The sequence below is a fragment of the Cucumis sativus genome, unplaced genomic scaffold (assembly GCF_000004075.3).
Source record: "Cucumis sativus cultivar 9930 unplaced genomic scaffold, Cucumber_9930_V3 scaffold114, whole genome shotgun sequence".
NCBI lineage: Eukaryota > Viridiplantae > Streptophyta > Magnoliopsida > Cucurbitales > Cucurbitaceae > Cucumis > Cucumis sativus.
This window is the reverse complement of record NW_022279520.1, coordinates 1-127,599: the sequence shown is the minus strand read 5'-3', so window position 1 is coordinate 127,599 and position 127,599 is coordinate 1. Positions and strand designations below refer to the sequence as shown.

Genomic DNA, 127,599 nt, shown 5'->3' with positions numbered 1-127,599 from the left:
ATTAAATTAGGACAAACAAACAATACTACCGTCCTCCCCAAAGGAGGTACCGTGGAATCAACCAAACTAACAAAACCACATCAACAGTTTACCAAAACTTCTTATTAGAGTAGAACAAAATACAAAATTGACATTATCAAGGTTTGACATGTTAATAGTTAGATAAACATTTGTACTTCAAAAAATGTGTGTGTAATGTTATGATTACAAAGGGAACTATGGGCATATAGTGGTAGTACCACTTTAAATGAATTAATGAGAAATGGGTTTGTTATAGAAGAAAGGAGTGATAAAGAACAAATGCAATGTTCCAAATAAAAAACTTGTGTAACTCTTTTTGTTACTGGGAAAGGACAGAACTGAGTGAAAAAAGCAGAACATGTAACATACAGTAAAGTTATGTATGTGAAGATATTAGGACAAACCAACTAAGAGACTATTGGTCAGTGGGAGGTTCCAATTTGTTTGCTAGCAATTCAAAGCCTTTTTTTCCCTTTTTTTTTTTTTGTCAGGAAAGTAAAGTGCATTGTGAGGTGCCAACAAAACTATTCACACCATCTGAGGGACTCTGCTATAATACACATGACCCTTCTTTCTCTCACTTAAATGCCCTTTTGTTTCTCACTCTTGTGGTTCCCAAACAACTCAACTTTTCACTCATTAACCCCAAAAATTTCCTCATTTACAGTTTTTGGGTTTGGTCACACCTGTTTCCATATCAGTCACTCTCTCATACATACACTTTTGGACTCCATTTTCTTCTGCCACTATGTGGCTCAGGTTCAGGCTCAACCCCAACCCCTTAACTCCCCCCCCCCCCCTTCCCCCTCCCTCAAGATGCTTTCCTTTCACAACTGACTCACACTTTTTTTTCTTCTTTTTCTTGTTCTAAAGTGGGGTTTGGTTTTTGCAATTCATCAAAAAAGAGATTAAAGTTTGCTTGTTTTGGAAGTTGTCTCTTTCTTTACTTTTTGGTAGTGTCATCTTTGCAGTTTGTAAATCAGATTGGAGTTTCCTTTTCCTTTTCCTTTTCCCATTATTAAATCCATCTCTATATGCTTACTTTCAAAACCCCAACACACATTTGCTTCCATAACTTGTTGATTGGGAATCCCATCATACTCCACATCACTTGGAATTTGATTAATATTTTAGGCATATAAGTCGCAATGACTTTTTTGTTTCTATAAAGTTGAACACCAAAACATAAACACGTGAGTAATACTTGAGTGCATTTTAAGCAACACCAAGCTCTATATATCTCACTTTCATCATACACAAATGTAGAATTAAAATATCTAAAAATGAGTAAAAAGATTTTTTCACATGAAAAATTATGATAGAGCAATTAGTGTAGGATATATAGAGATAAGCACTGCTCGTGATACACCAAGTATATATACAAGACATTGTTTTAAATGTCCGAACTTTTAAAAAACTTTATAAATATAACAAAATATAATCATCCTTTTGTGCGTTGTATTTTGCTATATTTTATAAATAGATTTATTTTGTTATATTTCATATTATTTGATTCAAAAGACGTTTCTCTCTAAATTCTAAATTCTAAGTAAATTCTAGTGAAGTGATAAGAAAAACTATCACATAATTTTGACTGAACAAGGATGGAAAGTTATCACATCTGATGGTATAGTGATTATAAAATAAAGTCCTAAAAGTTAGTCCAAATTAAGTTACTTATGAAAGTTTCTCTCCTAATTTTTTTTTCTTTAATTCAACTTCATATGTTTAATTTGTTTCCTCCAAAATGTTTAAGCCATTGGCAACTTGTTTGAATATATTTCTAGAAATGAGCACCCAAATTATCCACTTTCATACTATTGGAAAATATGTATCCAAATATTCATGGATGCCTTCATTGAATACTTCACAAACATATTCACAAATTTCTCATCAACAAATCCTTCAAAACAAACAAACCCATTTTAGAAACGTTTTTTTTTTCTTAAATCAGAATAATGTTGTAGGCAGCATATAGCATCTAAGTTGGGGATAGTTTTTGGATTATTTGCAAAAACAACAGTCCCTTAGAGTTGTATTCATTTGAGATCATTTAAAGAAAAAAAGTAATAAGAGAAGCAACATTTTAGGAACAAGTTAAGATTAGGAGAGAAAGTATAAATGCATTCATGAGTTTAGGTGAATCAGTGTTATTGTTGACAGCATATCCACTGTCCTTTTAAAATAAGCAACTTTGATTTGATTTGATTTGATGTGTTACCCAAATGCCTGCAATTTTCAACCTAATAGATACTGCTTAACCAAGGCAATAATAATATAAATATTATTGCCAACACCTAAACACAAAGCTGAAACCCATTTTGATTCTGTTGTTTTACCTATGCAATTTGATGAGATCAGTAGCTTTCTCTTTCTCACCCTCAAATTCTGTCGTCTTACCCATGCATTTGAAGACTTATAGTTGAATAAGAAGAAGAAAAAAAAGAACTCTGACAAAGCAATCGGGCAACAAACTTGGATCATGCTTATATATTAACAACTTTGTGAATATGTTTGAATCAACTTCAAATGCTGTGGTGTTTCTAGTACAAGATCCACTATATCCCTTCCTGTCTTCGTAAGCTGCTCTACCATTTGATCATCACTTGTAAATCTCAGCCATCCGGTATGCCACGTATCCTCCATAGTTGATCCCCTTTCCCCACTACGCTATGCTTCTCCACACCCAATCTTTTTATTCCTTCGCCTACACAAATCGCTAGGAACACATCCGACATGTTGGTTTTGTTGGTGCTGGGTAAGTACAAACTGAAGCATCTTGACAAGTCTCTAACTTGGGAAAAGAATTGCCATTTGGATTTGGAGTTCCCACCGAAGCAATGGACTAGAATAGCACAGGGCTTTTTTTGGGTTTGTTTGTTTTGATGTCTGGAATTGCATTATTGTGTCTGTGTCAATCCAAATGCTGCTTGGTGACAAGTTGCAGAGTATGAAACTGAGGTTAAACCCTGTTTTGAGTATTGAAATGGAGAGGGAGAAGATAAGATGTCGAAGGATTGAGAGAAAGAATCATGGAAAATGGAAGAGAAAGAAGGAGAAGACATTGAAGCTGAGGTTTAGAGAGAATTGTGATTTTTGTGAGAGATGAGAATTGGGAAATCGAAACAGAGCTTCTTTCTGAGTTCATGTCATATTGAAAAATGGAGAAGTTTTCTTTTGTTTTTGTCTTGTAGTCTCTTTTGTTCTTTTTTATGATTATCATAAACATGATGTTGAATAATGTTGCCTCTGCTCACACCAAATCCCACGAGTTCAGACCAAAGTAATCCTAGATCGTTGCATTAGATGATTTGACACATTGACTTTAATGCAATCTAAACATCCCACTCTAATATTGCTAATGTGCATCTGAGACCATGGACTTTAATCGATAGCATACGTACACCATCACCATCTCACAAGGCAGACAATCTTGTGTGTTTAGCCATACAAAATAATCAAGTGATACATTAGGAGCATCGAAATGTACATAACTTTACACCACATCTTTACACCATATCATTGTGAGTTCTCTGGAATGTATGATCAGCTCAAATGCACACACAAGAATATGTACTGACCTGCCAAGATCTACACATCAGTAAACCTTTTATTTATTTTTTGAAGATTATTGTTAAAGCTTGGATTTTGGAGGTATATAGTCAGTGTGAAAACTATATGCAAAGTATTGCCATGAATATGAAAGATACCTTACTTCCAAGCCAAAGCAACACTTTTCACAATTGTTGATCATAAATAAAATAGCTCCTTTTTATGTTTCTACTTTTTTGGCTTTTTGGACGGCTACGCCCATCATCTGATAACAGCCTTTCCACATAGATTCCTTCAACCATGCCCACCATTTTCCTCCCTATAAAAATCTCCTGTTTCCCCATCTAGTTTTTGCTAACATCAAGCAGCAACTCCTTTTGTTTTTTTCTTTTGAGAAGACCCAAAATCATGGATAGTAACTACAGCGCTTATGCGAACCAGAACTCGTCTCAGAGACCACTGGCCATTTTTTTGGCTCTTGCTTCTGCAGTGGTGCTTTCACCATTAAGATCCTATGAAACCAGTTGGAGCTCTGGATTTGTTGTTCCACTAGTTCTTTTGGGGCTTATAGTTGCCATTAAGACATCATCATCTTGCTCATCCACATCCAGAGATTCTGCAATTCTCCCTTCAGATCATCCTTCATGGGTTCTTAAAATTGGGAGCTCCTCTTGGGGACTTGCAGGGATCTTAATGATGTTAATTCTTGGGCTTTCTTGGCAAAGTTCTGTTCAAGAATTCCTCTGGAGATGAGAACCAAAACCCACTTGAATTTTTAATTTTGTTTGACTTATAAACTTGTATTGTTGCCACCTGATATGGATTAGAAATCTAAAATGCATTGATCTCGGCTTGAATATATGATAAGCATGAAATTTACTCTTCATTTGAAACTAATGAATTTTCTTTGAAAGAGTGCAGCTTTAGCCTTGAAATCTTTAAAAGCCAAACTAAAATTATATAAACATAGCAAATGCTAATAATCAGTACATCAAGTAGTAATCTAAAGCATATATCACAGCAGTTGAAACCCAGTTACATTGAATGCATACCAGATATGTACAAATATTTATAATTATCTACAAGAGAATCTGATCCACAATTTGAGCATGTGTAATCATAGCATAGGAGCAATGAAGCTTGTCAGCTCTTCCAACCAGCAGGCTGTGGAGTTGCTACAGTAAAGCCTCCCTCGTACATTCGCTGGATTTCTTCCCGGTATTCAACCAACAACTTGTCGGGTATTGGTGGGGTCAATTCCACCACATCACCCATCTTCAGTTTGCACTTCGGGTCACTCACAGGTTCATGGTTCAGTCTTGGTCTCAACTCTTCCTTCATCGGGAACCTATAATGAGCCCATCTTGTGCTTCCTCTTCCTGCCCTTTCTAAAAGATCCATCATCGTCGCGTCAGCTGGGAATTCCTGGACCGACATCTGGTGATAACCAAAACAAAGCGGTTTCCAATCGTTAAAAGTTGTACTTTTGCACCAAAGACAGATAACAAACTTAACAGAAACAACTATAAATAAAATAATAATTGTAGACCTTTTCGTTTTCAATCATTATGACAAACAGGGGTCCATCCTGAAAGTAGCGAGGTTTGTAAGAGTAGGAGCAATCAGATGAGTGAAAAGGGAACTTGCAGGGTGGTCTGACAGAACCAATAGAAGGTCGATCTTTGTTCATGGTTTCACAATGCCAGGTGAGAACCCATCTAGCCCATTCAACCATCTGAAGCACAAACGAAGAGTGCTTAGAATCACCTTCCTTGTATCTCCAATGAGCTGCAAACCCAAACTCGGCTTGCAAGTGCATCTCCTTGGTTCGAATCTGAACTTCAAGTGGGACATCACCTTCACCCCTTACTACTGTGTGTATAGATTGATACCTGAATTCCAGCAACTACTATAAGAGAAAGAAATGTAGAGTATGTATGAAGCCCTTAACACTGCTTTTAGATGAATACCCGTTCAACTTCGGTTTACTAATGTAGTCCTTGAGCTTTCCCGGTACATTGGGCCATAACTGATGAACGATTCTCAATGCTTCATAGCAGTCCTCTTCATTCTCAACAATGAGTCTCAACCCATGAATATCGTGGATTTCATTCACAGTCAAATTCTTCCTACAAAACAAATTAAAATTGAACTGAAAAACAATATCCTGAACACAAGCTGAAGAAAATAATAGTCTGCAGAGATGAAGAGAAAATGAGAGAGATGAATGGCTGAAGGCATACTTCAACATTTTGCGGTGAATGCTGTAGACACTTTTGTGCCGCCCAGTAACGACATGGTAAGAGATTCCTTTATCTTTAAGAGCTCGCTCTAATTTTTGAGTTGCAGAGAATATAATTGCTTCATCATATAAACCCAACAGCTTGGAGGACAAATCTTCGTGCTGTTCCAAGTTAAGATGCTTAAAACACATGTTTTCTAGTTGTTCCTTCCAAGTGTAGATTCCAAGACGATTAGCCAAAGGAACAAAAATCTCCATAGTCTCCTTTGCAAACCTCTGCTGCTTGATTGGTGGTAATGCATCTAAAGTCATCATATTGTGTAGACGGTCTGCTAACTTTACGAGAACAGCCCTTGCATCAGCCATAGCAAGGAACATGGTGTGCAAGCGGTCTGCCTCAACTGTTCTCTCGGCTGTATCATGTTCTCGAGCAAGCTTGCTTAAATGACTTAGCTTCGACACCTAAAACAAAGGTAAAAATAAAAAACAAAAAAGTGCTAGATTAGGATCTCATTCCTCATCCGATAATATTTTCTTTTCCTTTCTTTTCTTTTCTTTTTCGCTTTCTTTCCTTTTCGGGAGCGGGTGGAAGTGGAACCATTCAGATCTCTAATTCCAGAAAGAGATGAGTGTTATCTGATATGAGTTGTGAAGTTGTTGGTTATCTTCAGTGATTTCTGTTTAGAGGGGTTGTAACTAATTGGATTATTCTAAATACACATTCACTGATGAGAAATAATGTCTCTCTTTCACCAATCAGTGAAAAATATAGTAAGAATGTATAGAAAAATGAAATATGCAGAAGAGTTTTCTTATCCAAAAACCTCTAGTGTGCACGTTAAATTTACCCCAAATTTAAGACCGGTGCAATTTTCTTCTTCAAAAGAAAACATAATAAGTTTTTCCATTATGATTCTATGCCTAAGCCATCTATTTGATGACAAAGAAAGTGTGGATGGTGCAGCATCTTACCCCTTCGACCAAATCAGCAACCTCAGCTCCAAAAGTTCCCAATATGTAGTCATGAGTCACAAAAGAATCATCAATTGTGTCGTGCAAAAGCCCTGCAGCAACTACTGTAGAATTCGCACCAACAAGCGCAAGCATCACTGCTGTTTCCACACAATGTTCCAAGTAAGGATCACCACTTGCACGCAACTACAGAAGAACAAGAAACGCCAAAAAAAGGAAATTTCTTAATGAATATTGTTAGTACTGAACGCAAATCGCAACACTGTTAATATCAATAGATAACATTACCTGTCCCCTATGTGCTTTCTCGGCCTCAAAAAAGGCCTTAACCACAAACTCATCACAAAAGATTTTGTGCTTCGATTGTGCACTTAGAAGCAAATCCTTCGCATATGACTCAGAGTTACCTTCCGTAATGTTGTCCTCCATATTGAAAGTCAGTTCATCTCCAAACAAAGCAGAAGAGCCCACATCTAATCCATCACTAGACACCTCCAATCTCGGGGAATCATAATCCACACACGACCCCAATGCATTCCTCACAAACCCACTAAACAACCTGTTGGTACCTCCTCGTCCATGAAAACTACCATCCCCGCTCCTCTCCCTTACAGTCCACAGTGGAGGGGTTCTCGCCGCCGACCCAAAGCCACAACTACCACAGGAAACCGGACCCTGGAACACAGATACCGGGCTCTGATCCCGATTGAAAAACGAGCCAATGAATTTATTTGGGGAATAACGGAATGAGGAACTTAATTCTTTAAGCTCATCCCCTTTATCATGCCTAAAAGAACCCAATTCATCTCCACCACTGGAAATGCTCGCGGACGAGGAGGAGAGCCTGGGCGCAGTTGAGGAGAAGAGACTGGACAAGCCACCGACCATGGGTTTTTGGGATGAAGCGGCGGTGGAAGAGGCCAAGGAGGAGGACCGAGAAGTAAATTCTAAATCACATGAAGCATGAGTGTTGATCTGGCAAGGGTGGGGCGAGGAACAAATAGTACTGGGTGGGCTGGTATAGAAAGCTATAGTGGGTACAGCCATGGCCTTTGAACACAAATTCCAGTAAACAAGAAGCAATGGTAAAGCAGATTAGGGGAATTGTTGAGGTAGTAAAAGGATGCGAGAGACGGCAAGCTTTTTCTGTAGACAATCAAATGAAGTTAGCTTAAAAATACAAAATTCAATAAAAAGAAAAGAAGCAAAAAAGGAAAGAATGAATGAAAAAATTGAAGGTGAAGTAGGGAGAAATAGAAAGAAGAAACAAAGGAATTGAAAGAGAGAAAGAGATGTAAAAGAGGAAAATGCATAAACCTAATTTAGAAGGAGAAAGGTGAAGGGTGTGAGTGAGATTACCTTAGATTAGATTGTGGATTGGAGAAGAAGAAAACACAGCGGGGGGTGGGAGTTGGTTCTGTGAATTTCTAGTAATCTCTCCTCTCCTCTCCTTTCCTTTCCTTTCCTTTCCTTTCCTCTCCTCTCCTCTCCTCTCTGTGTTTAGAAATTAGAAGTTAGAAATTTGGGTCCGTGGAAGTGAAGTGAAAATTACTACACTACCCTTTTTGAAAATTATATGAATGGAATTAAAGGGAAGAAAGGACAGCTCCTATCCTATTATTCCCAATAAACAAACCCTAAGTTCTACCAATTCCCAATTCCCAATTCCCTCATCAAATTCTGGTGTGTATTATATTATTTACAGTTCCATAGAGAGTGGTGTGGTCACCTCTCGTTCATAATAAAATTAAGTTCGACCATTTTCAAACTCTTTTGTTTCCACATCACACCCAACCATCCAACTTTCCTATTATACTTTCCCATTTTCATATTTGATTTCACCTATCCAACCTATTATTATTTCATATATCATTTCACCTATTTGTTTTTATGTGGGTATTTTTCTAATGTCCAAACCTATTTAAATGCTCATCCTCTCGTCCATAACAAAAAGGAAAAAATGAAGTACATAACCACCAAATTCTACAACCATATAAATCTTCGTCATCACATTTAGGGGCCCTTTGAGTGGGTTAATATTAGAGTGAGGTGGAATGGCTTGTTATAACTCAGCATGTGTTTGGACCATAGTTTAACATAATTAAGAATTAGAGTTATCTAACTCTCTCTCTTGCACTCTTCAACTCCTAACATAATTGAGAATTTTTTTTTCATTTAATCCTAAATCACATTTAAACATAAAGCTCTATCTCTAAATTGATAATTGACGACTATATCACATATACTTGTCAGTTTCTCTCTCCTCACAAATCTGAATGATTCAAATCATTGTTATAAGTTTATTTCATACGAGTTAGCAGAAGAACCTAATGAACCTAAAGATCATGGACCTCAATGATCCAAGATTAACTAGCTAAACTATTATTGACCGAGCTAATCAATATTTGTTAACTAAGGAGCCATTAAGTCTCATAGTTGCACTCCTCTCATTGTAAATATATTTGTGTCCATTTGGTATAACCATAATTAGTAAGTTAATCCATCACATGTTGTTTGTAATCTTGGTTGGGTCAAAATTATCACTTTACCCAAGATTACATCTTGTTCCTTAATTCTCATTGATTCATTATTGAACAATTGGTTTAAGGTCAAACATATAAACCAAATTTCTCTCTGGCTAATGAGAGGATGAGACCTCTTGTTTGAGACTTGGATTCAGTCCTTAGTAGAACAACTTGTCTACTAACACTATGATAGGAAAAAGTGAATTTTATCTTGCACCTTATGTCCCTAACTATCCACTAGGTCTTATCCCTTAAATGGGAGGTCTATTGGACCAACGCTGATGAGCGCTGCCCCCATCTATGCAAATCTAAGGATAATCTTGTGTAAATAGAAGTTCATAGTTAGCTTATGATTAAAATTAAGTTACCCTAGGTTAATTATCAATAAACGAAATAGTCAGTGTTATAATGTAAAAGAGACTATTCCATGGTTCCAGTCTTATGTAAACTTTTTACATAGGATGCCCCTATTTTTATGTCTCCACATGAACAATTTAGGATCACATCGTTTGTACTAACTACAAAGCAGGTCATACCCATAGTTTTTCGAGAATAAGGTGTCCAACTTTATTCGTATACTATAGACCGCTTAGGCTATATACTCGAACTTGATCCATGTTTATGTCTCTACATAAATTTCAAATTTACTCATATAGTTTCGGAACCTTAGTTTATTGGATTCAAGATTATAATAGTCAATTTCATTAATAATTTTTCAATAACAATTTTATCGAATAGAATATAACTTTAAATTACAAACTATGAGTTTTAGAAATTAAATTAAGTTCAACCACATCATCACAATAAAATTTAGCTCAAGCCCATCATGAAAATTATAAATGGATTGGATCAAGCAATTAAAATTGCTTAAACTGCCCAGTTCAAGCCCATGACATAAGTTTGGGGGTAATTGTAATTCATGGCTATTTTTAGGAATAATAATTAAGGATATAGCAACATTTTAAAAAATTTGCAAATATAGCAAAATTATTGATAGACTTGTATCGATGATAGATTTGTATGGTTATCGGTAATAGACCAATATTTACAACATGATCTATCAGTGATAGATTTCTATTATTGATAGAATTTAACAAATTTTGCTATATTTGCAAATTTTTAAATGTTGCTATATACTTAATTATTTTGAATCTAATTGCTAAATTTGCAATTATCCCTAATTTTGGATCAAAAGAAAAATTGGGCTCAAGCCTATGTAATGCCTATGGAAATATTTATAAATAGAGACCTTACCCCATCATTTTATGGAGAAGAAGGGAAGAAAAATTGATAACAAAGAGTTGAAACTCACCTCTAAAGCTCGCAAGACGTTAAAGTTCTATCGATCATAAGATTATCACCTTCTGAAAAATTGAAAACTTGGAAAGCTAAACACTTTCCTTGAATTTCAAAAGCTTAAAGCTCAAACTGATCAAGAATTCACTATCTCTTGAAGACTGAAGAGTTAGAAGTTTTAACCTTTAAATTACATTTAAGAGAAAACATCACATGGTTAAATATTAGAAATTATATTTATTGTACCATATATTGTACTCAATATAAAACTTCCACGAATGAATTTTTTTGGAAATCTCACGTGAACAACATGACATATTATAACTCAAATTAAAATAATCTACATCTCAAACACAAATTATTATAATTCAACTATAATACACATGAGATACAACAATACCAACTTAATGCCCTAAACACACTTGAAGGGTCTAAACTTTTTCACTTTGAGATACGTTGTTCCATGTGTCATCATCTTAGTTTTTCGTGAACTTGGACATATTTGTACACCTTAGATCTTGCTTTGGAAAATATTTAACAATATTAAAAAACCATTAAAAGTCACCTAATTGTAAATAAAATACAAAATTTGAAAGATATTTATCACATAAATAAAAATTAGAATACGTTACTTTTCAAAATGCCAATAATGGGAGAATGATGTCCCCTTTTTTCTTGGTTGGATTTGAGCTAGTTGAGGCACTTGCGCCTTCAAATGGCAATATCTTAAAGCTTTTGAAATTAGAGTTAAAACTCCTTTATCATTTGAAATTTATTTTGTGTCAATGAAATTCAACCTTTAGGTGATTCTATCCATGATTATACTACTGGTTAAGAAAAGAAGGAAGAAAATGATACATGCATACATGATTATAATAGTAATAAATAATGAGAGTAATTTTGGTGGGTAGTAGATGACAGAAGAGTGAGTTGTAAAATGATTACAATCATGGGCCACCTTCTGGAAGATCCACGAAGAATAGGTTTTCTTCAAAGATTCAGCTTTGGTGTAGGTTGAGAATAACAGGTGTGTGGCCATTAGAGATTACACGCTGTCCACGTGGCAGCAGAAGGACCAGGTGGTAGCGCACCTGAGGGGTCATTGGGTGAGCCCTTGTTCGCACCCTCACTATCATCAGGGGACCGCCACTCGGACCACGTTTTTCCATTCTTTGCTTTTTCTTCCGCTTGGGTGATTCCACCATTGAACACACACCAACACTTATTGCCTTTCCCTTTAGTTATAATAATTTATTTATAAAAACAAATAACCTCCATTATTTAGCTCACTTTTTTCGTAACATAATAACAGATTCCTACCCATATAGTCTAAATAAGAATGAAAATATAGTTGTGTTGTGTTGTGAATTTTAATTTTATTTGGTGCTAAATTCTTTTTCGTAACATGGGAGTTTTACATATATATATATATATATATAGTCAAAATAAGAGTAAGAGATTCCTAAACATCTACCATAAATAAGAATTTGTATCAGGGATTAGAATCTGTGTGTGCATATGCATAGGCGTGTCGTTGGAGTTTGGTTGTTATAAGTTCGTCGGTGGAATCATTAGAGGTGGTGGTCGGAAATTGCGAATCGGCTGTGGGAAGTTCATTAGTAAAGTCATCGAAGGTGGTGATTGAAGATTGGTTAGCAACGATCATTATTCTCAGACCTCAAAATGAGATTATCTCGTGGAATCGAGTGAGTAGTGAATTTGATAAAAGCTTACGGGGTGAAAAAGAGTTTGGACGAAAAATGTGGTTGAGAAGAATTTCCATAAAATTCTTAAACATCCAATACCGAAAAAAACTTATCAAAACCTCTTTATTTAAAGAGATTTTGATGCAAGTTAGAATGCACAACAAATTGACACTTAACTTGCACTTTGATTAATGGGATAAGTGACTTAAAGTGAGCCTTACACACTAAACATAAGCAAAAAGCTTATTTACATTAACACTTAGGGTGGAAAAAACCCACTGAGTTTGCAGGTTAAAAAATTCCACTCACCGTTACTCAAACAATTTGACTATTTCACTTCAAAACTAAAAATCCAAAATAATATTCATTATTTCAAAATTAATTAATATAAAATCAATATTTAATTAAACAATTTAATAATTAATATTAAATTTACTACTCCCAAACAATTTAATTAATATTCATTAATATAATGTTCAAGACCCGAACACCCTTACTACGATCCTAAAAAGTAGGTAAGAGTGAATTTCGTCTTGCAACCAATGCTTCCAACTATCTATTCGGTTTTACCGTTGAAATAATGAGGGCCTAATTATTAAGCCAACAAACTTAGGCTCCTCTAGTCCATGCAAATCTAAGAATAATTCTGATAAACACGAGTTCATAGTTAGCTTAGGATTGAGATCGAGTTACCTAGTCATCGACTTTGAAATAATCAGTTTTAAACAGTAGACGACATTATAAAGTAAAAGTAATTATTTCATTGTGCAATATACAAAACTCTTTGCATAGGATGCCTACACTTGCGTTGCCACGTAGATGACTTATGCCAATATCATGTCTTAAAAACAAAGTGAATAAAGTACCCAACCAAAATCCCTATACGATAGATCATTTTGACTATTTACTCGAACTTGATCCACTTTTATGTCAATACATAAAAGAGTTTTAAGACATGGATTGAATCTATGGATTGAACCCACAATCTCTTAGTTAAATATCGACACTTTTACTGCAAAACCAATCATGTTTATGGATGATTATCTTTCTTCATCATCTTGTGTTGATGCGAATGCATTTTCATTCTTGATGAGTTGTGCCTTGTGTGTTGACACCAATGCTTTTCCTTCCTTGGTGAGTTGTCAGAGTTTAGTGAGTTAGAAAAGGTGATCCCCTTCCCCAAACAGTTTTTGAAAACCAAAAAATGTCCATGCTCCCTAGAATTGTGAGAAAATTAAAGGAGTGAACATTAACTGACTAATGATATTGGTATTATGTGAGCATATAGCTGAAGAGGAGCTCAAGCTCTCTAAACTTATGATAAATCCACGGTTAATTAGCAGTTTTATTTGTAATTCTCAAAGATCTATTAGTGTTAGGTGTATAAGTAGATTGACCAACAATGGCCAATTAAAGCTCTGGAACTCGAATAGAGCTGCTCTATCGTCTCTCCTCCAGTTTAGAGAGGAACGGTCTCAACTCCTCATTGTGAAATCCGATTCAACAAGTATCATTCTACAACAAGTGTCAGTATTTTTATTAAATGAAATCGCATTTGTAATTTGTTGGTTCACTCAAAAGCTTACGAGGCTTGAATTTCCCTAGTTAGTGTGGGGCAGACCTCGTTTTTTCTCCCAAATTTGGGCCATCACTACAACTCCAGACAATTGGGTAATAAAAATTCCTTCCAGAAATCGCAACTCCTAATAAAAATTCCTTCACAATTTCACACCCTACAAGACAAAGGATTAGAACTGCACAATATGTCGAAGTTCTTGAAAAAACCACAATATTTCCCATATGATAATATATTAGAAACTAAGAAGAATCTCTGTACATGCTGAATCTATTACGATGACACTTTTGTAATGTGTTAGATTAAACAAAACCAACTTCCCGAAGCACTAGAGGGAAACTTGGAACTGAATTATAAGGGAGTTGTTTCATGGCTTGCCTCCCTTGCTGAGCAAAACAACACCTTCAATACTGACGAAAAGTAAGATTTAAGCGACCTGGACGAAGATTTGTTGCTTCTAAAAGTGCTTTTGGAGCAGTGTTTGAATGAATTGCAGTCACCCCATGGAAAACATGTCTTGATTTCCCACCAAATATCAAGATATCTCCTGATTCCAAAGTAACTTTCTCTGCTTGATCAACATCACTCCGATCACCAAATAGGAATTCAGCAGAGTCACCAATGGAGAAGGAGATGACTGGCAATCCTTTATCAAGACTTTCTTGACTTTCATCTCGATCCTAATGAGAAGAAAATGAAACAAAGGTTATGATGGAAGAATGAAGAATTATGCAAATGTTGGACATCCAAAAAGTGAAGAGGATAGGAACCATTATTGCAGACCTGATGAAGACCCAATCGTCCATTTTGTGAGTAGAAGTTTACAATACAAATGTCCGGTTTCATCCATGGAAGTACGCGTTCAGGATTTTTTATTGTTGAATCTTCCGCCATAATGGCATAAGAATCTTTGATTGCCTTTTCAACCAGTTGGTAAAATTCATCTGGTAGGTTAGGTGGTTTTGTATCATCAAATGGACGAATATCCCCATATGTACTACTGTCAGGATCCCAATTTTTACCTAGGCACATCATTTTCAGGTGTAGTTTTCCTCCTTCACGGTAACCAGGTTGGTAAAAACCTCCAGCTCCAATACCAAGATCCCGACATTTTTTTACTATCTTCGCCTGCAGTGACCATAATAGAGATAGATAAGCACCAGTTAGCAAAACAAGGAACATTCAGAGTTTTGAGAAATATTAAGTATAAATTGGTTTTGTTTATACATATTATATAAAGACAATGAAGTTGAGGGGGGCTCGAGCCCCCCCTGGGCCTATACTAAATCCGCCGGTGAATGGAACACAGACCATAGTGGAAGCTACAAATCATCCTCTAATAAAAATCCATTTCTTGCTTGATAATAAATCATATTTCCTCACGATTTTTGTATTCATCATCTAAATGTTAGTCAAATTGTGCTTAGTGTTTGGACTCCTTTTCTGAAACTTTGCCTTGTACATATTCTTCCATATTTCGTTTTACTCCATGAAAGCTTGGTCAAGACAAAGAAAAATGCTACTGTGGTATCCTATCCTTGGAGATTGAGTTTTCCGTCCTAGAGATTCAAGGAAAGATCCTTAACTCAAGAACTGATTCAGTTATGTCCGAGAGTGAGACTGTTTCTAGAGTAACAAGTGCGAGAGAAAAATCATACCTGATCCCTGACGGAAATTCCACCCTTCAGATGAACCATTCCTGGTCTCAACACAATTCCATTATTTCCTTCCATTGCTCGCCTCATCTCATTTCTTTTTCTCTGTTCATAGCTAATAAAGAAGGATTCAGCATGACACCTCCAGTTTTTGGAGGGCATATATCGAAAGAATCGAGGTCTACTGAAGGCTTCTTGTCTTTTGAGTCTGTAGAGTTAAAAACATCATTACTTTTCCCAAGTTGTATGGTAAAACTCTCATCTTTTGCACAGGATTTCAATGAAGGTTGAACCTTGAGTTCCTGTCCAACCACATCTGATCTGTTACAATTATCATAAGGAAAAGAATCACCATAACTTCCACATACTGCTGTAGGTCCCTGAACATGAATTCTTTCTACAGCAGAATGCAAACTCTTAGAGACATTTTGAGCAGAAGAGGACGAGAGTTCGATGCAATCAGAATTTGATGCAATAGATTCCAATAATTGTTTATTGTTATTGCTCATATCATCCGTTGAATTATGTTGCAGCTGAAGATCAACAGCACCAGGAGATGCATCTTTCCCGCTATTTAGAGGCCGCCACTGCCATTGTTCAGAACTTGAGGCCTGTTTTTGTCCAACAGGCTTCCTGAAATTCCTTGATGACATCTGGTGAGAACTTCTACCTCGGAAAGCTCCACTACCAGGATTAGAAGAACCAGCAACAGAAGACCCCTCACCTCCAGCCTGCCCATTTTGTTAGAAAGTGAAAAGATTAGAAGTAAACACGAGAGTACAGTTATAAACTCCAGCACCTTCAATTCTACTCCCTTACTAACAGAAAAAACCTATTCCTAACATACACTGAATTTCTTTCATTTGGAATCAAAACTAAACACCTATAAATTTCAGAATTCCATAAACAGATTAAACCAGAAGCTCTGGGCTCATTACCGAGATACACACATCACAAACGATCAATTTACTTAAGTTAAATGGTAAGTTTAGTCCTTGAACTTTAAATTTTGTGTCTATTTGGTCCTTCAACAACAAAAAGTGTCTAACAAGTTTTTGAAATTTTGTGTGAAATAAGTCAATGAACATGAAAAGTTTAACAAGTCCCTAGACTTTTGGATCCAAAAGGTCTTTGATTTTCAAAAATTTTAAAAAGTAATTCCTCTAATAGATATAAATTTAAATGTTATGATTCACGTTTACCCTACGGTTTCAATCTTGCTGAGATTTTTTAAAAAAAAACGTGGATAGATCAAGGACCAATTAAACACAAAACTCTTAGCCAAAGAACTTATCAGACACATTGTAAATTAATGAGTCCAAATAAACAAAAAACTGAGCAATTTAGCATTTCCTTAAGTTTGACCACATTTTTACAATATCTGATGAATCTCTAATTGTGTCAACAATATAATTGAATTCTAATGCATGAACGAAAAAGAAAAACAAAAAACTGAAACGCACTCAGTAAACAGTTAACTCGATCTTTCCATAGACGAGGATAAATACATTATATGAACAAACAAAGAATGCAAACATAAAGACTAGAGCCAATATGCGTGCAAACTTTTCAAAAGTAGTGGAGCTTGAAGAAGGTTACATTACATGACGGGGACGATAAGTGAAATGATCGGCGGAGCGAGGAGATCGTCCTCTGTTATTCGGATGGCCTCTTCCAGCATATCTAGGGCCACCGTCATTCATGATGGGGGAAATTGAATGACAAAAGAGGCTGAACTGTTTGCAAGGCGTTCGATCAATTTATGTGACAAATCTGTAAAAGCCACGAGAACAGACAGTGGAACAAGATGAATGGAGTAATAGAATGAGATTATAAACGAAAAGGTTAATTGGTAATTACGTTCCAATATTGCTGTGAGAGGCGATGGAGCAGAAAAAAAAACATAAAATGGGAATTGCAACAATCGTAAGGCAAGAAAATGTTGAAGAGAAGAAAAGGAATTGACAGATGAACAAACCTTGAATCGAAGGAGCGATGGAGGTGATTGAGAGAGGTTTTGATGCAGCGAGGGGGCTGGGTTTAGTATGAAACTTGCTTGTTTAAGCTTTATTTATTTCTTTGGGGTTGTGAACGGTCCGTCTACGTAAGACTTTACCTAGGTTTTAGGCCGTTTCATTTCCGCCTTATGACGTTTAAGATACTTGGGGAAATTTTTTCATTTTAATCCAACGCTTTCTTTAAAAAAATAAATTCTCTCCATATTAAGTGATAAAGGAGAAGGTGTATATGTCATTTCTAACAATCCGATTAGACATCAATATTCAAATATTTGAATTGATGCGTAGTGAAGTAAGACAACAACCTTATTAGAGAGAATGAATTATATCTTGAACTTCCAATAACACTAGTTGAGTTCCTTTACAACACACTTTATTCCTGGTTTCGATTTTGTTTCTGCAATATAGATTTGTGCGTTTATGTCCATGCACATGAAATAAACTTCACGTGAAAACTTTAGAAAGAGACCTTTAAACTCTTTCATAGAAGGTGGTTGCACCTTCACTATCACGTTATATGCTTCTTAAGTTTGTCACAATAAACCACTCAAAAAAATCTATCGAAACTTCATCATTATCCAAATAAATTATGGACCACTCAAGGTTTTGATATCGTATATCAAGTTCATTTAAGAACTATCCACATAAATGGACTATGGACCATCAAGTCTATTGCAATAGACCACTTAATATCAAGTGGTATGGATCACCAAAGGGCTTTAAGCTCATGTTCACTGAGAAATCTAGAACCACTTTCCCAGTTAATCATTTGGTTAAATGATCAGTCAGGTTCTTCTCAAACCAAACAAACTCTAAGGAAAAAGTTCCTTCTTTTAGCAATTGTTTCATAGCTCCATGCCTAAGACGTATATGTCTTCTTTTTCCATTATAAACACCGTTCTTGACAATACCTATGGCAGTATGTGAATCATAATGTGTGAACATAGGTACTAGTATAATTAAAGTCAATGTCTATTTTTAACCAACATTAAAGTCCAATTTTGTACTAGAATAATTCACTTTTTTCCAAATTAAAATTGTTTCGAAACATTTTAAATCATATATAAAACTAGTGTAAGGTAAAGGACTAACAAATTGTGATCCATACTATATAATGGGAAGATATGAAAAAACAAGAATTTAAGAGTTGTTTGAATTTGGAGTAAAAAAAATATTTTTTAAAAAGTCATTTTATTTAAACTTTTTTTTAAAAAGTCATTTTATTTAAACTTTTTTTATCTTTAAAATTAAATACTTGAAAAGTTAAACAAAACTCGAAAAACTAACCACTAGGGAAGGTGGAACCATACATACATCACATTTTCCACCTTGTTTTATTTAATCAAAGGAAGTATGAAAGTATTGAGAAATTTCAATATTTTGTCCTTACATTCCTCTCAACATCACGTTAACTATGGTTGTGTTTCAAGAGAATTTCAACTGAAACTTCAACAATACTAATTAGATAAGAATATTACTTGATTTCCATCCAAAGTCAATACATAAACTTACTTGCAACTACTCAACTATTTACACATAATTTACAATTGCCCTTACTTTTTATCTTTCTAATTCTATACCTAATTAATTTCCATATCTATATATACACATATCCATTCTCCCTTTCCACCATCACCAAACATCTCATTCTCTTCTTCCACTACTCTTCACTTCTCTCTTCCTTAACAATGGAAATGCAACCAACCCCTTCTTGCCTTTCATACATAACTCCTTGGATAGCCACTCTGGCCATCCTCCTCCTCTCCCGCCGTCTCCGCCGCCGCAAACTCAACCTCCCACCTGGACCAAAACCTTGGCCCGTGATCGGAAACCTCGACTTAATTGGCTCTCTGCCTCACCAATCCATTCATCAACTCTCCAAAAAATACGGCCCCATCATGCATCTTCGTTTTGGATCATTCCCCATCGTTGTCGGGTCCTCGGTTGAAATGGCAAAGCTTTTCCTCAAAACACAGGATCTCAATTTCGCGTCGCGCCCGAAAACCACGGCGGGAAAATACACAACTTATAACCATTCCAATATTACTTGGTCTCAATACGGCCCTTATTGGGGCAGCTTCGTAAGATGTGTTTGATGGAGCTTTTTAGTGCAAGAAGACTTGATTCATATGAGTATATACGTAAGGAAGAAATGAATGGTCTGATTAGAGAAATTTACAAGTCTTGTGGTGAAGTAATTAAGGTTAAGGATTATTTGTTCGCGGTGAGTTTGAATGTGATAAGTAGGATGGTGTTGGGGAAAAAGTACACGGATGAACCATCAGAAAGTGGGATAGTTAGTCCAGATGAGTTCAGGAAAATGATGGATGAGTTGTTTTTGCTGAATGGTGTGTTGAATATTGGGGATTCAATTCCATGGATGGATTTTTTGGATTTGCAAGGTTATGTGAAGAGGATGAAAGGTTTGAGTAAGAAATTGGACAGGTTTCTTGAACATGTGTTGGATGAACATAAGGAAAGAAGAAAGGGAGTTGAGAACTATGTGGCTAAAGATATGGTGGATGTTTTGTTGCAATTGGCCGATGATCCTGACCTTGAAGTTAAACTTGAAAGGCATGGAGTCAAAGCTTTTACTCAGGTAATTCCTTCTATCTTGCCTTTTTTTCAACACTCTTTTACTAAGGACGTTGTGTCACTCACCATTTGGTTTTTTTTTTTTTCTAATATAAAATCTATTTTTTCTCAATTTTTTTCTGTCTTAAGAGTTGTTATTATAAATATATATTTTTTAGTATTCATTAGTTATAAAAACATTTGTAAAAATAGATAACAAAACAACAAAAAATTCAAAGTTGAAAATCATATTTATATAGTTTTAATTTTCAAAACTACACCAAACGTAACATAATTTATAATTTTAGATTACAACACTTGATTCATTTTTATTTCTAATAGGTATGTAATCTTTAAAAATTATTAATGACTTCCTAACCGTTCAATCGTATGCCTAATTAATTAGATTCTTAACATATTTAATTAGTAGATTTAGTGTTTAATTTTTTAACAATTTGAACCTAAAGTTTAAATTTCATGTTTAAGTAACGTGATATTAAAAATATACATACACATGCATATATATTATACAAAATTTAAAATTTAAAAAACAGTTTTGAAAAACGAAAATAAAAGCATCTTTAAACAATTTCAGGATCTATTAGGAGGAGGAATAGAGAGTTCAACAGTGACAGTAGAGTGGACAATATCAGAACTATTAAAAACACCAGAGATCTTGAATAAAGCAACCGAAGAATTAAATAAAGTAATTGGAAAAGAAAGATGGGTAGAAGAGAAGGACATGATTAACTTACCATACATAAACGCCATAGCCAAAGAAACAATGAGACTACACCCTGTAGCACCAATGCTAGTGCCAAGAATGGCTCGAGAGGATTGTCAAGTTGCAGGGTACGACATAGCCAAAGGCACACGAGTCCTTGTGAATGTGTGGACCATTGGGAGAGACCAAACAGTGTGGAAAAACCCACATGCATTTGACCCAGACAGGTTCATGGAAAACAACTGTATCGATGTGAAAGGGGAAGATTTTGAGCTTCTGCCATTTGGGTCTGGAAGAAGGATGTGCCCTGGGTATAGTCTTGGTCTTAAGGTTATTCTGTCAACTTTGGCTAATTTATTGCATGGGTTTAATTGGAAATTGCCTGGGGACATGGAGAAGGAAGATTTGAATATGGAAGAAAGTTTTGGGCTTTCTACTCCTAAGAAATACCCACTTGATGCTGTTGCTGAGCCAAGACTTCCTCCCCATCTTTACTCTTTGTTATGAATCAAGAACTTTGTTAACATGTGTATGGCTTAAATTAAGAATCTTTATTAAGCTTTTGGATTTGAAATATAAGATTCCTTCATGTATAAATGTATTGGTTTGAAATATGCATTCAAGTTATATCACTAAGTGTATCGTGCTGTAATAAATCATTGAGACTTGTCAATGTTACTAGTACGCACGTTTAGTTGTTGATTATTGAGACTTGTAACAAGTATTAGTATTAACGTTTAATTATTGTCAATGCAAATATTGCTCAATTGATATTCTATCGGTTAGACTTCAAGCCACATTCCTATTGTACTATAATTAATTAAGTTAGTGTTGGGGTGAGTTTAACTCAACAAAGCAATTGATATGATATTTTATTCTAAATATGGAAGGTTTGATCTTCATCTCTACAATAACTTAAAAGATGAAATAAAATTAGCATTTAATTCTAGAGTCGAAAGATTTTGGGTGAATTTACAAAAGGGTAAGAGACGGGACAATTATATATGTTTAATTAAATTTTCCATAATTATTTCTCAAATAAGTTGATCATCCTTGAAACCTAAGAGCTCGTCGAGTCACAATCTTTGGACCCCCCTTCGAAAGGTTGGGAAATTGAATGTCTAATGCCTTGAGGTTTGAGAACTTTGGTGGTGGCCGTATGGGCTGAGTGGTCCGTGACTCCATCGGATCTCTGATGGGTGTCATCTTTAAAAGGATAAACAAAGTCTGGAAGATCAAGGTGATGGAAATGAAAGTTATGGAGTTGAGCCTTCTTTCCGTAAGTTCCAAGTTTGGAATAACTTTGGTTCACTTCTTGTGGTTGAATTTTATTTCGTGGAGGTGATTGCTTCTCTAAATGAAGTTGATTAGGACTTGTTTGGGATTAAAGTATTACTTGTAATAATTAATATTTATAAATCAATCTATATATTAATTTCATGTGAATCTCATGTGTATGAATTTAATGTTTCAAAAAAGATTTTTATTTAAATGTTTTTTCTTATTTTTTTTACAAAATATAATTTATTTTCAAAATTAAACAAAACACACCCTAAATATCATATTTTTCTCATTTTATTTTGTTTAATCAAATGAACTAGGGGCTTTTGTAAAAATAGCAAAACATTTATGATAATAAAGTCCATGTCACAATATTTTCTAAATTTGTAAAAGTAGATAATTTAAAAATGATGACTATTGATAACCATATGATTACCGTTTGATAGCCCTCTGATAGTTCTATGATTACTGTCTGATAATCGTTTGATATCACTAATTTTGCCATATTCGTAATAGATAAAAAAAATTGTGTAATGAGCTGTTTTTTTTAAAATGTTTTTGTCGTTTGATGCAATTTCTTAATAATATAGTATGAAGTACATAGAAATTTCAATATTTTGTCCGACTATAGTTGTGTTTAAAAAAAAATTCAACTGAAACTTCAACAAAATTTATAATTAAATAAGAGTATTAGTTGAATTTCCATCCAAAGTCAATAATAACATAAACTTACTTGTAACTACTCAACTATTTACAAATAATTTACCATTGCCCTTACTTTTTATCTTTCTAATTCAACCTAGTTAATTTTCATATCTATATATACACATATATCCATTCCCTTTTCACCATCACCACATCTCATTCTCTTCTATAGACCGTGATGAAAAATAGAAGAGTTGAGAAGTGAAATCTTGGGACCATCTGAATGTTGATTTGGCTGAGATGAAGGACATAAGCTTAAGAGGTTTTAGAACTTAGGTAATCTTGAGACCATGTCTGGCTGAGATTGAAAGCTCGAAGTGAAAGGTAATCTTGAGACCATGTCTGGCTGAGATTGAAACCTTTTTTTAAATTAAAAGGTTTATGAATTAAGTTACTCTCTTTAAAAAGGTTTATGAAATGTTATTTGAAAACTTATCACGCACGAGACTTGTTTAGCTCATTCTTAAAAAATGTTTTCCACTTTTCAGGTAGAGACCACGTCCTCAAAACTTGATTCGCCATTGTCTGTCTGTTGAAGGAGTTTTGTCTTACTAGTATGTGTCTGGTTGTTTTGAATCTTTGTATATTTTGGTCTTTTAGTTGTGCTAGATTGAAGTTGGTTTTGTTTAAAGAAAGGGTTCTTTCATGTTTTTTTGTTTTTTTTTGTTGTAAAAGTACAAAACTTACGTAAAGTTTGCTTATTTGAAAAGAGTTGCTACCAGTTGTGTTTAAGTTTTTACGCCTTTTAGCATTTGCGCTTGCATTTTCATTTAAAGGTTAAAGGTTGAGGGTTTAGCTGGTGTCATTTAGAAGAGGGAGCGATATCGATTGACTTCATGCCACATCTCAAACGTAATGAGAAGGTGCTCTGCGAGTAAGAGTGACACACCCCCTATAAGGCATAGCATTTATACAAGCCTTTCTTCACTTTTACTCATCCCATAACCCTTCTTCACTCATGGCCTCCTAGCCACACCAGCCTAAGACTTTTGCAGTTGCCCAGATGCCTAAGCCTTTCTTGTTTAGTTTTTAATTTCAAACTTCAACTTCAAAAATTCATAACTAAAAATCTGTTCACCAAATTAAAAACTTTCCTTCTACAAGCTTGTTTCTTAGCCTCTTAATATCTTAACCCAAAACATTAGATCATAACTAAAAATCTGTTCACCAAATTAAAAACTTTCCTTCTACAAGCTTGTTTCTTAGCCTCTTAATACCTTAACCCAAAACATTAGATCATAACTAAAAATCTGTTCACCAAATTAAAAACTTTCCTTCTACAAGCTTGTTTCTTAGCCTCTTAATACCTTAACCCAAAACATTAGATCATAACTAAAAATCTGTTCACCAAATTAAAAACTTTCCTTCTACAAGCTTGTTTCTTAGCCTCTTAATACCTTAACCCAAAACATTAGATCCAAACTCCATTAAGTATTGCCTTGGCTGAATTTAAATCTTTGGAGGTTGTTCCTGAGCTCTTCCAAAATAGACCTTTTGTGCTTTTCTTCAACCAAACTCCATTAAGTCTCAACGTACACTTGGTGATACAACTTGAATGCATATTTCAAACCAATACATTTATACATGAAGGAATCTTATATTTCAAATAAAAAAGCTTAATAAAGACTCTTAATTTAAGCCATACACATGTTAACAAAGTTCTTGATTCATAACAAAGAGTAAAGATGGGGAGGAAGTCTTGGCTCAGCAACAGCATCAAGTGGGTATTTCTTAGGAGTAGAAAGCCCAAAAATTTCTTCCATATTCAAATCTTCCTTCTCCATGTCCCCAGGCAATTTCCAATTAAACCCATGCAATAAATTAGCCAAAGTTGACAGAATAACCTTAAGACCAAGACTATACCCAGGGCACATCCTTCTTCCAGACCCAAATGGCAAAAGCTCAAAATCTTGCCCTTTCACATCAACACGGCTGTTTTCTATGAACCTATCTGGGTCAAATGCATGTGGGTTTTTCCACACTGTTTGGTCTCTCCCAATGGTCCACACGTTCACAAGGACTCGTGTGCCTTTGGCTATGTCGTACCCCGCAATTTGACAATCCTCTCCAGCCATTCTTGGCACTAGCATTGGTACTACTGGGTGTAATCTCATTGTTTCTTTGGCTATGGCGTTTATGTATGGTAAGTTAATCATGTCTTTCTCTTCTACCCATCTTTCTTTTCCGATTACTTTATTTAGTTCTATGGTTGCTTTGTTGAAGATCTTTGGATTTTTTAATAGTTCTGACATTGCCCACTCTATTGTTATTGTTGAAGTCTCTGTTCCTCCTCCAAGTAAATCCTAAAATAGTTTGAAAAGCGCTTTTAGTTTAGCAACATGTTTTTGAATTTTCAATTTTATATCGATTCAATTCTTAACTCATTCTCTCTATATATAATTAATATCACGTTACTAAACATGAAATTTAAACTTTATGTTCACATCATTAAAAAATTAAACACTAATTAATCAATCTAACTAATCAATTATTGTTTTAAAAAAATTAAATATGTTAAGAATCTAATTAATTAGGCATAAGATTGAAGTGCTAGGAACTCGTTTGATCATTTTTAAAGTTTGCATACCTATTATAAATAAAAATGAATCATTTTACATGTGTTTTAACCGGTTGTAAACTAAAGTTATACTTAATTCATATATTACATTTGGTTTGGTATAGTTTTGAAAATTAAAACTATATATACATCATTTTCAACCTAGAATTTTTTGTTTTGTTATCTATTTTTAGAAATGTTTTTTGATAACCGATGAATACTAAAAAAATTATATTTAAAAAAGAGAAATTTTTAAAAATAGTAGATTTTACAAAATATATATTTTGCTATAACTTGTAAATATTTTAACTTATTTTGTTATTTTAAAAAATACACCTTACAAAAACAACTCTTAAGACATAAAAAAAATGAGAAAAATAGATTTTATATTAGAAAAAAAAATACGAATTCGTTAAAAGAGTGTTGAAAAAATGGCAAGATAGAAGGAATTACCTGAGTAAAAGCTTTGACTCCATGCCTTTCAAGTTTAACTTCAAGGTCAGGATGATCGGCCAATTGCAACAAAACATCCACCATATCTTTAGCCACATAGTTCTCAACTCCCTTTCTTCTTTCCTTATGTTCATCCAACACATGTTCAAGAAACCTGTCCAATTTCTTACTCAAACCTTTCATTCTCTTCACATAACCTTGCAAATCCAAGAAATCCATCCATGGAATTGAATCCCCAATATTCAGCACACCATTCAGCAAAAACAACTCATCCATCATTTTCCTGAACTCATCTGGACTAACTATCCCACTTTCTGATGATTCATCCGTGTACCTTTTCCCCAACACCATCCTACTTATCACATTCAAACTCAACGCGAACAAATAATCCTTAACCTTAATTACTTCACCACAAGACTTGTAAATTTCTCTAATCAGACCATTCATTTCTTCCTTACGTATATATTCATATGAATCAAGTCTTCTTGCACTAAAAAGCTCCATCAAACACATCTTACGAAGCTGCCGCCAATAAGGGCCGTATTGAGACCAAGTAATATTTGAATAGTTATAAGTTGTGTACTTTCCCGCTGCGGTTTTCGGGCGCCACACGAAATTGAGATCCTGTGTTTTGAGGACAATCTTCGCCATTTCCACGGAGGATCCGACAACGACAGGGAATGATCCGAAACGAAGATGCATGATGGGGCCGTATTTCTTGGAGAGTTGATGAATGGATTGGTGAGGCAGAGAGCCAATTAAGTCGAGGTTTCCGATAATGGGCCAAGGTTTTGGTCCAGGTGGGAGGTTGAGTTTACGGCGGCGGAGACAGCGGGAGAGGAGGAGGAGGGCCAGAGTGGCTATTATCGAAGTAGTTACGTATGAAAGGCAAGAAGGAATTGGTTGCATTTCCATTGTTAAGGAAGAGAGAAGTGAAGAGCAGTGGAAGAAGAGACTGAGATGTTTGGTGGTGGTGGAAAGGGAGAAGGGATATGTGTATATATAGAGATCTATTGTGTGTATATATAATTTACAATTAACTAGATTGAATTAGAAAGAGAAAATGTAAGGGCAATTGTAAATTATTTGTAAAATAGTTGAGTAGTTGCAAGTAAGTTTATGTTATTACTTTACTTTGGATGGAAATTCAACTAATACTCTTTAGAATTTCAACACAACCATAGTATTAACGTGATGCAGAGATGAGTCTGAAGACAAAATATTGAAATTTCTCTATACTTCTTAGTTCATTTGAATTAAACAAAACAAAAGAAGGGGGAAATATGATATGTAGGCTTCACTCCTCACATTCTCACATGTTTAACGTTTGGGAGTATTTAATTTAGAAAATAAGTTGTATTTTCTAAAAACAATTATTTAAATAAAATGACTTTTTTAATATATATATATATATATATATATATATATTTATTTATTTATTTAGCTCATTCAAACCAACTCGGTGTATTTTTCATATCTAATAACAAAAGTTCTTCCAATTATATATATATGAAGGATCACAATTTGTCATTCTTTTCCTTACACTAATTTTGTATTTGAATTAAAATGTTTGGTTACAAATTTAATTTGGAAGAAAGTGAATTTCACTTACTATGATTATTTTAAGAATAGAATTTAGTGTTTATGGTTAGTCTTATATGATTTGAATAAAGTTTTTATGTGTTATAGAGATCATTTAAAAATGTTTTAACAAACAATGTATTGTTGGTTAATACTAGAGCTAATCTCACCTATAAATAGGAGACGGATACAACTCTGAATTAACAACATTTTTTTCACAATGATAAACACAAACAACTTTTTTCAACTTAACAAATGAATGGATATGACCAATACCAATTTGTCTACCGCCCAGTACTTCATATCATAATAATATGGCATGCACATCACACTAGTGCGACCCTTTTATGCAATGTTGACTCCAAAACCATTTTTCCAATTAAGAGATTTACACCATCAATAAAAGATGTAAACTACTAGGCTTCTAAAGTCAACAAAAACTATTAGAAACTAAAAGTAGGATTCACTAAATTGAAAGAAACAAAAGTTCAAAAACTTCCAACGAACTTCACACCAGAAAAGTGTTTGTGGATACAAAACTTTCATATGAGAGGACCATTCCAATCCCTCCATGCCAATATCAATCATATCTCATAACTTTTTTCAATGTTGAAGCTGAGAATCTTGTGAACCACAGAGTTGTTTACTATCCATATACGACCACTCTGGATCTAAAATTTTTATATAGAAACACCAGACATTTTATAACAAACACATTAAAAATATGTTAAAAAGTATAAAAGACACGACTATGTATGAAAGAGATTCCTTAAGCTTTTTTTCTACCCAACATGTAATTTCATGTACCAATTCTTGTTCCAAATGACAAAGAATGAACTTGGAACGCCCAAAAAATTTAGATAATTTTTAGAGATAATTATATCTTAGTTTTGTTTAATTATGTTTAATTTAGCGTTTATTTTGAAGATTGTTTGATTTTGTGAACATTGAAATTAATTAGATATTTGTTGGTTGAATATTTAATTAGTTAGAGGATTTGAATTCGTGGTGTTTGTTGAGAATTTGATTTAATTTTATGTTATGAGATTTAAGTAAGGTTGTTGAAATTATTTGGTTTTATAGAAATTAAAATTTATTTAAATAATTTGGATGTTATTTACTTAAATTGAAGGGTAAAATTTTTTTTTGTTAAAGATTTGATAATTATATGTATATGTAGTAATATATATATTTATCATGAAAAATAGTAAAAATAATTCTATTCGTGAAAAACTAATTATTTATGAAAGATAATTAATTTTTTGGAGATAAGATATTTGTTTAGAAAGAAAATAATTATACTTCGCTGAAGGAATAAAGTTGTATCGATTTGATGAGATTAACATATAGAGAATATTTTATTTTTGGAAAAGATAACTATTTTTGTTTTTTTTGAAAATAAAAGTTGATTAGATGGAAAATTTTAATGAGAATAAAAATTTATGTTTATATTATATTGGTTATATATATACCATGACGAAAAGTAAAAGGAAAAGAAAAGGAAACGAAAACGAAAAAGGAAAAGGAAAGGGACAGGGAAAAGGAAATAATAATGATAAATATTATTATTTGGGTCTATAAACGGGTATTGGAATGCTCAATTTGAGAAGAGAAGCAGACAAAAAAAGTATTTCATCTTGGAATTGATTTTGGCTGTACGCCTTTGGAAAGTCCCTTTGGCAAATCTTAAAGTTTTAAATGATGATTTTTCTCAAAGACTGAATTAGTTTCAACCTCAATTTTTGGGTAAGTTAATTTGGAAGAATTTTTGTATGGAAGCCAATAGTTAATTTGATTAATTAAGATACTTAAATTTCCTTTTATGAATGATTGGATTAATTCGATAATTTTTATTGTCACCAAAGGAATATTTTTAGCTAATCTCATGTAAGAGATTCTATTATTGGACCTTCAAATTAAATTTTAGGAGCTTGCATGTATTTTCCATTATGCATTGATGTAGCTAAGATGCATAATATGTGATATTGATGAATGATATGAATGATTGATATGTTATGGTTGACATGATTGATATGTTTATGACTATGTTATCATGTTATCATGTTTAAAATATGCGGGTGTTCTGTTAGTTTTGTCAGTTAGAGTCATCCCATTTTGGTGTCATTTGGGATCACCACATATGTATTTCTGTGTGACTAGCTTTTATGAGTGATTCGACGGAGTCACTGTCAGCCCGATCTTCTTATCTTCACAGAGAGCCCAGATGTGTCCTTATGAGATCACTGGATAGCGTACATTCAAACAATAAACAGCCCGACTCTCCTTTAGGGTGATTCCTTTGGATTCACTGAGAGTCAATGTGTCCTACGAGACCACTGTTTGGGAACGCAATAGTTATGCAGTAACCTTCTTACAGGACTTTAACGAGAAGGTAACAGACACCGTAGTCGGACCAGTAGTGGATCCCTTACTGAGTATGTTTTATATTCATCCTTTTTTATGTTTAATTTTTCAGGCAAAGGTAAATGTAGAGGAAATCTGGCGAGTGAGACATGAAGGATCCGTGACATGCCATATACATTTTGCTTCCGCTTTTCATTGTTTGTTTTCAACGTTTGAGCTTAAATATTTTTATTTTTATTATCTTTAAAATTTATAAAACTCGTTCCAGCATGTTGTCATGGTGTTTTTTAATGATAATTTAGTTCTTCTTTTTCCAAGAAATTGTCAAAATTGTTATTATCGTAATGACCTCAGCTTAGTATAAAGAGTTGGATCATTACCGAACTACTTATCTAAACATATACATCATTGAATAAGAATATATGATAGGTATAAAGTTCAATTTAATGGGAAAAAATGTACAGATGACCTCCATTTGGAGGCTCAAATGAAAAGTGGCCCACAAAGAAAATTCTAATGAGCAATGACCTTTTGATAAGGTTAACCACCTACAAATTTACCAAAATAATCCTAAATGCACACGAGACAAGTCCACTTCGATAAATTTCTCATTCCTGTTCTTGTCCAGCGTTACTCCTTCTTGCCGAATATAATTTTACCCATTTGAAAATTTTGAGTTAAAGTAATTCATCAATCCTTTTTCTCTTATTCTCGTTCATTTGTTCGTTCCTGCCAAACTTCCGCCCAATCTCCTCCTCAAACCATATTCTCTAAAGCTTCTATTCTCTATCGCTTTATTCCACACACTAATCAAGTGGTTGCCGTCTGTTTGTCTCCCAGAGCATTACTTCAAGCTTTCACTAAATGTAACATTTTCATTTGTTTCCCATGCATTTTCGGTTTTTTAAAACAAATGATCTGTAAAATCTCACGCACTCTTCTTGAAGAAAACAAAAATAAATACTTTGTAAGATATATTGCCAAGAGGGAGAGAAAATTAAATGGAAATTCTTGCCTTCATTCAATTTAATGACTAATATTTATAGTCTAAAAAGGAAGCAAAAATTAGTAACCCACTAACTTAGTACTTGCTAAAATGTTGGAAATAATTAAAAAAATAAATAACCAAAACAATAAATAGTAAAATAACTTAATTCTTCCACCTATTTAGGAAGATCATGGCAGATTAATAGCAGTTCTAACAGTATGGAGGAGTTCTAACAGCTTCCTGCTCTATATATTGATTGACGAGGGAAGGGCAATCTGGCTTGTTTGGTAATCACGCACGCTTCACATAACTTGTTCGGTTGAGTCACTAGTGGTACTCCAACTACCAATTTCTTCTCCCCATGAGCTTCAAGTCATGAAAATTTACATGGCCAAGTCTCACGTGCCATAACCATGTTGGATCTTCTAGGCTTGTCAGAAGGAGACTTGCTTGAGTGTCTTCAAAGTTATCTTGTACAAACGATTTTAGTTCGCTTCACCGACATCAAAAGCTTCCACTCCTATCAGACACTTTCATGATATCTTCTATCATTTGCACCTTGTTTTCGTTTTCTGTCATTTGTCCGAGGCTTATGATGTTACTACATAATTTTGGAATGTAATACACCTCTTGGAGAGCCTTCTGATCACCGTTCTTGCACTCGAACATGACTGCTTCCTTTTCCATGATCTGAATGGTTGATCCATCGCCAAACTTCACCCTCCCAGTGAAGCTTTCATCTAATTCTTGGAACTTCTCACGATGGCCAGTCATGTGGTTACTAGCACCGTTGTCAAGATACCAAACATCATTATTTTCTCCATTCTTGTCATTGCAATACATCTTGGCAACAACCGCTTTTGCTGAGTAGTATGACATCCTCCTGATCACATCTAGTGCGTGTCCCCTCCTGGACACGACCATCATCAAAGCCGGTTCTTCTTCGACGACACAAGTTATATGAGCCCGTCACGACCTTTTCCATGACATTCCGACGCGTAATGTCCCATCTTGTTGCAAGTGAAACACTTAAAGTGACTTTTATCACGAGTGCCATTTCCAGTGTTGCTAGTGCCTCCGCACTATTTTGACGCTCAGTGCCACGACCGGCCACGACCACGTCCTCGCCATCTTCCTCGATCGGTACCACCAAATCCCCACCTTTGTTCATCGAAGAATTGTCACCACTATGTCCTTTTTGTCTAGCTTTCCATTCGGCATGGGTAAGTAGGAGTTGTCATCGTTGTTGTTATTGTTTTCTCGAAGTCGTGTTGTTCGTTCCTTGTACGCCTTCATCCGTCCAATTGCTTCTTCAAACTGCATGGTTTCGAGATCTTGCAATTGCTCGATTCCGGCGACAATGGGAAGATATTTTTTGGGAACGGAATCGAGAGCTTCTTGACCAATGATGAATCCTCAAGTGCAACTCCGAGGTGGTGAACTTGCTTGCTAATCCGCTAATTTTTCCTGCGAACTCATCGATCGTCTCGGTTTCCTTCATCCAAAGAACATTAAACTCACTCTTCAAGGTTTGAACTCTCGCCATCTTCACCCGCTCACTGCCCAAGTACCTTGTCTTGAGACTATCCCATATTTCCTTTGCGGTCTTCTTCTTGCGATTTGTACAAGCACGTCTTCTGGATGCATTGGAGAATGTATGCACGCGTCTTCCGTCTTTCTTCACATCCACTTCGGCTCCTCTCGCTTCCCAAACTCCTTGGAACAAAATAAATACTTTCTAAGATATATTGCCAAGAGGGAGAAAAAATTAAATGGAACTTCTGGCCTTTATTCAATTTAATGGACTAATATTTATAGTCTAAAAAGGAAGCAAAAATTAGTAACTCACTAACTTAGTGCTTGCTAAAATTTTGGAGATAATTAAAAAATTAAATAACCAAAACAATAAATAGTAAAATAACTTAATTCTTTTAGGAAGATCATGGCAGATTAATAGCCCACATTTTCTATTTCCAATTTTAGCTACATGTCTACTATTTAGATTGTAGAGTTCAATTAGTATAGCAGTTTCAGTAGTGTAAATCTAAAGATCTTTTATTATGTAACTTTCTCGTTGGTTTAGTAGTTTTCTGTTTGTATTGTGGTTGCATTATCATTCAAATTTTTTTCTTAGTTCTAGTCGAGTTTTTCTCTTTTTGTTCTAGTTTTAGTTATACATCTTCGTATATACAAGTAGACGGAATTGGAAATGGAAAGTGGGGAACGAACAAAAATGTTACCTTCATCAAAATCTTGAAGTAATGTTGTGGGTAACGAATGAACGGACCACTCGATTAGTGGGGTGGGATAAAGCGGTGGAGAATTTAGTTTGATCAAGAGGGAGTTTGGGGAATGTACGAAAGGGATAAGAATTCTTTTTTCATGGATTTTAGGAGTAATGGACAAACAAGGATGAGAGAGAAAGGAATGGTTGATTACTTTGGCTCCAATTTTTCAAACAACCAAGTTTAGGATGGGTGAGAACAAGTAACATTGGATGAGAATGAGATGAGAAATTGTTGAAGTCGATTAACCTCTCGTGCATTTAAGGTTATTTTGGTAAATTTGCAGGTAGCTGACATCATCAAAAGGTTATGTTAATTAGTATTTAAATTCTACGTCATCTTTTATTTGGATCTCCCAATGAAGGCTATTCGTACAAAATTTTCAATATAATGCGATAGAAAAAATGTTTACCATAAAAGAAAAACTTTTTAAAGGTAGGAAGCATAAGTGGCAATGACAATGAAGACTTTCAATCATGTGGTCTTTGTTTTCAAATGAAATTTCAGAAATTGTGAGCACAAAAAACCTTATAGGATGGAGTTTGAACCTAAGATTTTATTTAGATTATTAGACTATGGATGTTTAGTAGTAATTAGTCGGATGAATTTGTTTACCATATGTGAAAGGAAATAAAGCAATGCTAATTGAAACACTAGAAGAAATGTGGGCTTTAATGTCGAGTGGAAAAAATGAAAAATGGACTTCAATGTCGTTTTTCAAAAGGTGGATGTTTAATGTTGGGTTAAAACCGACATTAAACGTTAAGATCATTTTTATTTTTATTTTTTAAATTTTATAAAAATCAACAATTCTTTCTCTTACTTTACTCTTCCTCGAAACAACTTGCCCTACCCTTTCACACGTTTTCTTCTTCCCTTCTCAATCTCACACTGCTCTTCCTCTCTTCTTCAAACAGCCGTTGCCGCCACCATCACCATCACAACCTCGTGCTTGTCGTGCCCAACCCTCACCACCACCTTTGTCTTTTTAACGTTATGCTCTTCACCACCATCTCTTTGAATTCCTCCTTCATTTTTCATACTTCATTCTTAGTTTTCTATTCATTAGATTGCTTATGAAATGTAGGGTACATTAGGGGATTCTCTTTGAGTTATTGGATAAAAAAAAATTGTGGCAGAGATGAATAGATTAGGTAGAGGATTATCCTTTCCTACTTCCTTACTACTTTATTCTTAGTTGATTTTGGATGAATTTTGAATATAATTTTTTATGGTACAATTCTTTTCTCCAAGGATGAGTGTACTATGTTTGATAACCTCGGTAGAGCGGTTTTAAGATGGCCTCAGGATTGAAAGTAAATCTGATCAAGAAATATTCATTTGCACGATTAGGTATAGAAAGAATATTTGTAACTTGCAAGATTTAGACATGTATTATACTAGTTTGATTGATAAAGAGTAATGAATTACATCTGTTATGATGCTTCATGCAAACATCTTTTCTTATGTAATTATCATGGGATGTTATATTGTCATACTTTTCTCGCAGGGTACTTTGATTAACTTTCGTTGTGTACTAAATGGTTCGTTACTTCTTATTTTATTTTATGAGTTTCCATGTTTATCTCATGTTACTTTGAGTATTGATAATTTACCTAACAAATTGTATATTTGATTCTTACGGTAAAATGCTCGTAATTGAAATAGGAATCTAATGATAAAGTTGTTCGTCATGCCAAAAGTAAAAACCATTTCTGGAATTGCATTTTTTTTCTTCTATATTTCTAATTGTTTTCTAATACTAAGTATTTGTTCATACTGAATTATATGATTTACAAGAGATTTTTTTGTTAATCAGAAAGCTAATTTTTCTCCACTAATATTGGTATGTTTTAGAAATGGCATTAGAGGACAAAAATATTTAGAAAAAAACCGTTCATGTTACCTATTTTTTTAATATTGCGATTATAGCAAATATGACAAGTAATTAGTGATATCAAACAGCTATTAGAGTGTTAGTGGAGGGTTATCAGAGGCTATTAGAGGGTTATCGGCTTTTAAATTTGTTACTTTTATAATTTAGAAAATGTAATAACATGAATCATGTTATCATAAATTCTTTTGCTATTTTTGTAAGTGTCTCTGTTATATAGTTACCTGTTACCTTTGGAATGTAATAGTAATATGAATCGATGAGATTTAACTAATTGATATTTACACTTACTGTTTAATTGTAATGTAAAGTTATGAGATTTTAACTATCATTTATTTCGTTATTCGTAATTATAACAAAGATTAATATCTTCGTGGTTTTATGTTATATAATTTTATCTTTATTCTTTTTCAATTTATCAAATTCGGTTTTATCTTATTCTTTTTCAGTTTGTTTATACATTTTGTTATCACTTGCGGTTTTTAGTAATCTTCTTCTTCTGGTTTATTCCGTTTATATTATTACTATTTATATAAGTGTATTTTTAAAAATAGCAAAATAAATTAAAATATTTAGAAGGTATAGCAAAATTTTTGAATTTATCACTGATAGTCTTTATCACTATAGCATATCAATGACTATCAGCGATAAAATTTACTATGGATTGTAAATATTTTTTTTTTTGTAAGATCTACTCGTTTTAAAAATTTCCCTCCTTTATATAATTAAGTTATAATAATTTATTTTCTTTTCATTTTCTATTGGAGTGAATTGATATAAGTGAGCGAAATTGTTTGAATTTATCTAGTAAGAGATTTGAAATTCTAAATTTAGTAAATGATAAAAAGGTTTTAATGCATAAATTTCAAATTAATATTAAAATAATTAGATTTCATAATTTAAAACCTAATAAATTTTAGTCGTTTTTTCAAAAATAAAACAAAGCGCGAAAATATTACACCTATAGAACAATTTTAAAAAATGAGTTAAGCCCATAGGGACCACACAAATAATAATAAAAAGACTTCTGCAATTAATCGGTCACACGCGCGTGAAAAAGAAGATTTTGTACCTAGTTTAAACGATCTTGTACCAGTGTAAACAATCTCGTAGCAAGTCTAAACGATCTTGTACCTAGTACTAAGTCTAAACAATCGTATATCATTGTACTATAATCTAAACGATCTTATACCAGTCTAACGATCTTGTACATAGTCTAAACGATCTTGAAAAATATAAGCAATCATGTACCAAGTCTAAATGATCTTGTACCAAATCTAAATGATTTATTAATAATAGTGAACTATCTCTGTCTATCTGAAATAGACAACCGACCGTTTAAATATTATACCAATATCATTTAAATCTTGTACCAAGAAGAAAAAAGAAGAAGAAAAATGAAGGAGGAAGAAATTCTGATAGAAGAAATGAAGAAATTAGTAAATATTTATACAAATAACCATAATATTGTAAAATGAAGAATAAGTAATAATACGAGGAGGAAATGAATAAATTGAAAAAAGAAGAAAAAGAAATGAAAAATCGTCTACACTGTTCAAGGCCAAACCTAGAATTTATAAAAATATAATGGGGTTTTTTGATTTTGTTAAACATGCGTAAATATTTTAGTATTTTGTTATATTTATGAAAATCAACCCAAATTTTAACCGAATTTGAAATTCTAGAATTTGTTTTGAGAAATTGCATCAGATCACAAAAATATTTATAGAAAAAAAAACAACTCATGACACTTATTTTTTTTGCATATTGTTCTAATTATTGCACCCATGTACCATACTGCCCTAGTTGGTTTTTTCTTCTTTTTTTTTTCACTTTTGATTGTTCGTTCATGAGTCTCGAATCAACAACCATAGGACTCCCGTATTTTCTTTCCTTAATCCATGTATTTTGTGATGTTGTCATTAATTGTGGAATGGCAATAAGATCCATCTCTGCTTTTGTTTTGGGATCTCTTATTATTTTGCTCTCTACTTCAAACACAAATGACTCTGTTAATCTTGTTTTATGCTCCAATTTTTGTCCAATCAGTTGCTTACTTTAAAAATGTGTTTGGACTCAGTTGGGCTGAAGAAGTATTGGGATATGTATGAAATGGGGTGGGGTATTTAGAAGTTGAGCCCAAGAAATGTATTTAGAATGGGCCTAATAGAGGGAGGGTACACAAATGAAGCGACGTTTTCGTCTCCGATTATTTTATTGAAGTTTGGTTTGTCCACAGTTACAGAGAGCTTAGTCCTGAAACGACCAGATCTGCATTTCCTCTCTTCTTCGGGGTTGAGACTTTGAGAGTTCTTCACATCAACCAAAACGCATCAAGCTTCTCGAGATCTAATTTCACTCCTCAACCTCCACACCGAATCAGGTACTTTCTTCACTTCTCCTTCTCACCTCCAACCTAGATCTGATATATTCTTCAATTCAATCTCCCTTTCATCTCAATTCTCTTCCACCCCCTCCTCTTTCACTTTTCTTCAGATTCTTATCCCAAACGATAAGCAGCTATGGAGAAGTCGTGCACTTTTTGGTGCACTTCGACAAGGGCACCCAGCCATGGCGAATGAGATCAAGGAAGCTTTGGAAGGGAATGACATTGATTCCAAGATTGAAGCATTGAAAAAAGCGATTATGTTGTTGCTCAATGGTGAAACCATTCCTCAACTTTTCATCACAATTATACGCTACGTTCTTCCTTCTGATGACCACACCATCCAGAAACTCCTCCTTCTTTATTTGGAAATCATTGACAAGACCGATTCACGAGGTAAAGTTTTGCCGGAGATGATTCTTATTTGCCAGAACCTACGTAACAACCTTCAGCATCCTAACGAGTATATTCGTGGGGTTACCCTCCGATTTCTCTGCCGTTTGAATGAAACTGAGATCATTGAGCCCCTGATCCCTTCCATTCTCACCAATTTGGAGCATCGCCACCCATTTGTTCGTCGGAATGCGGTGCTTGCTGTCATGTCCGTTTACAAACTTCCTCAAGGGGAGCAATTACTGGATAGTGCACCTGAGATCATCGAGAAGTTCTTGACCTCTGAGCAGGACAATTCCAGTAAGAGAAATGCTTTTCTTATGCTCTTCAATTGTGCTCAAGAAAGGGCTATCAATTACCTCTTTACTAACATCGATAGGATGACTGATTGGGGTGAGCAGCTTCAGATGGTTGTCTTAGAATTAATTAGGAAGGTTTGCCGGGCCAATAAGGCTGAGAAAGGCAAATATATTAAGATCATTATATCGTTGTTGAATGCCCCATCAACTGCTGTCATTTATGAGTGTGCTGGTACTCTTGTGTCTCTTTCCTCAGCTCCCACGGCTATTAGAGCCGCTGCGAATACTTACTGCCAGCTTTTGCTCTCCCAAAGTGATAATAATGTTAAGCTTATTGTTCTTGATAGGCTCAATGAGCTTAAGACATCTCATAGGGAGATAATGGTCGAACTAGTAATGGATGTGCTTCGCGCACTTTCCAGCCCAAATCTTGATATTAGGAGGAAAACGATTGATATTGCCCTTGAATTGATTACTCCTAGGAATATTGATGAAGTTGTTATGTCGCTGAAGAAGGAGGTGGTGAAGACTCAAAGTGGAGAGCATGAGAAGAATGGGGAATATAGGCAAATGCTGGTGCAGGCTATTCATACTTGTGCAATTAAGTTCCCTGAGGTTGCCAGCACAGTGGTACATCTCTTGATGGATTTCTTGAGCGATACCAATGTAGCTTCAGCAATGGATGTTGTTGTTTTTGTACGTGAGATCATTGAGACAAATCCCAAGTTGCGAGTTTCTATCATTACACGACTGTTGGATACATTCTATCAGATTCGTGCAGCGAGGGTGTGTTCTTGTGCACTTTGGATTATTGGAGAGTACTGTCTCTCGCTCTCTGAAGTTGAGAGTGGAATCTCTACCATCAAAACTTGTCTTGGTGACCTTCCTTTCTACACAGCTTCAGAGGAAGGAGAGGCACAAGAGTCTTCAAAAACTTCACAACAAGTAAGCTCAACCACAGTATCCTCGAGAAGGCCTGCCATTCTTGCAGATGGAACCTATGCAACCCAAAGTGCTGCACTTGAGACTGCAATGTCTCCACCTACCCTTGTTCAGGGTTCCCTATCCTCTATTGGAAATTTGAGATCCTTAATTCTTTCTGGCGACTTTTTCCTTGGGGCAGTTGTGGCTTGTACGCTTACAAAGCTTGTTTTGAGGCTAGAGGAGGTTCAGCCTTCCAAAGTCGAAGTGAACAGAACCTTCACTCAGGCATTATTGATCATGGTTTCTATGTTGCAACTGGGTGAATCTTCATTTCTTCCCCATCCAATTGATAGTGACTCACGTGATAGGATTGTCCTCTGTATTAGACTGCTAAGCAATACTGGTGATGAAGTGAGGAAGATATGGTTGCAATCTTGCAGACAGAGCTTTGTGAAATGCTGGCTGAAAAGCAGCGCCATGAAACTGAAGAGATAAAAGCCAGGGCTCAGATATCCCATGCACAGCCAGATGATCTAATTGATTTTTACCACTTAAAGAGCAGGAAGGTAATACACATTTCATCTGTTGTCTCTTGCATGTTTTTTTGGTTTTTCTAGTTCTATTTGTATCATGATTTGTAGAATTCAATATTATAACTTTTAATGTACTTGATCTCAATTTGCTTTGGATGAAGATCTCTCGTGTTGTCTCCTGAATTTTTTTAAAACTTGTTTATGACGTTCTATTTTTCTATTATTGTTTTGCTCCTTGACGTGTAGAGTTTGAAATAGTTTCTTTTGGTATCTTCACGTCAACTTTCTTTGGATGTAATATCTCATGTTCTTCTTGTGGTTTATTAAATGTTTCTATGACATTTCATTCTTTCAACGCTTTTCTCATTCTGTATCATAGTGTTTGCATGCAATGACTTAAAATGTGTTTTACGTCAATTTTCCTTTGGATGAAGCAACTACGGATGCCAATAACCTATGCTTCGATTTTTTTGGCATGCATTGGGCTAATCTTCACAGGAAGAAGACAGTAAAATTCAACTGGAAGTTTCTAGAAACCAATTCATAAATCCTGTTTCTTGCATGGAGAGGAGAATGGAATTCATTACAATATGTCAGCTTTTCAATTAACATTTTAAAGATTTTTTAAAAAATTTTTTAAAATAATTTTAGCATTATACATAGTTTTGTGAGTGGGCTACTCTCCATAATAGGACACTAATACCATGTCATGATAAGCTGCTTCTTTTTCCCTCCAACTGGTTTCAGTTGAATTCCATTATTATCTTTTCATTGTAAAAAATTTGTATAAGATGGGAAAGCCAATTTCTATACACAATTAGGATAGAATCTTAGTAGTTAGGGGCTTTGTGAATGGCCATTTCGTGCTTTCTGATTGTCTCAACTCTCAAATCCAAATTTTCTCGATTAAACAAGTTACTGTGGTTGATATAATCATAATTATGATATTTTCAAGCTTTTATTTTCTAAATCATTGGTTTTCTTGGTTTCACCTGTTTCATTAACTTTATGAGCATCATTTTTCAGGGTATGAGTCAGCTAGAACTGGAAGATGAGGTCCAAGATGATCTTAAGCGTGCTACTGGAGAGTTTACAAAGGAGGGCGATGATGCCAACAAACTCAACCGCATTCTTCAACTAACTGGATTCAGTGATCCTGTTTATGCAGAAGCTTATGTCACTGTTCATCATTATGACATTGTTCTTGATGTTACAGTGATTAATAGAACCAAAGAAACTCTTCAGAATTTGTGCCTTGAGTTGGCCACTATGGGTGACCTCAAACTTGTTGAACGCCCTCAAAACTATACGCTTGCTCCGGAGTCAAGTAAACAAATAAAGGCTAACATCAAGGTTTCTTCTACTGAAACAGGAGTCATATTTGGTAACATCGTATATGAGACTTCTTCTAATGTGCTAGAGAGAACAGTCATAGTTCTTAATGATATCCACATAGATATCATGGATTATATTTCTCCTGCATCCTGCACTGATGTGGCATTTAGAGCAATGTGGGCTGAATTTGAGTGGGAAAACAAGGTACGTACACTATGTTCTTTGGTAACATTCATTTTAAAACTACCACGTTTTTTATTTTATTATTATTTTTTATAATATGGAGAAATTAAAATGATATTATAACACCAGTGGCTCTTACAAGAAGGATTGCCATTATAAATCAAAGAGCAGAGACTATAATTCTTAAAAGGTTACGAACATTTACACAAGAAAGAGCATCAAACAAAACTTAATCAAGAAAGTCCGCAAAAGAAGAATGAGTGTTGTTGAGGGTCCTCCCGTTCTTTCACACCAAAATGATCTAAAGGGGAATGATTAAAGGCCAGCCATTAGTTTGTGCATCTCCCACAAAAATCAGTGATAGAAGATTTAATATGGAGCCAGACAAAATCAAGAACCATCCAAGACTTTTTGCAATGAAATTACAGTTCTGTGTAGCAAAGAAGAAAGAACCAAAAAGTGGCAATAGTAGATTCTGAGCTTGCTTTCATAACACACCATGGAGGGTGAGTGAAATAATGCATTTACCTTTGGAGGTGATCAACATTTTAAGGCTACCCTGACTAATTTCCCATAAAATGAACTTAATTTTTCCGCTGAAAAAGCCCTTCCAAAGCACTGGTTCAAATATTAGATATAAAAATGTGTGAATAAAAGCACATTCATCAATTTTATCATCTTTAAGATTCTTTCTAAGCCTCGAGTACCAATCCCTGTTTTCAGTATTATTCCAGTTCACAGTCTGTTGTTTTGACATTATGCACTCTCTGATCTGTTTTGACGAAAATATTGAACTTTGTTTGTTTGCATGTGTGTGTGTTTTTTTTTTTGGTTAGGAACAGTGTTTTAAAAAGCCTTCTCAGGCGTACGTCTAGCGCCTCGCCTTTGCTCACAAAATAAGGGCCGCCTTAGGCATGGGCCATTTGCAAAGCCTCAAGGCTTAAAATCTTGGGTTTTGGGGCTTTCTCATTTTTTTAAAAAACATAGTAATAATTAAGGGTTTTCTTTATTTATTAACTAAAAATTTCAAGTTAGTAAGCCTAAATGCAAAAATTCTTGTGTTTGAGGTCTTTTTTTTCTTTCCATATTTCCACTTCAACTATGCTTTCTCTTTTTAATGTAATATTTTTATATGTAGTGCACCTCACAAAAAAAAAAAAAAAAAAAACTCGTTTAGTTCGCTTTGCACGTAGGCTCCAAATGACCATTGTGCCTTAGTGTGCCTTGGGTATTTAAAAAAACACTGGTTGGGAAATAAAACAAATTCATCTATTCAGGAAAATGTATACAAAAGGTCTACCAAGAGATAGTTACAAAAGCCTAGGCCATTGAGATATGAGTGTGAATAAATTGTAGATAAAAAAAGGTTGTTTTAACTTTTCCATGATAAAGGTAAAATAGTAATGGAGTCAATAAAGAACGGACAGTCTTGTTTCTTGTTGTTGAAGATGCAATTATTGCATTCATGCCATACTACTCCATGGGAAAGCCCGCATGAAGTTCAGCTAAAGGGCATTTTTGTGTCTTCGAATGGGTGACCAAGCAAAATACAAGATAGGTAGTGGGGAGAAGATTTCACCTGCGCGGACAATATTCCAGCCAAAGATAGAGAAGTCAAAGCTCCAGGAATTATTTGCAAAAAGAACAGCTACTGAATAGGCAATTTGAGTTTCGATATTCCTCATATATACAGGACTGCATGCATGCTGGAGAAATGCTGATCCAGGAGGATTTTCTCTGAAGGACATCCTTAGTACAGTTCTCCCAAGTGAAAATTTTGATCTTTTTGGTATATGATCCACTCCATATGAGATCCCCATAATTGTGCTAACCAGCAGATGCAGGTTGCCTTGTAAGGGATATGGAGAAGAAATGCCCATTTTTCTTTAATTTTGAGTATCCATCCTTGAGTACGGCTTCCACCATTACTTGCGTTGTAGAAATTGGACTGCTTATCTCACTTCATATATATTCCATTTTTAACATGAACTTTCTTTTTCCTATTTACTGATATTAAAGCAACCGTCATACAATAAATTTTGATTATGGTTCTTTTCGACTGCAGGTCGCTGTGAATACAATAATTCAAGATGAGAAGGAATTCCTAAACCACATTATGAAGTCAACGAATATGAAGTGCTTGACACCAATGTAAGATCCTTTGGTCTAGTCTTTCTCGTTTACCTTTGGATGCTTTATGCTTATGTGGACAGGACACCTAACACAATAGGACTGTTTAGTTGTACTCTGGTACTTCTACTCCAATCCCTTCTAATTTAAAGTTCCTTTCCGCTGGAACTTGCTCTATTGCAACTACCTATTTGATATCCATTCCTTGCTTTGGTTGTGCTTCTACTATATATGAATTGTGAAAGATGATGAGAAAACTAAAAGATAGAGATTTTTTCATGTCATATTTAAACAGCAGTTACATACTGGATTTATTTTAGGGAGATTTGTATATGTGCATGCTTGTGTAATACTGTCGTTTGTTTTTTGGGCATCAGATCGGCATTAGAAGGTGAATGTGGTTTTCTTGCTGCTAACCTTTACGCAAAGAGTGTTTTTGGAGAAGATGCATTAGTGAATGTGAGCATTGAAAAACAAGTAGACAGCAAGTTAAGTGGATACATCAGGATAAGAAGCAAGACTCAAGGTATTGCTCTCAGTCTTGGTGATAAGATCACTTTGAAACAGAAGGGAGGCTCATGAACATTCAAATTTGATGAATAATATTTGAAGTTTTTACTATTAAAATTTTGTTTTAACCACCCACTGTATTGCCCTTATTTGCGGCCATTCGAACTCATTGCCATTGCCATTGCCATTTTCTTTTCCTTTCTTTTACTCTTCTTTTTTATTTAGAACTTTGATATATCTTGCTCTTACTAGAAAGAGGGATCTGTTGTTTTATATGTTAGTGTCACAAACAAGTGGCAATTCTATGCTGCCTTTATTCTTTATTCCCCTTTTCTTTCCCTTTTTGTAGTTATTATGTGTACTACAGAGTACCTTCTACAGTTATAAATTTTTTGTTCATCTTTTTTCATTGCTTTCTTTGTTCACTGAGCTAATTGATTTCTATGAATATTAACAAGTAGTGGGAGCTGTGCGACACTCCTCCACTTATTATATATGAAAATTACATCTACAAAGGCTTTCAAGTTTTGTATTAATCTTCAATATAACTTTCATTGTAATTGCAGCATTTTTTTTTTTTCTAACAATGAATTCTACTTTGGAATTCAAGTTTTGCCACTGCAAATCTTGGTCTTAGGTGACAAACTTTTAGTCTAACTAAGGGAGACTAAAACCAGCCTTCAAGTATTTACAATGCCAAGAACTACAATACGAGATTACGTACAAGCACAAAAAAAATATTTGAAGTATTTTTTTAAGCATTCAAAATAGTTTTTGAAAAACTTTCGAAGTTTGTTTATTTATTTTATCAAAACTAAAAACAATTTAAAATAAAATTGTTTTGGAAACACTTGTCTTTGTTCAATCCAAAAATACTCTCGATTGGTTTATCTTCAAATCAATCAAATGGTTCAAAACATCTATCATAATAGGTCTCTTGTTAGGATCCTTTTCTGTGCATCTCAAAGCCAACAAAATCACCTTCTTAATCTGCTCCCTTCGATCAGAATCTAAAAGTTCTTCCACAAGCATTGGATCAACAATACTATCTATTTCTCCAGTCTCGTTCCAACCCGACCGAACCCAAGCAGTTATACTCCCCACCTCAGTAAATGATGCATCTGATGGCTTCTTTCGCGTTATCAGCTCGAGTAAAACAACTCCGTAACTGTAAACATCTGAAGCCTTGTTTTTTGCTGCTGAGAACGCATTCTCTGTCACAAGCCCATAATGGATCAACAAATAATTCGATACTTCAAAACAAAAACATGATAATGTATGTGTAGAATGATACCTGGTGCAATATAGCCAATTGTTCCAGCAAACAAGGATGAAACTGCTGGTGCAGAAGTTTGGTCGAGCAACTTTGCAAGACCAAAATCAGCAATACGAGGCTCCATCTCCGAATCTAGAAGTACATTCTGCGGTTTAATGTCACGGTGTATTATAGGAGGGTCACAATCGTAATGAAGATATATCAATCCATGTGCAATACCAATGGCAATATTATAACGAACTTCCCATGGTAGAAATGGAGCTGGATTCATCTGATGCAACACATCATCAAGGCTCCCATTAGCCTGGTATCTGTAAATAAGTAAACCATGGTCTTTTTCCAAACCAACAATCTTCCAAAGCAATCAGGTTTCGATGTTTGATGCGGCCAACAGTTTCAATTTCTCTAATCATACTCTGGCTTCCCCCTTTACATCCTCCAAATGTTAGCTTTTTTACAGCAAAAGTTGTCTTCGAATCTAGTAATGCCTTATAAACAACTCCATGTGCTCCTCTCCCAATGATGAATCGCTCATCTAGGTTATCGGTGGCCTCTATTACCTTGTGGACAAGCAAAGAGGTTGTTCCTACTTCAGCAAAGGTGTCAAAAGTATCCTTGTTTCTTCTGATGTAAACAAACTTATAAACCAACCCAAGGAGCAGAAAAACAATAAAGAGTGAAGATCCAAAAGCTATCATTGCAATTTGAGTATTATTAAGCCGAGAGCTTGAATGACTAGCACAAGTTTTGATACTACTACTTCTGTTGCAAATTAAGCCATCTGTTTCATCACAGCTGATGCATAACCCAGAGTTACCTAAGAACGATGCGGGATGAGAATTCAGAAACTTCATTAATGTTGGTGGCACAGTACCCGTGAAGAAATTATATGAAATGTTAAGCTCAACTAACAACGAACTTAGTTCACCAAGAACTCTTATACTTCCAGTCAAATTATTGTGAGATATATCTAAATTCTCAACCATGATCAGATTTTTCAGCTCGGAAGGTATTTGGCCAGTTAACCCATTGTCACTGAAATTCAGGAAATAAAACATATTCTTCCAACCTCCAATAGATGAAGGAATTTCTCCTCCAAACAAATTGCCACCAAGATCTAGCACTGAAAGGCTTTCAAGTTCTGATAATACATTTGGAATGCCTCCAGTAAATTGATTCTCTGTTAAAATCAATGTGGATATGACTTTCCAGCCTGCCAAGCTATGAGATATAGAACCATTCAATAAATTGAATCCTACATCAAAATTATTCAACTTGGTCCAATTTGACAGCGAGGGTGGCAAAGGTCCTTCCAAGAAGTTGTGAGACAAGCTCAAACTTTGGATATTCACAAGGTTTCCCAGCTCATTCGGTACAAGACCTGTAAGCTTGTTCCTAGACAAATCAACTGAGGTAAGATTGATGCAATTGCCCAAACTTAACGGAATTTTTTCATTGAGGTTATTTTCACTGGCATCCATGAACTGAAGGCCATGATTTCTCATAAATTCTGGCAAAACTCCTGTTAGATTATTCCTTCTCAAAATCAACCTCTGAAGAGTCAAACAAGTCCCAATATCTGAAGGTATGCTACCCTGAAATTGATTCAAACCTAAATTTAACACCCTTAATGTCTTTCCAAAGCATAGATTAGGTGGAATTTGACCAGAGAACTTGTTATTAGTTAACTCCACTTGCACTAAGCTTCTGTTGAGTCCCAGACTTTGAGGTATGACACCAGAAAACTGATTGTTGAATAAAGAAATGTTTTTGAGGTGCTTGAGTTCAGTTATTATCAATGGAAGTTCCCCAGAAAGATTGTTGTTATACAGAAGAATATGTTGGAGACTTGCAATCTTCCAAATGCTAATAGGAATCTGACCAATCAAATGGTTCGAGAACAATTGAAGGACCTCTAATTTACTAAGCAAACCCAGTTCGCTAGGGATACGTCCCTCAAATTGGTTGACGTACAAATTCAATTCTTTCAAGGATTTGCAAGCCCCAAATTCAGGAGGTATATTCCCAGACAGTTGATTTCTACAGAGATCAATATGTGAAAGCTTTCTTAGACGGCCAAAGGAGGAAGGAATATGACCTGTTAAACTGGAATTTATTATAAGTAAGGTTCTTAGGGCACTACAGTTGCCCAACCCGGCAGGTATACCTCCTGTATAACCATTGAATGACAAATCTATATATTCTAAACTCTGACAACCTCCCGAACCCAAAGGAATTGGACCCTGGAGATTGTTTCGGCTTACACCCAGATTAACAAGATTATCAAGATTGTTAAGACTATCGGGCAATGTTCCCACTAACTGGTTCCCATCCAAATAAAGATCCTCCAATTGACTACAGTTCCCTATGGAAGAAGGTATGGAACCAGAAAACTCATTTCCGTACAGATACAAATGAAACAGCTGACTCGAATTCCCCACATTTGAAGGGATAGAACCGTTGAGATTGTTTTCACCAAGATACACATACAGCAAATTAAGATTCTGAAATAAGGAGTTGGGTATTGCACCAGTTAGAACATTGTCATGGAAGTTCAAAAACGTCAAGTTCGTAAGGAGGGTCAATGACTGAGGAATTTGTCCACTAAATTGGTTGAAGGAGAGATCCAAGTACTCTAAATGGCTACAGTTACCAATCCCATAAGGAATTTCACCAGAGAAACGGTTGGCGGTCAAAGCAATAGTACGCAAGTGGGTCAAACGTGCAATTTCAGGTCCAAGCGGACCCGAAACATTATACGAGAGATTGAAAGTGATGACACGAAGGTTTTGATCACATTCAATCCCAGCCCAAGAACAGGGAGTGGAATCAGAAGCATTCCAAAGAGGGATAAAAGGGGTGTGAGAAGTCCAGCGGCTTTGGAGCGATAATAAAGCCAACCATCAGAGGTTAAAGCAAAAACAACATAGAGATGGAAAGAGAAGCATACCAGCAGGAAGAAATGGCGGGAATGAAGCTGCATAACAACAAAAGGCACATGAATTGCAGCAGAGACGAGAGTGGAGGATATAGAGAAAGAAATTAGGGACCGAAAGGTTGAAGAATCGAAAGTTTAAGGATGGGATGGAACACCGAAACTCAAAATCAAACCCTTGGATGAAGGTGTGAAGTTAGTTTTTGGTACTCTAAGGTTAGCGGTAATTAATATGGTTGGAAAGTCGGAATCCTCCTCTGTAGTTGTTGTACTCAAAAGAAACTGTTTGAGTCTACAAATTTGAAATTTTGTTTTATCATCCACTCTCATGACGTTTCGTACTAACCTTTTTCATTTTCAAACAAATCCTTTCAAAAATAATTATTTATATCTCAGCATTATATAAACTAAAATCTTAAATTAATACCATTTTCAGTTCACATCATTCCTAACACATTTGTCCATCAAATCAACCATTTTTTTTTCTAACATTTCAACTTTCAAATTTAAACAATTTTATCTACCAATCTTCAAATTTAGATTTAACACATTCAAAATTTGAGCCCACCCTAGAATAAACTTTCGTAGTTTAAATTATTTTAAATGATAAAACCGTTGAAGATATCTGAAAATATAGTAAAATTTCAAAATCTATTCATGATAAATAATGATAGACATTGACAAATTATGAAATTTTATTATATTTGATAAATATTTTAGTTTATTTTGCTATATTAAAAAACAATCCTAAACACGGTTAGAATTTATATATATATTTATTTATTTATTGTCTCTATTTTATTGTCTAAATATTTTTTAAAAATTAAAGTTGTTTTAAAATAATTATTTGGGAGACAATTTTAGAAAAGGAAAACCAAAGCTTAAACGTTGATTTTATTACAATATATAATTATTTTGTGTATAGGTATAAAGTCAAAATTTTGTTATGAAGAATTGAATGGTTTATATCGTATGCCTTTCAAAAATATGACTAATATATTTGTTCATTTTATTATTTATTACCTGCTTATTTTTATTTAAATAGAAACAAAATTATTTTCTTTTGATGACTTTTGGTTATTATTATTATATTTTTCTTATAATAGATTAATGCTAGTTATGGTAATACAAACATTATGTGTGGAGAAGAAATTGAATCTTTAATTTCAAAGTTGGTAGTACAAACATTATGTCAATTCATTTATGTTCATTTTGGTGCATTCAAATTAAATGATAGTTTTTTTTTCTTTTAACTTCTTTGTATAATATGTGAAGTAGAGAAGTTGAAACTTCTAAACTCAAAGTCGATTATAACTTCTAAATTCAAAGTCGATTATAATTACGTTCTACTCTCACTTTTATGAAATTTTCTTTACACAAAAATGAATGAACACTAGAGAAAAAACTAGATTAAATATGGGAGGAAATTAAAAACTTTTATTCAAATGATCAATGTTACTTTCTTGTATTAGAATATGAGAGGAAAGAAAAATAATAATTTAAAATGATTAAAATCATTTTTGTCATTTTTGAAATCATCTTAAACATGTTTTATTGTCATTTAAAACCAATTTTGATGTAAGAAAAATTGCATTCAAAAGTATAAAATAAAAGATTAGATCGATTAACATGATACCCTTCAAAATTACTTCAAAACGTTCTCAAACATACACTAAATATATACGGACCAGCAATATACAAAAATACAAAAATATAGTGATGGACACTATTATACTATCCTAATAATAAACGATCACATTCGGTTATTTGTAAGAAATGTTTAGGGTAGAAGGAAAAAGCATGGTTAGTCATGTGTGCTCTAACGACTGATCTTTAAATCAATCAAGTGATCCACAATCTCTCTCATTATAGGTCTTTTGTTAGCCTCGTTTTCTGTGCATCTCAAAGCCACAAGAACCACCTGATTCATCTGCTCCCTATGATCCAAATTAGCAAGTTCTTCCTCAAGCCTTGGATCAACAATTCTATCTATTTCATCTCTCTCCTTCCAAACCGACCGAATCCAAGCCGTCATATTCCCGACTTCTATAAATGATGGATCTGATGGCTTCTTTCCCGTCACCAGCTCCAGTAAAACCACCCCATAACTGTACACATCTGAGGCTTTGGTCTTTGCTGCTGAAAATGCATTCTCTGTCACAACCACATAAACATATCACAACACAATTCAATCCACCCAAAACAAAAACACATGAGAATGCAGAGTTAATTTGCAATATATGTGTAGAATGATACCTGGTGCAATGTAGCCAATTGTACCCGCAAAAGAAGATGAAGTCGCGGGTTCGAAAGTTTGATCCAATAGCTTTGCAAGACCAAAGTCGGCGATATGAGGTTCCATCTCCGAATCTAGAAGTATATTCTGTGGTTTGATGTCTCGGTGTATAATGGGAGGATCACAATCGTAATGGAGATATGCCAATGCATGAGCAATACGATCGCTATATTATAGCGGGCTTTCCATGTGAGAGATGGAGTTGTATTCATCTCGTGCAACACATCATAAAGGCTCCCATTTGGATAGTATTTGTAAAGCAATAGACCATAATCTTTTCCCAACCAAAAACTTTCCAAAGAGATCAAGTTCCGGTGCTTGATGTTGCTGACAGTTCTAATTTCTTTAACCATATCCCGGCTTCCCCTTTTATGTCCTAAAAATGTAAGCTTCTTTACAGCAAAAACTTTATTTGAATCCAGGGAGACCTTATAAACAACTCCATGTGCTCCTCTTCCAATGACGAAACGTTCATCTAAATTATCGGTGGCCTCCATTACCTTGTTGAGCAAGGAAGTTGTTCCGACTTGAGCAGCAGTCTCAATGTTTTGCTTGTTTCTTCTGTTATAAACAAACTTATAAACCAACCCAAGAAGCAAAAGAATAACAAAAAGTGAAGACCCCAGAGCTATCATTGCAATCTGTACATTTCCAAGTCGAGAGCTACCACGGGCGCTTGAATGAACAGCACAAGGACTAATACTGATATTTCTATTGCAACTTAGACCATCTGGTACATCACAACTAATGCACAACCCAGGGTTACCTAAGAACGATGAGGGATCAGAATTCAATAACTTCATTAATGTTTGTGGCACTGGACCGGTGAAAAAATTATATGAAATGTTAAGCTCAACTAATGTCGAACTTAGTTCGCCAAGGACAGTTAAACTTCCAGTCAAATTATTGTGAGATATATCTAATTCCTGTAACTTGACAAGATTCGCCAGCTCAGAAGGTAGTGTGCCACTTAACCCATTGTTACTAAGATTCAGGGAGTAAAACAGACTCTTCAAATTTCCAATAGATGAAGGGATTTCACCTCCAAACAGATTGCCACCAAGATCTAGTAGTGAAAGGCTTTCAAGTTCTGATAATACATTCGGGATACCTCCAGCAAATCGATTCTCTTTAATTATAAACGTGGATATAACTTTCCAGCTGGCTAAACTACGAGGTATAGAACCATTCAATAAATTAAATCCTACGTCAAATTTATCCAGCTTCGTGCAATTTGAGAGGGAAGATGGCAAAGGTCCTTCCAAGAAGTTATGAGACAAAATCAAACTTTGAAGATTCTCAAGATTTCTCAATCCATTAGGTATAAGGCCTGAAAGCCTGTTGCTTTGAAGATTAATTGAGGTAAGATTGATGCAATTTCCCAAACTTGAGGGAATTGTTCCATTGAGGTTATTTTCACTGGCATCCATGAATCGAAGACCGTGATTTATCGTAAATTCTGGCAGAACCCCTGCTAGATTATTCCTTCTTAAAATTAATCTCTGAAGAGTCAAACAAGTTCCAATATCAAGAGGTACATTTCCTTGAAATTGATTCAAACCTAAATTTAGCACCCTTAATGTCTTTCCAGAGCATAAATTAGGTGGAATTTGACCAGTGAACTGATTATTGGTGAACTCCACCTGCACTAAGCTACTGTTGAGTCCCAAACTTTGAGGTATGACTCCAGAAAAATGATTGTTGAACACAGAAATGATTTTGAGGTGCCTGAGTTCTGTTATTATCAAGGGTAATTCCCCAAAAAGGTTGTTGTCATACACAAGAATCTGTTGGAGACTTGCAATCTTCCAGATGCTAATTGGAATTTCACCAGTCAACCGGTTTGAAAACAATTGAAGGACCTCTAATCTACTTAGCAAGCCCAGTTCACTAGGGATACGTCCCTCGAGTTGGTTATCGTACAAATCCAATTCTTTCAAGGATTTGCAAGCCCCAAATTCAGGAGGTATATTCCCAGACAGTTGATTTCTAGAGAGATCAATATGTGAAAGCTTCCTTAGGCGGCCAAAGGAGGAAGGAATATGACCTGTTAAACTGGAATTTACAATAAGTAAGGTTTTTAGGGCACTACAGTTGCCCAACCCGGCAGGTATACCTCCTGTATAACCATTGAATGACAAATCTATATATTCTAAACTCTGACAAACTCCTGAACCCAAAGGAATTGGACCCTGGAGATTGTTTCGGCTTACACCCAGATTAACAAGATTATCAAGATTGTTAAGACTATGAGGCAATGTTCCCACCAACTGGTTCCCATCCAAATAAAGATCCTCCAATTGACTACAGTTCCCTATGGAAGAAGGTATGGAACCAGAAAACTCATTTCCATACAGATACAAATGCAACAGCTGATTCGAATTCCCACATTTGAAGGGATAGAACCGTTGAGATTGTTTTCACTAAGATACACATACTGGAAATTAAGATTCTGAAATAAGGAGTCGGGTATTGGACCAGTTAAAACATTTTCATGGAAGTTCAAAAACGTCAAGTTCGTAAGGAGGGTCAATGACTGAGGAATTTGTCCACTAAATTGGTTGAAGGAGAGATCCAAGTACTCTAAATGGCTACAGTTACCAATCCCATAAGGAATTTCACCAGAGAAATCGTTGGTGGTCAAATCAATAGTACGCAACTGAGTCAAACTTGAAATTTCAGGTCCAAGGTGACCCGAAACCCATAGAAAGAGAGATTGAAGGTGACGACACGGAGGTTTTGATCACATTCAATCCAGCCCAAGAACAGGGAGTGGAATGAGAGGCATTCCAAACAGGGACAAAGGAGGTATGAGTAGTCCAGCGGCTTTGGAGTGATAACAAGGCCAACCCATCTGAAGTTAAACCAAAAACAACAACAACGAAATGGAAAGAGAAGCATACCAGTAAGAAGAAATGGCGGTGAGAAGCTGCATAATAAGAAAACCACAAAACTGGAAGAGAAGAGAAATTGGGAAAGCAAGAGTGTTGAGGAGAGGGATAAAAAAGAAAGCAATTATGAAGAAGATGGAGAGGAAAGGAAGGTATTGGTGAAAATTGAAAGTTGTTTGAAATGGAAAAGAAAGAGAGTTGAAAGAGGGAAGAAAGGAGAAAGAAATTTGGTTGTGAATGGGAAACGGCAGATTGTTGCAGGCTCTTTAAATAGTATTTGGTGGGAACGCGCAATTTCTTAATGTATTTTTCCACTTGCAACTTATCTATAGAAAACCAATATTTATATTTTCATTTATATATAGATATGTGTGATTGAATCAACTTTCTTTTCAAAAATAAAATGAAATTTTTATTTAAATTGTTTAATCCTTCAACTCCCTCTTCCCCAAAAGCTTATCTTTAACCTAAAAATACTTTACATCCTTTAAAAAAAATTTTTTAAAAAAAAACTAGTTTAATTTCCATAAATATAACAAATACTAAAATATTTACACCTATTATAACAAAATAAAAAATTCTATGATATTTTTATAAATTTTAGGTTTACTATTGAATAATACGGACGATTTTTCACTTTTTTTTGTTTGCGATTTATTCCTTTCCTCTTTTAGAATTTCTTCATTCTTCTTTAACATCTTTTTTTTTTTTCTTCTTGGTGCAAGATCTAAATGTTCAGTTGTCTATTCTAGATAGACCACTATCACTAATAGATTGTTAGATTTTGTACAAGATCATTTAGACTTGCTACGAGTTTGTTTAGACTGAATATAAGATAATCTAGATTTAGGTACAAGGGTTCAAGACCGTTTAGATTTGGTACAAGGATATAAGATAGTTTAGACTTGTTAAGAGATTGTTTAGACTAGGCACGAGACCACTTAGATTAAGTACAAAATCTTTTTTTCATGAGTGTGACCGATATGTTGTAGAGAATTTTTGTTATTTTATGTTGTGAGTTTGTGAGTTTTTTTTTTCATTTTTAAATTGTTTTATACGATATAATTATTTTCGCACTTTGTTTTAGTTTGTCCCTCATTCAATATCTTTAATGTTACATTTATCTAACACACTTTGACTCCAAACTTAAATTTTAAAAATTTCTTAAAATGTTTTTAGCCTATTTATTTGTTTAGGGGGAAATTTTTAATTTAAAAATGAAAAAGAAACTTCACTCAAAAAGTTGTGTAGAGTGCTTTTCAACATAATATAATATAATATAATATAATATAATATATATATATATATATAAATTAAGGATCTTTAAAAAAAAATATATAACAAAGTGTTAAAATATTTACACTATATATATTAATTTTAAAAATAAAAAATGTCCATAATGAAAAATACAAAAAATGCTCTATCATTAATTAATTAATTAACAGTTTAGATTTGGGTAGCTCAATCTCAACGATTTTTTTCCAACATTTTTTGATATACGATCTTTTGGATTTGGTACATGATCATTTATATTTGATATACTATCGTTTAGATTTGATCGTATCGCTTATTTTTTTAAGATTGTTTTGTACAATAGTTTAGATTTGGTTATTATTTGTACATGTTTAGTTTGGCTATCTAATATCTCAACGATTTTTTTATGATGTTTTATATTTAGAACAACCAAATAAAAATTAAAAAGAATATATCTTCAATATTTGATACACGATCTTGAACTAAACAACCGTTTAAAAAAAATTGTAGAAGAAGATGATAAAAAGAAAAAAAAAGGCAGAAAAAGAGAAGAAAAAGGATGAAAATAAAGGATAAGTCTAAAATATTTTTAAAAACTGGTCTGCTAACTTTTTCTTTTCGTTACAAGAACCAAAATTAACCTATAAATTATGACTTTTTTTAAATTAAAGCATATTTAAAGTTTAAATTTAAGAAAAAAAATTGTTTTCTTATTATGATTCTAATTAAAAGTTTATTTTCAATGTTACTTATAATTACAATTTCTATTAAGTATTAAAATTAGAAAGAAAAAAAACTTTAGAGGAACTTCCTTTCTTTTCTTTCTATTATATAATATACATAGTATTTACATAGGTATTATGAATTAGAATAATATAATTAAGCCACCTTTCGTGATTCAAATTGCTAGTAAGCTTCTCGAGTGACAGTGATCGACTCAAGCAAACCTATCTTTCCCTCCACATAAATCACAAGTTTCATTTTTACCTCCACAAAAAAACCTTGTACGGAATATTTACCTGCTTTATTTTGTCTTTGTTATGAGTCGAGTGTAGAACCAAGGATGAAAAGATCAACAAATGATAGAAGGATAAGGCCGAAAGAAGATTGGGGTTGGTCGCTAGGTTGAGGATGAGCCCACTAATAAACCCCTCGACAAGCAAGTCCAACATAAGCTTGGTTAGAAAGGGATAAAACCCTAAAAAGGTTGTGTAAGGATGTTGGGTTGGTCGGTCTCGATCCGAGAGGAATGCGAGAAAAAATAGCTTGATTACCTTAAATCGGATAAGGGATCAAACCTATAAATAGGAACTCAAAGGAATATAAATGTCAAGTAACTTTTAAAACAAGTATCTAGCTAATACAATTTTCCGTGTTCAAACCTTTTGATTTAAGCATCTAAGTAGTTGTGATTTACACCACACTAGTGTCTAGGTTTCTCTTTGCTTGGGACAAGTTCTCTTCATTTTTTTCCCTTTATTTCAAAGAAGACGAATGGACAATTTAAAAATCATTCCTACTTGCTCCATCTATTTCTATTTAATCAAAGTTCCTTTTAAATAATTATTTATTGTGACTTTATTATTACATTTTTATATTTAGGATTCAATCCCATTATTACTTTTTTTTCTTTTTAAATTTTATTCTATAGTCCTGAATAGAAGAAAGTCAAGAATTGATAGGTCCATTATCACATGCCTTTGAAAAATATAAGAAGTAAAAGTCTAATATTAAATCAACTATAATTTTGTCACTACTAGACTACTTGGATGGATTTCCCATATATATATATATATAAACTTAACTATGAATGAAAATTCTTTCTCTTTGACTTTTTGTAATAATGTTATTATTATTTTTCTTATTGTAAGAGAGAGTCTTAGCTCTTGAGGGTAGTAAGGCACTCTTAGCTTTGAAGCTTTTATATTATACACTCTCCAATTTAGAACAATCAATTTGTTCTAAATTTAATAAGGAATTTCAAGTCGTGTGATTTAAAACATTCTCAAGGTACATATATACATTAGCCAAAGTAGATATATGAAATTGAGGTTGTAGTAGAGAGAGTTGATTAGTCAAATGCTATCATTTATTTATGTTAGTTTTCATAGTGTGAACATAGAGGTGAGGAATGCATTCCAATTCCATTCTGTTCACACTCTAACCACCGCTCTCTTTTTGGACCAAATTTCATTCACATCATCAAACTTTTTTCTTTTATCAAAATAAACTATTTATTTAAATATCAATATCATACTTACAACCCTACAATCCAAATATTGTTATTCATATCAAATTCAAATTTACACATCCAAATTTATAACAGATATTCAAATATATTTAGTAATAAACTACGACTTTAAAACATATAAATCAATATTTATAAGTCAATTATGATTGATAATGAAATTATATGGATAGTAACGAGAACTCAAAATGAACGCCAACTACGTATTTGATTCAATAATAAAAAGATGATCTACGAGGTACTAACCTAATATAAGTATATATAATTTATTCAATAATGGCAATTGATTCGTATACTCAAAATTTCTAACATAATCGGAAGTAGGTCATTCATGAGTCTCAACATCAATCCCAATGCTTCTAATATAGGAGGACACCTTGGGTATGTGAGACATGTTTCTAATTTTGAGTATAGGAAGTAAAATCTGGGTAAAGTGTTTTGTGTTGGCTTTTTGGTCTTTAATATCAAATTAATTAATTTTAATTAGATTAATTAATTTTTTCATGATTACAAATATGATTTTTTTTATTGACAATTTTATTATTTTGAATTGTCCATAACGTAGAGCTTGAAACAATGATTCTGACGCCTCTTGAATCACCCAAATCGAAGCTCAAATAAAGAAAATATTGCTAAAAGAAGCTTAACAACGTGAGATGGTGATGTGGCGACCAAGTATTCAATTTAAATCAAGTAGAGAAAGCCACTTGAAGCAATGATGAAGTAATAAATATGCTTTTGGTTTTGTTTTATTGACTTTTATAAAGAAATGACTTTAATATTATTATTATCTTTGTGTCTAACGACTTTTTTTAAAAAAGATGGTGAAGTTGTTTTATTAGTCTATTGGCTCCTCTAAACCAATATGAACATTCTTCTACAACACGTCAATTGTGTCATCTTCCTTGCGGTCTCTTTCGACACCCTATGGAAGGCAAAAAGTAAGGATAACAGTATAAACTAAACATCAAGATTAGCATGTCAAAATGTATTAGTAAGGATAATTTTCACCCATTACATGACTTTGATTCCTAAACTTTTTTTTGAAGTTCAACATGTTTCACCCAATTACTTGTGTCATCCTCCTTTGGCATCCTCAACCAAGGAGGGGTACCAGGTGTGTCAACATCTTGGGTATGCGCATCATGACCTTCAAACCCCGTGCAGTCTTTTTCTTCACCCTTTAGAAATGTCAAAATGTATTAATAAGGATAACTTTGGAAATATCAAACAACTTTGCTTCCTAACCTTTTTTTTAAGTTCAATGTGGTTCAATATAGTCGACATCATGACATTCAATTCTTCAACACTTGATTTTAGGCTCCTAAGTTCATTCTCAACAACTGCTACTCGATGATGAAGTTTCCAAACAACCTCTTTCATCTTAGACATATTTAATGGTATATCTAAAATGTGCCCAACAAAAATTTCATATCTCAACGAACAACTTAAACAACAATGATCTATATAAAAAAAAAACACTCATATTTGATTACTCACTTGACTTCAAAGAGGATGAATACGACATTGAAAACGGAGAGGAGTGGAGAAGAAATGGAGAGGTCCAATGAAAACAACGCTGAAATCGGAAAGGAGTGGAGAATAAATGGAAAAGTGTTGGCTGGAGTTGAAGTCGACACTAAAAATAGAGAGGTGTGGAGAAGAAATGGATCGGAGAGGCATTCATCGAAGGCATCGAAGTTGAAGTGGAAGCGGGAGAGTTCATCGTGAAGAACAAGTTTTCTTTTTTCTTTTTAATGTTTTGTTTTGTTTTTAGGTTGAAGAGAAGAAATTGAGGAAAAATGAGGGAAAATGAATGAAAGACAATTTGGACCTTTCACTCTCTATTTATCCTAAAAATCTATTATAAAACTCATTTACTCATCTCTTTTTAGCTTATTTTTGACAATTTTCCAAAAATAAAACCACCACGGAGGAAGACATCTTTTGCAATTCACATGGAGGAAGAGGTGAATATAACGTTGACACATTTCACAATCTTCATCGCATCATCAATATATTTGTAATAATGAATTGAATTTTTACCTGGTGCAATGCACCGTACCAGCAAAAGAAGTTGAAGTTGAAGTTATTGATGCAGTACGAGTGTGATCCAGCAGCTTTGCAAGTCCAAAACCAGCGATATGTGGTTCCATCTCCGAGTCTAGAAGTCTTGATGTCTCTACATATTGTGGAAGGATCACAGTCGAAATGGAAAAAAGTTAGTCCATGAGCAACACCTGAGAAAGCTAAATGGAAAAAAGTTAGTCCATGAGCAACACCTGAGAAAGCTAAATGGAAAAAAGTTAATCCATGAGCAACACCTGAGAAAGCTAATCCATGATATATTATGACGAACTTTCAATGCTAGAGCTACAGATGAATCACCATTCATCTCGTGCAATACATCATAAAGGCTCCCATTTGGCTCATATTTGTAAAGCAATAGACCGTGCTCTTTTTCAAACCAATAGTCTTCTAAACTGATTAAGTTTCGGTGTTGGATGTTTTCGACCGTTTGAATTTCTCTAACCACACTCTGACTTCCCCCTTTTAGTCCTGCATATGTAACCTTCTTTACTGCAAAAATTCTGTTTGAACCCAAGGCAACTTTGTAAACAACTCTATGCACTTCTCTCCAAATGATGAAACAATTCATCTAGATTATTAGTGGCCTCCAACTCTATGCACTTCTCAGGATTACCAATGAATGCTGAGGGATTCAGAAGATTCATTAATGTTTGTGGAACAGGACATGTGAACAAATTCTCAGAAATGTCAAGCTCCATTAACGATGAACTAAGTTGACCAAGAACATTTAGACTTCCAGTCAAATTATTGTAAGATATATACAACCACTCTAGCTTGGTCATACTCGCTAGCTCAAAAGGTAGTTGGCCACTTAATCCATTGTTACTTAGATTAAAGGAACACATTAGATTCTTCAAAGATCCAATTAATGAAGGAATTTGACTTCCAAACAAATTGCCACCAAGATCTAGCAGTAACAAGATTTGAAGTTCTGATAATACATTTGGAAAGCCTCAAGTAAATCGATTCTCTTTTTATATCAACGTTGGTATAACTTTTCAGCTGGGCAAACTATGTGGTATAGAACATATCCAGTTTGGTATAATTTGAAAGGGAAAATGGCAAAGGTTCTTCCAAGAAGTTGTGAGACAAGTTCAGAATTCGAAGGTTCACAAGATTTCCCAACTCATTTAGTATATATGACCTGTAAGCTTATTTGACAAATTAATTGAAGTGAAATTGGTACAATTTCCCAAACTTGATGGAGTTCTTCCATTCAGGTTATTTCCATTGGCATTGATGTACGAAAGGTTGTGATTTCTCATAAATTGTGGCAGAACCCCTGTGAGATTATTCCTTTGCAAAATCAACCTGTAAAGAGTTAAAACATGTTCCTATATCTGAAGGCATGCTACCTTGAAATTGATTGAAACCTAAATTTAGCATGCCTAATGTCTTTTCAAAGCACAGATTGGGTGGAATTTGACCAGTAAACTGGTTATTAGTGAACTCCACTTGCACTAAGCTACTCATAAGTCTCAAACTTTGAGGTATGACTCCAGGAGAATGGTGGTTGAGCAAAGAAATGATTTCAAGGTGCTTGAACTCAGTTATTATCAAGGGAAGTTCTCTAGAAAGGTTGTTGTTGTACACAAGAATACTTCGGAGACTTGCAATCTTTCGGATGCTTATGGGAATCTCACCAGTCAAACGATTCAAATACAATTGAAGGACCTCTAATCTTACTTAGCAAGCCCAATTCACCTCCCTCGAGTTGGTTGGCGAACAAATTCAATTCCTTTAAGAATTTGCAAACCAATTTTGGGGGGAATTTTTCCTGACAGTTGATTTCTAGAGAAATCAAGAATTGAAAGCTCATTTAAGTGAGCAATAAAGAAAGGAATATGACCTGTTAGACTAGAATTAACAATGACTAAGTGTTTTAGGCGACTTCAGTTGCGTATCCAAGGTGGTATACCTCCTGTAAAAGCATTGAATGACAAATCTATAGATTCTAGATTCGGGCAACACCCTGAACCCAAAGGAATAGAACCATGGAGATTGTTGTTGCTTACACCCAATTCAACAAGACTATCAAGACTGTTAAAACTATTGGGCAACAAATCCCTGTGGACGATGGTATGGTACAGAGAAGTGATTCTTATAGAGATGCAAAGACACAAGTTGGTTCAAATTCCCCAGATTTGAAGGGATAGAACCGTTGAGATTGTTTCTACTAAGATACAGTACATACTGTAAATTGAGAATTAGAAATAAGGAGATGGGTATTACACCACCAAATCGATTGAAGGAGAGATCCAATAGCTCTAAATGCTAAAGTTACCAATCCAAAAGGGATTTCACTAGAGAAATTTAGGAGGCATTCAAAGAGTGAGAAGAGGAGGTATTGGAAGTCCAGTGGGTTTGAAGTGATAATGAAGCTAACCATCTCAGGACAAAGCAGAAACGAGATAGAGAGGGAAAGAGAAGCATAACATAACAAAGGAAGAAATAATGGCGGGAATGAAGTGGAGAAGAAGGAGGAAAGCCATAGAAGAATTTGAATATGTTGATAAAAAAAAGGAAAAGAGGAAACTTGGGGATTGATTATAAATATTGTTTGGTGGCTTCAGTTTCTTCTTTACTTCCACTTTCAACTACTCATCGGTCGTTACAAATATGTTTCTCATGCTCTCATCCAATCTTCTAATTCTAAATTTTGGTATTCTTTTCTTTCCTTTCTTAGAATGATTATTGAGTTTTGGTTATCAATGAGAGGTGGAAAAAAATATTAGGAGGAAATGTATAATCTATTCAATTCACTCCAAATTTCAACTTAAATCTCGGGACTCATTCAAAAAATTTTGAGCCAATTTCATCAATCTTGGTTCAGATTCTTCATATACACAAATCCAAATTGATGAAATTTTCAAGATTCATCAAACGAAAACCATCTTCATTGACTTAAAATCCAGTTCTATATCCAACTACAACAGAAAACCAACTAAATATTTTTCCATCCGTCTCAAATTTCATAAAAAACACTATAGCAAAACTTTAAATTCAGCTCTAAACTATGAAATCATTCAAACTAAATTACCTTCACAAATTTAATCTTAAGGATGACTTCTTGAAATTTGGGCACACAAAAAATCAGTCAAATCTTTTCAATTTTGGGAGCAAACACGTTTCGTCTCGACTCAAATGTGCACAGGGATTAGGTTTACGAATATCAAACTTTCGAGTTTCGAAGAGTATTTTGGTCATTTGAGAATATCCTTTATTTTGAAATTTAAAAACAAAATCCAAAATCTTGGTGCAGAGTTAAGTTGAGATGGACCGAGAAATTATGTTGAAATGATTTCTTAAAATTCAAGAAGAACCTTAGTGTCGAGGTCGGCCAAAATTGACAAAAAAAAGCAAAATTTTAAGTTTTTTTAAAAGTATGTTACTTTTGACATGTAAAACAAAAAATGTTACTTTTATCAACTTTTTAAAATAGAAATATTATCAAACTAGTCGAACGTGTATAAGTTGTAACAATCGTCAATTTGATCATCCCCATATTATTGAAGTCTACGTTTAGGGGTTTATGTTAATAAATAAATGTCAATAAATGTTAATATCCACTCGAAACTATAGAAATATTATAAAACAGAAATTAAAAAAGATATATTTTTCAATCAATAAGCAAATATTTTTACATTTTAAACAATTAAAACATCAATTATTTTATTATATTCATTTCTTAATATTAGAGTCTATTTAAAAGTAGATTATTGTCTCATTTATCATACTTACCAAATTTACAATATATAAAAAAGGTGTTGTGAATAATTATTTTTAATTTTTTCTTGTCGTTTAATGTAATTTCTCTAATTTGTAAATAATAATAAAAGGATGGATTAAAAAACGAAGGAGAAAAAACAAGGAATGAAAGTTCATCCTCGTAAATATTTTAATATAAAAGAAAAAAAAAAAGATCATTGTGATGAAAACATTAAAATATATATATATGATTAAGAAAAAGAAAGAAAGAAAGAAAAGAAGTTTTGAAAAGGGTATTTCATATTTCAATAATAGTCAACAAAAATACGAAAAGGTAAAATATAAAAAGATGATTGAACATAGCTGAGCTTAGGCATGTGGCAGACAACACTACCACATTATTATTTGCATTTAAGCCTATCCAATTTCTTTTCTTTCTTTTCTTTTCTTTTGGCTTTTTACCCTAAACATACAATAACCTTAATCACCTCTCTCCATACTTAAAACTTCACCAAAAATACAAAATACAAAATACAAAATACAATAACCTTCATCATAGTCCACCCACAACTCCAACTGCCCTTATTAAATTATTATTGCACCACCAAAAAAGATAAAAGAAACAAACGATAAGTGGGCAATGAGTGTGAATGAGTTTCATGATCTATAGGTTCAAAAACACAAACTCTTCGATAGCAGGGACTTGTCCAATTTTCTTTAGTGTGTCCTTGTTAGGTTCTTCATCCATACCAATTGCCATAATAGCCCTTTTCCTCCTCAACGTTCTCCCAACACTCATAAAATTCACATTCACATTATTCTCTCCCAGTATATTTCCCACCTGTCCGATCATTCCTGGTTGATCCACTTGTCGGCACAGGATTAGATTCCCTTCCAAACTCACATCCACGTCAAACGACCCTACACGTCTTAGATGTGGCACTCCGTATTTCACTTTTCCTTCTATCACCACCTCACCCTTCTCTGTCACTGCGCCTCGCAAACTTCGACTCCACCTCCGACACCACTATTTGGATTGATTCTACTGGAAACTCCGGCGGCGCGTCCACCAACACTCGCTCCTCGCTTATCCGGAGCCCCTTTTGCTTCGCCGTGAAATCTGCGTTCACTAGGTTTATGTGGCTGTCCGAAATGGGTTCGATTATACCTTTTGTGATCATTGCTCGTAATAGCCTTGTGTCTAAATCGTCTGGGGCTCGTCCTGATCTATATACTACTTTTACTGATTTGATTCCACTGCCTCCCGCCACCAATTGTACTGCCAACCGCCCCAGTTTCTCTGCTAGTACCACGTACGGTGCCAACTCCGATAACACCTGATTAATTATACCATAAGTTAAGTAAGTTTGAAGATTTTGCATTAGAATTGAATATGGTTAATTAGTTAGTTACCTCTGGAGGGACCATGGGAGCGTTGACAGCAGTGGCAGAGAGTTCACCGTTCAATGCTCCGACCACAGCTTCGGCTATTTCAATGGCAACGCCTTCCTAAAATATTTGTATTTACAATTTCAACAAGAAAAATGAAAAAAGTGAGCAATTGTTATTCTAATTCTTCGTAATTAAGAAAGTATTTCTTCAAAATTTTAACTCGATCTAAATATTTGAAGTTTCGAGGGAGATTTATAAGTTTGGTTTTGAAAAATAAAAGAAAATAATCAAATTGTAATAAAATATTGACCAGATGAGTTTTGGCATTTATCTTTTATTTATTTAAGTTTACATTGTTAAATTTGTGTTAAAATGATCCAAAAGCTTCAAAAAGGTATAATATATACAGAAATTCTTAATTTGTGTCCATTATATCCTAAACTTAAAATAAACTAATTAAACTTAAAGACTTAAAGAGTACCATATATTATTGGTCATATAAAAGAAAATGTGTAATATATTCATTAGTAATGTGCTTGCCTGAGCCTCCTTGGTGCTCGCTCCAAGATGCGGCGTGACTGTAACATTCTTGTGCTGCACTAACTTGCTGTCTTTCGGCGGTGGCTCTTCCACAAACACATCAAGTGCCGCCTGTTTCAACCGCACATCCATAAATCCATAGCCAACAAATAACAGAGCAGCTCCATTTCTTAAGAGTCGAAGAATTACCTGAGCAACAGCTCCACTATCCAGTGCTCTAACAAGTGCATCTTCATCAATAACACCTCCTCTGGCAACGTTAATCAAACGAGCTCCTTTCTTCATCAAACCAAATGTATCGTCATTGAAAACCTTTGAAGTTGTGGGAGTCAGCGGCATATGAAGCGAAATGAAATCGGCGGTGGATATTGCTTGATTAAATGACACTAATTCCACTCCGATGGCTCTTGCTCTGTCCACTGGTGCGTATGGGTCGTGTGCTATCACTTGCATTCCTAATCCCTTTGCTCGTCTCGCCACTTCCGATCCAACTTTCCCGAATCCCATTACAGCTAGTGTTTTTCCCACCAATGAAACTCCGACGTACTTGTTCCGTTCCCATTTTCCTGGAAACCCATTTCATTAGATCACTCTCTGTTTTTTACCCAGATCGGAATTTGGGTGTTTTATTAAGATTGATGGAGGGATCGGTTCTTGTCATGTGTGGTTTTAGATAGCAGCCAAAACAGGGATGACAGGAAAATACCTTTAACTTTAAGCGTATACAAAAAAAAAAAAAAAAAAAAAAAACAGAGTGATACAGTATAACTCTGGTCCCTGACTTCAGTTAAAGTAAGCAAAATAGTTCAAAATCATGAAAAATCCTTGAAATTAGAACATGGGTAAATAATTATGATCAGATCTAAACTTTGAAACAAAAGGGTTTTCATGATTTTGATTATGAATATGAATTAGGTGGCCCTTCGAAAAAGGGTAGTACTACTACGGGTAATTTTCTTTTTTTTACAGACCTGCTTTCATGGAGGCATCGGCCTGAGCGACGTTTCGAGCCATGGAAGTAAGCAAGGCAATTCCATGCTCGCGGCGGCGATGGTGTTGGCAGTTGGGGCATTAACAACGAGACAACCAAACTCAGTAGCGGCCTGTAGATCCACATTGTCAATACCAACGCCGGCTCTTCCAACAACTTTCAAACGCCCTTTAGCAGCTTCAAACACCTGCCGATTCACCTTAGTACCACTTCGAACAATCAAGGCGTCGCAGGAAGAGATCTTGGCGCAAAGTTCTTCGGGAGAGAGGTCGTAAGCGCAGACAACATTCCCAAAGCTCCGGAGAAGCTCAAGACCAGCTTCTCCAAGTTTCTCGGCCACCAAAATGGTGGATCTGTCATTTGGGGAAGTGGGGTCAAGGAGATCAGAGTTCTGGGACACGAATGCGAGGATTCCAGAGTTTTCAAAACGCTACGGAGAGGAATGAAACTGCAGCGATTAGAAGAAGAAGAAGAAGAAGAAGAAGAAGAAGAAGAAAAAGAATGAAGAGGACGAGGGTTGAGAGAAACAGAGGAGGTGGAGAAGGAGAGGAGAGGGGGTTTGGAATGAAAAGATCTGTTGAAGGAGGTGAAATGGGGAGAGGAGAAGAGGGAGTTTGAAGAAGAGGAAGCCATGGGTGTGAGATGGGATTAGTTTGGAATTGTGAGAGACAAATGATTGGAAGTTAAAAGGGTTTGAAATGGAAGAAAAGAGAAGGACGGTGTTTCTCCTGATGGTAGAGAACAGAGGTGAGCTTAAAATAGAAGAGGGAGAGATGGGTTTAAGGTGGGGAATTTTGGAATTATAATTATAATTTCTTTTTGATTATCAACCATCCAACTTCTTTACCTTCATCTTCTTCTTCTAAACTAATGATGGTGGGAAATTGTTCTCTTCATTCTATATATACATTTCTTTTCTTTTTCTTTTTCTTTTTCTCCATTATTCTTAGCAATTTTTCCAAAGAAAATATATCCAGCTTTTAAGAACTTTTTTTCAATCTATAGTGTATGATTTATGTGATTTCAATTATGTTAATGTTACCCACCTTAACACTAAATTGTATTCAAGAATGAAGCACCAATATTAAAATTTCCACTCCATTACTTGCTTCTCAAATCTTATATATTCCCTTTTATTTATCATCAAACAAATCTCATACCTTTATCATTTTTTTTTTAGTATGTGGAATCTCATTATTTGTTTATTATTTCCTTTAACACAGGAATCTAATAGTTATTTTTCTTAATTTTCAAAATCCAACTTGATTTTTCCTTTTGAACTCAATTTTCTTTTTCTTAAATATGACAATATTAAACATATGGAAAACCATTAATTTCAACCCTACATTTCTCAAGGTTATACTCATTTCTATTTTCATCAAATTAAACCCTAAACCTAAATAAATGTTGTAATCTTTTACTCACATCATTTTAAACTTTTTAGAAGTTTAAGAACTCAAATGATTTTATTAATTTAATTAAAGATTTAAGAATGTAATAATAATTTATGGATGATTTTATATGCAATATGTTCAAGTTAAAAATAGATAAATTTTTTACTATTATTATTAACTTTGAAATTATGGCTTGGAATGAGAGTCCCATTGGAAAGGAGAAGTTATGGGTAATAAAAAACACAATCAACTTGAAATTAATTTTATGTCAACGGTATCTTTTCTTTTCAATTTTTTATTTTTCAGAAATGTGTGAAAACAAATAGTTATTCAAAAGGTTTAAAATAAAATATCTGACATCAACATTTCTATCAAAATTTCACCAACTGAATAGAAATTAATGAAAATTTTGTTATAATTTAGTAATGGAACTTTGATTCTCATTGAATTGCACTATAGTTTACCATTTTTTAGTCATTCTTTTTATAAACTAACACAATGTTTAAATGTGTGTTGTAAAATATGTATGCAATGTAAATGTTGATGTGAGAGTATTTATAAACAATAGATTTTGATAAAACATGCTAAACAACTATTGTGTGTGTCAGTGAACGTTTTTTCATTGTCGACGCGATCTGCATCGGAAAAAGCATATAGACATGCTTTCCCTCGATGTACATGTCGACGTCGACTAAGACATCGAGTTAAACTTCTCTAACGTGTTTTGGGGTTTTTTCCTAAGTGGAGCTGCATTGGGAAAGACGACCCTATTTCTTGTAGTATCATGATATGGAATGGTATTTGAAGAGGCAGAATCAAGATTGCTCAATAATAAAATAAAGAAATCGAATAAAATTTTATGAACATGTCATAGATAACATTCAGATACAGGATTTGATGGTACATTTCTAACACCAAACCAACTCTAACACCATAAGAGAGAAGGAAAGTCTATCAGAGGTTACCAATAACATTAGTCAGAGCTGTTCCCAAGTCTGAGGATGATGAGATCTACATGTCGCTACTTTTCGTTGTCATCGTTGAAGCTCTTCAATAGCTTCCCAGAGCCGGTCTTTTGCCTCACAAAGACACCACTCAGGCTCCGAATTCTAGATGCTACTACTACTTTTTTTAAGAGATGGAGATTAAGATGAGGAAAAAGGAGGGAAAGATGAGAAGAAGAAGAAGAGGATGACATTTTGCGATGTGGAGAAATGAAAACAGTGGCATATGAGGAATAAGGATTTTTGAAGGACAACTTCCAATGCCACCTAAAAATTGTTGGAAGTTATCCCACAACTGTCGACGCTTTTAATAAAGCATCGACAGTTCCCTTTTGTCATGCGTCAGAAGATATTGCATCTCCTGACACACCAATGAATGCGTCGGGAGATGTCTTATCTTCTGATGGTGTAAAAATGGCTTCAGAAGATCCAAAATTTCTTGCAGTGAAAATACAATCTAAACGGTGAAGTACAATATAAAATGCGACATTAATTAGAGATATTGAAATACAATAGAAAAGGTTGGCACTAGAGTCAGATCAACCAGAGAAGAAGAATATTAAAAGGTAGAAGTACAAAGTTAAACAAGTTGGTTATTTCTTGCGTGATTTTGTAGAGACTCAAGTTTGAAGAGGAACATTAGATGATTCTAGGGTTGATTTTTTTTTTTTTGTTCTTTCAGTATGGTTAGGAAAATATGCATTTTTTAAAAAGTAGGTTGCTTAATTTTGAAAGAGAATATGTGTATATGATATTAAAAAAAATGTCAAATCGCGTATTAGACATTGATGAATTTAATATACACTCAAAGGGCTCGACCCCCAGCTTTATGCTCCCTCCCTCACTCCCTCTTCCTCTCCTTCTTCCAACCATTTTTAAACCTAGGTTCAAGCCCCACTCCTTACAATTTAAACTTTTGGATCCGTCCCTAGCATCAAATATGTATCAATGAAGTATACGAGAGTATTGATATCTAATACGTATTTGATATTGATTATCTATCTCACGTAGAAGATTTGCGCTTTAGAATATGTATAACAAGCAACATTGTTCTACAAATTTTTTCTTTTGCATGTTATATTCTTTATCTTTTCAAATAAATTTATACTTAACCTTACATGAAGTTGAAGTTTAAATGTGTGTGCTTTTTTTAATCAAGATTTGTATATATTTTCCTTTTGAGGTTAATGATAGCACCAAAAATGTTAGATTTGGCAATGATAATTCAATAATCATATATAATTATAATTATTAGGGAGGCTTACATAGGCCAAGCCGAGCTTTCTCGAACCGATAATTTACATCCTTAATTTATCTTCCTTGCACCTTATTTTCTTTGCAATAGAAACTTGTTTCAAAACCCCATCAGTTACTATTAGGTTGAAAACTATTTAGCCGAGAAATTATTCACATTCTCTATATATTTGACCAGGACTTGCCACTAAAATATGTTCTTGATATGTGATTCGATAAACTACTTGGTTTGAATTTGAACAACGAAATTCGTACATTCATTAAATTTTATTTTTTTAAAAAAAAAGAATAATATCAAACACTATACCACTCATTGTTAGAATTTAGAAACTAGAAACTAAAAATATGGCTTCTGTAGGAGGTTGGAAGATACGGATATGGACCAAAGTTGCCTCATTCTTACGAAGAAAATGGAAACTTCAAATCCTTTTTTGAAATCAAATCTAATTTAAGAAAGAAATCGTTGTAATAATTAAAAGTATATACAATTGTTGAGGTGAAATGATAAAACTCATTTTTGTTGAATGCTACATTCTAGGAATCAATGTCCTCTTCCAAAGGTTGAAAAGACAGATATCTACCACAAACACTTTCTTCAATTTGGAGAAAAGAAATTGAAATTTGTTGTTTATTACTTTGCTTCACCAATTCCTCTTTTGTTTTTATTTCTTTTCCTTCAAAAGATGATTCTCTCTCTTAATAAATTTTATTGTTTTTTCTCTCATGAAGAAAATTTAATATATAAATAAATTTAAAAACCATGTAGTATATGTAGTTTCTAAAATAGAACAATACATTATTTGTTTACATTCTAATTTTGGTTTCTTTTTAATAAAAAAAAAAGATTAACTAATAGAAACACATTTTATTTTAATTAGTAAGTAATTATCTCAATTGATGTTAAATGGTTCAAATCTTTGTACACATTTTGCATCTCTTGTACCACAACTCTCCATTATAGAATTTTGGTTGTTGATAATAAAATCATATATTTGTTTGTTTTGAAAGCACTTTGAGATGTTATAAGTCATAAGTGTTTGGTAGGGTGCATTTTAAAAGAGAAGTTAATTTAATAACAAGGTTCACTGATCTCCATCTCCATGATGCACTAAACATATTTGTGTTCTTTAATGGAAGAGATTCAGAAAAAAGAAGACTACCGAGGGGCAGGGGGTGGAGTAGCATGTGATGTGTGTCCTCCCTCCTCTACCCTCTCAACTCCAAAAGCTGATGATTATGAATTTAACCAAAAGACGTTGGATTTAAAACTGGGATCCACAACAGGGTTTTCTTTACCATTCTGTCCATCTCACCAACCCCCCTGACCTGCTCTTAACACAACAACCAAAATAATTTTTCAACTTTTTTTTTTTTTACTTTTAACCATATGAGAAGCAGGAGGAGAAGCAAGAGGGTGTTTGTAAAAGTTGAATTCTTGTAAGATTAAATTTAATGATGTAAGGTCCCACATTTGAAAGAGAAGGGAAATGGCAATAACGACAAACAAAAAGTGTAAATAATCAATCAAATGGAGGAGTTGAATTATATATCCCAAAGAATGGGAGTAAAAGAATAATGTGATTAGAGATTTGAAAAGTGGTTTAGGTTTGGAAAATAGTGATTATCAAATATAGAGTGGGGGGCGCATGTGAGCATGGATTTCGTTGCTTTTAGAGTATCTATTCACTAATAATGCATCTCAACTTTGTCCCACATTTATGCTTTTGACTCCCTCCATCTTATTTTTAATCATATTCAATCAATCCACTCTTAGTCTTAATATCATTTTACTCTCAACTTTTTATGTGATCTATCATTATATTTAACGTCTCAATCTTCATAATTTTGTTTAATCATTCAATATTTTTTATTATATTTGTGAGTGTTTAGATAAGTTTACGCGCACCTCAACTAATCTCACTGGACTACCCACCTAACTCTTTAATTCCTACGTAGGTGGTCATCATGGATTGAACTCATAATCTCTTAGTTAGTGTTTAATTATTCAAAATTAGTTGGGTAAACATCTCGTTTTTTAGTTTTTGTGGAAATTAAGTTTAGTTTCTCTCCATTTCTTACTAATGATTTGTATTTCTATTAAGTACAAGTATATCATCTTACAAATATATTTTTTGATTTTGTTGGTGGTATTATCATGTATAAATTATGTATTATAATTAGTTATTTTTGTTATTTTGTTTTCCAAATTTGTACGGTGAAAGAGTACTGTAAATACTCCTAATTACCATCAGTTAAATTAATGAGAAAACACCTCAATTATTAACTGTTGGACATTAGTTTATATGGTATCAGAGCAATTCTGACCCACGTCTTCTTCTCCTTTTTTGCTCCGATCCTTTCTTCCACCGTGGGAACTGAAGCAAGCTCTTCTTCTTCAACCTCCAAAGAACTATCATCACCCCTCTTCCTTCTAACAAATCTAAGCAACCTGTGTTGAAATTTGTTGAACCATCTTCTGCAAGAGAGCCTCAACTTCTGCAAATATTAGAGAAGAGAAATAATTAGTTACAACTATATTTTGTTAGAAGAGGAAGTTATTTTGTTTCAACAAAATAACTAATAAAAATCTTGTAGCCTCAAAGAAAAATTGCATAGAATAAATCCATGGAGATGTAATAAAAAAAATGAGTTCACACGGCTCGAATCTACTTTCACACTAAATGTTGAATAAAGAAATTTTACCTTGAAGAGTGGATGTAAGCTATATGCTGAACTACTATAAACTTCATCTTGTTGATTTTCTCATCTCTTCATCTTCCTTAAGAAACCCCCTTTTGAAATCCTTCTTCCTTCTTCCTTCTTCCTTGTCTCCCTCGGTGAACCATGCAAAGAAGAAAAGAAGTACAATGAAAAGTAAATGACAACTAGCAAACGAGTCCAAAAGGTGGGAGAAAAGAAAAGAGTAAAAAGGTAACTCTACTTTTAATTTCCCAAAAAGAATATACTTGTCTCAAAGTTGATTTTACAAAGAAATAAAAACTTTTGTTTCTACTATTTTCAAGAACTGGTATCCGAGCCATCAGAAGAAAGGAAATAAAATGACTATTACGAAGTATGAAATTGAAAATTTTGATGGGAATGGAGACTTTACCTTGTGGAAAAAAAGAATTACTGCAATCTTTAGTTCACAAAAGGTTTTGAAGCTTTAGAAGATCCAAAGGAACTCCCTGCAACTTTAGCCAAGTAAGAAAAGAAACAATGGAAGAGGTAGCTTACGGTACACTTGTTATGAATATTACGATAATGTGCTGAGACAGATAATTGAAGAAACCACTGCTTTTGCTACTTGGAGAAATTGAAGGTTTTGTATGAAAAGAAAGACCAACGCAATAAAATGTTCATAAGGAATAAGTTATTTTCATCTAAAATGAATCAGAACAAGAATCTTGATGAAAATTTAGATGAGTTAAAGAAACTTACCAATGTCCTTAATCAAACAGGGGAGGAGTTGGGGCAGAAAGTGAAGTTGCTATTCTCATTAATTCGATACATGACACCTACAAGGAAGTGAAGACAACCCTGAAGTATGGTAGAAAGACAATCACAGTGAATTAAGTCATTACAGCCCTAAAAAGTAAGGAACTGGAATTGAAGACAGAAAACAAGACTTCAAATGCAGCATAATCTCTATTCTCAAGGGGAAAATTTCTTTTAGAAAATCCTTCCCGATGTTGAGTAATACGCGTCGAGAATACACCAAGCTCTTGTAATGCATGAGAACAAACTTTGTTATAATAAGGAGATGTGTGATATGTATTGCTTTAGTTTACTTTATAGAACGGTTATCAATTCAAGGGATCATGTCCATTGACTAACCAAGTAAACTCGATTGATGTTCACTAGGGAAAGCTCAAAGTTTATGCTACTTATCCTCATGCAGGTTCTCCATTGAAAAATATCAAATGTTTATTTTCTCCCATTTATCAATTTATCATTTGTGGAAGGGATTGTTGAAATAAATGATTATTATTTGTGATTCTTCCTAAATAAATGCATCACTTCATGAAAAGTATTAATAACTAAATTATAGGAAATGACATGACTTTTCGAATGTCCACGAATAATTCTATAAATAAATTATTTTCTATTTGATTGATAGAAGATTCATATCAATAATCCTAGTCTTCTTCAAAAGACGTTATGTGCGTAAATACATATTTCTTCCTACAAACAACTCACTCACTAGGGCAACATATAAGATCATGCCACGTCCCATTTATTACTCACTTCTTAATTAATGAGCAAACCTCTCTACTCTATTTATCATTTAGTTTCCATAATTGTAAGGCCGAGAGAGTATTTGTATTTTGATTTATGTTATTCTTCAATGGTTTATATGCAAAAAATATATATTTTTCTCTTCGGACTCCAATTATTACAAGAACACTTTTTCTAAGCTTTTGGTCACTTACATCTTTTTCTCACAATCCAACTAGAGAATAAAGTTTAAAATGTTTCCAAATAAGAAAATTGAAAATTACCAAAGGCATAGTTTTTTCTATTATAGTTTATGGCTTCCATAAACCTTTTTAAGATAGGAAATACTCATGGCTTTCTTAAACTTTTTCAACGTAGGACCTTTATGTGACAACAAAAAATCAACCACTTCCACATTGATAAGATATTCAAAGAATCCATAGCTTCTGCAACATTTATAAAACTCGACATATGACACTATCTGCTTCTCATTTTGATGCTCCAATACTATTTGTTAGTACAACATACTCTCTATATATCTCCATCATGGTATGATATTGTTAAATAGAGTTCAACCACATATCACATCATGATCTACTTTTGAGACTTTATTATATCTTTGTTCGACACCTGAAGATCTCTATTTGCATGGTTAAGTATGAGGCATGACTCTAATACCCCATTAGGCAGAAAATAATAGGGAATTAATAAAGCAAACAATGAAAACTAAAAACAAAGAATCTAGGTACAAAAACTTCTAAGTCGAAGAAAAACTGTTGCAATCTTAAAGAATAATTTTTATTATCATGACTTCACTTACAGAAGTCCCTCTCAAAGTTTTTTGCTACCCACACATTTTTTCCACTCTCCAACTAAAGAGTACAAAAATAATTTAATTAGAGTTAGCATACTAAAGCCAAGTGTTTCCAACATAGACCGTGTAGAACCAAAGACGTAACTCCTTTTATAGCATATGACTTTTGTAAACATTTTTAATATAGAAAAACCTCACGCCTTTTCTAACCTAACCGCAAACCCCTGTTGAACTCATCCATTTGCAAAAATGAATTTCAATTTGAATCATGTCCTCATCTTGAGTAAGTAATTGGATGGTAGTTTTGACATGTGGATTGTTGTCTCTAACTTGATCTACTCTCCTAGACTGGTTCAAAAGCTTGCAAAAATAGGAGGAAATTAGTACAAAAGTTTGTGAAAAGGAGAGAAGAATAGATGTGTGACATGGAGGGAACTTGAATGGTTTTATTGAATTTTAAGAGGGAGATGTATAGTAAAAAAAAATCATAAAATACAAAGGAAAATGGATTTGAATGAAGCAAAAGAAAGATAATAATAAAAAAAAAAGATGGAAAATTATATTAAAAAGAGAAATAAAAAGGTAATAAATATAAGATTATATAGTTGAAGTAGGTGATATCCTTTAATTTAGGCATACATCAGCATTTGTGTCTGGTATTCGATCTAATTTCCGTAAGAATCAAAGTGGGAGGGTTAGGGAATGGGATTGGGCTTGGGCTTGGGCTTGGGCTTGGGCTTGGGCTTGGGAAAAAGGGGTTTGGTGGGTTTGAAGAAAGAAAGAAACAAAGAGGGTATAATTGTATGATCCAGTGATAGAGATGTAAAAGAAAAGAAAAGAAAAGTGCACCGAAAGGAGAGAGAGAGAGAGAGATGGATACATAATGAAATATGAAATACGAAATACGTAGAGAAAGGTCCAAAAGAAGAGAACACGCTCCCATTCTGAAATAATGGAGTGTTTCCAATAATTAATAAAGGCCATTGGTCCGTGTTGTACACTCCGGTTTCAGTCGCGTCAACCCTCACCCCTCTTCCTCCATAATATCTATATGATTCCCTCTTTTGATTTCGACCTCTCCCTCGATCTAATATATTCATTCTTTTTTTTATATATATATATATATATATATTTTCTTTCTATTAACCCCAACACACACACACACACACACACTAATTAAATATATAATATATAAATATATAAATATAAAAGTTAAATACATATTACACATCACTTACCCTTTCCTTCCCTTTCCTTCCTCCGTTTCATTTTGTAGAAAGAAAGAAAGAAAAAAAAAAAAAAAAAAAGTTAATTTGGTTTCCCTCATTTTTCTTCCCCTCCTTTCCCTCTTCCAAGAACTTTCTCTTTTTAATCCCTCCCACTATAATCAATCAATCTCTTCTTCTTCTTCTTCTTCTTCCTTCTTCGATCCATTTTCTCTATCTTTATTCTTCAATTTTCTTTCTTCCTTTTCATTTTATTCTATTTCGATTCCTCCTCTTCTTCTTCTTCTTCATCAGAGCCGATGAGACCTTTCCAGCCGCCTCCAGCTACAAATCCTCCCACCGATCGTACTCGTCGCCGTCCCCATCTAAATCTCCATCTTCCTCAACGTGACAACACATCTTTGGCTGTTCCTCTTCCTTTGCCTCCTACCTCCTCCAACTCTGCCCCTCCTCCTTCCACCAGTCAACTCCACAACGCCAATCGCCCCCCTGACCCTCTTCCTCCCCAACGTCACCCTTTCACCCTTTCTGACTTTGAGCGTGTCAGCCGAATCGGAAGTGGATGTGGAGGTACCGTTTACAAAGTCCTTCACCGTCCCACCGGTCATGTTTATGCTCTCAAGGTCATTTACGGAAACCATGAAGATGCGGTTAGGCTTCAGATGTGCCGCGAGGTCGAGATCCTTCGTGACGTTGACAATCCCTATGTTGTTAAGTGCCACGATATGTTTGATCATAACGGTGAAATCCAGGTTCTTCTTGAGTATATGGATCGGGTTCTTTGGAAGGAACACACATCCCTCAAGAACATCAACTCTCTGATTTGGCTCGCCAGATTCTTAGCGGTCTTGCTTATCTTCATAGCCGACGTATCGTTCATCGCGATATCAAACCCTCCAATCTTCTCATCAATTCTCGAAGGCAGGTTAAGATCGCTGATTTTGGCGTCGGTCGAATCTTGGAACAGACTATGGACCCTTGTAATTCCTCGGTTGGGACTATTGCGTATATGAGCCCTGAGAGAATCAATTCCGATCTAAATCAGGGTCAGTACAATGGTTATGCAGGGGATATTTGGAGCTTTGGGGTTAGCATATTGGAATTCTATCTGGGTCGCTTTCCTCTTGCTGTTGAGAGGCCTGGGATTGGGCTAGCTTGATGTGTGCTATATGTATGGCTCAGCCACCGGAGGCCCGGCCACTGCTTCACCGGAGTTTCGTCACTTTATTGCTTGTTGTTTGCAAAGAGAAGCTCGGAAGAGATGGACTGCAGCTGCATTACTGGAGCATGCGTTCATAACAAGGAAAAATGGAGCAAGTCAGTACCAGAACAAGCAAGCTCATCATCAGAATCTTCGTCAACTTTTACCTCCTCCGCCTCTTCATCCTCCCAGCCTTTCTTGAGCCAACAAGACAGTCTTTTAATATTTTTCTCATTTTGTTTCTCTTTTTCTTTTTTTCCTTGAATTACTCTGTCTTCCTGAGAAGCATGACGACCGCCATTATTGTCCTGTAATTTTTCTGGAATAGCCCAAGGGTATGGTAAATTATTTGCTGTTTAGAATCAGTAAATCAATCTGTTTTTCACGACATTTTTCAGAACAAACAATGCAAAAATTCTGTAATCTTTTGCCGGTGGCTGAAATATCAATCAAGCTAAATCAAATTCATTTTAACTTTCCTTAACTCTAGCTCGCTAGATTAGATTATGTTTTTTTTTTAATATATGACTCTTGGTACTCTCTTTTCTTGTCATTCTTACCAAAGTTGGGTCATATTTGTGGCCTCTTTCAATCATTTGTATTTGTTTGTGGAATCAAATAGCACATAATAGCTCTATAGCAATGGCCTCACTTTGTTAGGACCAAGAGTTTAATGATTGGGTTTTCTGTTCCATTTAAATATATGATCTCCTCTGCAATGCCCTTTGCTCTTCTTTTGGAATTCAATTCAAAGGTGATAAATGGCAGATGAGGGAGCTTCATGGAATGATAATCATATCATATTTTATCGTCATTGTTAAAAGGGGTGTTGAATCTGCTCATCATGAAAAGCATTTTGACTTGAAATTGACCTTTTATGATGACAAAGATCTCGTATAAACACGACTCCTTATGGTTGAATAACTTCCTTGAGTTTACCTTACGCTTAAAGCCAGTTCAATCGTGACTAAAATCAAGCACTTTGAATGGATCAATATAAGAAGAAAATAGCTTTGGAGGAGATGGCCTAGACTTTTTGTTTGCATTTTCCACAATCCCCTTTTCTTCCACATGTTATTGAAGTTGAACTTGCAATTTTACACAAGAGATGGAGAATGGGAGAGCGGCTTAAAGACTTGAACTTTGTGCTTTTTAGGCCAAACCCATTTTAATTCCTAAGTTGAAAACGCAATGGTGGACCTTTTTTCTCAGCTGGTCCTCTATTCACAACAAGAGGTTCATTTTTCCCCTCTGCTAAGTACCCACCAAAGAAATACATCAGTTATTCTTTTTCAAACTTATAAAAGTCAAATCTTTAACTGAAAAGAAGATTAAAAACTGAATCGAACCCCATCCAAGAGTATTTTTTCAAACATGTAATGGGGTTTTGTCTGAACTTGAAGAAGTTTACGTCTAATTATTCTGTTTTTATTATTACTTTTTAAAAATACATACTTTATGTAATGTAATGCAATAAATAAACAAGTCAAAATTAAATGGGGAAGACGCAAGAGGACGATATTTCGCAGAAGCTTCCTAGCTGCTGTTGAGTTTCGCTATATTGCCTTCCCTTCCCATCAGCCATCCAACTCGACTTCTTCTTCGCTTGATCTATAATTTTGGTGAAGTCGAAAATCTTATTTCGAAGAACTTTCCTTCTGGCTGGCCTTCGCCGGCTGTGTTGGCCAGAGATTTTATTTTTAAGCAACTGAAATTACCTATACGATCCAAATTAGTGGGACCCGACTGCTTCTTGTCTTATTTTCTCCCCTTGCGTTTGAGGGTTGGAATCTCAGCTCGATTTGGGGAGTTCTTGATCATTCTCCAGCTGGGATTCGACCTGGATATCCTCGTTGCGTCAGTTCAAGTTCATCTCCAATCTGGTAAATATCCTCTTGCTCTTTTTCTTGTTTGGGTAACGAAATCTTGTTTTAATCTCGACTCGATCTGATTTCTTCTTTCTGTTGAGTTAATATTGCTTTGGATTTGACTTGTGGAAGATGAAGTAGCTGATGAGTTGTATATGTAAATCAGCCCAGATTTGTATTTTTAGTGTAGTGGAAAGGTATAATTGATCGGGATAGCTGTGGTTGTAGATGGGATCAACAGAGGAGAAAACAAATTACTTATCAGATGAAGAAATTCCATTGAAGTCATCGCCAGTTGCGAAGAACGTATTGCATAGTTTTGATTGTGAGACGGCTGCTGTGCGTTCTTCCCCAGATACAAGATGGTGGAAGACTAGCAACATTCGTATTAGACCTCTTAGAAGTGCTTATATAGTGTTGGTTAGAGCAAAGATCAACGTGTTGCTACCTTTTGGTCCTTTGGCAATTCTGCTACATTACTTAACGGGAAAGCATGTAAGAACTACTCCTCTTCATAATTTTACTGGTTGATTTTCTGCAATAGTAAATGACATGGTTGGATTTGAGAAGAAAGAAATGGTGAAAGACTTGTATTGGGTAACTTTTTCATGAACAGAAGCTCCTAGACAATCAAAGACAGTTTCTCATTATTTGATTTAATGAAGATATGGTCTATGACCATCTTCTATTGACCTGTTTATATTATTTTGGATATTAAAAAATTCAGCTTTAAGATCGTTTTGCTGGTTAGTACTTTGGCTTGTATGATTTGTCTCATGGTTCATAATTCCTTGATAGTCAGTTTTATATGTCAGGGATGGGTCTTCTTTTCACTTTACTTGGAATTACACCCTTGGCAGAACGTCTTGGTTATGCAACTGAGTAAGATTTGGTTTCACATATTCTATGTTTTAGATTTCATATTATTCCATTTGTGCTACACTTATTTTTCAAAAATATTTGTGACAGGCAGCTTGCTTTCTACACTGGACCAACAGGTTGAGTGCTACCTGATCAGGCATTGCTTGTTTCGATCATTTAATGGTGGCTTTTTGGTTAGTTTCCTTAATAACTCAAATGCCAATGGTTTTTGCAGTTGTGGTCTTTTGAATGCAACATTTGGAAATGCAACTGAAATGATCATATCAATATATGCGTTAAAGAGTGGGATGATTAGGGTTGTTCAACAGTCATTGCTGGGGTCAATCTTGTCAAATATGCTCCTTTGTGCTTGGTTGCGCTTTTTCACTGTGGATTATTCATCATACAAAGTGCAGGTTTTCAATAAGGTACAGGGTTTCGTTCTCTTGGGCATTATGCTTTACCTCTATTTTAGAGATATTTTACTTGCACCTTATTAGTTTACATTAAGATATATGACTATTTTGCAACAGGTGCTGCTGTTGTAAATTCAGGATTGTTGTTGATGGCTGTAATGGGAACGACTTTTCCGGCCATGCTCATTTCACCCCACAGAACTTCATTTGGGAGAGTCAGCATTATCTCTTTCAAGATTTAGCAGTTGTATAATGTTAATTGCATATGCAAGCTACCTTTTCTTTCAACTAAAAAGTCAGCATGATCTCTATGGTCCTCTGACGAGGTGAGTCTCTTTGGATCTATGTTTGGATCTTGCTTTTAATTATTGTCTTTAGTTAACAAGCAATTGTTCTTCACTTGGCTTCTTTCATCTGTAACATACTATAATATTTTCAACTATTAGGGCGAATTAGGAATCAGGATTTGCAACATCTATAAGAGGCGAGCTTGAAACGATGGCTAGGAAACTGTTTATTTTATTTTTTTCAAGAAGAAATAAAAAAGAGAACTAGTACCATCAATAATAAATGCTCATGTGACGGTAACATAATTATCATACATAACCTCAATCACCTAGTTGTTTTACATATGATAACTTTAACTGGACTAGTGGGGAATGCATCCTTTAGGAATGGGAACTTAACAAATGAGGCACAAATCAAATTGGTTAGCTTTTCAAGTGTTTAAATTTAAAAAATAATTCATTTTGGGAGGCAACCACTCAAAATGACTTTTAGAGAACTTTCAAACTTTATTTTAAACAGGTTTTTATAAAAAAAGTTCAAATGGAAATGAGTTTTGATAAACACTTTCTTCTCTAGTCAATCCAAATATGTCTTTAGGGGCGCTTTTTATTTGTTAAGTAGTCCCCACACTTAAAAAATGCAGAATCAAAGAAATGATCAACACTTTTTTTGTTCACTCTAGAACTCCATTTTAAGCAGATATGCATTTAATTCTAATGGTTTTAGCCTTTTCTTATATTTCTTTAGGAAGTTGATGGAGAAGTGAGGACGATTCTGAGATTTATGCTTGGGAAGCAATTGGATGGCTTGCCATCTTGACTGTATGGGTATCTGTTTTATCTGGATACCTTGTTGATGCTATCCAGGTAAATCTTATTGTGATTGCTTTTAAATTATTAACTATAATTATTTGCATTCTATTATTGTTTGCTTTGCTTGTCCATCCATGCGCTGACTCTGATTAAGTTCTCGGTAGCTCAATGCTTGTTTTTTTAAGTGAAAATTTGAACCTTTTCCTTTTTCTAGAAGAATAGCAGTAAAGAAGATATGGAAGAAACAAAGATGTTTTTTCAAATATCAAATATTAGTTAATTCGATCCATATAAAGCAGTTATCATAAAACATATCCAAAATTCATGTGACAATATCTTGATGTTTGGTGCTTAATATTGGTTTCTCGTATCCAGTAAATTTAAGTAGAAGTTTGTGGATCTTTTTCTCAGGAGCATCTGAATCATTAAATTTGCCAGTGGCATTTATTAGTGTAATTTTGTTGCCAATTGTTGGAAATGCTGCTGAACATGCAAGTGCAATCATGTTTGCCATGAAGGATAAGCTTGTGAGCACTTTCTGGATTTATTAAATTTTATTATTTTTCCAATCATCTCTTTTGTTTGGTTTGATTGACGTAAAAGTTATTGTAGGACATCACTCTTGGAGTTGCTATTGGATCATCTACACAAATATCCATGTTTGTGGTATGTGTTGCGGATTATGTTTTAGGGTCCATTTGATTGACACTCTCCTTCTTAGTTTTTCCTTTCTTGTTTTTTTTTTTACTTTAAAAAAATCAGAATCGAAATGTTTTTATAGTATTGAATTATATAACATGCATTAAAACAAATTAAATATTTTAAAAAGACTCTATGGTATTGAATATAATTTCACCAAAGCAAAATAATAATAATAATTGAAACTTTCTTCAACTAAAGTTCAATTTTGATTTGACAGGTTATCCCACACTCTTATCTTAGATAATGTTATCTTACCTTACTTGAGTTTATTCAATTAGAATAATTTATAAATTTTATTTTTATCTCTCCTTACCAAATGTTTTTGCTTTTCATGACTCAATTGTATACACGAATAAAATCTAAAAAAGAGAAAATTTACTTTTCTTTGTTTTACTATTTTCGAACATATCAAAATGAAAACAAATAGAATAAAATTTTAGATATATATCATTGATAGAATCTAAAATTTACTGCATTTTATAAATATTTTCAATAGTTTTGCCTCGAGGGAAAGTTAATAGAGATTTGAGAAATAAACATAGCTGAAGGCTGTTTAATGAAGAGAGAAAAAAGAATGATAAGGCTTAGAGAGAAGAAGAAAGAAAAGGAAAAGAAAGTTTTAAGAGAAAAAATGCATTGGAAGAAAGAAGAGATAAACGTGTGGTACATGTATTAAAACAGGAGAAAGGGAAAAAAAAAAAACTTAGTGTTTGTTATTTTTTCTCAAATTTGGCCAATTTTCTTTGGAAAACGTACCTTAAACTTAAAACAAGAAACAAAAATAATTATCATATAAGTTGCTCCTTAAGAAACAAGCAATGAAAACAAGAAACAATCTTATCAAATGTGTTCTAAATTGCGGTTGATTTTAACCCTAGATCTTAAAAACTGTTGTGTTGGCTTGGAAATTGATTTTGTACTGGTAACTTGACTGTGTGTTATTGATGTGTGTAGATCCCGTTTTGCGTAGTAGTTGGATGGTGCATGGGAAAACCAATGGACTTAAACTTCAAACTCTTTGAAACAGCAACGTTGTTCATCACTGTGCTAGTAGTGGCCTTTATGTTGCAGGTGTGATATCTTCAATCTATACTCTTGTAATTAAATTCATTTGCAATTTAATAGCTATCCTTAGTACTATTACTTTGAAATTTTTGGTGCATTTCCATTAATGAGTTTTCATTTATATGCAAAGCACCATTCATAGTAGTAGAACGATTGATATCTTAGTTTTGTATAACTCGGCATTGGTCAAATTTGCAGGAGGGACATCAAATTATTTCAAAGGTCTGATGCTTATTCTATGTTATCTCATAGTGGCAGCCAGTTTTTTGTACACGTTGATCCTAGTAATGGTGAGTAGTTACTTCTTGAATCCACATACAAGCTGGACTCGTCCATCTCGTTTTCTAAATTTACTGTATTTTTGGTAACATCATCTTTCTTGTTTCACGTTTATCAAACACATGCCCTATGATTGCTTCTGGTTTATTGGTCTGCTGTACAAAGTAAACATTTGTTTGTTAATTCTGAGCTCATTATTATTTATGCATTGCTAATCAGATGATTAACACTCGGAGAACGTTTGGTCATGGAAATTTACTGCAAGCTGAACTTTTGCATTTGCATTGGTTCTGAAACCCACATTGCTTCAGTTCGTTGGAACCTGCAAACATTAGAGGACTCACACAAATGGTTTGTCTTTAAATGGTGTTTGGTTTCATTAGTTGAACTGTACTGTAATCTTTTTGTGGCTTGACAGTTGATCTTTTCTCTTCTTTTGTCATCTTCCTCTTTAACTTGTTTATCATAAACTTGAGAGCTGTAATCTATATTCATTAATTGTAAGCTCTTTCTTTTATTGTTCCTCTTGGTTTTCTTCCTAACCAACCGATTAAATTACTCATCACCACCGGATTCTAATATGAAAGAAGCTAGTTAGTTAAAAGAAGAGCCGTTTCATTACAAGGGTATGAATTTTCTTTTTATAAGAAAAATGCATGGATATCCATCCCCACTTGCAACTCTGTAGCATTATCCTTTCGAGGAAAGGCATAACTTAGAACTAATCTTGGAAAGAGTAACATATAAGTCGAACATTGTGAGTTTTTTTTTCCTGCAAAGTAATGGAGAAATATTATGAAATGATTTATACCAAATTCTACAAAGGTCATGATGATGTATTGTCTTATTGAATGATATCTCTTAATTGAACACATCTCTTGTCCCAAATAATTGTAGTCCCCCCACCACCACCAAACTCCAACCTATATAATGTATCTCCATGGAATAATGTAATGATGATAACACTCTGGAATCTTGGTAAATGATTAACAAACGATGCTGAGGCCTAATATAGTACAAAGAGAATCATTTGTGGAGAACGAGGGGGAGTAGCACGGGTAAGGCTTCTGAGCTGAATAAGGAATTGGTAGTATTTATTATTTAAATAAGCAGCCCCAGTTTTCTAGAAAATGTACAAAATGGAGCAAAACTACCCATGGAGTGAGCATTATCTAGAAAAGTAGGATGCAAAAGATAGAAAGAAAAACTGTTCCACACTCGGAACAAAATCTAAGGTGGAAGATGTTTCTGTGTAGGATCTTTAACATCTATCACTTTTTAGCTTAGCTAAATAGAATATATTCTAATGAAACAATCACAATCAACTAAGGGAAAGTGCCACCAATATTTATATTTATATAACTCGAAATCTTATCTGATCCAATCCCACTTAACTATTGATTGTAAAGAAAGTTTTATTTTGTTTTTTGTTTTTTTCTTTTTTAAGGACGCAATCTTTTGTCTTCAACTGAGTCAGTCTACCGTTTGTCTTCTCGACTTGGCAATATATATGAAAGACAAAAAGATTTGGTAATCAAGATTAGTATTGTTCTTTCAACTACAGTAATACAGGGTAGGTAATTAGGAACAAGACAACCCTATATATAATAACATTATTTCCAGTATATATTGACAAACAATTATCCTACTTATAAATTGTGTCTGGGTCAGAAACTGCTAACCTTAAAACATCCCTAATTGGAATAAGCTATAGCACGTGGAGGAATGGAATTAGCTTGCCCTTGCCTTGCCAAGTAAACAATCACTGGAATCTTCAAAGGGATTGGCTCTTCTTGCCAAGCTCACAGAATCGATATAATTTGTGAGGCTATGAGCAGAAATACCAGGAAATGCCAGTCCTATCACCCTTGCCAATATGCAAAACCATCCCTCCTTGTACTCAGGTCCATGTGTGTAGCCCATCAGCAAGCTTCTGAGCAGCTCCCAAAAAGCATTGAGATATTCCGGTATCAGGTATCTAATCCCGAGGAAATTCTTGTTCGGTTCCTCATCTACTTTCTTCATTATGCAAATAGAAAAAACAAATTTATAGAATAAGAACCACAAATTGGGTCTAAGTATCAAAAGATCGGAACTGATAGAACATCATACAACTTTATTCTTAATGAGAGAAGTTCATTCATAATATGGTTCAGATTCATAATTAAAAAGTCTTGCTAAAACCACACGGACACAGGAGTTGGACAATGTACATACATGTTCAGTGAATAGGCTGTCGTAGTATAGACAGACTCCAAAATGCTTAAATAAAAAAGCTTTATTGTCGTAAGGCAACCTTGGTACAATGTCATTGCAGTATACAACCCTGAAGTACCTTGGAATGGGATTTACCAAATAGGGCTCCATGAACTGCCCCAGTTGCTTGTTCCCAACCCTGGGCTGCCCAAATGTATATACGCCCAATAGCCTACCCATTATTTCCATTTCCTCGTGCAGCACCAGAACTGTAGGGAATAATATTGCAAGTGCTCCGCCTAAACTATGACCAGTGACCACAAACTTTGCATTTTTATGCTCCATAAGTAATCTCCTGAGTTGAAGTTTTACCGTGTAGTATGCAGTCAACTGCTCCACTTCTGGTGTAACTTCATCAAACTGTTCAATGTTTTGATCAATCTTTGAGATTGTTGATTTGGTATGCCCAAATGGACTTGTACTACCATGAGAAACATCTGAAGCAATGGAGCTAATACTGGTTTTTGCCTGAAGGTGACCGTTGAAGCTATTGGTGTCTTTTCTGTTGCCCAAACCAAGAGCCTCTAAGAATCCTATGTGAATTTTCCCGACTTCTGGGATCTCGTACCAAGAGTAGTCAAAATCAGTGCTCCAGTCATCTGCATCAAAGGGTTCAGTGCCTCTGAAGCTAATCAATATCAAATTCGCGTCTTTAGGCTTATTGCACAATATGAACACCTGAGTACAGTTGTCCTTTTGAAAATCTACCCAGTTCCATCAAGGTTAAATGGAAAACAGAATTCAGTTATTAGGTCAATCAACCAATTGGCTAAAGAGTAAGCTCTAAATGAAACTAAATATGAATTATTTATCACTAATATGATAAAGATGCTAGTTTTCTTCTTACCATTCCAGCAATTGTAGAAGCCCACAAAATGCATCTGCTTCATTATTAAAGATCAAAGTTAGAGATCTTATCACGTAACCTGAAGCTGACACAGAATTTCTTTTACTCTGAAATGACACATAAACAGAAGGCTGAGAAGCAATGAAATAACTTGCCTTCCAATAACGAAGCACGATATTTTGAATGACCTTTTCATTCTCATAAGATAATTTTGAAGCCATGACGCAAAGGTCCACTAGATTCCGATTGCCCATTTCAAGTCCTAAGCCTCTTTCTTCAGAAACAAAATTAGTAGTTCCTTGAAGCATTTTTTCTTCATTTAATAGATCCATTCGCCCATCTAAAAGCCCAACGGTGCTGATAAAAGTCTCAGTGCCCCTCCGTGGCACTACCACATCTCCTGCTCATTCATCATGGTAGCAAATTCAGTGGTTTAAGAATAAGAACATTCAGAAAATGCAGAGATTTCATGTGTTAATTGGGAAAATTTAGCAAAAATAGTCAATAAACCCACATTGAAAATTTCACTTTCTCTTAAGATTTGATTGTCAATCTGTCATTAACCATAAGGAAAAACTCTTTGAACAGGGAAAGCTTTTGTGGTGAAAAGAACTTTTCAAACAATCAATGAATGCTGCCCATTATGTAAAATCTACATGTGATGAAAAAATTACTTGAGATTTAAAAGCATATGGACCCGCACCGCGTACGATATTGCAGAGCAATCCTAAAAGATTGGCATTCACAGACAGAAGATTGAGAGTGAATTCCACCACATTGCCAGTCCACTCCAATGGTTTCCCCAAAATCGCTATAATTTTTCGAATCAGAATTGATACCATCCATCTGCTTTCCGAAACCTTCGCATCAAAAACACCCTCATCGGAGCTCTCGAAGAATCTCCGTGCACCGTCGCCATCCGGCCAAACCCAGCACCGGAAAACGTCCCTGATTCCACCCTTCTCCGGGCGCACAACAAGGTATCTGAAATCATCACCATTTTTTAATTGGGTAGTAGCCATGTTTCTCAATGTCTTGTACAAGACACCATTTGAATAAAAGCTAACGATTGGTATATATGGAGAGAGGAAAAGGGAATGCAGTTATATGAGTAGCTTAGCCCATTCTGGTTCCCAACTGAACATAACCAACCGATACGTGTATAATCCAACATACCCTCAAGTGTGAAGAAGACGCAAAATGGGATTAAACCCACAAAGCGTAAGTGTGAATGGGACGCTAATTTCAACACTCCCGCAAATGGGAAGGCTTGTAAGTTGGGATTCAGTTCCTGTAGAGCTGGAAATGATGTAAAATTGGAAGAACACATTGAAACAGTGGAAGCGAGAGGGTGCATCCCAGGACCAAAATGGAAGTACATGATTGTAGGTAGGAAATGCGTGGAAGTTTAAAAAAAAAAATGGGAAAAAGTAAGTAAGAGAATATGGGAATGGTGTTGAGGAGTTGGTGGTGTCGTAGCGTAGCGTAGCGTAAAATGAATGGTAGAGCTGCTTACGGCTGGTTTCGCGTTGTGGATAGAATTATGCATTATGGTGTGGTTGTGGCTGGTGCTTACTTTTTCAAACCCTTACAATTGACACTGTCTTTTACTTAAATTTAGCTTTAACCCTCTTTACAAATACAAATATGAGATTTACTCTTAAATTACGAACCCTATCTTAATTAAATATCACCATCCATTTTATTCTCTTCCTTTATTCTTTCCATTTTTCTTTTTATTATCTGTTGATTCTCAAAATGAGTATAGCTATATCAACATATGTACTAGTAGAATTTTAGATCAAACAAATAAAAAAATCTCTCACAAGTCACGATTATTGATTATTCTTTTCTTTTTCTTTTGTTTTCATTTTATTTCTTTTCCCACTCATTTGCTCTTTCTTTTCATATTTGTTCCATTTTAATTGTCATCTTTGTTTCTTTTCTATTTTTGCTTGTTCTTCTTTATATAGGACATTTTAGATTCCATTTCCTCTATGGTAGGTTTTAAACTATTTATAATAACATAACATAACATATATATATATATAATTAATGAGTTGGTTATTTTTGTGTCCCAATAATTATCAAGTAATAAAACAAACTATATTCCTGTCAAAACACTCGAAAATTAGAAAAACATGGTTGACTTTCATAATATTTGGTAAAATCTAAGGATATTTTGAAAAATAACAAAATAAATTAAAATATATACAAGTTATAGTAAAATTTTAGATTTTATCAACGATAGCCACTGGTAGACTTCTATTACCGATGCATATTAATGACTATCAATGATAAAATTTTAATTTTTTTATTATAAGGTAGTAAATATTTTGTCAAATTTGCTATTTTTGAAAATTTTCCTAAATTCTAAACTATGTATAATAATAGTGTAGTTTTAAAGAAGTTGGCGAACTCATAATCCCCACTTTTTTCTTATTGTATTAAAAAAATTTGTGGAATTTAAAAATAGGTTAATTTACATATTTAGAACAAAACTCAAAAGTATTTACACTTCAAAGTCTATGAACTCATCATTGTATTTTCACAAATTGCAAATTTATCTTTCTTGGTTTTGAATTTTGCATGAATATCTACACATCTTCTTCATATTATTATTTTTCCTTCTTCATATTCACACTTCTTGTTCGTGATTTGTTCAAGTCAGTTTGGATTGAATTAAGAAAAAAAATGTTTTTCAAGAAACTCATTTTTTTTAAAAAAAATTCCTAAAAATAGTTTAAAATACACTTAAAAATCTATGTTGAGTGGCTTCCAAACACTTTAATTTTTTTCTTCAAAATAACTTATTTTTTAAATTAGCACTTGAAAATATAATCTAAACACATCTTCTTTTACAGAATTTTTTCCTTCTTTGCCATCTCTCATTTTCTTTTTTTTTTTTCTTCATATTTTTTTACTACATTATCGTGTACCAAAATCTAATTGATCAATCTTCTATCACACTATCTATCCCAGATAGATAAGTAATGGATCTAAACAATTGTTTACCAAATCTAGATGATTGTGTACAAATATTACTAAGATTGTGTACCAAGATCATTTAGATTTAGTACAAGATTGTGTACCAAGATCGCGATCGATTAGTTTTTGTACAAAATCGTTTAGATTTGGTATAAGATCATATACTAAGATTGTTTAGATATTGGTCTATCTTTGTCTATCCTGGATAGATATGTGATAGATTCAAATGATTGTTTAACAAAATCTAAACAATCGTGTATCAATATCTTAACGATACTTTACTTTAGACTCTATTATATGATCGCTTAAATTACAAACTCTTTTTCTCACATGAGTGGTCGATTAATCACGGTAGAGGTGTACACAAGCCGGGTTGTAGGGAAAATATGGACCAACCCAAAGTGACTAGGTTGACAAAATTTGAACCCTATCGGTTCAATTTTGAAGAGTCAACCAAACTCAACCCAACCCAAAAAATTCGAGTTGAGTTGGGCGGGTTGGTTTTTTTTATTATTATATTATTATTCAAATTTTTATATTGGTTATGTAATTGTAAGAATTCAATTTTATCATTTCCATCGTCTTTCAAGTTTCAAACAAAATTTTCATATTCTTTTCAAATTCTAAGTCTACAATAACGTCCATTCAAAAGTTCAAAATCATAAAAATATTAATAATCACAAAAAATAGAAATGTTCATTAAAATTTAGAAATACATCCAAAAATTCAAGTTCATACAAAAATTAATAATCACACAAAATAGAAATGGCAATTAAAATCTAAAAATACATTCAAAAGTTCAAAGTTGAAAGTTCAACAAGTCTAATATTGAAAAATAAATTCAAAAGTTCAAAGTTAAATAATATCCATTAAAAAGTTCAAAGTTCAATAAAAAGAAAGAAAGAAAAAAACTACAGCTTCACGTCCAAAGTGTGCCACGACCATGACATTGGGAGATTGTTCTTGTTGCAATCTTGGTCGCACTTCTTAATACCCGAAAAAAATACAAATACATAAGAATTGCATATAATGTAAGTAATAACATATAATTCTAGAAAAATCACTAATAATAATTAATATGTTTTTCCCTCAAATCCAATTCATTAGTCCAAAACAATAAAAGATGACGAGTTCCCTCCAAAACAAATCATACAAAAGTAAATAAAAATATATTTAGCATAATTCATATTAGTAGTTAGATATGTACGATAAAGAAAGCAATCAATTACCTGTCTCAATATTCTCACAAGTCTCTAACTCTTCAAGTTGTGGATGAAGATCTAATAACATTAAACCGCCTTAAATCCAATTTTGTGTATATATCAAGGTCTAGACTATTCTAGTAGTCAAAGAACTTCGAAAGGAATAAATAATCCTCCCCTTGCATTAAATGTAGATTCAGAGGCGACCGTAGATATTGGAACCGCTAAAACATCTCAAACAATTGTTGATAGAATGGAATATTTGTATCCATTCATTTTCCACCAAGACACAATATCAAATTCATCTTTATCTACTACATCCTTGTCAGACAAATAAGACGTCAGGTCATTCTCCACTTCCATTGAGCTTTCTTCTTCTCTTAAAGCTCAAAATTTCTCCATGGGTTCAACTTCTTCATCGTTGTCCACTTTCATAGTAACATTGTTTGATTGTTTAAGATAATCGGTGCTATGACCACCTCGAGTGGAAGGGTTATTGTTGTGATTTGTAAAAGTCATATAGACGATACAAATATATTTTCACACTCTCAACTGCATCCTTAACATCATTCTCATAAACATTGGAAAGACAATAATTCAAGTACTTTAACTTGTACAGAGGATCAATCACCATAGCCACAAAAATCAACTTATTCATCTTCTCAAGTGAACTCCAATACTTATCGAACTTTGTTTTCATATTCATAGCCATCAAACTAAGAACAAAATTGTTGTTGCTCTATTTGTTCAAAACAAATTGAATTTTGTTAATGTCCTTATAGCCAACATTAGAAGTCACATATGAAGATCCACTTATTTTTGTAGTGGTTTCATAAAACACTTTCAAAACTCTACAAATACACTTATCGTAAACCAATCAGACACACTTGGAGGCCTCAATCTCTTATTTCTACGATCATATTCTTCAAAATACTTAACAAAATCTGAGTCATCTTTCTCTTCCTCTAAAATTTTGAAAGCTTTTTCAAATTTAATGGTACGTTCAAGCATTAAATAGGTAGAATTCCACATAGTAGCTACATCTAAACGAACAAGAGTCTTACACTGGATTTTTTCTTGCTTCACAAATGCTGTAAATTTTACCATTATCTTAGGTGATGATCGTACATATGTCACATCATTAAGAACACTAGCAATAGAATCATGCACATCTTTCAGGCCATCATTTACAGTAAGATTAGTTATATGAGCACAACACCTCATATGCAATAGCTCTCCTATCAGTCCAACCCGGCTACCCAATCCAAAGTTTAATTTTTTTTCATTTTTTCAACCCAACCCAATCCTTATGGTTTGGGTTGGATAAGCCGGGTTGGTCGGGTTACATATTTTTTGAACACCTCCTAAATCATGGGTGTGAGCTTTTTCCTTTACCAAAATTGTTCAATAACCTGTAAATATTTTACTGGTTTGTTATATTTTTCAAAACTCACCTTTAAAATAGCTAGTCAAGAAACACGTGCATTAATTTTATAGTTTCAATTAGTTTCTTTTTAATAGTAATTTGTAAACATATAATAAATAAAATTAGAAGTTAGATAATATAATAGTTTTATTTTGATGTTTTCATATTTTGGTCTCTAAAAAAACTCTCTATCTAGAGAAACTATGTCCTAGTAATTAAATTATTGAATTAATATGTTAATATTCTACTATTGTAATATATATAATGCAATGATTTTATTAAATGTTTTTAAACTCGAAATGATGCATTGTTTCATCATATAATTATTACCTTCATTCAACTAAATCTTTTATTTTTTTTATAAGTATTCATCTCAAGAAGCAGCATTAGGTCGTGGACCAAGAAAGATAAAGGCAATAGGCAATAGTGGTAGCCAAGTATCAGTGTCAAGAGAATTTAAGAAGTTATAATTGTAATCTCTAAACCTTGTAAAAGTGTTGAGTTAATAAAGAAAAGTTTTGTACTCATTCCGCTATATTAATTGTGTCTTTCCTGTAACTTGACAAAAAGTAAAAGAGAACATGATACCACAGATATGTTAGTGAAAACTTAAGCTGTTGTATTTGCTTCTTTGTATAAGGAAAAGTTTGGTGTTTAGATCGTGCATAAAGAGATATGTTGCTCTACTTACTAGATCTTTAGTGCTCTACCTCTCGAGAAGTATGCGATAAAGGTCTAGGTGGCATGCCTCCATTTGGTTGTGAGGAGCAACTTTTGGGGTGGGGCAGGACGTGACAAGGTGCGACGTTGATGCAACTTTAATCAAAAGCATTAATGAGGTGTGGAATGTTCTGTCAACATCACTTTCCGCCTATATATAGAAGCATTTACTTCATAACAATGTGTGCGAAATTGGACTGGGAGAGCAAGCTTATTCGAAAGAGTTTTAAGTGAGAGCTTAGAATAAAAAGAGAGAGTTCTTCCCTCCCCATTTCCCTTCAACAAACAGGGAAAAATCAGAGCCAAAGAGTATGAGAAATCATACTATGAGGCTTGACTCATTTCTTTGTATAACATTTTATAGTTTTATTGTATGAAGTGGTAAAATGTGTTCCATGGCCGAAAGGCCTAAAGTTATGTTTATAATATCAATGCATTTCTTCTACCACACTCCTATCTCTATTTTGGTATCCAATTTCAATACATTTAATTAGTTTATGAGCAATGCAATATGTTATTGATATTAGAGAATCGGAATGTATGTCTTGCAAGTTTTGTTTAGCAAAACGTAGATATCAAAACATTGTTTATTCGAGGGAAAAGACAATCACGTTGAAAGTAATCGTCTGACAAGTGAGAGCCTGTATTTAACTAAGCGAACCACAAAGAGATTGTATCAATACACTCTCATCGCCAATTTCATCCTTCACATAAGTTACAAAAATCTTAACGTGTGCAGCGAAAGCACCGAAAGATTGCTCGCCTTACATTAGGATCAATTACTTGCAATGCATACAAACTAACCATAGCTTTACTTTAAGTATTTGGATCTAGAGAGACGAGCAAGTATGACGAAGGCATCAAAAGGACTCTCACCTTAATTTTGAAGTTAATAGATGTTTTGTACTGCCTCAAAATATTAATACACAACACCTTCTGATATGAGTTCACTTTCCATTGCACCTCATCGCCATGATCACCTTGCACCACCAATTGCACCTTAGTTTATATAATTAGGATAAAATATATAGTTCATATCCACACTATATAGAATATACCAATACATTTAGTTGTGCAATAGATTTAATAGGAGCATCAATTCTCTAACTTCGACCTCAGACTTACCAGAAAATCCTCCCTCGCTTACACTTAGGTGACAGAGAGGAAAACTTATATTACATGAATATCATAAGGAAATTAGCAATGCATAGATACAATAAATTTATTGTATCATATTGTTCTAGTCGCCTATGAGGTCGCTTAATTAAACTTAACACGACATATCCACGAACAAACGTTGCATTCACACAAACATGCATGGGTGATCAACAAGGGCTCAAGATTCAGCTTCAATCGGCGGTTGAGTGGTACTTGTCGCCACAACATGAACTGATGAACATCTTTCCCCTTGAAAATATGTATAACTGTGAGACATGTTTCTAATTTGAGTATAAGAAGAAAATATGGTTAAGTGTTTTAAAATTTTTGTTTTGGATAAAAGGAGGCAGAATTCACAATAAGAAGTTGACGTTTGAAACAATCTGCATAAAGGATTAAGTGATAAAATCTTATATGAAGTATAAGTTTTATGATTAAGAAGTTAGTTTGCGATGAAGTTTTGAGAAAAGAAGGACTTGCGGTAGGACCTATAAGTCTAAAACATTCACAAGAGAAAGAGTCTTCGCGAGAAAGTTAGGTAGTCTGCGAGAAGGGTTACGCGTTAAGACCTTTGAAAGTTATGTTAAGTGGTTAAAGTTATTCGTAGAATGGTTAGGCAAAAAGAAAAGTTTGGCGAGAAAGTGTTAAATCTAATTTGACAGAGGGTTAACGTGTAAGATTAAGAATTTAAGCATGGTTAAGATAAATCTTGATTTTACACGTGTAAAGTTTTAAGTAATAGTTGGTAATTGGACAAGGATTTGAGGATGACTAATCTAGGTTAAAGAGTAGTATAAATACTGGATTTAGTCATTAAGTAAGGGGGATTTTGGGAAATTTTGAAGGGTTGAAGTGTTGCCATTTTGGTTTCGTGAGAAGGCGACCGAGAAAGAAGAAGAAGAAGAGATTTTCGGTTCTAAGGCTAAGTATTTGTGAGTATTTCTTTCAAAGTAATCTTTTCTTTTAAAGTATTTATATGATTTCAAACTTGTTTTAAAATTTTTAAAGCATGATTATTATTATTGTTATTTAGATGATTATAAAATGGTTTTCAAACCATTAGTTGCTTCCTTTAAATGAGCTAACTATTCTTGCACATGAAGTTAAATGCAGTAATGTAGAAAAAGACTGCTTGAGCAACAAGGACGAATCAATATGTTCTTGGATGTTGTTGATGCAGTAGTCTAAACGTGAGGTAATGAGATCAATCGTAGACTAATTTGATGATATCCCGCCTTGAGATCAATCTTCGAAAATATATTCGCCCCATTAAGTTCATCAAACAATTCCTCTACTACTGGAATAGGAAACTTGTCTGGAACGGTCACACTATTCAACGCACGGTAATCTACACAAAACCGTCAACTACCATTTTTTTTTCACCAACAAGACCGGGCTCGAATATGGACTAGTACTAGGTTTTTATGCCAAATGCCATCATTTCATCAACCAATCTTTCCATCTCCTCCTTTTGCTGGTATGCATATCTATAAGGCCGAACATTGACTGGATTAGTCCCCTTCTTAAGATGTATATGATGTTCAATGGTACATTGTGTGGCAACTCTCCAGGCCAACCAAAAACATCTTCATTCTTAGCTAACACGGCTGGAATAGACTCATGAGTGGTAGGCACTTCATCAACCCATACATCGCTGCAAATGCCATTCCACCTTCCAAAGATCTACACTCAATCAGAAATCCTGATCAAGTTCTGTCCATGTCTTCATCATGTGCTTCAAACTCACCCTAGCCTTCGTATGACTCGGATCTCCCCCAATACAACCTTCTTCCCATTTTGTATGAATGTCAAAGTAAGTTTTCACCAATCTACTTCGGTTACTCCTAATGTATGTAGCCATTGCATACCAAGAATGACATCCACTCCCCCCAATTCCAATGGCAGAAAATTATCCACAACCTTCCATTCACCCAATAGCAGTTCCACTTGTTTACAAATTCCCTTCCCTTTTACAGCAGATTCAGACCCCAAAATAACCCCATAATCAGAAGTTTCCTGCAACTGCAACAACAATTGAGTTACTAACTTTTCATATATAAAATTATTGGTCGCGCCGCAATCTATCGATACTACTACTGACCTTTCTCTAATCATACCTTTAATTTTCATAGTTCCAGGGTTTGTTAATCCCACCACCGAATTTATTGACAATTCGATCACGGGTTCTTCTGGTTTAACAACTTCAGTCTCCTGTATTTCAGTTTCCACTTTTGAATCCTCTTCTTCAACTACTCTAGTTCTTCCCCATTTGCCCCAACAACTAAAACTCTAAGTTCCTTATGATCTTTCACGTTACACTTATGGCCCACAAAAAATCATTCCTCACAGCGAAAACAGAGACCTTTCTCACGTCTAGCCTGAAATTCAGCATCAGAAAGTCGTTTTAGTGGTCCTTCTCGTCGATTAGGTTCACCAGCCACTCCTCGAATTGTAATCATCCGCATTCGAACAATCCCTCCTACTTATTATCATTAGAAATCACAGGAATTTGAGGTTTAAAGGAAGCAGAAACCTGGAATTTTCCATCCGCTGCACGTTTGAAACTTGATTCTCCCATTATCACTTCTCGGTTCTCAATCTTTTGGGCCAACTTCATCATTTGAGCAAGCCCCATAGGTTCCCAACATTCCATGTCTGCCTTAATCCATGGTTTCAAACCATTCATAAATGTTTCTTCTAAGACAGCCTTTTGTAGAAAAGGCAATGGTGCTACTGATTTATCAAATAAATTCCAATATTCTTCCACTGTAATATCTTGCTTGATCTTTAAAAATCTTCCCAGAATTGATCCCTCACGACTCGATCGAAATCAAACAATAAGTCTCTTCTTTAAATCGTCCCAATTAACAAACGGTTCACGATCTTCATGAGATCTATACCAATTCAAAGCTGCTCCATCAAAACTAAGAATGGACACAATCATTTTCTCTGACTCACTCAGTTTGTGTATCTGAAAGTATCTCTCAGCCCTAAACAACCAAGAATCGTGATCATTTCCCACAAAAACTGGCATTTCAATTTTTTTAAATTTGCTTCGGTCGCCCGCAGAATCTTCACCCTCCAACTTGGTATGTTTTTCCTCAGATTTTCCTCCCATCATCGTCCAATCACTGACATCAACCATGCTGTCAACTCACTTGATGATCCTTCTAGTACTTCTTCCATCGTTGTCTTCCCTTTGATCATTCCTTCAATATATTTCAACAGTGTTTCTGGTTGCTGTTGTTGCTTCTCAGCCTGTACTCCTAACCTCTCAATACTCTTCGCCAAAGATGACATGTTTTCCTTGATTGTTGGCAGATCATGTAATTCTGCTCGAATGCCGGATATTTCTTGATCTACCATTTCCAACTTTTCCTCAATTCGCTTTTGAGCCATGATATAGAACTTCACAGATTCGATTTCTCCGATACCAAAATGATAGAACACCAAATAGTGTGTTCTACTAATTTATTAATCAGCCAAACATTTAGAAAAAACAGGTTCTAACACAGTCTTGAAAACAAAGTACTCGACAATTTGGAAGACAGAAATCCCTAAAAGAGTGAATATCACGCTTTGGAGAATGCGAAATGGACTATGAACTGTGCAGAAGTTTTGCAAATGAAACCTCCCTTTCTCAGTTTATCTCCTCATGTTTGTCCCTTGTGTTTGCATGCTTTAGAAGATTTACATCATATTTTCTTCTCCTGCTTACATGCAAAGAAGTGTTGGTTTGGCTTACTTGGCTATCTTCATTTGAATTGGGTTTTCGACTATAGATTTAGGAGAACGCGGTCCAGCTTATTTCATGTCCCATTCTCAAGAAGAAACCAAGATTGATTTGGTTAAATGCAGTAAAGGCCATTTTACCATAAATTTGGTTTGAACATAATCAACTAACATTTCAAAATAAAGCTTCCTCTTGGACAACTCGAGTCGAAATGGCTAGAATCAATGCTTCTACTTGATGCTCTCTTTCAAAAGACTTCAAAGATTTCTCCATACAAGATATAAGTCATAACTGGCCGACTTTCATTTTTAATTCTTAGTCCACTACTGTACTCTTATTTTATTTCTTTTGGATTTCTAGTGGTCTTAAATCTATGTTGTATAGTTATTGTGGTCACAGTTGTATGATCTATTCTAAACCTTGTCGTTGGTTTAGTCTTTTGGTTTAAGTCTCGATATGGTGAGAACGCTAAGTGGGTGTCAACCTAGATGAGATGTCCGAGTGCACTAGCTGATCCTAGGGCTTCTTTGTATTATCTTTTGTCTTGTCTACTCATTTTCAGCTTCATGAAGAGGCTCCTTTCCTATTTCAAAAAAAAAAAAAAAAAAGGTAAATGTGTGATTCTTATAAAGTAAATTATCCTACCGATTAAAAGTTTGAACTTAGACTATTCCAAGTGCTTCACCAAATCTTAAATATTTGAACCAACTGCACCAACTTTGCACAACACAACAATGTAAAACACATTAACTACTTTCTCTTCTATGCACATTATATATCAAATAAAAATATTAGAAGGGAAAAAATGGAAAAAAGACTGTGTTAAGAAAGATGGATGGAAACCTTATAATGATACATATTTTTACAAATCCAGATGTACGGGTGCTCGTGTGTGTTCAATAAAGTAAATAATAGAAAATTTTTCAAACAAAAACCAAGCATAATAAATTTCTATGACCATTAAGACATCCATATTCTTATCGCTTCTCTCCCACGTTTCACGAAGGCCCTCAGCCATCTGCCAGTTCCATTTGAATTATTTTTGATAAAGCCCATTAAAAAAAAAAAGTTCAAAATGCATGAAAAATGCACTTTGAGACCTAAAATGACAACCAAGTATGCAAGTGAAACAAACTTAGTCTTAAACAAGTCCCAAAATGGCAATCAAGTGGGTAAGGTCAACAAACTTAGTATCTCTTGATTTGAAATTTGAAAAATATTTGTAAGGTGTGATAAATTCAAAATCAAATCATTTTATGTTTATGTCGTTGAATTTAAAGAAATCAAATGATTATAAATCAACTTTTAAAAAATTAAAAATTTGTTTCTAGACATCCATATTCTTACCGATTAAAATTCAACTTACATATTTTCTTTTTTACTTGATATCTAAAATTTACATATACTTTAAAATTTATTTCTTCTCTTTTCATTTTTTTTCTCATATTTCATTTTTCAAGATTTAAATAGTTTTTTTTTTGTTTTATCTGTACTTTTTTTTATAGGTTATGAGTTATGAGCTTATAGTTTAGTCGTGTTAGGTCGTTTTGAAAATTCAAGTGATACTCCAAGGTTATTCTTGGAATATTCTTTTACATTATATTTGTTAAATCACTATTTAGTTTATTAAGAGCTTGATAAATAACCACTAAACTAAAACCATAGAGGATAATTGATAGACCATTAGTACATGTTCTATCACTAACTAACCGACGGTAAAACTTTGTTATATTTGTGAATATCTTCAGCAATTTTATCATTTAAGACAATTTTTCGTATAATATCGACATGAACATCGTAAGAAAACTCAAATTAAGTAAGTTAAATTAAAAAAAAAATTGTATGAATGTTTCGAGAACCATTAATTATAAATTCAACATTTTTGAATGAAAAATTGGATTGGTTTGTGGTGACGGCTAACATGCATGTCTAACAATTATTTTCAATTTCTAATACTTTCATCCATTGCCAAAGTTGGAAACTAATGTTCACAATTTTTTTATCTTATTAAATGAAATTTCACATTTCTTGAAAATTTTGGATTATAATTATTTGAAAAACAAAATATATATTTTTTGCTTTATCGTTACTGAAAATTTTATCTCAATTTTTGCAGTAAAATTTGATTTTTTAGTCTAAATTTTAAAAACAAAATATTTGTTTTAGTTATAAAGAAATTGTTTTGGATTTTAAATGGGTTTTATCACAAATAATTCAAATATATTTTAATCCCTCATCTCCCCTTCTCTCTCACTCACGTTTCAAAGTTCTTCCCCTACTTCTTCTCTAACGGCTATCTTTCTCTCTCTGCTTTCTCGTCCTCTCCCCTTCTCTCATCTTCTTCGTCTTCCTCAAAATCGCCGATTCACGGCCATCTTCTTCTCCTACCCCTAACAGCGCCGGATTTCTCAACTGTCGATCGAGTGACAATCATGCCTGCCTGCTTGACAAAGCCTTTTCGGTCTACCAATAAAGGAAAAACGATTGCTGGTGACACGAAAGCTGTGCTCAACGCTCTTTTTCCTATTCCACTGCACGTCGTGGTCTTTCCCTTGCTGGTTGGATGACTACTATGGACGAAGAGCACAACTACTTCCAGTCTCTGGTCGATAAGTACCCAAGGAAGGTAAATTCCAGCTGAGAAAGTCGAGAGCTCCTTAGTTGATCACAAATCCTTCCAAATTCTTTGTTCGTAGACTAATTTGAAATCCTTCCAATATGGATCCATGCTGTCTTTTATATCCATAAGATACCAATTAGATTGTGTTAATTATTGTTTATAAGAAAATATTTGTGTGCAGAGTTGCAGTGGGTAAATCTTAATGGCTGGCAGAAAATTGGTTCGGGATATATTACTCTCAAGACAAAGTATTTTCTATCAGTTTACTTCCCATGGGGTATTTGCTCTTCCTATGCTTTATCCTTATCGCATCTTTCTCCGCTGTAGTCTTCATAGGATGGATTTCTGTGGTGTAAATTTATTCATCTAGTTTGTTTGATTTATGGTTGCATTTAGGGAGAAGGTAAATTACATAAGCCACAGTAGTTATGGAAAAAATCTCCAATTTACAGCAAGTTAAAGAAAAAAGAAGAAGAGAAAAACAGCAGTTAAAAAAAACTGGGCATCTTGCTTCTTTCTTATTGAAAGTTCTGCCGTTTCTTTCAAGTCAAATTGACCATAAAATGCTCAAATGAGATTTTTCAATAGGAATATGTAAAAAAAAATATAATATGTAAAAGAATTTTTGTGAAACGTGGGAGAGAAGCGATAACATTATCCTTCAAAAAATTCAGGAGTAGTAAATATTTATGTGAAAGGACATATTATAAGCCACAGTAGTTATGGAAAACATCTCCAATTTACAGCAAGTTAAAGAAAAAAAAAGAAGTGAAAAACAGCAGTTAAAAAAAACTGGGCATCTTGCTTCTTTCTTATTGAAAGTTCTGCCGTTTCTTTCAAGTCAAATTGACCATAAAATGCTCAAATGAGACTCTTCAATAGGAATATGTAAAAAAAATATAATATGTAAAAGAACTTTTGTGAAACGTAGGAGAGAAGCGATAACATTATCCTTCAAAAAATTCAGGAGTAAATATTTATGTGAAAGGACATATTATTTGGCCATTTGACCTTATTTGGTTGGAAATGATAAACTACACATTATTGTTTGCTTCAGTTGTGATCTTGATTATGGGCTATTTGGTATTTTGCCTACAAACTGTATAGTTAATTATCTGTTAGCTTTTGTTTTCCTGTCACAACTTTATGTTTATGTGGCTAATTGTAGCCGAAAGTTTTATTTATCAATCTTATTTTTCACAGCATAAATGAAACTGTGTTTCAAGAACAAGGTGCTGCTACATCATTCAAGGAAATTCGTCGTAGAGGTCCGTAAGTTTTTTCCTTTGGAGATGTGATACTAACCTGTTTGAATAAAAGAATCTGACTTGGTCTTTTCCTCTTTAACATTATGGATTAGGTCTTTCTCTTTACCAGATTTCGTAGCTGAAGTTTATGAAGTAATCAAACCGGTGTTAACTTCTTATATAAAGGTTAGTGCTAACTGCTAAGCTTATTTCTAAGATGAAAGATGCTTTTATCCCCTCCCCAAAGAATATCATTACTATTTATGTTGTGTTTCTGCTAACTAATTCTTGCATAGCATCTGGTTTGATAATTAAAGTAAAGTTTCTGACATGGAGGTTTTCAAGTTGTAATATATATTTTTATGTTTTAGGTAGATTCCCAAACTTTGAAGAAACACTACAGTACTGAGGTAATTGAATGTTGTAAGGCAGAGCATCGGGCTTACCAGAGCCAAGGTATCTTCTTCGATAACAAGGTAAGGATAGTCTTGATACTACCTTTCTTTTGTTATTGAAGTTTATTGTTCCTTTTGTTGGGGGCTTGGTGGTTGTGCACCTATATTGATTTGTACTTCTGTCAATTAATTATAGTCATCCTCTCTTGTCTGAGTAATTATTGTCAACCATTTTGTTAGCAAAGGCTTCCCATGGATATTCAGTTTGTTGTGCTGCATGTCCACGATGATTTTCGTGATTTTAGTTCTAGATACATAAAAAGGGCCTTTGCATCACGACATGAATGACTATTTTTTAATATGAACCTACAATACCCCAAATGAATGCTGGATTAAATTAGATACAGGGCAGATAGAGAGTGAGATGGAGAGTGTTTGTGTGCTTTAGAGCCATCTGTCCCTAAAACATAGTTTCTTCCCCCCCCCCCATAAGAAGTAAGTTTATTGATGTATGTAATTTACAAAAGGTTTGGTGGAACACCTACAACAATCTTTTTGAACTTTTTGGTAGGTTATGAATTACGAACTTGTATTGAATATTTGTTAGGTCGTTTTAATAATTCAAGTGATGCTTAGAAAATGCAACCGAGCTTAAACAATTCTGCACATTTTACTAAAATTTTTAGTTTAACCTTTTTAATAAAATTCGATGGAAATTCTTGTTTTCTTTTTGTAGGAATAAAGGAAAATGAAATATAACCAAACTTGGGATCTTTGCAAGCAAGCTTCCATGAAGAAACTAGGTTACAAGGGGAGGTCTTCTGTTCTCCTTTTTCTTTTTTTCTTTCCATCCGTAGAATCTTGCTTAAAATGCTTTGAGGACAATGCAAATTTTTAAGTGGGGGGTGGGGTTGTAGCCTTGCACATTCCATGTCCTTTGGGAAATTTTCATTTTGCAAATTTTGCTAAAAATGTCAAAATTTAGAAACTTTTGCAATGCTCTATGCTTAGAATAAGTACCATGTCTACTTCGATTTTTAGCATAAAAAAGCATGTATGCCTAACCCATGAGAACGGAGCTCGGATTTGTGATTGTATTTGTTATTTGAATATGTTACATATGTTGAAAATGCATATATTGATAGCTTAGAAATGAGTAGAACACTTGCACATTCCATGTCCTTTGGGAAATTTTCATTTTGCAAATTTTGCTAAAAATGTCAAAATTTAGAAACTTTTGCAATGCTCTATGCTTAGAATAAGTACCATGTCTACTTCGATTTTTAGCATAAAAAAGCATGTATGCCTAACCCATGAGAACGGAGCTCGGATTTGTGATTGTATTTGTTATTTGAATATGTTACATATGTTGAAAATGCATATATTGATAGCTTAGAAATGAGTAGAACACTTGGTTCATTTTCTGAATATTGTGAATTATGTACATAATAATATGTGCGGTTGTCTTTTTTATCTCAATTTTAATCCCCTTTTTTGCCATATTCTAATGCCTTTTTTATATTAATTTTAAATCCCTCTTTTGGCCATAAACATTTGTATAAGATTGTTTGAAAGCAAAATATGATTGTTAGGTCAGGTAGAAAGCAAAGTCGGCAAGATCTTAGAGTTCTTCACCCAACATAACAGCCGATAAAAACAAAACAATACGACCAAGCTGCTAAGGGTTGCAAAACCCGACCCTGCCTAGTAGGTCCTTAGAGTTTTTCACCCAACATGGCAGCCTGTGAGAGGGAGCGAGAAAAAAAAGAGGGAGCCAAGCCAGCCGCTTAGGTCAAGTAAAACGCGCGCCAAGATCCCCCGGTTTCAGAATTTTCGTGGGGATCCTCTCCGCTTTTCTTGCCTAAGCAAAACCCGATCCCGCCTAGAGAGGTAGAGAGAAAAAAAAGAGGGAGCAAGGCCAGCCGCTTAGGTCAAGTAAAATGCGCGCTGAGATCCCCCGGTTTCAGAATTTTCGTGGGGATCCTCTCCGCTTTTCTTGCCTAAGCAAAACCCGATCCCGCCTAGAGAGGTAGAGAGAAAAAAAAGAGGGAGCCAAGCCAGCCGCTTAGGTCAAGTAAAATGCGCGCCGAGATCCCCCGGTTTCAGAATTTTCGTGGGGATCCTCTCCGCTTTTCTTGCCTAAGCAAAACCCGATCCCGCCTAGAGAGGTAGAGAGAAAAAAAAGAGGGAGCCAAGCCAGCCGCTTAGGTCGAGTAAAATGCGCGCCGAGATCCCCCGGTTTCAGAATTTTCGTGGGGATCCTCTCCGCTTTTCTTGCCTAAGCAAAAGACGACCCCCGCCTAGTAGGTACTTAGAGTTCTTCACCCAGCATGGCAGCCTGTGAGAGGGAGCGAGAAAAAAAAGAGGGAGCCAAGCCAGCCGCTTAGGTCAAGTAAAATGCGCGCCGAGATCCCCCGGTTTCAGAATTTTCGTGGGGATCCTCTCCGCTTTTCTTGCCTAAGCAAAACCCGATCCCGCCTAGAGAGGTAGAGAGAAAAAAAAGAGGGAGCCAAGCCAGCCGCTTAGGTCAAGTAAAATGCGCGCCGAGATCCCCCGGTTTCAGAATTTTCGTGGGGATCCTCTCCGCTTTTCTTGCCTAAGCAAAACCCGATCCCGCCTAGAGAGGTAGAGAGAAAAAAAAGAGGAGCCAAGCAGCCGCTTAGTCGAGTAAAATGCGCGCCGAGATCCCCCGGTTTCAGAATTTTCGTGGGGATCCTCTCCGCTTTTCTTGCCTAAGCAAAAGACGACCCCCGCCTAGTAGGTACTTAGAGTTCTTCACCCAGCGTGGCAGCCTGTGAGAGGGAGCGAGAAAAAAAAGAGGGAGCCAAGCCAGCCGCTTAGGTCAAGTAAAATGCGCGCCGAGATCCCCGGTTTCAGAATTTTCGTGGGGATCCTCTCCGCTTTTCTTGCCTAAGCAAAACCCGATCCCGCCTAGAGAGGTAGAGAGAAAAAAAAGAGGGAGCCAAGCCAGCCGCTTAGGTCAAGTAAAATGCGCGCCGAGATCCCCGGTTTCAGAATTTTCGTGGGGATCCTCTCCGCTTTTCTTGCCTAAGCAAAAACGACCCCCCGCCTAGTAGGTACTTAGAGTTCTTCACCCAGCATGGCAGCCTGTGAGAGGGAGCGAGAAAAAAAAGAGGGAGCCAAGCCAGCCGCTTAGGTCAAGTAAAAGGCGCGCCGAGATCTCCCGGTTTCAGAATTTTCGTGGGGATCCTCTCCGCTTTTCTTGCCTAAGCAAAACCCGATCCGCGCTAGAGAGGTAGAGAAAAAAAAGAGGGAGCCAAGCCAGCCGCTTAGGTCAAGTAAATGCGCGCCGAGATCCCCCGGTTTCAGAATTTTCGTGGGGATCCTCTCCGCTTTTCTTGCCTAAGCAAAACCCGATCCCGCCTAGAGAGGAAGAGAGAAAAAAAAGAGGGAGCCAAGCCAGCCGCTTAGGTCGAGTAAAATGCGCGCCGAGATCCCCCGGTTTCAGAATTTTCGTGGGGATCCTCTCCGCTTTTCTTGCCTAAGCAAAACCCGATCCCGCCTAGAGAGTAGAGAGAAAAAAAGAGGGAGCCAAGCCAGCCGCTTAGTCAAGTAAAATGCGCGCCGAGATCCCCGGTTTCAGAATTTCGTGGGGATCCTCTCCCTTTTCTTGCCTAAGCAAAAGACGACCCCCGCCTAGTAGGTACTTAGAGTTCTTCACCCAGCATGGCAGCCTGTGAGAGGGAGCGAGAAAAAAAAGAGGGAGCCAAGCCAGCCGCTTAGGTCAAGTAAAATGCGCGCCGAGATCCCCCGGTTTCAGAATTTTCGTGGGGATCCTCTCCGCTTTTCTTGCCTAAGCAAAAGACGACCCCCGCCTAGTAGGTACTTAGAGTTCTTCACCCAGCATGGCAGCCTATGAGAGGGAGCGAGAAAAAAAAGACGGAGCCAAGCCAGCCGCTTAGGTCAAGTAAAAGGCGCGCCGAGATCCCCCGGTTTCAGAATTTTCGTGGGGATCCTCTCCGCTTTTCTTGCCTAAGCAAAACCCGATCCCGCCTAGAGAGTAGAGAGAATAAAAAGAGCGGAGCCAAGCCAGCCGCTTAAGTCAAGTAAAATGCGCGCCGAGATCCCCCGGTTTCAGAATTTCGTGGGGATCCTCTCCGCTTTTCTTGCCTAAGCAAAAACCCGATCCGCCTAGAGAGGTAGAGAGAAAAAAAAGAGGGAGCCAAGCCAGCCGCTTAGGTCGAGTAAAAATGCGCGCCGAGATCCCCCGTTTTCAGAATTTTCGTGGGGATCCTCTCCGCTTTTCTTGCCTAAGCAAAAGACGACCCCCGCCTAGTAGGTACTTAGAGTTCTTCACCCAGCGTGGCAGCCTGTGAGAGGGAGCGAGAAAAAAAAGAGGGAGCCAAGCCAGCCGCTTAGGTCAAGTAAAATGCGCGCCGAGATCCCCCGGTTTCAGAATTTTCGTGGGGATCCTCTCCGCTTTTCTTGCCTAAGCAAAACCCGATCCCGCCTAGAGAGGTAGAGAAAAAAAAGAGGGAGCCAAGCCAGCCGCTTAGGTCAAGTAAAATGCGCGCCGAGATCCCCCGGTTTCAGAATTTTCGTGGGGATCCTCTCCGCTTTTCTTGCCTAAGCAAAACCCGATCCCGCCTAGAGAGGTAGAGAGAAAAAAAAGAGGGAGCCAAGCCAGCCGCTTAGGTCGAGTAAAATGCGCGCCGAGATCCCCCGGTTTCAGAATTTTCGTGGGGATCCTCTCCGCTTTTCTTGCCTAAGCAAAACCCGATCCCGCCTAGAGAGGTAGAGAGAAAAAAAAGAGTGAGCCAAGCCAGCCGCTTAGGTCAAGTAAAATGCGCGCCGAGATCCCCGGTTTCAGAATTTTCGTGGGGATCCTCTCCGCTTTTCTTGCCTAAGCAAAACCCGATCCGCCTAGAGAGGTAGATGAGAAAAAAAGAGGGGCCCAAGCCAGCCGCTTAGGTCGAGTAAAATGCGCGCCGAGATCCCCGGTTTCAGAATTTTCGTGGGGATCCTCTCCGCTTTTCTTGCCTAAGCAAAAGACGACCCCGCCTAGTAGGTACTTAGAGTTCTTCACCCAGCATGGCAGCCTGTGAGAGGGAGCGAGAAAAAAAAGAGGGAGCCAAGCCAGCCGCTTAGGTCAAGTAAAAGGCGCGCCGAGATCTCCCGGTTTTCAGAATTTTCGTGGGTCCTCTCCGCTTTTCTTGCCTAAGCAAAAACCCGATCCCGCCTAGAGAGGTAGACGAGAAAAAAAGAGGGAGCCAAGCCAGCCGCTTAGGTCAAGTAAAATGCGCGCCGAGATCCCCCGGTTTCAGAATTTTCGTGGGGATCCTCTCCGCTTTTCTTGCCTAAGCAAAAGACGACCCCCGCCTAGTAGGTACTTAGAGTTCTTCACCCAGCATGGCAGCCTGTGAGAGGGAGCGAGAAAAAGAAGAGGGAGCCAAGCCAGCCGCTTAGGTCAAGTAAAATGCGCGCCGAGATCCCCCGGTTTCAGAATTTTCGTGGGGATCCTCTCCGCTTTTCTTGCCTAAGCAAAAGTCGACCCCCGCCTAGTAGGTACTTAGAGTTCTTCACCCAGCATGGCAGCCTATGAGAGGGAGCGAGAAAAAAAAGAGGGAGCCAAGCCAGCCGCTAGGTCAAGTAAAAGGCGCGCCGAGATCCCCGGTTTCAGAATTTTCGTGGGGATCCTCTCCGCTTTTCTTGCCTAAGCAAAACCCGATCCCGCCTAGAGAGGTAGAGAGAAAAAAAAGAGGGAGCCAAGCCAGCCGCTTAGGTCAAGTAAAATGCGCGCCGAGATCCCCCGGTTTCAGAATTTTCGTGGGGATCCTCTCCGCTTTTCTTGCCTAAGCAAAACCCGATCCCGCCTAGAGAGGTAGAGAGAAAAAAAAGAGGGAGCCAAGCCAGCCGCTTAGGTCGAGTAAAAATGCGCGCCGAGATCCCCGGTTTCAGAATTTTCGTGGGGATCCTCTCCGCTTTTCTTGCCTAAGCAAAACCCGATCCCGCCTAGAGAGGTAGAGAGAAAAAAAAGAGGGCCAAGCCAGCCGCTTAGGTCAAGTAAAATGCGCGCCGAGATCCCCCGGTTTCAGAATTTTCGTGGGGATCCTCTCCGCTTTTCTTGCCTAAGCAAAACCCGATCCCGCCTAGAGAGGTAGAGAGAAAAAAAAGAGGGAGCCAAGCCAGTCGCTTAGGTCGAGTAAAATGCGCGCCGAGATCCCCCGGTTTCAGAATTTTCGTGGGGATCCTCTCCGCTTTTCTTGCCTAAGCAAAAGACGACCCCCGCCTAGTAGGTACTTAGAGTTCTTCACCCAGCGTGGCAGCCTGTGAGAGGGAGCGAGAAAAAAAAGAGGGAGCCAAGCCAGCCGCTTAGGTCAAGTAAATGCGCGCCGAGATCCCCGGTTTCAGAATTTTCGTGGGGATCCTCTCCGCTTTTCTTGCCTAAGCAAAACCCGATCCCGCCTAGAGAGGTAGAGAGAAAAAAAAGAGGGAGCCAAGCCAGCCGCTTAGGTCAAGTAAAATGCGCGCGCGAGATCCCCCGATTTCAGAATTTTCGTGGGGATCCTCTCCGCTTTTCTTGCCTAAGCAAAACCGATCCCGCCTAGAGAGGTAGAGAGAAAAAAAAGAGGGAGCCAAGCCAGCCGCTTAGGTCGAGTAAAATGCGCCGCGAGATCCCCGGTTTCAGAATTTTCGTGGGGATCCTCTCCGCTTTTCTTGCCTAAGCAAAACCCGATCCCGCCTAGAGAGGTAGAGAGAAAAAAAGAGGGAGCCAAGCCAGCCGCTTAGGTCAAGTAAAATGCGCGCCGAGATCCCCCGGTTTCAGAATTTTCGTGGGGATCCTCTCCGCTTTTCTTGCCTAAGCAAAACCCGATCCCGCCTAGAGAGGTAGAGAGAAAAAAAAGAGGGAGCCAAGCCAGCCGCTTAGGTCGAGTAAAATGCGCGCCGAGATCCCCGGTTTCAGAATTTTCGTGGGGATCCTCTCCGCTTTTCTTGCCTAAGCAAAACCCGATCCCGCCTAGAGAGGTAGAGAGAAAAAAAAGAGGGAGCCAAGCCAGCCGCTTAGGTCAAGTAAAATGCGCGCCGAGATCCCCCGGTTTCAGAATTTTCGTGGGGATCCTCTCCGCTTTTCTTGCCTAAGCAAAACCCGATCCCGCCTAGAGAGTAGAGAGAAAAAAAAGAGGGAGCCAAGCCAGCCGCTTAGGTCGAGTAAAATGCGCGCCGAGATCCCCGGTTTCAGAATTTTCGTGGGATCCTCTCCGCTTTTCTTGCCTAAGCAAAAGACGACCCCGCCTAGTAGGTACTTAGAGTCTTCACCCAGCATGGCAGCCTGTGAGAGGGAGCGAGAAAGAAAAGAGGGAGCCAAGCCAGCCGCTTAGGTCAAGTAAAATGCGCGCCGAGATCCCCCGGTTTCAGAATTTTCGTGGGGATCCTCTCCGCTTTTCTTGCCTAAGCAAAACCGGATCCCGCCTAAGAGGTAGAGAGAAAAAAAGAGGGAGCCAAGCCAGCCGCTTAGGTCGAGTAAAATGCGCGCCGAGATCCCCCGGTTTCAGAATTTTCGTGGGGATCCTCTCCGCTTTTCTTGCCTAAGCAAAAGACGACCCCCGCCTAGTAGGTACTTAGAGTTCTTCACCCAGCATGGCAGCCTGTGAGAGGGAGCGAGAAAGAAAAGAGGGAGCCAAGCCAGCCGCTTAGGTCAAGTAAAATGCGCGCCGAGATCCCCCGGTTTCAGAATTTTCGTGGGGATCCTCTCCGCTTTCTTGCCTAAGCAAAACCGGATCCCGCCTAGAGAGGTAGAGAGAAAAAAAAAGAGGGAGCCAAGCCAGCCGCTTAGGTCGAGTAAAATGCGCGCCGAGATCCCCCGGTTTCAGAATTTTCGTGGGGATCCTCTCCGCTTTTCTTGCCTAAGCAAAAGACGACCCCCGCCTAGTAGGTACTTAGAGTTCTTCACCCAGCATGCAGCTGTGAGAGGGAGCGAGAAAAAAAAGAGGAGCCAAGCCAGCGCTTAGTCAAGTAAAATGCGCGCCGAGTACCCCGGTTTCAGAATTTCGTGGGATCCTCTCCGCTTTCTTGCCTAAGCAAAAGACGACCCCCGCCTAGTAGGTACTTAGAGTTCTTCACCCAGCATGGCAGCCTGTGAGAGGGAGCGAGAAAAAAAAGAGGGAGCCAAGCCAGCCGCTTAGGTCAAGTAAAATGCGCGCCGAGATCCCCCGGTTTCAGAATTTTCGTGGGGATCCTCTCCGCTTTTCTTGCCTAAGCAAAACCCGATCCCGCCTAGAGAGGTAGAGAGAAAAAAAAGAGGGAGCCAAGCCAGCCGCTTAGGTCGAGTAAAATGCGCGCCGAGATCCCCCGGTTTCAGAATTTTCGTGGGGATCCTCTCCGCTTTTCTTGCCTAAGCAAAAGACGACCCCCGCCTAGTAGGTACTTAGAGTTCTTCACCCAGCATGGCAGCCTGTGAGTGGGAGCGAGAAAAAAAAGAGGGAGCCAAGCCAGCCGCTTAGGTCAAGTAAAATGTGCGCCGAGATCCCCTGGTTTCAGAATTTTCGTAGGGATCCTCTCCGCTTTTCTTGCCTAAGCAAAAGACGACCCCGCCTAGTAGGTACTTAGAGTTCTTCCCCCAGCATGGCAGCCTGTGAGAGGGAGCGAGAAAAAAAAGAGGGAGCCAAGCCAGCCGCTTAGGTCAAGTAAAATGCGCGCCGAGATCCCCCGGTTTAGAATTTTCGTGGGGATCCTCTCCGCTTTTCTTGCCTAAGCAAAACCCGATCCCGCCAAGAGAGGTAGAGAGAAAAAAAAGAGAGCCAAGCCAGCCGCTTAGGTCAAGTAAAATGCGCGCCGAGATCCCCCGGTTTCAGAATTTTCGTGGGATCCTCTCCGCTTTTCTTGCCTAAGCAAAACCCGACCCCCGCCTAGTAGGTACTTAGAGTTCTTCACCCAGCATGGCAGCCTGTAGAGAGGGAGGGAGAAAAAAAAGAGGGAGTCAAGCCAGCTGCTTAGGTTAAGTAAAATGCGCGTCGAGATTGCCTGGTATTAGAGCTTGCATGGGCAACCTCTCCGCTTTAGATGGAATTTGATGAAATGCTTATGTCGAAAGTAGGCATTTCTCTACAGAGTCCTAATGGTCATAGAAATTTATTATGGTTTGTATTTATTTTACTTTGTTGTCAGGAATCAACTTCTTTTCTGATTTGTATGTTTATGTATATGTTGCATCTCTTTCTTGTTACCATGTTGTATTTCATTGTACTCAATAGTCTGATTTGCATTTTTTATTGGCTACATGTGTTTTACTAATAAGAATTTGTTTTCTCATTTGTTTATTTGTGTTAATAAGTGTTCGTGTAATTGCAATTTTGTTCTTGAAGATATTTTGCTTGAATCAAGTTAGTTCTTTCTATAAGGATCATTTTCTTGTAAGGTTAGAACTTCTTGTCCAATTTTTCCAACTCACATTTCAACTTGTAACAGGTGAATCCCTTCTAAATAAGAGCTTAAAAAGAAAAACCAATTGGAACCTTTAACCATAAAATCAAGGTACTGCATCTTATTTGCAATGAATTGTTATAATTTCTTCCAACACTATGAAACATTTATGTTATAGTTTTATTATTGTAAACACCTTTGCTAAACATCAGTGTAATTTCCAAACACAACTCTGCCAAAGTTCCCAAGATAGTTCTATAGCAATGTTCCATAGGCTATCTTGCAAGTGATGTGGAACTCCTTTGCTTTTTTGAATAGTAAGCTGGCCTTCCTCTTTTGTTATGCTTTGTTTTGTTCTTAATACTTGCTTTTATCTTTGCCTATTTCATTCCTAGTTGATATATTACATAGTCCTCTTAAATCTACATTCTTTTTCTGTTTTATGATTCGCTTGATTTTAATGACTAACTTTGGCGAAATAATGTTGAACTATATTGCATGTTTTGCATCTAAACCTCAATTGAAAAGGTTTGTTATCTGTATCATTATAAGGTTTCCATCCATCTTTCTTAGGCCATCAATGAAGTTTTTGCTTAGATCTATCTTAGTTCGGCCTCTTTAAAATGTTACTCCATACAAGGAAGATCAAAAGTTGTGATTACAAAGTGTAGATTTGTATTGTATAGTTGCCTTAGTTATTTTTTTAATTATTCTTTTTAGACGTTATTTCCTTTTATAATTAGTTCTCTTTAGTTAGAATTTCTATTAAATTATACTTACCTATTATCAAGTCATTTTTCATTAATAAGAGAAAATGGAGTTTTTCTCAAATAACAAAAAGTGATTATTTAAGATACTATGCTAAAGGGAACACATCCAATTACCATGTTGAGAATATTATCTTTGCCTATTGAAGGTCTTGGATTCTTGGTCAACTTTGAATGCAAATTTTTCTTAGTTGATTATTAAATATCAGGGTAAAAAGATCTTATATTGTAATGTTGTTTTGCTTCACTTGCATCATACACTAAAACACAAGATTAAAAAAAAAGTTATATTTAGACTTTTGTATGGTAGATTAGGTGTTCTCTTTGAATTGGTGTTGGTATTGGCTTTCTAATTATGATATGATTTTGGGAGCCTTTGAATTATGTTCTTCAAACCTTCTCTCTTCGATTGAAGCTTATTATATTTTATCGTTGTTAGTATGTTCTTTTTTTCCATTTTTTCCCTTGTAATATTTTATTTGATATATAATGTGCATAAAAGAGAAAGTAGTTAATGTGTTTTACATTGCTGTGTTGTGCAAAGTTGGTGCTGTTGGTTCAAATATTTAAGATTTGGTGAAGCACTTGGAATAGTCTAAGTTCAAACTTTTAATCTGTAGGATAATTTACTTTATAAGAATCACACATTTACCTTTTTTTTCTTTTTTGAAGTAGGAAAGGAGCCTCTTCGTTAAGCTGAAAATGAATAGACAAGACAAAAGGTAATACAAAGAAAGCCCTAGGATCAGTGAGTGCACTCGGGCATCTCATCTATGTTGACACCTACTTAGCATTCTCACCATATCGAGACTTAAACCAAAAGACTAAACCAACGACAAAGTTTAGAATAGATCATACAAACTGCCAATAACTATACAACATAGATTTAAGACCACTAGAAATCCAAAAAGAAATAAAATAAGAGTACAGTAGTGGACTAAGAATTAAAAATGAAAGTCGGCCAATTATGACTTATATCTTGTATGGAGAAATCTTTGAAGTCTTTTGAAAGAGAGCATCAAGAAGAAGCATTGATTCTAGCCATTTCGACTCGAGTTGTCCAAGAGGAAGCTTTATTTTGAAATGTTAGTTGATTATGTTCAAACCAAATTTATGGTAAAATGGCCTTTACTGCATTTAACCAAATCAATCTTGGTTTCTTCTTGAGAATGGGACATGAAATAAGCTGGACCGCGTTCTCCTAAATCTATAGTCGAAAAACCCAATTCAAATGAAGATAGCCAAGTAAGTCAAACCAACACTTCTTTTCATGTAAGCAGGAGAAGAGAATATTGATGTAAATCTTCTAAAAGCATGCAAAACACAAGGGACAAATATGAGGAGATAAACTGTGAGAGGAAGGTTTCATTTGCAAAAACTTCTGCACAGTTCATAGTCCATTTCGCTTTCTCCAAAGCGCGATATTCACTCTTCTAGGGCTTTTTGTCTTCCAAATTGTCGAGTATAAATGTTTTTTCAATTGGGGAGGCAATGGAGAGGATGGTTGACTAATGAATGAACCAAAAACTTCCCATTTGATTCTGATTTCTAGATTCTTTTATTTTGGGAGACTTGAAATTCATCTATTTCTTCAACTTTTAGAAGTCTCCTGAAATTTAGAGCCCATGAAGTAGTGGAAGAGTCCCAAAACTCCTTTACATCTCCATTATTAGAGTTCAAAGACAATCTAAACGATCTTGAAAAGAAACAACATCTGCCCAAAAATCATTCCAAAATGCTATTCTTCAACCATCACCGAACTTGAACAATGCCTAGGAATCCACTTGCGAAGCTAGCATCTCGAAATGCTAATCCAGGGACTATGGAGACTGCAAGTGACAATTCCTTTAGTATGCTGTCAGCATTCTAACACACTTTCTAATAAAACACCCAACAATGGCTAAACAGAGAGAGCACCCTGTGATTCTTTATTTATGTATATAGCCAAAAGATACAGCTACAATATGAAATGAAAGTAAGAACAGTAAATAACAAGAGCATACCAGCATCCTTTACAAGAAGGATACCCCCTCCCCTTTACGGCTGCTGCCGCCTCTCTTTTCCCTAAGGATAACAAAAAAGATACCTATCCCTATTTCCCAATCATTCTATTTATACTCACCCTCAAATTCCTACCCAGTGGGACCCACCTGCACATTCTCTTACTTTCCACTCATTACTTGTTGGTGAATTTCCCTTCTTACCCTTCCTAACATACGTATGTATGAATGGGGGTCTCACATATGCCATCCAAATTAACTTTCTCCATGGATACTCTTCACCACTTTAGCCCAAAGGGAATTCTTTTCATTTATAAATCTCCATCCCCATTTAGCAAGAAGGTTGCATTTTTTTAACGTTGCACCATCGACGCCGAGTCCACCATCCTCTTGCGAACAAGACACCACCTTCCAATTAATCACTATATGAATCATCTTTTCTGGCATTAAGAATATAGACATATAGTGTGTAGGTATATGTGAAAAAACCAACTTACAAAGTGTGGCCCAACCTCCACTAAAGAGACAATATCTTTTCCACTTATCTAGTTTAACTTGGATTTTATCTATTTCTTGAAATTACATAAGGAGTAGAGAGAGGGCTCCAAGCCGAAGTAGTTATGGAAAACATCTCCAATTTACAGCAAGTTAAAGCAAAAAAAAAAAAAAAACAGCAGTTCAAAAAAACTGGGCATCTTGCTTCCTTCTAATTGAAAGTTCTGTTGTTTCTGTCAAGTCAAATTGACCACAAAATGCTCAAATGAGATTCTTCAATAGGAATATGTAAAAAAAAGAAATAATACGTAAAAGAATTTTCAATGTTTAATATAATATGTAAAATAATTTTCTTATATTGGAATTGGCAGATGGCTGAGGGCCTTCGTGAAACGTGGGAGAGAAGCGATAACATTATCGTTCAAAAAATTCAGGAGTAAGTATTTATGTGAAAGGCCATATTATTTGGCCATTTGACCTTATTTATGATTGAATTATTTGGTTGGAAATGATAAACTACAAATTATTGTCTACTTGAGTTGTGATCTTGATTAAGGGCTATTTGGTATTTTGCCTACAAACTGTATAGTTAGTTATCTGTTAGCTTTTGTTTTCCTGTAACAGCTTTATGTTTCTGTGGCTAATTGTAGCCAAAAGTTTTATTTATCGATCTTATTTTTCACACCATAAATGAAACCGTGTTTCAAGCATCAAATGCTGCTACATCATTCAAGGAAATTCGTCGTAGAGATCCGTAAGTTTTTTCCTTTGGAGCTGTGATACTAACCTGTTTGAATAAAGGAATCTGACTTGGTCTTTTCGTCTTTAAGCAAAGGGAGGTGGATCAAGTCTTTGCCAACAAGGAAACCTTCAAACTGGCTGTTAATATGAAGCTTGTTTATGATTTCTCCTAAAACCTCACTTACTAGGAGGAATAAAAAGGGGGAGAGGGGTCCCTTGGCGGATACCTCAAGATGCTGTTGTCCGGCCTCTAGGCTTACCATTGATGAAGACCGAATACTTTGGATTTTTTGGGCAGCTCATTATCCATGATATCCATTTGGAACTAAACTTTTTCAAAGATAAATTTTTTTCTAAAAAGTTCCAATTCACCCTATCAAAGGCTTTTTCCAAGTCAAGTTTTAAAATCCATCCTTTTTTCCGTTTTGCCCTATAATCTTCCACGGCCTCGTTAGCAATTAATATTGGGTCAAGAATTTTCCTACCTTCAATAAAGGCGCTTTGAGTGGGGCTTATAATTGCATCCATAACTTGTTTTAGACGTTCAGATAAAACCTTTGCAACGACCTTGTATGCTAACGTAGTAAGGCTGATTGGACGGAAATCCTTGACTAGAGTCACATTCTCTTTTTTCTGCACTAAACAAATGAAGTTTTCTTGGATGCAAGCATTTAATCTTCCATTTCTGTGGAAATCAGACATTAGTGATTTGAAGATATCCTTGAAAATAGACCATTGGGCGATTAGGAACTTCACTGTGAAGCCATCCGGGCCCGGAGCTTTGTTGTTGCCAAGTGCCTTTAATGCCTTAAAGATCTCCTCCACTGAAAATTGGGTAACAAGAGCCTCATTCTGAATTGAGGAAACACAAGACCAATTACTGTTAATAGGGATGAAGCTGTCCCCCGGAATTCTGGTATAAAGTGACTCAAAAAATTCCAGCACAATCCTTTCAATGTCGCCGAATGAAGTCGAGACAATCCCATCATCATCTTTTAATTCAGTTATGAGGTTCCTTCTTTTTTTCGCATTTAGAAAGCGGTGGAAGAAGCCCGTATTCTCATCACCCAAAGAAAGCCAATTGAGTTTACTCTTCTGAATAAAATTACGCTCTTCATTTTGATAAATACTAAGTAATTCCGCTTGCAAAGCAGCTCTAGAATTCAACTCTTCTTGATTTAATCCAATCAACTCAGCCACAGAATCATATTTTTCTAATTTTGACATCAAGGATTTCTCTTTTTTTTTTTTACCTTAGCTTGCGCAGCAATATTCCAAGCTTTTACTGCCAATTTAACTGATCTCAACTGCTCATGAAGAATGAAACCAGCCCATCCCTGGAAGTTAGAGTTGCTCACTGTTTCAACAATAATCTGATTAGAATCACTGGACACCAACCAGCTGTTACAAAACCGAAAAGGAGAGGAACCCCAAAGAAAAGAACCAGCCTCCAAGAATAAAGGAAAGTGATCCGAGAAGATGCGTGCTTTTCGAGAAACCCGAGAATTTTCAAAACAAACATCCCACATCTGATTTATGAAGAATCTGTCTAATAATGATCTTCAAGGAGAATTACCGTCTCTAGACCAAGTGAACCTTCCGTTTTGCAATGGAATTTCCATGAGAGAAACCATCAATAAACTTATTGAATAATGACATTCCTCTAGTACTTCTGCCAAAAGGAAATCTTTCCCGGGCCCAACGAGTGATATTAAAATCCCCACCTATGCACCAGGCCACGGACGAACAATCAGCCAAGGAAGACAATTCGGGCCAAACCAATTTCCTTTCTCTGCAACCACAATGGCCATAGACATTTGTGATCCAACAAACCTTTTTGCACAAAGTGAGGCATTTGATTGACAAAGAGAAGCGTCTTTTAATGACCTCTGTTACAGATATTTTACTGCTGTCCCACATGGAAAGAATTCCCCCAAAAGATCCAACAGAAGCCACATAATCCCAGCCAATATCCTTACAACTCCACAATGATTTTATAAAAGCCGAGTTCAAGGTGTCCTTCTTAGATTCTTGAATCATGACTACAATTGTTGATGACTTTTTTAAGTGCTGCACGTTTAGAGGAGTCGTTCAAACCCTTAGTGTTCCAGGAGACAACCTTAATAATGACTGGGAGGAGGAAAAGGCAGTTGCACATCTAATTTAAGCCAGAATGATTCCACAATCACCGACTATAGACACTAAATCTTTAGGCAAATCCAGGGGAATTTTAATAGGGAGAATATCTTCATCATTGAACAAGACATTCAGATCCATCCCATTAATTTCTGGGACTAATTTAGGGTCAACTTCAGTGTTGGGGACTGCCAATTTAACTGATCTCAACAGTAAGTTGATTAAGTTGGGCAGTAGGAGGGACACGAGACAAGGCATCTGCTGCTTTGTTTTCTAGTCCCGGTTTATACACGACATCAAAATTGTAGCCAAGAAGCTTAGCAATCCACCTCTGATGTTGAGGTTGGATAACCCTTTGTTCCAATAAAAGTTTCAATGATCGTTGATCAGTTTTCACTACAAACCTCTTGCCCAAAAGATAAGGTCTACAGCGTTGCACAGCCAAAACTACAGCCATTAATTCCCGTTCATAAACTGGTTTAGCACGATTCCTCATAGCTAATGTCTGGCTAAAATAAGCAATTGGCCGATGATTTTGAATTAAGACAGCACCTACCCCGTATCCAGAAGCATCGGTCTCTATTTCAAATGGTAAGAAAAAATCTGGCAGTGCTAAGATTGGGAGAGCCATCGTAGCCATCTTTAAATTCTCAAAAGCTTCAGCAGCTGCAACAGTCCATTCATATGCTCCTTTCTTCAATAATTGAGTCAAAGGAGCAGCCACACTTCCATAATTCATTTTTAACTCGGTTTAGGTTGGTTTGAAACTAAGTTTGTTGACCTTATCCAATTGGTTGCCATTTTCGGTCTTGAAGTGCCCTTTCCACACTTTTTGAACTTTTTGGTAGGCTATGGGTTACCAACTTACACTTAAACTTCGTTAGGTTGTTTTGAAAGTCCAAGTGATACTTAGACACGCCTTGACCACTTTTTAGGTTGGTTTGGAACTAAGTTTGTTGCACTTGCGCACTTGGTTGCCATTTTGGGTCCTGTAGTGTTTCCTTTTTTTCCATACTTCTTGAACTTTTTGGTAGGTTATGAGTGACGAACTTACAAATAAACATTCTTAGGTCGTTCTGAAAGTTCAAGTGATACTTAAACACGGTTTGAAATTTTTTAGATTTGTTTAAGACTAAGTTTGTTTCACTTGCATACTTGGTTGCCATTTTAGGTCTCCAAGTGCATTTTTCACGCATTTTGAACTTTTTGTTAGTTTGTGAGTTACGAACTTACACTTAATGATTGTTAGGTCGTTTTAAACACATTTTGCGTTGGTTTGAAACTAAGTTTGTTGCACTTACACATTTGATTGAAATGTTGGGTCTTGAAGTACTTTTTTTCACACTTTTTGAAATTTTTTTAGGTTGTGAGTTACGAACTTACGCTTGAGTATTGTTTGGTCGGTTTGAAATCTTAGACACGTTTTGCACTCTTTTTAGGATGGCTTGAAACTAAGTCCGTTGCACTTACATACTTCGTTGCCGTTTTGGGTCTTGAAGTGCTTTTTTTACACTTTTGAAATTTTGGTAGGTTGTGAGTTACAAACTTACACTTAAGCATTGTTTGGTCGTTTTGAAAGTTGAAGTGATACGTACACACGTTTGATTGAGTTTGTTGCACTTGGTTGTCATTTTTGGTCTTGAAATGCTTTTTTCAACCTTTTTGGTAGATTATGAGTTACAAACCTACATTTAGGATTTGCTAGGTCGTTTTGAAAACTCAAGTAATACCTAGACACGTTTTGAGCACGTTTTAGGTTGGTTTGAACTAAGTTTGTTACACTTACACACTTGGTAGCCATTTTGGGTCTTGTAGTGCTTTTTTCACACTATTGAACTTTTTTCGTAGGTTATGAGTTACGAACCTACACGTAAGCTGTTTTAGGTCGTTTTGAAAGTTCAAGTGATACTTAGACACATTTTGTTCAAGTGATACTGTTTTAGGTCGTTTTCAAGTGAACTTTTTTCTTCTTGTATTGACTGTTTTACTATTTCTTCATGGTATTTATTTTCGTAATGAATCTTTCATGTTCTGGTAAACATTGCAGAAACACATAATTTCAGCAATCTGTCAAAGAGTTGAAGGAGAAGACAGAAGTACTTAAAGGTCAAATGAAGACCTAAAAGTTAGGTAATTTTTTGAAAACTTTTTTCTTCGTCTTGCTTAGTTTTAGTGGTATTTGTTAACAGGCTGAGACATACTCTTGTATGCCAAGGCTGGGTGGCCAATTCAATGGATGGCCTGAGACGGTGAAATGACGAGTGTAGAACAAAGTAGACAATCGAGCAGATTTACAAGTAGGAGGATGGTGTTTGGTCTTACTCTAAAGCTACTGCTAGAAAGGTGATTCTCCCTTTATTTACACATGTTATCTATATTTAGTTACTGTTTTTTATGTGATGTGAATAAATATTTAAGTCGTTTCAAGTTTTACATCATGCTTGAGTTAATACATTTCCCAACTCGCACTAATTTTAAAGTTGAGACTAAGTTTGTTGCACTTACACACTTGGTTGCCATTTTGGATTTTGAGTGCTTTTTCTACATTTTTTGAACTGTTTGGTAGGTTATGAGTTATGAAGTAACACTAAAGCATTATTAGGTCGTTTTTAAAGTTCGAGTGATACTTGAACATTTTTTGAACACCTTTTAGGTTGTTACAAACTAAGTTAGTTTTACATACAGCCATGGTTGCCATTTTGAGTCTTGAAAGATTTTTTTTCACACTTTTTGAAATTTTTGGTAAGTTATGAGTTATAAACTTACACTTAAGCGTTGTTAGGGTGTTTGAAAACTTATACGTGTTTTCAATACTTGTTAGGTTTGTATAGAACTAAGTTCGTTGCACTTACACACTTGACACTTTGGGTTTTGGAGTGTCTTTTTCAAAACTTTGAACTTTTTGCTAGGTTATGACTTATGAACTTGTATTGAATATTTGTTAGGTCGTTTTGAAAGTTCAAGTGAAACTTAGACACGTTTTGAACTCGTTTTATGTTGGTTTGAAACTAAGTTTTAAACACATTTGATTGACATGTTGGGTCTTGATGTACTTTTTTCACACTTTTTGAAATTTTGGTAGGTTGTGAGTTACAAACTTACACTTAAGCATTGCTTGGTCGTTTTGAAAATTCAAGTGATACTTACACACGTTTTGAATACATTTTAGGTTAGATTGAGTTTGTTGCACTTGGTTGTCATTTTTGGTCTTGAAATGCTTTTTTCGACCTTTTTGGTAGATTATGAGTTACGAACTTACACTTAGGATTTGCTAGGTCGTTTTGAAAACTCAAGTAATACCTAGACACGTTTTGAGCACGTTTTAGGTTGGTTTGAACTAAGTTTGTTGCACTTACACACTTGGTTGCCATCTTGGGTCTTGTAGTGCTTTTTTCACAATATTTGAACTTTTTTCGTAGGTTATGAGTTACGAACCTACACGTAAGCTTTTTTAGGTCGTTTTGAAAGTTAAAGTGATACTTAGACACGTTTTGAACTCGTTTTAGGTTGGTTTGAAACTAAGTTTTAAACACATTTGATTGACATGTTGGGTCTTGAAGTACTTTTTTCACACTTTTTGAAATTTTGGTAGGTTGTGAGTTACAAACTTACACTTAAGCATTACTTGGTCGTTTTGAAAATTCAAGTGATACTTACACACGTTTTGAATTCATTTTAGGTTAGATTGAGTTTGTTGCACTTGGTTGTCATTTTTGGTCTTGAAATGCTTTTTTCAACCTTTTTGGTAGATTATGAGTTACGAACTTACACTTAGGATTTGCTAGGTCGTTTTGAAAACTCAAGTAATACCTAGACACGTTTTGAGCACGTTTTAGGTTGGTTTGAACTAAGTTTGTTGCACTTACACACTTGGTTGCCATTTTGGGTCTTGTAGTGCTTTTTTCACAATATTTGAACTTTTTTCGTAGGTTATGAGTTACGAACCTACACGTAAGCTGTTTTAGGTCGTTTTCAAAGTTCCAGTGAAACTTAGACACGTTTTGAGCATGTTTTAGGTCGTTTTGAGTAAATGGTATGTATGTTGTGATTGTTTGATTGCATGTATAATACCTTATTGAGATGTGAATGCTTGATTGAGAAGCTGATAGAACACCAAGTAATGGTTCTTATTTGTTCATCAAGCAACCAAACTATTACAGAATACAATACTCAAACCAGTCTTGAAAGCACAGAACAAATAAGTACTATTACAGACAATAACCAAGTACAAAATAAAACATTCAAACATCAAAAGTAGTTTACGATAATGGAAAACACTTTCTAAGATTAAAGTAACGAACAACTTCTGTAATTCTGCTCTCCAGAAAATACAGCCCCTCCACTTCCAGAAACTGATTAACCAACCCCCATCTTTCCTTCCATCTCTCCCTTTTAACCTCCCCCTGTAACTAACTGTTGTCCCCACTAAGGTGGTTTCCACTTCCTCCAATTCCATCACCGTGCACGTGCAATTCCACTTGTCTTTCTTCTGCTATATTGTATTGCAATTGGTGGTCTATCATTACTCTCCCTCTCCAAAGACACCTTGTTCTCAAGGTGGGAAATGAGGAAGCTTTTGTGTAAAATCATCACAATTCTCCCATGTAGCCTCATGAGGTGGTATTCCTTTCCAACTAACAAGCACTTCCCACTTCTTTGTTGCTGGATTTTTAGGATAGCCAAAATTGTCTGCTGGTAGTAACTCTTGAAATGTAGGAACATCATCAATTCCATATAGTTCGGTAAATGTCATTCCTCCCTCCATAGCTCGACATTTTGTCAAGAAACCTTAATCAGATGGTGTCCATGTCTCCATCATGTGTTACAGACTCACTCTAGTCTTTGTCAAACTCGGGTCACCCCTTATAACAACATTCTTTTCATTTTGTATGAAAGTTAAAGTGAGTTTCCGCCAATCCACTTCGGTTACCCCAACGTGTGCAGCCATTGCATTCCAAGGATGACATCCTGATAGAACACTGATGTAGTGTTTCTATTATATTGATAATTCAAACACAACTTACAACATAAGCAAACCGTGAACCTCAGAAAATGAGTCACGTTACATATAATTCACAAACATCAAACAAAGAAAACCTCCTAATCCAAAATTCCGAACAACAAAGTACTAATAAGCAAACCAGAATATAGAACACCAATCTTCTGCTTCCCCTGTCTTTCAAGGAGTATTGCAGACCTTTTCCTTCACTCAAAAAACTCACTTTAACAAAGAGGCAGCCACATTTTCAGGTATAGAAAATAAAGTAGGTAGTATGTAGAGGGCTAACCAGAACTGAGTTGCATAAGGTTTGTCTTCCGCCTCTAGAGATGTTATATCTTTTCCACCTTTCAAGTTTCTTGTGAATTCGATCAATGACTGGTTGCCAAAAAGACTTTTGTCGAGGGTAGCCTCCCAAAGGGAGACCTAAATATATAATCAGAAGCTTTTCTACCTTGCACCCTATCAGATTTGCTGTTTGAAACAAATCTTCCTCTCCCACATTAACGCCGCTAAGGGCTGATTTTTCCCAGTTTACTTTCTCCCCGAACACCATTCGAATAATCTAATGACGTTTTAAAGTTTAAGGACCATCTTCACATCATACTTACAAAAGAGAAGAGTATCATCGACAAATTGAAGCAAAGGGAGGTGGATCAAGTCTTTGCCAACAAGGAAACCTTCAAACTGGCTGTTAATATGAAGCTTGTTTATGATTTCTCCTAAAACCTCACTTACTAGGAGGAATAAAAAGGGGGAGAGGGTACCCTTGGCGGATACCTCAAGATGCTGTTGTCCGGCCTCTAGGCTTACCATTGATGAAGACCGAATACTTTGGATTTTTTGGGCAGCTCATTATCCATGATATCCATTTGGAACTAAACTTTTTCAAAGATAAATTTTTTTCTAAAAAGTTCCAATTCACCCTATCAAAGGCTTTTTCCAAGTCAAGTTTTAAAATCCATCCTTTTTTCCGTTTTGCCCTATAATCTTCCACGGCCTCGTTAGCAATTAATATTGGGTCAAGAATTTTCCTACCTTCAATAAAGGCGCTTTGAGTGGGGCTTATAATTGCATCCATAACTTGTTTTAGACGTTCAGATAAAACCTTTGCAACGACCTTGTATGCTAACGTAGTAAGGCTGATTGGACGGAAATCCTTGACTAGAGTCACATTCTCTTTTTTCTGCACTAAACAAATGAAGTTTTCTTGGATGCAAGCATTTAATCTTCCATTTCTGTGGAAATCAGACATTAGTGATTTGAAGATATCCTTGAAAATAGACCATTGGGCGATTAGGAACTTCACTGTGAAGCCATCCGGGCCCGGAGCTTTGTTGTTGCCAAGTGCCTTTAATGCCTTAAAGATCTCCTCCACTGAAAATTGGGTAACAAGAGCCTCATTCTGAATTGAGGAAACACAAGACCAATTACTGTTAATAGGGATGAAGCTGTCCCCGGAATTCTGGTATAAAGTGACTCAAAAAATTCCAGCACAATCCTTTCAATGTCGCCGAATGAAGTCGAGACAATCCCATCATCATCTTTTAATTCAGTTATGAGGTTCCTTCTTTTTTTCGCATTTAGAAAGCGGTGGAAGAAGCCCGTATTCTCATCACCCAAAGAAAGCCAATTGAGTTTACTCTTCTGAATAAAATTACGCTCTTCATTTTGATAAATACTAAGTAATTCCGCTTGCAAAGCAGCTCTAGAATTCAACTCTTCTTGATTTAATCCAATCAACTCAGCCACAGAATCATATTTTTCTAATTTTGACATCAAGGATTTCTCTGTTTTTTTTTTTACCTTAGCTTGCGCAGCAATATTCCAAGCTTTTACTGCCAATTTAACTGATCTCAACTGCTCATGAAGAATGAAACCAGCCCATCCCTGGAAGTTAGAGTTGCTCACTGTTTCAACAATAATCTGATTAGAATCACTGGACACCAACCAGCTGTTACAAAACCGAAAAGGAGAGGGACCCCAAAGAAAAGAACCAGCCTCCAAGAATAAAGGAAAGTGATCCGAGAAGATGCGTGCTTTTCGAGAAACCCGAGAATTTTCAAAACAAACATCCCACATCTGATTTATGAAGAATCTGTCTAATAATGATCTTCAAGGAGAATTACCGTCTCTAGACCAAGTGAACCTTCCGTTTTGCAATGGAATTTCCATGAGAGAAACCATGTCAATAAACTTATTGAATAATGACATTCCTCTAGTACTTCTGCCAAAAGGAAATCTTTCCCGGGCCCAACGAGTGATATTAAAATCCCCACCTATGCACCAGGCCACGGACGAACAATCAGCCAAGGAAGACAATTCGGGCCAAACCAATTTCCTTTCTCTGCAACCACAATGGCCATAGACATTTGTGATCCAACAAACCTTTTTGCACAAAGTGAGTGATGTAATTCAAAGTTGGATTGATTTTTCAAAAGAATTCTCTGCCATATTTCAGGCTAGGAGACTGTTATATATTGATATCTCAAGGTTAGTTACAAGTTAGTTACAAGGTTGTTTTATTTAGTTAGTTACAAGACTGTTTTAGGAAGTTAGTTACAGCTGTATTTCTAATTAGTTAGGGATTTTTACTAACTAACTAGCTATAGTTTACATCATTCCACCCCCCTAAGGATGGACTCGTCCCAGGGTCCATCAGTCAGCAAGCCTGAAACGATCTGGTGCATGGTATGGCTTTAGGTCAGCAACATTGAAGACTGGGTGTATGTGTATGTCTTGTGGTAGATCGATCTTGAAGGCATTATCTCCGTATTTCTCTAATATAGGGAATGGCCCAATTTGTCTGTCTTTCAGCTTGTTGTAGGTGCCAGTAGGAAATCTGCTCTTTTTCAGGTGTACCATTACTAGGTCTCCTTTATTGAAGTGGGCTTGTCTTCTTTTTTTATCTGCTGCCTTTTTGTAGGAGTCTGTTGTCTGTATAAGATGATCATGGACTTCCTTGTGTAGTTTTTTGATATTTCTGCCATGCATTCTGCTTCGTTGTTGAGATCCACAGTTGTGGGGAGTGTAGTGAGATCAAAGGTTAATCGTGGTAGTTTGGTATAAACTACTTCGAAGGGGGACTTTCCTGTTGATCTGTTCTTCATATTATTGAAGGCGAATTCAGCTTGAGCCAATGCTAGATCCCATTGTTTTGGTTTTGACCCGCTAAGGCAGCGTAGCAGATTACCGAGGGTCCTGTTTGTTACTTCAGTTTGTCCATCTGTCTGTGGGTGGGCTGTGGTGCTGAATTTCAGTGTTGTGTCAAACTTCTTCCACAGTGTTCGCCAAAAGTGACTCAGGAACTTGACATCTCTGTCTGATACTATGCTTTTAGGTACTCCATGTAGTCGTACTACTTCTTTAAAGAAGAGGTTGGCTATGTAGATTGCATCATTTGTCTTTTTGCATGCTACGAAATGTGTCATTTTGCTGAATCTGTCCACTATAACCATTATTGAGTCAAATTGTCTTTGTGTTTTTGGTAATCCAATCACGAAGTCAATTGATAAATCTTCCCATATTGAGGTCGGGATGGGTAGCGCGAGTATAATCCTGCATTCGTGCTGGAGCCTTTGGTTCTTTGGCAGATGGGGCATCTTTTTACGAAATTATTGGAGTCTTTTCTTATTTGCGGCCAGTAGTATCGTTTGGAAGTGATCTCCAATGTCTTATTCTGTCCGAAATGTCCAGCTAGCCCTCCAGAATGTGCTTCCTTTATTAAGGCTTCACGTAGTGAGGTGTGCGGGATGCATAATTGTTCTCCTTTAAATAGATATCCTTCAACAATGTGGTAGTCATCAGCGTCTAAGAAGTTGGAGCATTTGTACCAGATATCCTTGAAGTCAGTATCACCTTCGTATAAGTCGGGTAAATGTTTGAATGCTATGATTTCCGGGGACAGTATTGTGAGTAGGGAGCCTTTTCTGCTTAGAGCATCGGCCACCTTATTCTCTTTGCCTGATTGGTGTTTGATCACGAAGTCAAACCTTTGGAGGAAGGATATCCAGCGTGCGTGCATCCTACTGATATTCTTTTGAGCTTGAAGGTATTTTAGTGAGAAATGGTCAGTTAGGAGTACAAATTCTTTAGAGATCAGGTAGTGTTCCCATTGTTTTAGTGCTCGGACGAGGGCATACAGCTCTTGTTCGTATGTGCTCCAGGTCTGTCTTGAGGTGCTGAGTTTTTCACTGAAGTATTCGATAGGATGTCCTTGTTGTACTAGGACAGCTCCAATCCCTGTACAGCATGCATCAACTGCTACTTCAAAAGGTGAAGAGAAATCTGGTAATCTAAGGATAGGGCTGGATGTGAGCTTCTTTTTGATATCTTCAAAGCTTTCTTGTTGTAACGGGGTCCATTTGAAGTTTCCTTTCTTTAGACAGTCAGTTAGTGGTGCGGCTAAAGAGCTGAAATTTCTGATGAATTTCCTGTAAAACGAAGCCAGGCCGAGGAAGGCTTGTATTTCTTTAATGGAGGCAGGAGTCGGCCATGTATGGATGGCTTCGATTTTCTTTGGTTCCATGCTTATGCTTCCTTGTTTGATTATAAAGCCGAGGAATGCAATTTCTTTTTTCATAAACATGCTTTTCTTAGTATTTATGTAGAGTTCCGCTTCTGTTAAGACTTGGAACAGCTTCCTTAGGTGTAGTAAATGCTCATCATTGTTTGTGCTGTAAACAAGTATGTCATCGAAGTAAACTACTATGAATTTGTTGAGAAATGGGTGAAGTACCTGGTTCATCAATCTCATGAAGGTGCTGGGTGCGTTAGAAAGGCCGAATGGCATGACCATCCATTCAAATAATCCTTCGTTTGTCTTGAAGGCTGTCTTCCATTCGTCGCCAGGTCTTACCCGTATTTGATGATAGCCACTTTTCAAGTCAATTTTCGAAAAGATACTGGCTTTTCCGAGTTGATCTAGCAGGTCACTAATCCTTGGAATGGGAAATCTATACTTTACCGTGATGCGGTTGATGGCTCTGCTGTCAACGCACATTCTCCAGCTTCCATCTTTCTTTGGCGTGAGAAGTGCTGGTACTGCACACGGGCTGAGGCTAGGTTTGATGTGCCCTTTCTTTAGTAATTCCTCAATATGATCATGAAGTATTTTGTACTCCTGGGGGCTCATCCTATAGTGAGCCAAATTTGGTAGTGATGCTCCCGGAATCAAGTCTATGTGGTGCTGTATATCTCGAAGGGGTGGGAGTCCCTTCGGTTCTTCCTTTATATGAGGGAACTCATGAAGGAGCTGCTGTAATTTGGGTTCTATGTCTTCAACCTGTTTTTCTTTGGTTTTTTCAATAACAACCAGTCCTAGGATGTCTTGTTCCCTTTCTTTAAGCATGTTTTTCCCACTAACAGTGATGAATAACTGTTTCTCACCTCTTAACCCTTCGTTAATCTTTTTCGTTATAGGGAGTAAGACTACCTTTCTTCCCATCCATTGAAACTCATATGTATTTTCCCTCCCTTTGTGTAATGATTGAGTATCATACTGCCAAGGTCTTCCTAGTAGGAGATGGCATACATCCATCTCAATGACATCACAAACAATTTGGTCTTTGTAGGCGTTTCCAATGGAGAGAGGGACTGTACAGATTTCGCTGACCGTGGCTTCTCCTCCTTTTCTCACCCAACCTATCTTGTAAGGGTTTGGATGTGCTTCAGCCTTTAGATTCAAGACTGTTACTAATTTCTTTGCTACGAAGTTTTCACTGCTGCCGCTGTCTATGATTACATCACATACTCTTCCGTTTATGGTGCATCTTGTCTTGAAAAGACAGTGGCGTTGCAGGT

The 127,599-nt window shown here is 35.6% G+C and overlaps 6 protein-coding genes, 3 long non-coding RNA genes and 5 pseudogenes across 11 annotated transcripts; 6 read left to right on the top strand and 8 right to left on the bottom strand.

Annotated features, from left to right (window-relative positions):
• Positions 1-4,498: 4,498 nt before the first annotated feature.
• LOC116405522 (probable GTP diphosphokinase RSH2, chloroplastic) lies at positions 4,499-8,307 on the bottom strand. The gene is made up of 7 exons (XM_031889494.1): positions 8,147-8,307; positions 7,076-7,933; positions 6,788-6,973; positions 5,817-6,277; positions 5,544-5,702; positions 5,123-5,465; positions 4,499-5,010 (listed from the first exon to the last, which is right to left on the bottom strand). The coding sequence occupies exons 2-7, from the start codon at positions 7,832-7,834 to the stop codon at positions 4,717-4,719; spliced, it is 2,202 nt and encodes a 733-aa protein (XP_031745354.1). The 5' UTR covers positions 7,835-7,933; positions 8,147-8,307; the 3' UTR covers positions 4,499-4,716.
• Positions 8,308-14,004: 5,697 nt separating this feature from the next.
• On the bottom strand, positions 14,005-17,680 carry LOC116405527 (annotated as a pseudogene).
• Positions 17,681-19,184: 1,504 nt separating this feature from the next.
• LOC116405516 lies at positions 19,185-21,637 on the top strand (annotated as a pseudogene).
• A 2,688-nt stretch (positions 21,638-24,325) lies between these two features.
• On the bottom strand, positions 24,326-27,165 carry LOC116405517 (trimethyltridecatetraene synthase-like). The gene is made up of 2 exons (XM_031889490.1): positions 25,858-27,165; positions 24,326-25,150 (listed from the first exon to the last, which is right to left on the bottom strand). The coding sequence occupies exons 1-2, from the start codon at positions 26,770-26,772 to the stop codon at positions 24,515-24,517; spliced, it is 1,551 nt and encodes a 516-aa protein (XP_031745350.1). The 5' UTR covers positions 26,773-27,165; the 3' UTR covers positions 24,326-24,514.
• A 10,326-nt stretch (positions 27,166-37,491) lies between these two features.
• LOC116405515 (coatomer subunit beta-1-like) lies at positions 37,492-44,071 on the top strand. The gene is given in 7 exon segments (XM_031889489.1): positions 37,492-37,507; positions 37,510-37,530; positions 37,533-39,422; positions 39,425-39,537; positions 40,531-41,043; positions 43,088-43,173; positions 43,530-44,071. Coding segments are annotated over 7 exon segments (2,844 nt in total). The 3' UTR covers positions 43,735-44,071.
• A 362-nt stretch (positions 44,072-44,433) lies between these two features.
• Positions 44,434-47,838, bottom strand: LOC116405526 (annotated as a pseudogene).
• Positions 47,839-49,476: 1,638 nt separating this feature from the next.
• Positions 49,477-59,435, bottom strand: LOC116405525 (annotated as a pseudogene).
• Positions 59,436-62,673: 3,238 nt separating this feature from the next.
• Positions 62,674-65,917, bottom strand: LOC116405524 (D-3-phosphoglycerate dehydrogenase 2, chloroplastic-like). Its single transcript, XM_031889496.1, is given in 8 exon segments — positions 62,674-63,358; positions 63,360-63,698; positions 63,775-63,870; positions 64,294-64,404; positions 64,483-64,859; positions 65,265-65,336; positions 65,339-65,714; positions 65,813-65,917. Coding segments are annotated over 8 exon segments (1,809 nt in total). The 3' UTR covers positions 62,674-63,025.
• Positions 65,918-71,092: 5,175 nt separating this feature from the next.
• Positions 71,093-71,882, bottom strand: LOC116405523. The gene is made up of 2 exons (XR_004218654.1): positions 71,640-71,882; positions 71,093-71,432 (listed from the first exon to the last, which is right to left on the bottom strand). It is a non-coding gene; the product is annotated as an uncharacterized LOC116405523 (long non-coding RNA).
• Positions 71,883-75,276: 3,394 nt separating this feature from the next.
• LOC116405519 (mitogen-activated protein kinase kinase 5-like) lies at positions 75,277-76,879 on the top strand. The gene is given in 4 exon segments (XM_031889493.1): positions 75,277-75,965; positions 75,968-76,333; positions 76,336-76,383; positions 76,386-76,879. Coding segments are annotated over 4 exon segments (1,098 nt in total). The 5' UTR covers positions 75,277-75,493; the 3' UTR covers positions 76,598-76,879.
• An 888-nt stretch (positions 76,880-77,767) lies between these two features.
• On the top strand, positions 77,768-82,608 carry LOC116405520 (annotated as a pseudogene).
• A 2-nt stretch (positions 82,609-82,610) lies between these two features.
• Positions 82,611-83,209, top strand: LOC116405521. The gene is made up of 2 exons (XR_004218653.1): positions 82,611-82,697; positions 82,906-83,209. It is a non-coding gene; the product is annotated as an uncharacterized LOC116405521 (long non-coding RNA).
• Positions 83,210-84,287: 1,078 nt separating this feature from the next.
• On the bottom strand, positions 84,288-87,474 carry LOC116401676. Of its 2 annotated transcripts, none has more exons than XM_031889492.1 (5): positions 86,493-87,474; positions 85,945-86,189; positions 85,790-85,823; positions 84,904-85,541; positions 84,288-84,705 (listed from the first exon to the last, which is right to left on the bottom strand). In XM_031889492.1, the coding sequence occupies exons 1-5, from the start codon at positions 86,809-86,811 to the stop codon at positions 84,418-84,420; spliced, it is 1,524 nt and encodes a 507-aa protein (XP_031745352.1). In that variant the 5' UTR covers positions 86,812-87,474; the 3' UTR covers positions 84,288-84,417. The 2 variants fall into 2 exon arrangements, with proteins under 2 accessions (XP_031745352.1, XP_031745351.1); XM_031889491.1 differs by having other exon boundaries at positions 84,904-85,646; positions 86,493-87,473.
• Positions 87,475-99,281: 11,807 nt separating this feature from the next.
• LOC116405518 lies at positions 99,282-102,068 on the top strand. Of its 2 annotated transcripts, XR_004218652.1 has the most exons (6): positions 99,282-99,642; positions 99,818-99,913; positions 100,840-100,904; positions 100,997-101,069; positions 101,255-101,359; positions 102,015-102,068. It is a non-coding gene; the product is annotated as an uncharacterized LOC116405518 (long non-coding RNA). The 2 variants fall into 2 exon arrangements; XR_004218651.1 differs by lacking the exon at positions 102,015-102,068 and having other exon boundaries at positions 99,285-99,642; positions 101,255-101,360.
• The last annotated feature ends 25,531 nt before the right edge of the window (positions 102,069-127,599 follow it).

What these genes read in the sequence shown, in the direction of transcription:
- LOC116405522 (XM_031889494.1), bottom strand. Translation starts at nt 7,834, where the DNA reads ATGGCTGTACCCACTATAGCTTTCTATACCAGCCCACCCAGTACTATT. An exon ending in TTGCTGATTTGGTCGAAGGG is followed by an intron (nt 6,278 to 6,787) that starts GTAAGATGCTGC and finishes CCTTTGTTTTAG; the next exon opens with GTGTCGAAGCTAAGTCATTT. An exon ending in TAATGATTGAAAACGAAAAG is followed by an intron (nt 5,011 to 5,122) that starts GTCTACAATTAT and finishes GGTTATCACCAG; the next exon opens with ATGTCGGTCCAGGAATTCCC.
- LOC116405517 (XM_031889490.1), bottom strand. Translation starts at nt 26,772, where the DNA reads ATGGAAATGCAACCAATTCCTTCTTGCCTTTCATACGTAACTACTTCG. An exon ending in GAGTCAAAGCTTTTACTCAG is followed by an intron (nt 25,151 to 25,857) that starts GTAATTCCTTCT and finishes AAACTATTTTAG; the next exon opens with GATTTACTTGGAGGAGGAAC.
- LOC116401676 (XM_031889491.1), bottom strand. Translation starts at nt 86,811, where the DNA reads ATGGCTACTACCCAATTAAAAAATGGTGATGATTTCAGATACCTTGTT. An exon ending in TCGTGCTTCGTTATTGGAAG is followed by an intron (nt 85,824 to 85,944) that starts GCAAGTTATTTC and finishes ATAATGAAGCAG; the next exon opens with ATGCATTTTGTGGGCTTCTA. An exon ending in CTTCTACAATTGCTGGAATG is followed by an intron (nt 85,647 to 85,789) that starts GTAAGAAGAAAA and finishes GGAACTGGGTAG; the next exon opens with ATTTTCAAAAGGACAACTGT.